The sequence below is a fragment of the Anarhichas minor genome, unplaced genomic scaffold (genome assembly GCF_050575085.1).
Source record: "Anarhichas minor isolate MPS153535 unplaced genomic scaffold, ASM5057508v1 ptg000049l, whole genome shotgun sequence".
In the NCBI taxonomy this organism is placed as follows: Eukaryota; Metazoa; Chordata; class Actinopteri; order Perciformes; family Anarhichadidae; genus Anarhichas; species Anarhichas minor.
Window position 1 is genome coordinate 2,418,744 of NW_027466495.1, and position 121,896 is coordinate 2,540,639.

The 121,896-nt window shown below is 41.6% G+C and overlaps 4 protein-coding genes across 8 annotated transcripts; 1 reads left to right on the forward strand and 3 right to left on the reverse strand.

Annotated features, from left to right (window-relative positions):
* Positions 1-38,930: 38,930 nt before the first annotated feature.
* On the reverse strand, positions 38,931-67,705 carry usp53a (ubiquitin specific peptidase 53a). The gene is made up of 17 exons (XM_076112460.1): positions 67,284-67,705; positions 59,465-60,103; positions 58,701-58,793; positions 58,370-58,504; positions 56,654-56,764; positions 55,842-55,924; positions 55,463-55,547; positions 55,108-55,254; positions 53,438-53,587; positions 51,220-51,388; positions 49,037-49,183; positions 47,696-47,842; positions 45,523-46,312; positions 44,766-44,833; positions 41,208-41,274; positions 40,395-41,107; positions 38,931-40,304 (listed from the first exon to the last, which is right to left on the reverse strand). Exons 2-17 carry the CDS (start codon positions 59,606-59,608, stop codon positions 40,228-40,230), a joined length of 3,126 nt encoding a protein of 1,041 aa, XP_075968575.1. The 5' UTR covers positions 59,609-60,103; positions 67,284-67,705; the 3' UTR covers positions 38,931-40,227.
* An 8,359-nt stretch (positions 67,706-76,064) lies between these two features.
* Positions 76,065-83,790, reverse strand: myoz2a (myozenin 2a). Of its 2 annotated transcripts, XM_076112391.1 has the most exons (6): positions 82,894-83,790; positions 81,913-82,002; positions 81,088-81,254; positions 79,185-79,329; positions 77,003-77,186; positions 76,065-76,591 (listed from the first exon to the last, which is right to left on the reverse strand). In XM_076112391.1, the coding sequence occupies exons 2-6, from the start codon at positions 81,992-81,994 to the stop codon at positions 76,366-76,368; spliced, it is 804 nt and encodes a 267-aa protein (XP_075968506.1). In that variant the 5' UTR covers positions 81,995-82,002; positions 82,894-83,790; the 3' UTR covers positions 76,065-76,365. The 2 variants fall into 2 exon arrangements, with proteins under 2 accessions (XP_075968506.1, XP_075968507.1); XM_076112392.1 differs by having other exon boundaries at positions 81,380-83,790.
* A 203-nt stretch (positions 83,791-83,993) lies between these two features.
* Positions 83,994-103,261, reverse strand: synpo2a (synaptopodin 2a). Of its 2 annotated transcripts, none has more exons than XM_076112387.1 (5): positions 103,072-103,261; positions 96,342-96,493; positions 94,483-95,270; positions 89,876-92,757; positions 83,994-86,032 (listed from the first exon to the last, which is right to left on the reverse strand). In XM_076112387.1, the coding sequence occupies exons 1-5, from the start codon at positions 103,177-103,179 to the stop codon at positions 85,433-85,435; spliced, it is 4,530 nt and encodes a 1,509-aa protein (XP_075968502.1). In that variant the 5' UTR covers positions 103,180-103,261; the 3' UTR covers positions 83,994-85,432. The 2 variants fall into 2 exon arrangements, with proteins under 2 accessions (XP_075968502.1, XP_075968501.1); XM_076112386.1 differs by having other exon boundaries at positions 85,896-86,032; positions 89,072-92,757.
* On the forward strand, positions 100,742-120,242 carry sec24d (SEC24 homolog D, COPII coat complex component). 3 transcript variants are annotated; one of them, XM_076112389.1, is made up of 24 exons: positions 100,806-100,823; positions 104,352-104,437; positions 105,362-105,564; positions 106,020-106,122; positions 106,465-106,598; positions 106,804-107,319; positions 107,571-107,692; positions 107,853-107,964; positions 108,350-108,477; positions 110,208-110,346; positions 110,499-110,614; positions 111,516-111,640; positions 112,694-112,885; positions 112,977-113,070; positions 113,690-113,806; positions 113,961-114,131; positions 114,669-114,765; positions 114,849-114,994; positions 115,111-115,249; positions 115,853-115,971; positions 116,150-116,329; positions 116,482-116,673; positions 117,227-117,316; positions 117,876-120,242. In XM_076112389.1, the coding sequence occupies exons 3-24, from the start codon at positions 105,414-105,416 to the stop codon at positions 118,014-118,016; spliced, it is 3,324 nt and encodes a 1,107-aa protein (XP_075968504.1). In that variant the 5' UTR covers positions 100,806-100,823; positions 104,352-104,437; positions 105,362-105,413; the 3' UTR covers positions 118,017-120,242. The 3 variants fall into 3 exon arrangements, with proteins under 3 accessions (XP_075968503.1, XP_075968504.1, XP_075968505.1); XM_076112388.1 differs by having other exon boundaries at positions 100,742-104,437; XM_076112390.1 differs by lacking the exons at positions 100,806-100,823; positions 104,352-104,437 and adding an exon at positions 104,523-104,829.
* The last annotated feature ends 1,654 nt before the right edge of the window (positions 120,243-121,896 follow it).

The window sequence follows — 121,896 nt, forward strand, 5'->3', positions numbered from 1 at the left end:
GTCGGTGTGTGTGTAAATATATGAGTATATATGAATATATGAGTCAGAGAAAAGAGAGGCCAAGTCCACCTCGACTGATTTATTGTTTGTGGTGCAACATGAGGAAAATATTTACCTTGGTGAGTTAGCCAAAGGATGAGGGAACATGATGATTTACTTCATCACCTAGAAGTGATGAGGACCTCTGTCGGCTTGCTACACATTTTCATGGCAGGAATGAGGACCAAAAAGTCCAGAGAAACTGAACCCTTTTCTATTTTTATTAAAATATATTTATTTGATATATTTGTCTAAACACACCGTTTCATTGTCGCCCTACTCGAAGCTCTGCAAGCACTTCATAAAAAGGTGCAAACTCAACATTTTACAGCCACCAAAAAAGTGTCTTGCATGATTTATATATCATATGTCGCAAGCGTGATAAAAACATGTTCAGGTTAACTACTGTTTTGATACCCAAAGACACGTATCGTATGGAGCATGGTGGTTTATTTGGGTATGACCTTTAGTTTGGGAGGCTTATTGTTTGGACCTCGTGTGTAATTTCTTCTCATGTTGCTACTTTTCAAGACCGTGTTGATGTTTGCCCAGGGCATAAAATGATTGAATTCTGTTGTTTCAGAGTTGGAGGATGGGTTTTCATTTCCTTGAATGAGTGCCCCCATGACAGTCATTAGTTATCGCACAGCTCCATCCCATATTGATCACTTTGAGTGGTCAGGCTATCCGATATCACCTCGTCTCAGACATCAACTACGGCGAGATTCTCCATCTCCTCCAGATCAACAGGACAAAATAAAAATCTGCACACATCACGTTCATGTCCAAACACAGTGCTGATTATTGACTACAATGACAAACACATCTCACCACTTGACAAAGTACAGCATGGACAAAGCACACACCGAAAAAAGAGAACTGAAATCCAACTCTTCGCATGTATCCCACACACGGCTAACCGAATTATGAATGTTTGATCGTGCCCGTGGGAACTGCTTGCATGAATGATAAATGACAGGTTTGTTCGGTCATTATAGAGCAGGCGAGTTGTTTGTGTGGGTTGCTTGGCAAGTCCGCCCTGAGGTCTGGAAGCTGCCGTGGTGCATGTGGTCAGCAGGTCAGATATATCTGGCAGCTCATAGTTTCACTGCTCCGCTGCCCGCACACTCAAAAGTGTAATCTTTAAACAAAAACAACACTTTTACAGCTCAGTGTTCAAATGTTGGGAAAGTGATCATTGGATTGCAAAAACATCCTGTCAGTTAATATTCAGACCAACACTGTTGATTCCTGGCGGTGGAAAACAACTTTACCCACCCGTTTGGTCTTCTTTAAGCCATGAGTCTTTCCTACAAAAAAACGATACATTTTAGACAAAGTATAAAAAATATGAATATACTGTATAATATAATACATATCCAATACAATGTATACATACAGAAATTTACATACATAGTTTTGTTGGTGGTGAAATGTCCGAACTACAGATTTGCCAACTCTCCAGAAAGGAAAGGTGCTAATGGCTTAAAAGGTTACTTTGAATGAAAAAGAAACATAATAATAATAATTACTCTTAGTGGGGAACTATGGCAATTTTCAGAATTCATACAAGTAATTCCTATAATCATATGCTTTATCTATACGTTTGCAGAAAACCTTGCCCAGAGCTGCAGAGACGGCATGCGGAGCTCTTAAGAGCGCTGCAGAGGCGCACCTCCTGAAGAATGGGACTATACGCGGCAGGCACTGCAGACGACGCAGAAGTTTGATTGGACCTCAGAGCCGGGAGAGGGGTTTTTCAAAACAAGTACCTCACAAAATGTTATAACAACAACCTTATTAATTATAGCCACAGGAGCTCAACCTCGTCATCCAAGTCTTCCATACCTAATACCTAGAAATTATTATCCATATTGGATAACCTAGAGCACCCTCTCCACCACCTACTGCAGGGACAGCAGAGCACTTTCTCCAACAGACTCATCCAGCTCCGCTGTCACAAGGACAGATACAGGAGATCATTCCTGCCCACTGCTACAAGACTGTACAATAAATCACCTCTGGCCAAATCATCATTCACTTGACTACGACATCGCTACACTGTCTGTGCACTACTGTTTAGTTCATCTAGTTAGTTAAATTAATACTATTCTATTTTATTGTATATAGAGTGCATTTTTTATACTTAATATTTTTACTTCACTTTGATTGCTTAGTATATTTTTTGCTGCTGTAGCGAGCAAATTTCCCCTTGCATATATTTCTATCAGTACTTTATACCGTGTGTGCGCGCAAGAGGGACAGCCGCAAAAAAAGAATAAAGAATAAATCTGACGAAAATCAGTCCAAAAACTCACTCCCAAATCCATAGTGATAAAACTCAAATCTGTGATTTTAGACTTTTTCCTTCTCCGTGAACCTTAGCAGGAGGTGAAGTTTTGCCAGAAATCTTCCCTCTGCTTCTCTAAATATAATAAACATACCGTCTACACACACAGAAGTAACAGCAGATAGTTATGGGGGAAAACATTTTAATGACCGAGCTTCAAAACCCCACACTGCTACATTTCAGGACATTGGCTGCTAGAAAAACCTGTCCAACAATAAATTGAGGTGAAAAGAGGAGGGAGCGTGGAAAACGTCCTTTGTGACACTGCCACTCACTCTGGTGAACACGCGTAGAAGTGTTCCCTCCCTCTCTGATCTATGGACTGTCAAGATGGATATTTGCTGAAATACTTTATCAAATTTCTGCCAAACCAATACGAAGTGCCTTTGATACTAGCTTAAGGAAAAGGAGAGTTTAGAGGAACCTTTGACACTGTGTATAAACTAAAGCGTTGGCAAGTACTGCAAACTAGAAAAAAGAGGTATGCAAAACATATCGGTTGGATGTGTGGCGGTCGTTTCCAAATTCAGGTTGTTTTTGTTTCTCGGGTTTTGTATTGGGAAAGATGATTCATACCCAACAGCATTGTGGTTGAAACCTTGACATTTTGACTCCAATTTAGGCCTGGGATTATTCACAGGAAGGATCCAGTGAAGGAAGCTTGCCCTTTGGAAAGGACACATGTGGGCGACCTCAGAGTACATAACATTCTCCAACAACAATTCTCTCACTTTGTTTTGCCATTTTTTCCATTCAGCAAAAAAATACTGGTTGTTAGCATCTGCCTCTGGAACCACACATAGACCTCCAGTTTCTTCAAACTCAATCGCATCACAGAGTCTCCCCTTGTTGGTCCCCCGACTTGCCTGAATAAAGAACATTAACTAAGGTAAGTGCACAACCAACTCTGCCAGAAAAGAATGATAATGATGCAGCGCCAGTGAATCCCTGTGAAAACAACTGTCAGTGTTGGCCTTGTGCTGATGTGTGGTTTTTGGCAGCCTGACGTGGTCGTTGAACAGCGGCCAATGTTTACCACACCGCCGTAACCCCCACCTCATACACACAACCTCCACGGTGGTCAAAGGTAATAATATCTTCCTGATGGGACATGTTTACTTACAGCAAGTACTACATATTAGAGGAACCCAACGCTGCTTGCACATCTGCCCGGGCCGCTTATAAAAGTTTAAATGCTGGTGATGAAACTTAGTTTTGCAGACTAACAAATTGAATGTGTGATGAAACGTAGGTATTCATTCCTCCTATGGACTGTTGTGGGGTGCGTTAGTAAATTGAAGAGGTCTTTGAGAAGCCACGACAGCTCCACAAACATTAACATTTTCATTCTCCTCTCATCGCTAACAGCCCCAGGGAGACCCAACCATGCGTATTCTATTAACAAAAGGCACGCCCAGCGCTCCGAAGTCTCAGTCTCGATTCATACACATCCACAAATCCCTTGGCAAAAGCGGTTTGTGTTCACTAGAGCCTGCAAGAGGGACAGACAGGAGAAAAAACACCGGGACAAAGACAGGGGAAGGGGAGAGAGATGTAAGAAAAGCTTAAGAACAAACCCTCGACCAAAGAAATTCACTTTTTGCCACAGGACACAGCCCGTGGCTGAGCTTCTTTACGGTTCATCTGGGTAAAACCAACATTTTAACTTAAAGGGCTCAACCTCGCTGCTCCATTAGCCTGTAGACCCGTGACAGCTAGACAACTGACGACGTACAGTAAGAATCAGCTCGGACTACTTGTCAGCCCTATGAGGGCTGAGCGTTTAATGTGCAATATAGATTTTGGGTGGAGTATCACTTCAACAAAAGCCTCCCTTTATGTGTGGTGCGGTCCAGATGACCGGTTTCTGAAACGGTCTTAGACAAGCATGCACACACGTGCAAAGTCACTGTGTAGAAATATCTGCAGTGTGGTGACATCATCAGTACTCAAAAAAAAAGGCTTCGAGTCATAAAAAAGTGCAAGAGACGGGATTCATAAGGCAGCAGGATTAAGAAGCTCGATGCTCCCCGGGGCAGGTTAAGCAGAGGGTGGTTGTGAATCCAAATTTTCATACAAGAATTTGATAATACGCAAAAGTCAACATTGTGCATCAGCTGCTATCCCCCCTCTTTCACACAGTTGACTCTGATGTATTGTGTTCATCAACCCGAGAATGATTATTATACTTCGCAGAAAGGCAAATACTCCTTCCAATTGGATAGTTTGCTTATTTCAACACCTTTGCAAATTTTCAGCACTCAAAACACATGGACAGCGGGGATGATTTTCTTGTCTGATAGAAATTGAATGCATAGTTAATTTCACAGCAGGTACAAGTATAGAGCCAAGTGGAATTGCTGATGGAGGAAGTTGTTTGCCCAGCAGGTGTGCAACACATCACTGACATTTGCCTCCGTTCATTCACACAAGATCTTGAGCCTGCTAGGAGCTAGCCAGTCAGAATAGTAAAATGGTCTCTTGGTGGGCAAAGTTGAAGAACCAATCACACTTAAAAGCTGGCTTCCCTCAGGGATTAATGAGATATGCACGGTCATGTAAAAGCCGTATTTGAAAATGGCCTGGTATCAATTTCTCGCCAATAATCCAGGGGACTTTATATGTTGCCCCACCAGATCGGTGTGATTCAATCATTAGATCTGGCAGTCAAATAATTGACTGGTGTTCAGCTTGGAGGAGCAAATTAATAGACTGTGGTACAGGCAGGAACAGAAGTGTGAAATATAGTTTGGGTTTAGATCCGTGTATTTTACGATCACAAAAACGACTCAACAACTTGAGTTAGTTAGAGAAGCAGTCCAACAAGTTTACTGTTGCCATTTCTAAATCCAACTTTCTTGGACTCCAAGTACTGCACTGCACTCAGCTCTGATAGTGAAAGGTGTTTATCATGTAATGGTATCCACAGTGGAGCCACTGCAGGGCGCAGATAGCAAGCTGCTGCTGTTTTCAGATCAGTTCTGTTCCAGCAGTCATAATGGTTGGTGCCACGATTAAAAGATGGAGAGACGGTTCTTGGACCTTCATCTGCTCTCTTTTGGGCAAGTTAGGACTGAAGAGATTCAATGCTCAAATGACAAGTACAAAAACGCAATTGTGTTTTTAAACTTTTCAGAAACTTCTGTATAATTATGTAAAGTTATTGTTTCCCTTTAGAGGTCTAGAAATGTTTCCAACGTTGTCATTTGTCTGGCTTCTTTTTTTACCACTAAAAACAGTAAAAGCCCTCACAGAGAGGGGCAACACAGATAGTAAGATGGACATGAAATCCAGTCACAACCTAGTATATTACTGCAACAGTAGTTGTGGCTCGAGACAAGGAAAGACAACACTGCCCCCTAGGTATAGAAAATGTAATAATATCCAGAAGAGCAGAGATGGGGTGAGAGGGAGGAGATGCCATTTCAGCAGGCAAGTATAGTCTCATACCTGCAGAAGCCTCAAATAAAGTAATTCTGTTATCTGGGTTGTGCAATCAAAGTGTTTAATTAATGTGGATTAATGTCTTTTTCTAACTTGATCAAACATTTAGATTACAAATATTGATCTGTGGCAGCATAACACAAAGGGAAAAAAAGGAAAATATAAGATATGACGCATAACTAGTGCATCTATAGTTATTGCACTCTGTACCTTTCAATTTGAATTTAGTCAGGCTCAACAGTATATCATCAGGGCTCCAAACCGGAGCTACAGCCATCTCCATCAAAGCACGCAGTTAGACCATCAATAGCCCTTGAATCCCCTCATCTTTTCATTCCGTCTCTCATATGCAGCTCAACTCGTTGCGCCTGGCTGTAGCTAATCTGGCTCTAAGCAGCGTGGGCGGCAGCGGGCAAGGGCACAAAGGGGCTGCTGGGTAAAAAAAAAAAAAAAAAACTGTGGGGAGACAACGGTGATTGACGGCTATAATTAGCCTGCAGAAGTTGTGCCGGCGGAAGAAGGCCGAGGGGAGGAGCTGGGGTGTTTGGCGAGCATCTAGTACACTTGGAAACACACAAACACACAAACATGTTTTTATGCAAACAAGCGTCGACGCTGTATGAGCATGAAATACACACTCCTGCAACGCATTCCATATGGAAGCCCTGAGAGGGAAGTGACTGTTTATGAGTTAAGAACAGGTGGGGAAAAAAGTTTTGCCAGGGTGATCTTTTAAAGAGATATTTGTTTCCCCCAATCTGTGAAACAAGTACAAAATAAGTTTTGTAAAGTGTGTGTGTGTGTGTTTGTTGTTGTATTACTCATTTTGGCCACAAGAGGCTTAAGTGCACCATTACCCCGTGTTCTAAAAATGGCTGGGCAAGAATTGAATATGATAACTTACCGTCATTCTATGGAATGGTCTGGTGATGAAATCATACATCGAGATTTCGATACAGAGAATTACACGGTTTACATTGATAATACAAAGCACATCCTAATTAAAACTTGTCAGAAACTAATGCAAAAAGGTTTGAGGGAACATCATATTAGGGTTGCGGTTATATTTATACATCACACTTTACATAAGGATCAATTATATGCCATTAACAGTGAAGAATTTTAAAGAATTTTTGTTTCTGTTTTTTTCTCTATAATATCACTTGAAATAGTTTTCCACTAAAGTCCTTAATGACAGCAGAAAACACTCAGCACTTTTCATTTGTCAGGTGTTTTATTTATTTCATACACACCGTTAATCTAATGAATTACCAGAAAATGTGCAGTATCATGATACATATCGGTATATGGAAGATTTTAGCCAAATCACCCAGCGCTAGTTCTAAGTCTTTTTTTGTTCTTCGAGGTGAGTTTCAAGTCATCTATACACTCTAAACACAAGGTAATATATATGTTGTGTGTTTGCAAACTTTACCTCCTATTTAAAACATTGGGTAGATGTGCCCTTCAGCCTCTTGTGGCCAAAATGAGTATTAGAAACAACAAATGCATTTTCACCATTTTTCACAGATTTAGCCTAAATAGTTTGGAAACAAACATTTTGTATAATAAAAAGGAACACCTCATAGCATCATGCACCGAGCACTTCAAAACAAAATCGTATGAACGGCATTAGCACAAAGTTGAACTGTGGAAAAGAGACAAGGCCATAGTGGGCAACCCTGACAAGGCCTTGAAGCAACAACTCCTGATCACGTTAATGGAGGTTTTGCACCACGTCTCGCTCCTCTTGGCTCCTTTTATGTGGAATATCATGTCACTGTCAGCATGGCCATTAAGGCAGAACGAGGGAGAGAGGGGTGCAACTTGCTGCCAAATGGTCCAGAGAAATGAGGATTCCATCAGGCTGACAGACCCCTCGCCGGCTTTCTGAAAAGGTGTCATTTGCTTTAATTTGATTGTTTTTTGGTGGTCAGTAATATGCTTTTATTTAGCCCACCTGCGGATCCTCTTTAGTCTGCCCACTGGCAAATATGCTGATGTGTACCTGCATGCATATCATTTAAGACTATTTACCATTCAGAGATATTTGAGAGCACTGAATTCATATGCAACATTTTAAGATGTATATACGGATCATCTCCAGCATTAGCTCGTATATAGAGAAGAATCTGAATTTAGATTTTGAGCACAGATGCCCTTTTACTGATTTTTTGTATTCTACCAATTACACATCACTTCGCCACAGTTTACAACTGGCATCCGTAGTATTTCATGAGGAGCGTCGCTGAAACACATAGTTATGGCAGTATTATCTGGCTGCAGAGCGAGCTGTGCAAAATCTGGTAAATCACCTGAAGGTCGAAGACTACATGTTGGAAAACGAAAAAATCTGTGGGTGTGGATTTATAAAGAAGAGAGCTAGTAGACATCTGTAGCCCAGTCCTCATGTCCTCTTGAGGCTAGTGTCTCGGGCTACATGAGCCACTCTTAGAAGAACCAAACCTCTGTCAGCTGAAACTGTCCGCAATCAAGTTGCATTGTTGGAAATGTGGGCACCAGGTAAATTGACGAGGAAGAAGAACGCGTGGAATAATAGCGACGATATCTACGGTTCTGCTATAAGTCATACTCTTAACTTAAAACATTGTATTGTTACATCAAATGAAAGACTTTGGGAAACAGTAACCCTGATTGTGAACATGGAGCTTTTCAGTGTTTTAAAAAAGCATGGATGTCGATGTCTTGCACTGTGTGTGAGAGGCAGGTAATACTTGCTCCATAAGTTACAGTAGCAAACTGTGCCCTGATTTAGGACAGCTCAGCTGATGCAACTGTCAGCACCTCCATTAGACACATGGAATTCAGAGCTGCAACCTCTTATTTTAATAAGGCCTGACTGCTCCCATCCTGGATTCTACAACTCTTATTAGGGGGGAAAGTTTCAGAGTAGTGTCACAATCTAATGTCATAATAGTGCTGGCCAATTATCACTTCCTGATGCGTCATGGGTTATAGGGCAGTTCTTCAACAGCTGTGAATGAGAAGTGTTGCATGTGTGCATTTTGAGACACGACTGGCCCTTTTTCAAATAACCCCCTTGGTGGTATATTTCATGCAAACACTTGAGATTGAATAATCATCACAGAACTGTACAATGCAAGTAAGATCTATTGTGCGTGGCAGTGCAAAATGACATTACTGCCGGATACTAGTGGCGCACAATATTTCCACACAATGTGATTGACAAGTACTCACTCTCTTGAGACCTTATTTGTACACCGAGGAAATTAGAAAATGAAAACAGATTAGAAAAAATGCCACAGGACTGCTTCCATCCACGGCAGATAAAATGGCCTCATCGTGTGTCATTCCAGTCACATGTCAACAGTATCGACTTCACGCACCTTTCTAAAGCTGCACTGCGGTCTCAAAAACGTTGCTTTCCTGCTACTCTCCAAAGATGACGCTTGAGCTCGGTCTGTCTAGCCCGAGGCCTGAACGGCTGTGTTATTTGTCTTCTTCTGAAAATGTTCACATACAAGTTAAGTTATTTGCTGTCAAGAAGGCAGGAGGCTTGTCATAAACTAAAGATTTGTGGAGCACCTTCAGTGGCTGCACAGTTTTTGATACTGAATAGCTTTGGGGCTTTCACACCGACGGTTCAGTACAGTCCACATCAAATTCTGAGAAGATACTTTTTCACAACATGGCTGCTAACCTGTGAACTGAGATGATCTGTGTGCAATTTCAGGGACGCAGTACGTTCTCGTTTAAGAATAGTTAGTGTTGGATATGTCGCATGTTGAACTTTCTGTGCATTCTTCAAAAAAAAAACTTCTCAAAAAGTGTGGCCATCAGTGCATCACAGGGACGATTTCTGGAACTACTTGAAGTGCAATAATAAAGGTGCGAACATGCTCTGTAAAAAAATAAATGTTACATTGTGTTGTGTGATTCTAAAGCATTAGCTACAGCATAGTACTGTAGCAGATCGGATATAAGTTACAAATTCATTACTGCGCATCCCTAATTAATGGGAAATAATTTAAAGTCTTTAAGGGTGCCCCATAAACATCTGAATCAATTACAAATATAATTAGTGTTCTTACTCTTTTACAGTGATAATCAGTTCCTTTTTACAAAACTTGCCTTAACTGCTGTATGTGGGAGCATTTTCTATTCTGACAAATTGTCTTCTCCTTCATGAATACAGTCTGCTATCTCCCCTTTTTCTGCCCTAAAAGCCGGAAATAAGTCGAACATTGTGCAGCTCTAAACCCACTGTTTACCAGCAGGTTTAATGCAGCGAGCCCTTAATTGCATTCATTATCTAAAGCTCCAGGTCTGGGCCAAGGTTGTGGAAAGAGATGGGGGATTTCAGTTATCTCTTGTTTATTCAAAAATATATATAATAATAACTGGCAGCATTGTAGATAATAGGTAATGAGCACATATTGTGAAAAATAAATAATGAAAAACGAAAGGATTTCCGCTGCACTTTTATCACATCCCCATTTCCCATACAGAAAGGAAATAAGGATGTGTAGGCCATCATGGCTTAAGACATATTGGAAGTCTGGAGGAAAATAGAAGTTTCTTTTGTGAGGGGAAACATAATGGAGTCCCCCCCCCATCCCCCGAGGTGAAGTGGAAAATGGGGATATAATTGAAAAGCAGCGCATGAACATATCGGAATTTACCTATAAAGGAAAGTCATGTCAGCTGACATTAAACAGAATTGAGGTTGGGAGGAGATCCGTAAACTAAACTGAATAATCAGAAATATTACTACTAAGAACATGTTATACTGTGTTTTACAGTGTTATCAAAAGAAATGCGCTCCGACTTTGAATCTCAGTGTGGAATGTTTGTAACTTAAAATGCTTATACTGTAGTTTTCAAAGTGACAGCAAGTACAGGTACAAAAAAAACATGGACCGTTGTTGAATTTGAGCTTTAAAACTATTATTCATCAGATAAACAGTTCCATTAGCAAGTGATAATTCAGGCATTGTAACTTGTAACCATCCTTAGCTGGCAATTGGATCTCCAAAACCACAGGGACCCAAGTGTCTTTGGCAGAACCTGCCACAGCAATGCGCTGGGTGAGGCCGGAAAGATGTGGGGTGTTTGAATATTCATATCAGTCTTGTTGTGGAGGCATTTTTGATAGTATAGAAGACATGTATAGTTGAGTAACTGCAATATAATGTACGAGAGAAATATCTTCAGTTGCAATATATAAATATGCATATAGTGAGAATACAAATTAGATAACGTTAAGCATGTTAAGCTCACTGTAAAGTCATTAAAATCGACGAGATATGTTCATAGTCCTGACACGGATATTATATGAATATTATACACGGTTAAAATGAGTGAACAAGTGCTCCATTTTTTTTGTCATGGTTCAGTACTTGTTGATAGCATTTCCCAGTCCGATATTGCTATATTTTTCATGCTTTACGGCTGAATATTACAACACATCTCTTGCAGATTCCATGAAATATGATAGGTATAACAAACAAATTCCAGTTTAAGCTTTGGTATTGTTTACGCACAGAGACATTGATGGCGTCGAAGAGACATTTCCTCATACTTCAGATGATGGACCAAGTGTTTCTTCTTAGAGTTCTGATTATTTGTATGACTGAAGGATCTCAGTGGAGACCCAGAATTGTCCAAACTTAAGATAAAGCTCTCTTAAACTATCAAGATATTAACGACGTCAATTGCTGATTTGTTTGGTTATAAGGACATTCCACACAGCTCGTTATTTTTATTCAGTTGCAGTTTTCCGGTTGATTTTTTTGCACATCCCACCATAACCTACTGCCCACAAGTCAACCACAAAGTTATAAGCGACTACAAACTGATTCTGATATACTTAAATTATAACAATACAAGACGACTGCAAGCACAAAGGATAATCAAAACCAGACCCAAGTACAGGCTTTGGTTCAGAATTCTGAAAGGTCCAAATGCAACTTCTTGCAAATAATCTCAGGGAAATAGTTCAGACAGGACTAGATATACTTCAACTCAATGTTTTACAAAAGGGATTATAATGCTTTATTGGGCTATCAGGACTGAATTGACAGGACTATATTACCCACACTAAGTCAGTTAAAGCAATGCTAATGCTACAGGGCTTTCAGGAAAATCTACTTCCTTATTCCCTCCATCAATAAGTGGGTATCCCACATTTTATTCATTGATACCACATCGAAATACAGAAAAATTGAAAATGCAGTTGGTGCATTTTCTGTACATGCATAGACACGACATGAATAGCAAAAGCAGTAAAGTTGACTAAATTAAATATATTCTAAGCACACAGTGAATTTCAATGATATTTATCGAGCAGGCCAATGCAGTCCCTCTACTGAACGGCACATTTGGAGCCCTCAAATTAATTGGCATTGTCTTTTAATGAAAGGACTCATACATTAGCCTCTGAGTGAATGCATTACAAACCACCTGGCAGACAAGCATGTACTGATTGTGACTCAGTAAGGTGGAAGCTCCCAGCCCAGTGAGTTACATCAGATGACATATGCAGGGGCAGATGGGATGGATAGTTCTTCCAGGTTTATTTATCAGGGACGGTGGCAGCATGTTGTACCAACTGATCAAGCCAGGTGCCAAATCAGATCGCAAGCTGATTGATGAGAACTGAAAACAAACACACACCTGAATATGGAGCAATGACAATCACAATGTGGTTGGCTACTCGACCCAAAACATTTTAGTACATTGTTGGAACCCGATTGTGCAGTGGATAAAATCAAATGATGTGTTGAAATACGTATTAGATGCTTGCAGCTTATGGCCTTTACAAATTAACAATCTGTTCGTGTAAGACCACAGAAGTTTCTAATTTATGAGACTGTAAACACAGATTTGTATCAAACACATCTTGCTCGTACACTGCCACAATACTTGATGAGCTGAGAGCAAAAGTCCACTGGGACACTGCTTGCTTCATGTGGACTCTATGACCATATGCTTTACTCTATTGCTTGCAATATTCATTCACTTTCCCCTCCTTCATTCTCTCCGTCTCCCTCTCTCTCTCAAGTGTTTACCTGGCACTCATCACAGAGTACACAACAACTCTAATCGCTGGAGACTTCTCCGAACTCCTACTCCCTTTCTAAAATTCATTCTCTCTCTGCGACATATACGCACACACAGCCAGTGAACTGCCTTCAAAACCCCACACATCTTAGCTGCTCTCGAAATAGAACAACTGTTGGAAGGAACCATGAAGAGGTTGGTCCCAAGAGGAAGTTGCTCCTTTACTTTTGAGAGGCAAAATGGGAGATCAAAATACAACAAAAAGAGTTATCGGTTGAATTAAACGGTAATCGGTTGTCCTCCCTTGGGTCGTCAATACACAACCAGAATACAATATTGACATTGTGTTAAAATGATGGTTTCAAAACGTCATCTGAAATTCCGTTTGTACAGGAGTGTGAGGAACCGCCAGTAAAGCAATACGTTAAGTAGCATTTTAGAAAAGAAACAACATTTTAAACACGAAATAACAATCCATTCTGTTGAGGCATTTTCAGTCCAAATTTCCTTTTTTAGATTTACTATTTTCATCATTCCCATCCGGAGCCTGCTGTGTTTTAAGAAATCTTCAAAGCCATTGTTTTACTTCCTAGTATTTGTAGAACATAAATAAGAAAGTAGAGATAACCCCCAAACCAGATGACTCCCCAGCAGGAAGAATTTGTTTTTGTCAACATCCCCAATAAGAGCAGAAATACAGCACGAGTCATGTATGAAGATTGCAAAGGGTTGGACAATTTCCAAGAGAGGTTCAAAAGCTAAGTACACAGTTTATAACTTGTTACGTTGTTTTGCTGGCTTCCACCTCGACTATTTTAAAACCCTGACCAATGTGACATGTCACGCTGACCCCTCTGCCCTGATTCCCTTCTGTTGTTTAGCAGTTAGTCACCTACACCGCTCCCTCTTTAAGTCCAAGCAGAGCTACAATGATGAACATGATAGAAAAGCCCGCCCCACTCCATAATAACGTTCATCGTAGCAAGAAGCAAGCATGTTCTTCACAACAAACAGTGTCAGCATCCATGTATCACATATACAAAACTATTGAATTAAATGTCAACCTTGCTTTTTTTTTTTTAAAGCTAATTTTAAAAACAAAACTGAGCAGAATCATAAATGCAAACTATGAGCGGTTTTACCACATGTTCAACATGCATGCCAGGAGCACATTATGTCCACGGCGGAATATAGATGCCAGCGTTGGTGGCTTCTTTCATGGGAAGCAGGATAAGATGCCGTGAAGCAGAAAAACAAACACTGGTTGATTACGCTAGTGAGGAGGTTGATTTTGGGATTGGCATGCAAATAAATCATTGTTTTGGCTGTTCGGGCAGCTGTCTGTTTTAGTCTACATGTGCAATGAAAAAGTAAATAGACAGTCACTTTATTTCAGTAATGGTGTCACCGCCTTGCTAAATTTATAACCCTTTTAATATGGCAGAAGATGGCAGGAAGGAAAGAGGAAAAGAGGGGGGAGATGATTTTTATCTCAAAGAGGAAGAATGACAGTTCCATTACCTGAGAGTCGCAGATGCGGCCTGCAATCCACCAGGTAGACTTTTTTTCTCCCCAATGAGCGCTTATCAATACTAAAGGTGTGCCATTTTGAACCATCAGCAGTGAAGGTTCTCATCGATCACACCCTGAAAAGTCAATCCTGGTTTTCACTAATCAAAAGCCCCAAAGATTTGAGAGTCGGCTTTGGACTGCACGCCCGCGGAGCACTGTGTGAACCGTCATACTGTATCTCATGAAGTGGATCTGCTCCAGGGCAGTGACCATATTGATAATTACTCACTGCCGCAAATCCAGCCGAGTGGTTTTAAAAACAACCCCACACATACTGGAATATTGAACCGCACAAATGTTACTGTACCGTCAGGTTTATTAACTTAACAAATGTTTCAGAATCCCTCACTTACTGATCTGATTATTTTGTACTTTTGTATTTTATTTCTTTTTTTTGTTCATATGTCCAAAAAGCCTGTGGAAGGTTCCTACCTGTTACAGACACGGTATCTTCAAACAAATAGAAAATGTTTGTACTGTATCTAATCAACAACCACCAATTATTACTGCCAAGACAGCCACTCTAGCTCCCATTCTGTTAATGTCAAAGAGGCTAATGGTTCTCCAACGCTAACTAAACTTCAAATATAGATCAGTTAAAGACATGTAAGCAATCATTTTAGGGGCCATCGGGGGCCCTAATCTAAAATCGCAGCCAAGCATGAATAATCAATAGCCAAATGTTCCGCAGGAAAATAATTCAAGGATCACACTGGCACACTTCATTTCACATATTTCCCTCAACAGTGACCTCCTCTCATTTAGGTACCAGTGGTGAGCTTTGGAGTATGAAAATGTATCAACTGCGGCAGGTTCAAGTACTGAACTTTGTCTCGCACTAAAGAAATGGAGTTCTTCTCTTCGAGGGTGTAAAACTTCTGAATCAGAATTGCGTATTCCTATAGAATTACAAACTCATTCTAAAATGTATTTTATCAATTAAAAAGACATTCTATTCAAAAATAAGTACATCAATGCATTTTTTCCCCTTGTACTTTTGTTTTTATATTAAATTATTGTGTTTAAAAAATAAATGACCGATACGTCATTTCCAGATTTGTATAACTTTCAAACATCCAGATGAATAAATGACTTTCTTAATCAGAAGTTGGGTTTGAATACGAAGCCAAACACAAACAGATTTTCATTCTGAGAAACAACACTGGGTACAACTTAAGCACCATGAGACAAAGACACCGAGCATCTCTGAAACAGCTAAGCTAATATCATCCAATGTTAATGGCCTTTATTTCAAAGCCGTACGACTGCATACCCAAGAGTCAGTGGGTTTAAACTTTAATATCTATGAATAATTAAAGCTCTGGGAGAGACCATTTAGCCAGCCAATAAATATGAAGGGAACTGCCATGTTAAATGTCGAAATTTCCAATAGGCCTAGAATAACGTTCAATTGGAAACTATTACACTGATTCCCATTCTGGTCAACAAGGTTAAAAGCCATCGGACCCCCCCCACACACTGTAAATCTAACTACTGCATACACAACATGCTACTCCCAATTGTAAGCCACCTGCCCTAACTAATAATATGTATTTAACTCGTGAGCTTGTTAGGGGTTTGTTTGAGCTTTATAGAGCCTCTATAGTACCAACAGGATTACACAGCTCCAGAATGAGAATGAGCCTGAAAGGCTATGCCTTTGCTGAGCAAGCTATCTCAGCAACTACAGAAGCCAAGAATGTCTGTGAGCGTGTGTGTGTGTGCCTGTGTGTGTGCCTGAGTGTGTGTGTGTGTGTGTGTGTGTGTGAGACTTTGTGCACAGTCTGACAGGAGGAGAAGGATCATTGAGATAACTAAAGCCTTGGCAGAGTAAAGCCACACATTTTAAAAGACTAAATAGTGAGAGATGAATTAAAAAATCGCCTCATCATCGAGCGTTGATGCCAAGTGCCATTACACACAGCGGGAGGAGAGAATGGTAGGTCTTAAAGAAAACAAGTACCATCCACACTTTTGGCTTAATGAGAGTACTCCGAGTCATCATCTTCGCAAGCATTAATGACATTTGCCATCACTACTGGGCAAAAACTTCATTACACGGGCATGTATCCATAAAGACTCAAACTAGGGCCGCTGGGTAAAGCAAGGCTGGCTCTTTTTCCAATAGAATCCATAATGAGTTCTTTTAAAGTCATCGACTTCTGCTGGATACATTAAAACATAATAAGAGAAGACCTACCGAATTTATGTTTTCAGATTACAAACTGTTATAGATAAAAAGTAAATAAATAGTGCATACTGAGAATCTAGCAAACTTTGACCTCGAGCAGAAACTACAGTGCCGTGCCGATTGGCAGAAAGATTGTCATGGCATTTGTCAACACAAAGGAAGTACACCCAGACTAGTCATAGCAAAGACTCCTGTTTTCTCTCAGTCACTTCCTGCCACCTTCGGCCCTCTCCGTCCTTCAGGCTGACGGAGAGGGCAAACCGGCTGAGCTCGGGTCGTCGACCGACCCGTGATGGATGGGTTTGGGCATGTCGGGTGTCGGGCCGCAAGACGCCACGCTCCAGATAAATGTCTGCGCTTAAAGTTTTTAAGCATTCTCTTCTCCTAATAAAGATGTCTATCATCTGTGATTAGCAACCTTGTCGACCCGCCAAGTCGGCAGCGAGCAAAGGGGTGGAGGGCGAGATCAGCAACCCGCAAATCAATCACGCATAAACAACACGACAAGATGAACTCGCCTGCGATAACAATTCCAAGAGAATATTGCGGCATAAAAAATGGATAATGAAAGGCAAGAAGCCATGCCAGTAATAGCATCAAGCTAATAAAATAGATAAGCAATCAAATGGGAAGCTGACTTGCGGTAAAGGGAACAATATCAGTTCTCATTCTCTCTGACGGCACGGGAGAGGGGGGGCTTTTCATAGCTGAAGTAACCCAGATTAAAAGAAAGTCTTTTCAAAATATCAAACTTCAGACTAGAAGCTAATTAAAACCCAATAACATTGAGACAAAGACGCCTCGGCTAACAGGCAGACAGGTTGCTGCATTGTGTTGGTATTATTTATTAATATATGAAAGCCTTTTCAATAGTATTAACTACATGCGCTTTCGAAGGTTCTGATTGCAATGTTTTTCTTTTTCTCATGTTTTGGAAAAGTGCATCCATAACTTTCAATTTGTTCCCGTCATGGCCAGACTTGAGAAGGTAAATGAGACATCGTTGAACATGCAGTACAATGGCAGAAGTATTTACTGACGAGAAAATACATCAACACATATCTAAATACCAAATTATTGTCAATGTGGTAAATGTTTCCCCGTGTCCTTCTCCTTGTTCTGCAAGCTCACAAACTATGCTGGGTAGACATCACTCCAATATATCTTTACATAACAAGCAGTTGTTTGCTGCTATATAAATGCTCTGAATGTCATATATTGCTCTTTTAATAAAATGTATAGTCAAATGTGGGACATTTATTCACAACTTCTGGGAGTGTCCCAGGATCTCAACATGTTGGAGAAATGTACACCGAGGCAGAATGAGGATTTAGCCAAAATGGTGAGGTGGCAGTCATGGGCTATGCAAGGTTATTTCAACATACACGGTGGTCTATTGTATTTATTATAATATTATTTGTGTTTTCTCTGAGAATGTAAAGGGCACTATGTTGTTTAATTTCAGATGTAAAAGGTACAAATCCATATCGACATTGTAAATGTGGTAAATTGGCCAAATATACTGCACAAGCGGTTATATTCCCTCAGTTAAGAACCATTCAGAGCCAACACTAGGCACATACAAGCCTTACAACACCCTGTTTACTCCGTATAGGAGGGGAACTGTCCAAACCAGGAGGGGTGAGAGAAAGGATCAGAAAAAGGGGGGTGAGCTGACAGAAGAAGAGGGAATTGGCAGAAAGGTACAGGACAGGAGCTATGCGACTGGAATCTGTGTCATCCTCCTCACTCCATCAACTCCAATACACACGCTCAGATGATGCATGAAAATCCATTTATGCTACAAGCCGGGAGGGAAGACGACGCAGAGAAAGAGGGAGAGAGATACAAAGGATGGATGGGAAGATAAATGCGTCTCTACTGGTTTTGTACAGCCAAAACCAATAGCACCGCCGAGCAAGTAAAATATCACGGCTTGTGTCAACAATTCATTTTCGGTTTCTCAATGGTAGATTAATCTGGGACGCTCTCAGACTTCATTACAAAGTGGGGGAGGCATTTAGATCGTACACTCTCTTGACGATCGGTAAAACCTAACCATAAACAGATGTACGGCACAGTCTAAAGAGTATTTTTGTGCTATGCCTCCTGTGAAGATAGAATTTAGGATTATGCTATGTGGGTTACATTCAAATGTAATCCAATCTATAAGTAAGGAAATTACAACATGTCCAAGCAGTAATTATAATCTGAAATGTTAATGTATTGTTGATAAAGGCATATGTTCAAATCAACAAAGGTAAGTCGTGATTTGTATATTCGGTTCGTTTCGACCGTTTCAAGAGCTAAATTAAAGCCATCAGAAACTTGATCCATAATCCTTATTTCATAATGCAGCTTTTTTTTTTGTAACTTCAAATATTGAGCACAGTAAATGTTGTACGATGCATTGAATGCATTAGGGGAGTGTGGGCCTGAGAGCTGCTCTTTAGAAATTGGACCTCACAAGAGATCACAAGGTGCTTGACGCTGCCACGCCACATTAGGAGATGTATTTAGCAGATCCATTCCAAAACAGTCCGGTTATCTTTTGTTCAGACGACTTTCCTAAAAAACAAACAAAAAAAACAAGTGGTTGCTTGATTTTCCACATTAAAATACAATAACACAAGGCGTTTTAAAATTATTTTTCATGGTCAAAAACGGATGAGTGAAATGAAAAAAATAATTCCATTTCTTATAACAAAAATTAAAACACCAGAAAACAATTGTATAAAGACTCGATATCAGAAACAGACTGGATGTGGTCCGAAGGCAAGAATGCCGATGAGGACCATGTCAAAGACAGTAAGCAACGTTACAATACCGATACCTGTGCAACCAGTGCAAGACAGATCATTTGTGGCCTCAACGTAATTGACATGTTCCCACATTTTGACTAAAGTGTATATACAGAGAGCCAGTTTCACATCGTATCATCTTTTGAACATGAAAAAAATCTCTTTGCATTTGAAGAGACTCCTTTTTTTAGTGAGAGAATTAACAGTCCCAAAGAAAAATAGCCGACAGTTTCAAACAGTGAAAATATTTTTGGTGGTTTATTTCTGATAAATACCTCCTCCAAGTGTATGAAGTATTTCCTGCAAGAGCGCTCAAGTTCATAAATACTGTCATTTGAGATGTTCTCAAGCTCCCGTCTCACATGTGGACCCAGGTGTTGGACATCCTCACTAATTGCCCCCCATGGTTTGCCTGTCTGTAGCACACCTGGACTTCAACGAAGCACACCAACAGTTGTGACTGTCATGAAAGCAAGTCTGCACGGCTTGTCATGAAGAACAGATTTGTTTTTGACAACCCCCAGAATTCTGTCAATGAACTATATAATTGCTTTGAAAACATTATTTCCAGCGCCTTTTAGATAGCTGCTAGAGTGACATATACAATGATGTATAAAACCTGCACAGTGAGTGCTAGTCTAACATTTACCATAACCCATTTAAAGGCAGATATGTTTAATTGTCGAGACCCTCACAGATGGCCACATGATGGTTTCAGGGGATGGGAAAGTGCTTGTTTATCAAAGCTGGGCCAGTGTGTGATCTGACTGTGTCAAAAGTCCATTTATCTTGCTGAACAAGGTGGCAGAAGCCGGCCAGGATTAAAGAACTGGGTCTCTGGCCGACTCTCACCTTCAGCGCTCTCTCAACTCGGAATGAGAGTGCTCCATCATCCAGCGCGCTCTGTGACACCGGCTGGGAACACAGGGGGGAAAGAGCAATGGGGTGTCGCGCTCTCCACAAGCACCTTCCGTGTTGCGCGACCGGGCTTGCTTTGGTTTCACCTCACGCATCAACTGCACATAAACAAAGAGGAAGCACCTTGGTGATCAAGGCCATTACCACTGTTCATAATAAACAAGCAGGAGTGTTCTTGTGCGTTGTTAAGTTACCATGAAATTAAATATAGGTCCATGCTTCACTTCTTTTGGCCAAGATATTGGGAAGTTACAAAGTGTGCACCAGGAGAACCACTATATCAACATTATTTAACATAATTTCACTAAAGTAACATTACTGCACCTGGTTCCTTGTTTAGCCTTACAAAAGGCGAGCACTCTGTTTGACTTTCCTTTGACTCTCCAACTTGTTTTCTAACAAGAAAATGCTTGCCGTTGTTTGCATCACATTCATTTTAATTAGAGATTGTGGCCATCGTAAAACACGCATGCATTTTAATTTAATCTAATTACCTGAAAAGCAGGACTCTATCCATAACTGTCACTTTTTAATCATGAGGTTCTTCACAAGAGCAACAAAATGAGTGAAACTGGTGGACTTTCTCATGACAGTATCACAACCTCTTGAGCTATATTAATGTTGTTTTGTGTGAAAGAAAATACATAATTTCCAGTCAGCAAGAACCTTTATATCCTTACTATTAATTGCCATGCATAGCATGTACACACACCTTTTAAAATACAGAAAAATATGTATCTGGAATGCATGGGGAGTTCTTTCACATTTGCCCCCAAACAGTCATGCTGAAAATATAAGGCAAATTTTCATTTTACGGCCCGTCAGCTCCCTGATACAGAGCAAATGAATGCAGCAGCAAACAAATCTATCAAATCCTACATCAAAACAACCGTGCTCTCTCTCCCTGTGACTTAAGGACACAGACAGAGGAGAGCAGAGAAGTGAGGGAAGAGAAAGGAAAGGGAGGGGGGGGGGGGGGGAGAGTTGTGGACAGTACTGAATGTACGACCCAACCTGTTCACTCGAGGAAAGCCCTCAGCAAGGAAGCCCTTTGGCTCCAATCCCGAACAACTGCAAACTATCCGAGGACAGTTCCCCAGACTCGCTAATGGTTCATAATTAGGACACCAGTTGGGTTGACACTACAATGGGACCTGTCTGTTCACCCTATGACGCGTTCCCCCCCCCCCTCCCAGATCCTCCAACACGCTCCAGACAAATGTTTATTTTCATTGGGAAAACAGAACGATCGTTCAGAGGCCTTGACGCGTGAATACGACGAATGAAAGTACAGGTTGGAACAGCTACAAGTGCACTGACGTATAGGGCAGTATCAGTGCAGTTCAATGCTTCTCCTGAGGCATTACGGTGGGTTGAAAATGTCAATTTCATGCCATATAGACTTTGATTAAAGAGCCTAATGGATACCTGTCGGGAACATGACAGGTTAATCAGTGTCTTTTCATAAAGCTTTTTGTCCACCTCTGCATAAGCGTCCCCTTGCCTTCAACAGCAATGGCAAGAGAAGAAATGGAAAAGACATGCACAAGATGAGACATTAGAGCTATAATTAGAGGCACACGTTTGAGCCACGGTGTCTACCTCAGTGGATCCTCTGAATGCATGCTGCATAATGATGTTCTGGAGAATGCTCCCGGGCACTTGGATTGTTCTTGGTCCTCGGAGCATAATGACATAACTGGACCTTTAATTTGAGAGGACACGGGTTGATTCAATAATGAACAAAAGTAGTCAGAAGTACACCTCACACATGTAGTGGCGACGGAGAAATCAAAGCAAACGCGTGCTCCCCACTTTTGGGCGTCTTTGGAAAACACTCCTTTTTATACTTTTGAATTATAACTGAGGGACATTTTTATTGCAAGCACAGATAAAAACTACTAAACTTAGTGTCTCTCTTCAGAGTTTCTTTTATTTCTGCAAGTCACTGCACTTGAAATGATGACTTTGGAGAAATTAATGTGCTGCTGGTTACTTTCAAAAGGCTCAGAGTACTGTGAGGGGGAAATGCAATCAGTCATCAATTGCCATGAATTTCATTGCAGAGTGAAGAGAGACTGCCACATTTGTGCTGACACTGTAAAATAGTTTGACAGAGCGCAGGCTGGTTTTACAGTTTATTTTTTTTTGCAATGAGCTTTTCCATTTGGAAAATATCTACTCTGAGTCTACACCTCCACAGAGGTGCTAAATGTGTGTGTATGTACTGTGTGTGTGGATATGTACATGCCAATGTGTATGATGTGTGTAGTCTGCATATACATCAGCAAAAGAGAGGAAGCAGGCACAGCAGGTGAGGTCATTTACAGTTAGACAAGTGCCACTGAAAACATTTTATTTAATCAGCCATAACTCATTGCGTCATAACACTTGGTAACCTGAGTGATGGATTGCACTTTAAAAGGCAAATGAAGACTATCAGAAATCTTTTTAATGAGCATGTGTACTGAATCCCATCACCTGCCACCTTAAAGACACCAATGGAGCACTGATAACCATGCCAAACCCTTTGTCAGATTAACATGGAGTTACGAGAAACAAAAAATACTTTAGCATAATTTCAAGGTGCACTACCAAATCCCTGTTGCAGTTATTGCTAAAACTGTGACATATTAGTCCCTGGGTTTTTATGTATGGCCTAAATAACAATTGGGTGTTGAATTATAATATAAAGACCTTTATAATATAAAGACCTTTATAATTTTGTGTGATGTCCTTTTCACTGTACGACACATTTTCCTTGTACATTACTGTTGTTATTACCACTAAGGAGGTTATGTTTATTTGTCTGTTTGTCTACACTAAGGATAACAGAAAAACTACTGGCCTTATTTTCATTAAAGCTTGGTGAAAGTGTAGCATGGGAGCATTTTGGCCTTGGAGCTCTGCGCTCTGAGTGCCATTCTTTCTTTTTTTTTTTTGTTGACGGACAATTTTAACACATTTTGTGCATCCAAGTGAATTTAGCCGTCCACATATTTTAAGCTTTCCATTTCCATGTTGCAAACTTACATTTGAAATGGCAGGTTTTTAAATAAGCACAGTAAATTGGAAGCATCTGAAACTAAAAATGTATTTTTTTTTTCAAGAGGTCAATGGTTACAGGCAGGACAGCGACAGTATACAGACTCCAACGCAGAACCCCTTTTGCACACGGTCACACCACCCGAACCCTCTTGCAAGTCCCCACCCCACCCCATGCAAACACACTTTAATCATTTAGATTCCCATTATCACAGCTTCCTCTTCTCATTACTCAACCTAGTTCTCCTCACTACTGAGCCATGAACCAAAATGAATTCATTACCTTGTCTTCACCAAAAGATTGCTATCTTAGCAGGATTTGAGTCCTCATTTTAAACTCAAACATTTGACGTTTTCGATATTTTCTCACAAAACCTTAGATTAATTAGAATAACTTGGATGAAACAGAGAAGAGACGGGCCACAATATAACTGCTCAAGTGAATATGGCACAGAAGAATAAGACTACAGACTGAGGCAATTTCATTGAGACAGCAAAGTGTGACTGGGGGCTTCCCATCTACAGCAGGTTGTCAGTCACAGGAACCTGTGCCTAGCGGCTTTGAACACTGTGTGCGACCATGCTCGGCTTGTTCCTTTACTCTCTCTGCTTCACTCTGCCCCTCCCGCCACCCATTTTCCTCCTGCTTCAGCGCATTTCACATCTCAGGGAAAACAAACAAGCAATGTCATTCCTCTATTATTTGCCAGGAAGCCCACTACTCAAGTCTTGACACTTGCATAATGAGAAGCAGATGTACATGGAGTCCCTTCTCAGATGAGATCTATTAAATGATCTCCATCACCAGCCCAAGGAGTTTGGAGAGTTTGTTGGATCGGGAAAAATACACAAGGGTAAAATGTATGGACATTTGCTGCAGCACAATGGCAAATATGTCCTCTGCAGCTGCATTTTATGTGCTCTTCAAAATACTTCTCACATTATGTGTTGACAATCCATTTTTGGAAAATGTTTTTAGTTTTATTTGATCAGTTAGCCATCTCTTTGCAGTGACCTGATTGGCTCCTCATTTTAGCATGCTAGCTACTAGTGATGGGGTCGGGCGAGTTAGGGTGAGCTGACAATTGAAGAAGCTACCATTTCTAAGGTGTCCTGCATTGTTGCTCTGTGAAAGAGTTTTATGAGACATGTTCGTGTGGGCGGAGACATCTCCTCTCATGCTCCTTGGCAAAACCTGCCTTGCACAGCAAGCGACAGAATTGGCTCGGCGTCCATGCTCGTCAAATTACCGGTAACCGGATTCGTTCAGGTCCAATACAATGACCAACGGGCTGTCCTGAAACAAACAACTTTGACTCCATTGATAAAGGTCAAAGCCTAACTTTAACCAATCGTCTCTGCATTAACCAGCTATGCAGGGCAGATCCTGCCAAGAAATGCAGTGGGATTCATGATTGAGCGTGGGAGAGTCGTGCCCCTCACCTGAAGCGTAGAGAAGAGCTGTAAAAATGTCAGAGGAAAGCAACTTTTCAGCTTTATATCTGCCAAGACATTGCCTTATATCGCCAGCGTGGGAGCATTTTGGATATGACCAGGGAGTCATATGAGCTGCAAAATAAATGAATTATAGTCGCTGATAATGCTACATTGTGATCAACAAATCAGTGTTGCAATCTGCAGGAGGAAAGCTAACTTTGTCAGCAACAGCTAACAGCCGTTGTAAAATATGGAGGTTCCATTTAGTTACATTATGGTGCGTATAATCGTGTATAATGTGAAACTGTGATATTGGAGGAACATCCCTTGGGCAGTGCTGATTGGCTCTCATGGGTGGGTGCAGGTTGAAAAAAAAACGCAGACGCGTGCACCACTATTTGCTACCCTCTTCTCCAACCTCAAAATAGAGGGAACAACTTTTCACAAACAAAAATAAATTCCCTCTCCAGATGTTGGCTTAAAAACATACCAACACCGACATTGGATTCTCTCTTTTTTCCTTGGATGTAAAATTGCTGCTTGGGCATATAAATATAGAAACAGTCTCAGGCGGCTCGACATTGATGCTCTCTGGAAAGCAAAACAAAAAAAAAAAAAAAAGAGGGAAAAACTAATTGGGAAACTCTGGGCTAGAGTGTGATTGTGACTTTGATCAATGACTGGGGAAACTCATTACCAGCGTGGGCCAGTGCGTGAGGCGGACCCTAATTGTGTGCCAGTCTGTAATTCTGTGCTGTAATTGACAGCTGGATGAAGCAGGTGTGCCCAGTAACAGAGTGGCGCGATGAGAGAGACAAAGGAGAAAAGGACAGAGAGATCACAAGATGGGGATGAGGAAACGGGAGTGATAATGGATTAAGAAAGGCAAAGGGAGACTCTTACCTCTCCTTGGCACAGATATCTAAGGCTCAGGAGATGGAGAGAGGAAGGTCCTAAATGGATTTATTTGTCCAAAGAAATAAAAAAGTGAATAGAGTGGAGGAGAAGAAGTAAGAGGAAATCAGCAAAGTGGGCTGTCCAAGTGTAGTCTTTGGTGTTGAATATTTGAACTACACACTTGCGTATAACTAAGATCAGTTACACTTTGGTTCATTTCTGTGGCGGTCCAGTGCTTCATCATTTGGTGTTATGTAGCCACAGGCTGAATTGTATATTTATTCGGGATGCACCAATCCAATCAGTATTGGCCCCAATTATGATCTTGAGGGGATGGGGTATCAGCCATGTGGTATTACTGTTTCTTCATCAGTGTCATAATAAAACGCAGTGTTTCAAAATAAGTTCAGTAATGGTGGGCGTATGAATTCCAGACAGTAGGTTAGATCGTTTTTAAATTTTGGGTACTTTTACACACAGGTGAGTGTTAAAGCATACGTTTGTTGTCGAAAATACTACGGTAATACTCCTCATCTGCAGGTGGTGACAGTATTAAAATGGTTGCAGCTGTTGCTTTCCTTATATTGTCCTTGTATAACTGGACTGCCAGAGACTGAGCAGCCCTCACTTGTGGGGAGTCTGCAGTAAGCTACATGTGACTGAGTTCAATTGTGAGTTGCAAGCTAGTTTAATGATATAATAAAAAAGCACTGTCCAAACAAGGCCCATCTGGTCGCTTAAAGTGATACACCAATTCATGGAGGGTATTTTTTGCCATCTTTTGGCAAGCTCCCGTAGGCCAGAGGCAAAGAATGTTGAATTCAATCAAGCACACCATAATTCCTTGCAATGTATGAGTGGGGCTGACTCACAGGCTTCTAATGGCTGCTCATAATCCAGCACCATGATTAAGCACTTGGGGAAGTGGGCACACAGTGAAAATCCTTTGGAGATGTCCTTTCCCTTAGAGCTAAGTACACTCATTACCTTGTGACAGCGGGTACGTGGGTGCTTCATTAGCTTTTATGCCGGTTTGCCTGTATTTGCTCATAGTTTTTCTGATTTCCATAGAGTGAAAAGGCACCGAAAGAGCCCTCGAGTAACATTTTAAAGTCTGTATGCTGTCTATGAGGCTCCAGGAAAGTCTCAAACTATAGCAATTGTAAGTTTCATGGTCTCACTCCAAGCAAGAAATGGAAGAACGGCCATTTTTTTAAAACCAAAACAATCCATTTTATAATAGTTTAACATAATACAATCCAATATCAATCAATTCATAGAATCTCAAGATGGTACTTATAATAGTTCATGGTCAGCACAAAGTAAACCAAACCTCTCAGGATCCTTTGATTGTAGACTAATTATAACGTTAACCCTGCCGGTAGAGACTTAACTGTGGCTAGAGGCCAGACAGTGGATGACATTCTCCACATGGCGATCTACATTAGATATCCAGACAGATGCTTCAGCCACACAGACTCATTAGCGAGGGCCATCCAGCTTCTGAACCAGCAACTACAACTTTGACCACAGCCACCTGTATTCTAAAAACATTGTGTATCCATTTAAAGAGAATCATTCAGTGAAATGTAGAGTTACCTGATACTTTGAAACATTGACATTTTAATTTTTTCAACAATAGATACAAGCAGTGTAGTATTTTTACTCGTTAAATATATATATGATGGATGAGGTCATTTCTAAAAGCATCGGACAGCCGTTGCTCAAGAGTATCATACCATCTAAAGACGTCGCTCTGCTCATCAATAAACAAGATCTAAAAGAGTTTTGAAAGTTTGGTTCGGCAGTTTTCAACATTAACGATGGTTGTTACGATGGGTGTGCAAATTCAGACTTTGCAAATGTGTGCATATGATTGCATACACACACACACACAAACGCTCACACCATTGCCTTGAGGCATGGGGGAAGATGGATTGCCACTAAGTGTCTTCTGAATCATATTACAGTCCATAGATTAGAACCATTATAGGTAAACCTCCTGGCAAAAAGATTAGTCTAATTAGTTCTCTCTTCAACTATGCTCGTCTTTGGTTGGACACATTCCTGATGCATTGCCTCTTTCAAATTTAGAGAAGCAAGTGGAATGCCACTTTAAATCGAGTGTTTTACATCTTCCAATCTGTTTACCCTTGTCATCGTTACTAGACTTGAAATACTGAAATGGCTCTCGAAGCGATTTATTGATGACGATTTGCTAAATATTTGTTCGAGAAAGCTTGGCCACAAAACAAAAAACCAGAAATACTCAAGAAACAGCTGAGCTGCTGTGACTCTTTCACATCAAAGACATTTTCCATCAACTCGGAGACAGTTTTTTCTCCTCAAAATATGGATTTGATGATACTCATCTCTCACTCCTAAAATAAGCAGACAGATGCCTGACAAATGCCCTGATATCTATCAAAGTACCATCTCCGCGTCTTGTTTTTTTCCCTATCCATGCAGCTGTGACAATACATCACAGAGGTTGATCCCGACTGTCTCAAAGTCTGCTGAATGTCACACACGTTTTCACACAGGTTGTCAGTGAGTGTTGTGTAGATGCATGTGTGGTATGTGATGCGTTAGTGTTTGCCTGCGTAAAATGCACACAGAGCATTACTGTGGTTTGTGTGGGTGCATGCGTGTACACATTCGAGCACAAGCCTTATCCAGAAAGGGATAAATCCAATCCATTACCTGGCGGGGCTCAGGGCAGCTCAATCGATGGCACTCTCAGTGGCTGCTGATGAACTTCCCTCTCTGACAAGGTGTATCATTCAGACCTGTCGCAGACCAAGACTCTGTCTGGCATTTCAGAGCACCAATGAAACTGAAGGCCAAAAAAAAAACGGAGCAGACAGTGTCCACACTTCTGAAAGTATGTCAACAACACATTTGTGTTTCTAAATGGTTTCTCCGCCACCAGTAACTTGAATGGCAGCAAGTAGAGCGATGTGTATCCATCATGTCACACACCTTAGCACTATTGAATGCATGCATTATCAATTCATGCATGGGTCGGACATAAACTGTAATTAAATTCAATCGTACTGAATAAGAAAACACTGAACAACACGCTTCTGGCATGTCGAATCTGTACTCATCTAGAAGCGTATTTTTTTTAATCTGGCTGCCACTTCCCTTCAATCGGAAAAAAACGAGAAGGATGGAGAGATGGAGGAGCAGTCAGTGTGAAGGAGGAGGAGGAGAAGATCAAATGGCAGGGCGGTTATGAGATGTGTGTCTGAAGCCTTTTCAGACTGCGCTGTTTTGGCCGCCGCACCAGTCAATCACGATTACAATGGCGAGGAGAGATGGGAGCAGTGGTGCAGAAAGAGCAGGAGTGATAATTACAATGCAAGGGACAAGATAATGGGAACACGCTGCACTCTCCCAATCATTTCATGTATCAGCTGCTGACTGACCCCCCCCTCACTACCCCCCCTTACTGACAACCAGCAATCACAGGTCATATTTGTGAAATCCAAAATGGATTAATTTGATGAGAGCAGTGGGGGTTGTGATCCGTCTCTGTGTATGCACGTGTTTTTGTGCACAGTTTTGTCAAAGAATATTTACTTGTACTTTTCCCTATGAAATAAGCACATGAACATGACATCATTATTACAGCATGAAGAAGAGAAGGGCCATGAGCACTGCTTTGTAAGCAGCTTGTTGCATTGATGACACGAGGCATCCCAATCCCGGATCTCAGAAGGATTCAAATTTGGGCATTTACCTCTAAAAAGAATTGCGAGTAATTTACATTCATATTTTGCTTTTCAGCCACAATCTCATCCAGTTGCATAGAAAAGTATCACTTTCACAGAAGTATATAATTATTGTCATCTATCAGGTCATCACATTTCCCCAACTATAGTGTCTTTAATCTGTGTTCAACACAACACTGATTTAAAATGATATCTTCTGCACCAGCATTACATGTCACGCCTTACTGCCTAAACCTGGCTCCCATTATGTGTAGTCCTTCACCATGCTGGGAGCAGTACATGTTATCCCACTACCTCTCTTAAGTATAGTCAGCCGAGAACATTAATCATAGGATCGTCCAAATTAAATTAACCATAAAGCGTAAAGAGGCTTAATGAAAATTAAGTTGTTTATGATGAGCATGATTACAAGGGTATCTCCTCTGTACTGAAAGTACGAGAGATGAGCAATGGCATTTCAGCCATTTGAAAAAGGGACAACTCTGATCACTCAGTTGATGCCCAGAAGCATTCAAGCAAAGTATATAGGCACAATCAATCATGGCACTGTTATTGAGGGAAATATTTCGCATTTACTAGCGCTACATCAAGTGGGCCGAACTAAAATAGTACTTTTTTTGTTGTGAAATATGGCATGTTTAAACTCCCTTTTAGCATAAATTAATTAATAATAATATCAGTAATTTTAGCCAATGTTATAGGACTAAATGGTATCCTATATTTACACTTGACTAACAAGCTCAGTGTTTGCAACAATATTCCCAGTGTTAGTGTAAATAATGCTTCGACCATATAAAAACACCTGTATTAAGCTCAATAATTTGTAGCATGCAAAGGAACCATAAAACAAAAAAAACACACTGAAGACTAAAAGTCTTTGAGAGCATTAATTGTGTCTGCTTGCACAATGTCAATCAACTGATCCTTGCCACCAAAGCTGTTCACACAAATACACGAGTGGATGATGGAGATTACAAATAGGTCTGTTTAAACAAGTGTCAAAGATAAGGTTGCTTTTCCTCCTTGGCATCAAACAAATGACAAAGTTGCTAAGCCATTTCATGCTGAGAAAAACTAAGCATACTTTAAAAGACTCACGGGTAGATTACCTTGTTTACCTCATCGTCGAGGTTGGACTCCAACACAAGACGTTGTACCCCACTATCCCACTAGAACGCAGGGTTACTTGTGGTTACTAGAGTCTCAAAAAGAAGGATGGGAGCCAGAGCTTTCAGCTATCAAGCGCCTCTTCTGTGGAACCAGCTTCCAGTTTCAGTCCAGGAGGCAGACACACTCGCCACATTTAAGAGTGGGCTAAAGACTTTCCTTTTTGTTAAAGCTTACAGTTTAGACTGGCTCAGTTTTGCCTTGGTCCAGCCCCTAGATATGCTGCTATAGGCGTAGACTGCCGGAGGGCTTCCTACGTTTATTACTAACTTTGCTGAAGTCTTTGTGCTTTCTCGTCTCGCAGGTTTCCATTGATCGTGGTTATACCTGGACCATGGTCGTGCCTTCTGCCGTGGCCCTGATGACACCCACTGCTACTACTATTATAACTCACATTTCTATGACTATTACTTAGACCATTAATGCTTTTATTATCATCATTATTTTATTATATCCACTGCTGCTGTTATTAGTAGTCGTCATTTTTCCATCAGTATTTTGCTTACTACTTCCATCAGAAGAATCATTTATATCAAATGCATCGACTGTGTTGTAATTCTACGATGTTGTTCATTCTGTACCCATGACATCTATTGCCCTTCTGTCCCCCCCTCCTCTGTTGGTGTGTACATATGTACAGACAAAAGGAAGGTTGAAGAGAAAGAGACCACACAGTGAAAGCTGCCTGAGGGAGAAGGCAGAGCTAATCCGTGGTTATCAACACTTTTAAGCCTGCAGACTTCAGAGCCATTTGCAAACGCTCTCCATTTCTATTTCGCCTTCCCTTTTCACTGCCTCGCAAAGATGCTCGTGCTTCCACCTGAATCCGTGACAGACTACTGCAAGGGGTAGCGCAGTAATGGTTTCCAGGGAGACAGCAAAAGCAATGCTCCTAGATGCACAGGGATACAATGCGTTACGCCCCATTTCTGCTCCCAGGCACAAGCCCCCCCGAGTCGTCTATCCAGCAAGCTTCTACTTGAACCCGTGTTTGTCACATCATCTCAGGCAGTAGGAACTGATGACACTGTTCCCACCCGCCGATGAGCGTCCGAGCAACCATGTTTGTTGTTGTTGTACAATGAAAAAGGCAATTGTGTAAAACTAATCAATTCAGAAAATGTATTTAAGAGTCTACAGTTCTTTAAATCCCTGGATCTTTATAATACAATAAAGTAATAATATAATATTCCAAATAAAATGATATTTTAAAACGGCATTTTAAATTCAAAGAATATGTCAGTCCTGCTACTGCAATCCTGTATCAGTACCCCTTTGAAATATTCAACATTCTTCATGTTTTTGTTTTCCAGCCTCAACGTGCTTCAAAAGGTAAGTAAAGTCCATGACTAACCTTAAACGTCAAGCCAAGTAATATTTCCTTCTAAAGCAGTTATAGAATACATTTGTGACGAATAAATGTATCAAATGATTGTGTTTTTATGATTTCCATAAGTATATTAAGGGTAATTCCCTGAAAACCTAATGGTTAACATTTACTACACAGGTCTGCATGTTGACAAGACTCGTGAGTTTATCATGAAGGTGTAATATGCCCTAAAAAATAATAAGAGGAGTATGAGGTAGAAACGATAACAGTGGACACATCTGTGGCTGAAATAAAAGAAACTGTTGCCGCAGGACAATAATGCATTCATTTTGCTTTTTGACATTCAGCTACTGACACATTCCTTGAAACCTAAGTGAATCAATCCAAATGATCGAACAACAATTACTAGTAGAGAAGGGATGTCATTAGTAAGAACTAATCAGAAGAAGATTTTGGTCTCAGTCTATCTCAACAGCGCAAAATCCTGAACACACACACACACACACACACACACACAGACTCTTTCAAAAGGCATGACAGTGATCTTTATGTATGAATATTTATAGTTTAATGTTAACTTTTGGGGCTTAGCGATCAAAGCAAAAAAAGCATGTGAACAGTTTTTTAAATTTGTTTTCCAAAAACGATTTGCGAGGGTCAAAACACCAACATGCAATCAGTGTGGCCTCTGTGACAAGCAGGAAGATTATGGAAGGCACAAAAGAAACAAAATTCTCAGCTAATGAAAGGATTGAATTTTCAAATTGCAATCAAAAATATTAAAAAGTCACAGAAAGAAAAAGTTGAACAGCAAGCACTTATTAATGACAGACACATTTCAAGTTCAGTATTGTGTCTCTCTCTTGCTCTGTACATTTTCCCATCATTCTAATCCTTGCAATAGTTTTCAGAGTATTACAGCGTCTAAGCTTCCTTCTTGCATGATATTGATTTGTTGCAGGTGAGGAAAGACGACAGCGGTTTGTTGCAGGTGTAGAGGAACAAACAACATGCCTGGAGAAGGCAACAAAAACAAACAGAGCAGCGTCATGTCGTCATAGAATACCATCTTGGGTTGGATTTTACAAACAGCAGAGGGGAAAATATAAAATAAAACGTATACTATAAGAAGACAGAAACGAGAAAGATGAAAAGGCATGCAGCAAGTTGAGCATTCAAAGAAAGTGCTGCTATATCTTTTTTATTTTCCAAGAGAGAGCTCTTGCCTCTCACTCTTGTGCTACTGTTTCTCTGCACCATGCAGTCATTATTGTGATTCTGTTTCATGCAGGCAAGTGGCAGAGGTACATAAGTGGAAGTGTTGGAAACAGGCAAGTGGGTTTGCCAAACCGCCTCGGGCCGGACTGGGACAAAAACACAATACTTTGATGCCCCCTAGTGATGAATTATGATAATGCCAAAGGAGACATCCCATGAGTCGAATGTTCTACCAATGAACTTTGCAGTTAATTAAACTTTTTTGATACGAGAGCTGCATTTGGCAAATTATTTTCATGTGCCGCTTTCAAAACACCAGGACAATATGTGACTGTTAAAAAAAACCACTATATTCTGTGATATCTAGCTCCAAAGAATTTGGATATCACAAAGAAGTCCTATAGCAAGTTAACAAACTAAACTAAACTTGAAAAAGAGATGCTTGGAGAAAGTAGCTATTGCCACCTCTGCACCCTGCAGCTTCTTCTCTCTGTCCATTAAGCCACCCTCTCAAGTCTGAACATTTGGCAAATCCCTGGAACAGACTACACCCTCCTGCTATACTTCAGCCTGCTCATATTTAGGATTCCACCGACCTCACAGGGTCCCATTTTTTAAAATCTTCCGAAGCAATCAGATTTCACACTTTCTTCTGCCCCAAGTAAGAGGGCCGCTACCCATAATCCTGTTCCTAGTACTGCTTGTCAGGACGACAACAAGAACAGAGGCCTGTGGGCTGTGTGTGCATGTTCGTGTACACACATGTACACAACTGGACCAGGGTGGTCTGCTGAAGAACAAATTGAGACATGACAGAAAAACGTTAAAGGAAGAAACACCGTGAGCAAAGGAAAATAACATTTGAAAAATAGAGTGGAAATAGAATTATAACTGAATTACAGCAAAAATATGTGTTTAAACTTGACAGTTTCAAAAGCTATGTTGAACTATGTGGTACATCAAGTTAAATATGAACTTATATAAAGAAAAAGCAACACCAAACCTCAAACTAAATTGGCCTGTCTCAACTCCAGCCACTTTGCCATTCCTCTTCTTAAATTGAAAACTTTTCCTCAAAGCCAAAAACCTAATCAGCGACAGAAATCATAAACTTGCAGCTTAAAGCTGAAAATGCATTACTTCACAAATGTTGTCCCCACTGCTTTAGCATTGCATTCGCACTGGAGAACATATATTTCAAACTTTTAAAAAAATGTGTTACTGCTAGTCTAGTTTTACCCACGCAACAACCACCATTACCAGAAGCCAGATCTAATGCCCACAGCTAGTTCCCCTGATGGCCACTAGATGCCACCACCAAGAACACTTCATGCGTTTCTGGATATAACACAAAACCAATGTTGAGGCAGCACAATTCCACACAATATCAATGGAATAATGCTATCGGCTCTAGTCATGGAGACTCAGGTGAAGGCATAACATTGTAAGTTATAGTGAGGTGAAACAGGGAAATCAACTTAGGACTCAGTCCCACCAGAACGTCACAGAAACATTTAAGCCACCTGATCGATCATGTATCTCTGCCATTTCTAGAGAAAAAGATTATGAATTCATCAGAGTATACTGATGTGCCATCTTGTGACCACTTTCTGGAGGATCAAATCTGTTAAAACCGTTTGCTAATGCTACTTTATTTCCCAGCAGACATTTTATCATAGCAGGAAAATTACATACAATACTATGATCCTTCGTTGTAAATTACACCTGTGCTTCTCCTGCTATGACTACTATAAATAAAAAAAGATTCATATGTCAACGTTCATCAAAGATGGTGAGTATTTGCAGTATGAAGCCGCTTAAACGCTGGCTACTTTATTTACCATCTGGCCAAAAACATTCAAGAACACATTATCATTTGTTCCATCACTGTCTGCATACTGCAGATACAGCAATACTTCTCTTGAAACAGCAATCATAGGAAAATTTAATTTGAGCTCTGAGAAAACGGGGATATTGTCAGTGTTGCCAGAGTGGGCTATGTCCCGCCCCCAAATGCAGACTGACCAATCACAGCGAAGCATCGGCCAGCTCTGACCAGGGCCCGACAACTATCCGGCTCTCTACAATATTATTAAACAAGCTTTCATTTTACAGTCAAACACACGGATACAAAATTCAGTAAACTTGTGTTTAATAATATTAGTGTCCACACACTCAGATTGATGATTAATTTAATTACAGAAATATTTGATGGACATGAGTTGCATTCAATCGTGAGGGAGAAGGGAGGACACTGTTGGGTTTTATCTAACATTTTATCTTTGGTTATTTAAGGACAAAACATTTCATCAAATAGAAGCACACCATGACTCACCAATTGACGGTGTCGATGTCTACCGTTTCATCGGTGCAACCGTCTCTCCGGGGCCGAAGCGCTCGTGAAAACGCGCAGCCTTTTCGACTTCAATAAGTTAAAACACACTTCTGTCAATTCTCCAGCAAGTTAACAATTCGTATCTTTTTTGGGGGGGGTTCCAAAATTTCATAAAGTTACTTTCAAAGGACAGTTTTTGGTAATTGTACTGGTATCGTTTGGTCCTCAACATCCTCGCAGTCCCAGCTGTTTCTAATTAGCAGGACGGCGGCAGGTGTTTTTCCTAAGCTGCGTTTAAACACTCCTCGTAAAGTCCCAACTTGCAATTATGTAGTCCTATTATACATTTGTTATACAATCTGGAAAAAAAAATGACACAATACAATATCTTAGTGACCGTTATGAAAATAAATCAGAGGGTTGTACTGCACTTTCTGTTGGCTTGCACCTTCCGTTATTCAGTTATAAGGTTATAAGGTGGTTTGATGCTGAAAATACAAACCCACGCGCTTGGTAGATGGAATTCCCAGTTCAAGAGAACAGTATAACGAAAACACAACCTACTCCAATGAGGGCTTTTAGATGTCATTGAACTCACCTCGACTCATATAAACGCTAAAATCCCAAATAAACCATGGTTATCATTGGACGTGTGGCTCTGTAGATTTGTGCTCAGTGCTGTTACCCGTGGCCAGAAGCTATATTGCAACAATAATGAGAGGCATAATTGACAGCTTCCACCCGTCCTGCATCAGGGCGACTCGAAATGTGACATCCACCTGTGTATATTTAGTTCCAACAAGCTGTATGTACCATAAAAATCCATAATTGTATTGTTATCGTAATGATTTCTGCTGCAACCACTTTTATTTCAAGGACTGCCCCAGCCAAATAGTGTTGCTTATTATCTATCTGCCCTGCTAGTAGCCTGCATACTCAGTTTGCAATGATGTCATAGCATTTTCTGTGTCTGCCCCTCAATGTCACACATGGAAAGCACATTGTTTGTTGCTTTCTGTGGGCTACAATCATGTGTAAAACAAATCGTGCAAGCCTTTAACGTTACACAAATGCAATGGAAACTGTTTTTACTGTTCAAGAAAAATAACTGTGTAAGTTGATACTGAAACACAAGGGATTTGCTGATTTAAGGAGGGTATTATACAAAAACAACCTGAACATTAAATGACAAGTCGGCTGGAAAAGGAGTATGGCAAGGAGAGATGGTGCAGCGCGAGGGCAGGGGGAAATTTAGCAAGAAGGGAAAGACTGGGCTGAGTTGACAGAGTGAGAAATCATATGAGGATGAAGGATGTGAGGGAGCTTGAGGGACAGTTCGTGAGAGTGAGGGTGCAAAAGGAGGAGAAACGAGAAAACAGAAGTCTGACTCTGACAGTGGAGCACTGAGCTCAGCTGATGGCCCTTAATGAAGGAAGGCAGCTGCGGAGGAGGAGCTCATATACTGACAGGCCGAGTCCTACTCTGACGGATGGTGGAGAAGACACACACACACACCAGAAGACAGCAAAGATGTAAGCACACCAAAACTATGATAGACGTGCCACGCAACGAGTAGCAGAGCACTGAATGACAGAACATTGTCAGGATTCTCTCAATACATTGCATGGTGAGCATTTCCACTTTTCTCCCTGTTGTGAACACCGGAAGATTTATTTTCCGGCCTGGGATTAACATTTAAAAAAAAAAAAAAAAATCATTATCCCATCTCTTAATTGTATTTGTGAGTTGTCTTCCTACAAGTGGCAACAAATAGTTTATTTGATGCAGATGAGAGGCGGTGAAAATCCATGCCCGAGCTGTTTTTCTAAGTCAATTATGCGGTTGACAAGTCTATTTGGTGTCCACATGTTTGTGTCTTTTTGACAGTTTACTCAATTTGTTTTAGATATTTCCGGCATTGTTGAAGATGCAATATAATCGTAAAATACCTATGGTTAATCTTCCTTATTGTCTCTGCTGGAGAATGAAGACATTTCCAGGGGCAATGTGCTAGAGAATGAAAATGTACAAAAGTGAAATAATGCTAAAAAATATATATATATTTGTTGTTTTTTTGTGAAATTAAGTACACAAGTTCCACCTGGATAACGTGTTAACAATGGAAAGAGTAGGCCACTTTTGTGCACAAACGTTCTGTAATATAGGCCTACCGAGATACAGAGCGACACATTAAATCAACACATGTACAGAAAGTTGCAGTACGAGCTTGCCAATGAAATGAAGTAAAATGTACAGTACACAGTGAATGTGAATGTCTAGATGAAGTTGCAGCTTTCATTTTGGTTGCAAAGTCCTCTACTTCCCTCTTGAGGATGAAAACAGTATGTTCATTTGATGTTCTGAAACATCAAAACAATCACATTATGTTAGAACACCCACATAACACAACAGTCCTGAAATCTCTTTGTTTCAAAGTCAAAACATTGGTATATTGACTCCACCGTGCAGGCGGCTGTAAAGTTACTCTCCGGAAGGAATTCATAATGTGTCGGAATATTCCAACCGTAAAATAAGCCCCCATCCCTGCGTATTGATTGCACTTCAGCATTATTTCATAGCTCATTGAAGGTATATTGAATCCACTGTGTTAAATAATTCAGTTTGATGTTTTTTCTAACAGTTTGAAGTAGGGCTGTCACAATAACAGAAAACCTATCTGGTTTCTCTCAAATTATTCATTAACTTTGTTTATCATGTGTGGTATTAACATATCAATATTTTATTTGTAAATAGCACGTTTATTGTCAATACTGGTACATTCTAACACCCCTAGTTTGAAGGTTTGACCAGTCCTTGACCAAGCTTATTCAACGTATACAGTGTTATAGAGCCACACTAACTTAATATTCTTAAATATGTATATATTATACCGTTTAGTTTGAGTATGGAAGTCTTTTACGCTCCATTAATTACAGAGCCACTTATCATTGTCATCAGGTTAGACCGTTTTAAGTGTAACGTGTCCTTGTAACAGACTTTGATTGGACACTACCTTACCAAAATATACAATATTGCTCACTGATGCCCTTTGAGTGTCACGGAAAACTTGTATTTGGGGAAATTTGCGAGGTCCTATGTGGTGTAAGAACTACAAGATTTAGAGCCTGTGGATTTTTAGTTGGGTAGTCAGTTCTGAATATTAGAAGGTGCATTAGGATACATGGCAGCAGGTGGCAGCAAATCACCAAGTATCCCAACATTACAGGAATACAATGATGGACATCTTCCGTTTCAATAAAAAAATATTTATTTTGTAAGTTTATCGTCAGGACTTCAAAATGAGCCTATTGATCAAAGACTTTCCTCTAACTAAATCATAAAGATCCACATTGTTATATTCTAAATGTTGTGCTCTTAAATATAACAGCTTGACACACACACACATATGGTTAAATAAAATGGTTTATTTGACAATTATTAATCAATAAAAATAAAATAAAATGTTGCAAAAATTCTCTTTCAAATCACAGTTGTACAAATCATGGCTCCAATCTAATGTGGTCATGACATAGAAAAATACAAAAGGCACTGTGCATTAGAGTCTGCTGCATATATAAAACATTTTGAACCCAAACGTAGTCCACTACTCAGATTTAAAACATGTTATTATCAATAACCCCTCGCAAAAAAACCAAAATAACCAACACTCATCTATCTCTAGATGACAAGTGCAGACTTGCTGCTAATAGGAGCTATTCTTAAGAAACAGGACAGGGAACTGCATTATTGATTTAAAAACAAAGAAAAAATGAAGCTTATAACTGTTCGGAGTGTAAAAAGAATCTAACAGAAATACGGTGCAAAGACAGAAAACACAGTTCAGGATGTGTGAAGGTGTGCATGTGAGGAGCTAGGGATGTGCCTGGTGTTACTGTGTCACATACCTTTCCAACAATAATCAATCAATTAAGCACAAGTACCCATCACCTTAAAGGCCCTGGACACCCTGGTGATCAGAGGTATTAGACCTCGAGACAAAGGAAATAACTAAACGTCTTCTTTGCAGAGGTCAATAAACTCCACGTACCAACAAGAAGCAGAGGTTGTAGGTTTCCCTGCCTCATCAGTCCTATGACGAGGTCTCATATGTGGGTGTCCTGGGAGCTTCACATTCACACGGATCCTTGGGATCCATTTTTAAGTCGTGCCAAAAGAGTGACCAATAGGGTGGACTACTTTCCAAAATCTACAAAAAAGGTATATTATGTCAAAAAGAGATAGATTGGGGCAGACAAGTTGTAAGACAAAGAAATGAGAGTATTTAAATAAACAAATTAAAGCATTTCAGGAAGTGGGAGAAAGTAGAACTGCAAGAAGTTGGGGATTTCTTCACATAAAATAAAAATGTTAATCTCTCGTGTGGTAAAGTGGCTTTCTGTGACACATTCTTTACGAACCTAACCCCTTTGATTTTGAGCTCCAACAGTCCAGACAGCAAAAATGTTTTGGGCATGTCTCTGTACCCTTCTGGTGCTCTTTACTGTGCAAATTCACTATTCATTCAAAGCGTTTAGTAGTTCATACCAAAACAGAAGGATAGCTATTAAGGACACCTGCCATTCTTTTTACAATCTCTTTGGCATCAGAAGGAGTCAAACTGTGTAGCAGCCATAGTGCATAGCAATTATTTTTGGCATCCAGTCACTGGATTACACAAGGTCGATTGATGCTTTTGCTAAAATCACAGGAAACCGTGCTCATCAAGTCCTTTTGAAGTAATCGGGTTCCACTTTGCAGTAGTCTTTGTGGTAGAATAGCCTGCAAGACAAAAGCCAAGGACTCAATTAATCCAAACATTTACAAAAAGGATTTTTTTTTAAGTTATGCAAATAATATTATCATTGGTACCTAATTCTGATCTGCTTTTGGATTTTGGTTGAACATCTGACAAAGGGAGCCTTCCTTCCACGTCACTCTCCCCTGATGACATATGGTCTTCTGCTTTCATGTAGGCGGGTTTCTTGTGGTATTTGGCCCTGTAAGTGTCCGTCATACAGCTATCCACAGAAAAGTACGTGGTGGGAAGAGCCATGTCTGTGAGACCGGGGGAGTCCATGCCGTCATGATGTCCGAGGTTTGGGCTGGGTAACCTCTCGTCGCTCTCGCTGGCCGACAGATCGTTCCTGTCCTGATCCGATGACCCCGACTTGGAGCTGGCATCTGATGAAAGCCGGTGGTCGGCAGGTGTTTCAATCCACCGACGCAGGGTGGTGTGCGAGAGTGGGGACAAGCCATTTTTGGGTTCGTAGCGGGGGCTCGACCGCGTTGGCACTTCCAGGGGTTGGGAGTGGACGTCGGCGTGACTGTTGGCAAAGGTCTTGGGGGGTAGAGGTGGGGGATAGTTGTGCGAGAAAGGGTGTATGTGGGCAAGAGGGCCAGTCTCTTCTTGTTCAGAGAAGGGTCCAGCGAGGTCATCCGAGCTGTTCCACTCAGAACTGCTGGTCTTTGCTAAATAACGAGGCACGGGGCTCACAGGGCTACCGTCCACGCTTTCCTCCTGTTCGCTGTCCAGACCATTTTTCTTTTCAAAAATCCCAGGAGTGTACCGGAAGGCTCTTCTTCTGTTACAGGGGGGAAAAAACAATATACAGTATTTTATTTGCCCGCGAGCCAATTTAACACACAACTTACACAGCGTTCTTTTATAAGACCCTTTCTTACCTTTGTATTGGCTGACCGGATAGGACGTCTCCGTCTAGTTGATCTGGAGATTCTCTTCCTTGTTCACCTAAACAATAATGAAGCCTGATGAGTATTGTTACATCACAACACACTCATTTGTAAATGCATGGGCATCACGAGCAGATGGTCAAAAAAATTGAGCTATGCAACATCTGCCGGTGTTTTTTTTTTTTTTTTTTTTTTTTTGAACACAGCTACAGTACCTTTTTTTTCCCTGCGTCTCTCCAGCAAAGACATGTTATCTAACAGGGGTCATGGGGAGGCCCTTTGCCTGGTGCTGTGAGAGGAAGTATCAAAGCAGCGAGTCTGGCAGAGCGCCCTCAGGCCCCCCGTGTACCACTCCGACTGTCTGATCCAGCCAAAGAACGTGGCCCCTCAAAGGGAATTTGGGTTCATATCCAGCTGGCTTTGAGCTAACAGTGCTAATAAAACAATAAGGACCCTGGATGAACTCGAGCAGATTTAGAAGTTGCATCATCCGCATACTAATGAGAGCAAGGACAATTCTATCAATCCATTAGGGTCAATCGCGTCATAATGTGATGTCAATGAATTATGCTGCAATCATTTGGAGATAATAGCCGATTTTAGCCATTAGATCAGCAAAAACCACATGTTTAGAAACGGCTCCCTAGGTGTGGAGCTTAGCCAAGTTAGCAGGGTGGGTGTGATTTACAAGGCCTGAGACAGATAACAGCTGACTAACAGGACAAGGAAGAGAGTGAGTGGCTGAGGACCATCTGTGATGTGTCAGCATACCCTCTTTTTCCCCCCCGCTGTGCTCTCTCAAAGCATTAGTGGCTAAATCCTTTGTGCTGGCATGCAATTACGCCAGGGTCAGACTCCAGACTCCAGATCCCCTCCACAACACTATTGCATTTTTAAGCCGCTAAGTCCATGTGGCAATTCACAATTTGATGACGCTGATCTGCAATGTTGGCAAGCAATTGCAACAATATCATTCTCAAAAACAGAAAAACAACAAAAAAAGGATGCCGTTTTACAATGCTTTCTCTCTCATATTGATGTTCACATCGCCGTAGCCAAGGGAAGGCTCGGAGGAGAAAGCAGCTGGATAAGGAAAGGGCAAGGCGACTGGATTGCTGCGTTGCCCGTCAGTTCTCGTTGAAATCAAAAAGATGTTTCAGCTATCAAATAATCGCTATAATTCCATCCAAATTTTATTCAAATCAATTCTTCAGGTTCAGGGTTCTGGCTTATCTCCAGAAAACATTCATCTCGGTGGAGTTTTTTTTTTTTTTGGGGATCGCTGCTGTAGCTGCGGATGCCAGCGAAACAGATGTACTCAAGGTGTCCTGCTGTTTACATGGCCTACTGCACTCGCCCGGGAAGCCGTCCATGTACTGTGATTGCATGGATTAGGCTACGGTTCCAGCGGCATTCAATGTGCTATCTAAACTGCACCAAGTGGTGTGCGACACAATTTCACATTTGCTCGTTAACTTGAAAGCAAGTTACTTATTCGGATAAATGAATGTGAAGCCGTCTCATTTGCATTATTTGTTTTTTTTTAGCACTTAATAAATGCGTGAGCTTTCATCGGTTGACATATTAAGAGCCATGCCATGTGTGTGCTACTATAAATTCATCTTTTAAAACACTTGTAAGGACAGAGATACTCTAGTCGTGTAAATGACTCTCTAATCCCATTTCCACATAAAGCATAACTCTGAGAAAGGTTCAGGAGACGCACCTGTTTGGGGCCTGCTTTTACCCACTAAAAGTTATTCAGGACATTGAACTGAGGGGAACAGAGAACATCGTTTCAATTACACCAACTGTCAGGGCGTGAAACTCCTAGAGGAAATAGAAAATGTGCCTCTGCACAGACCATGAAAGCAAACCCAAACTAGGTTTTGAGAAATTGTACATGCAAAAATTCCTGACAGCTCTTTGAAGTTTTGTTGATGCGACGGAAAAAAAACAAAAACGCTACACACTTCAGTTCTAAGGGCTGTCAAGTTGAGATTTGTAGTTCTCTGAGTTCTGCTGTCTGGGGTACTTAAAATTCTTCAACATCAATCAGACTCAAAGGCAGTTCAGCTTTTCATTGAGACTTGAACTGGAAAAATGTCAGGTTTTTCAGACAATTTTATCGGTCAGTGGCCAGAACTCACTATGCCGAGTGAACTTTGTGTCACAAGCATCATTTCAGATAGGATATATATATATATATATCTCATACCAATCATAACTTGAGTGCCAAGTAAAGTACACAACTCTTCTGTTTATGTAATCAAAATAATCAATCATGTGCAAACTGAGCCGTAACAGCGTCTCAAGTGAGACTCTTGATGAGGTCTGCAGGGGCCACCGGAGCCAATAAAGTGACTAAGAGAGGCCTAGACCCAGACTAGAGGCCCCTCGTTTGATGCACCGAACGAGCATAAGAATGATTAGTCAAAAACGGCAAAGACCCGTGTGTGTGTGATTTGAGAAAGGATTTTGGACTTAAATGGAGAACTGGAATCTGCTCAGCCTTCACTGAAACTGCAGCTCAGGCCAGACTACCGCCGCTGAACTCAGGCCAAATGGCCTTAGGACACATTAACTGCAGCGTGTCAATACAATTTGCAGACAGCAGGGCGTAAATTCCCCATACTGATTTTAAAATGGCTCCTGGAGAACCAAACTCAAAGACTCATGCTTGTTTCTCCAACTCACTGCACTTGTGCAAACGCTATTTTCACCTCTGAATAAAACTCAAGGAAGACAAAGTATAGCTGCTGTTTCTATGCTGCGGTTTAGAACTCTTTGGGACCTTGAAATAGCTGCAGTGCTACTTAATGGCATTTTCATTGCCTCATGTTTGAATAGCACCTTCTGACAGGCCCAGTCGTGGCATTCTCTGCCCGGCCGGGCACAGCTGGGTAGCCCCCTACAAGCACACTCATCTTCCCCTCTTGTTCAGGATTAACTCAGCGTGTTCCTGTTGAGGGAATTAGAGAGGCTTGTTTTTTTTTGATTTTAAGATACTTCTTAATTTAAAAATACACTTCTCTGTGTGCTGCAGAACATAAACTTTACTCAGGAAAAAAAAAAAAAGGTCAAGGCCAGTCAGTGGGGAACCAGAGCACGCTTATTTCCATACAGTATCAATCAGGCTCTGACCTTACACTACTGATGGAACAATAAATCAAGGAAATTGCTTAGTACTATCTTAATGTTTCAGATCCTCACGACACACGGAAGCCTATTGAGCAGAGGAAATTTCTTTAATGTCAGGGCCAAGCCTTTGGGAAAGACTGATTTATTTCCACAATGTAACACACAGAAAACCTAGATTTCTTCTGGACTTACATACATGCTGAAATTACAAAATGATTTTCCTATTTTTGCTTTAATGACTCCGACCAAATGTCTAAATATGCAACAAATCTTAACCACTGTATATCTTAAATGTTAGCTCTCTCTGATGATGTACGCACAGGTGTCACCAGTAATATACAGAATAAGCAGACGTCGTTAAACCAAAGTTATTGGTGCGCAGAAATATGAAGCGTGAGAACTACTTACCAGTGGAGTGTGTGGAGTGCAATATGTCAGCCTTCAAATCGTCGCTTCTTCTCTGAGGGAAGTGATCCCTAAAATACAAAAATGCGAAGAAAACATGTTATTGTCAAAAAGAAGTGCTTGTTTTCTTTCCCTGTGTCGTTACTGTGGGGCAGGTGTGGTTTCCGTTTGTAACTGCTATGCGTTGTATGTGCTGTTAAATGTTTAAAGAAGTTGTAATAAACCTAATTAAACTGGTTGAAAAAAAAAAAAAAAAAAAAAAGCCATGCCATATTACCAAAATAAAATTGCGTGTATTTCATACATTTTTTGTTACTTCAGGCCGTAACCCAGTCCCGGAACGAAAGGAGCAATTTACTGTCAGGAGATAGGCTTGAATAATTCACTCGCGGTTGAGGAAGTCAGCTGTCTGCTGGCTCTCCCCTCCGAGTACAGGAGATGTCAGCGAGTTGGGATCATTATCTCCAAACAAAACCTGTACTACAAAGCCATCAAATGACAGCCAAACATAATAACGCTGGCACATCTGCCATGTGTGCATTTATGTTAAATGGGTCTTGCTATTCTTAGAACAGTTTGTTTGCAATGTTTAAATCATTTAAAGATGGCAGCACTTTTGAGACTCAAATCCATAAATGAGTAGGGCATGGGTGGGATGACAAAGCAGAGTTCTGACAGCAAAAATTGTGGAACAGACATCTCGGTCAGACATTGCCGAGCCAATATTTTGTCTACTTGGCTGATAAAAACTCTCTTTTACCTTGTGAGATGCAGCTCAGGAATGGTGCGCAGGTCTTTGGAAGAAAGGTTGTCTACCACAGGTGAGTCAAGATTTGCCGAGCCATTGCTGAGTCTGTCACTACTTTCATATCCGGATTCAGTCCGCTGGATCTTCCAGTTGTCATTCCGCACTTTACGAGCCGCTGAGCCCGTTGACCTGTCCTTGTCGCTGGAGCCGCCCCGGCCATCCGAGTCCAGCGAGCTTCGGCTGCCGCCTGTTTCATGCCTCTGCTCGTCCTCGTAGATGGTCATGAGGCTCTTAGGTTTGCGTTCTTCTCTGCCTCCCCACGTAAAATCTCTGTCGAGCTCTCGGTCACGGGAGGGCGACTGACTGCTGGGTCTTCTCCGCGGGCTGTGCTGCCTTCGCTCTTGACCAACCGAGTTACCGCCACCGCCGCCACTCAAAACACTGTCCACGTTTAACGACTCGCGCATGGGCTTCCAGGGGCGGCTGGGCCTGCTGCGGCTGTTCCCTCCGCTTCCGGGACGCTCCCTGGAGTCCTGGCTGCTGTCGGTATCGTATCCGTTGGAGACTTGGTCTAATCTCCGGCTGTGATGACCACTACCGATGCTGGGCACTCTGGGCAACACTTGGACCCTCGAGTTAGAGTGAGGGGGCTCATGCGAGGACCGTCCACCAAGGTGCGGTGTTCGCTCAGTCCGTATGGGACCTTTTCCTTGGCTGCTGTACAGACGAGTCTCCGGGTGTTGTTTGAAGCCATTCTCTGGAGGGGAGACGGAGCGGGAGTAGGTCCTGTCCTGACCCGGATCTGCTTTTAAACAAAAGGAAGTTTCATGAGAGCTTGAACATTCAAAAACAGATTTTAAATCATGATTCAAGACTTTGAATTTTAACATTAGAAATATGTTAAATCTATTGAGGCATGATTTTTTTTTTAAACTTATATACAGTATATCTATTTAAACTTGTCTCACCTTCAAACTGTCAACAATCTGTCTATCTATCTATCCATCACCTGATGCCAAGACCAAAAATTGACTTTCACTGACACCTTGACACAAAGCTGTGCTAAAGCACAGCGCAAGTTGGGCGGCAAGAGAGAGAAGGGCATGACGACAACAGGGTTTACTGACATTTATGTGTGTAGGTGACAGGAAGGTGTGAATTACAGCCGACAGGAGTCAATTTTCTTCCATAGAGTGTACACAGAGGGTAACCAGCTCAGGCACAGACAGCCATGCAGATACACATGACACAATGTGCATCTGTGCGTGTGTATAGGCCTACATGTACAGGAATGACATGTATGTGTGTGACAAATTACAAGGACACTTCCAGTCATAATAGCCACTTTCAGAATACATGGCCAGAGATCCGTCCTGGAAACTATAGATGCACCCGCACGCACTTATTTATCTATCAACATTTCTGATTTCAATCGTCTGCAAAAGGTTTTGTTTTAATCTTGGAAATAACAATCAAAAAGACAATTCAATACGAGCAGCGAAGTTGCTTAAGCTTTTCTCGAGTAGACTTTTTAGCAAAGTGCTGGCCTGGGCATGAGCCCCGCTGCTGTAAATGTATACTACTTACATTAACTGTAGTGTCACCTCCAGCCTCACCATTCATCACGGCAGAGACACTAGCCTCCTTAAGCGGACTGCATTCAATCATAATGGGGACGTGAGCTTGCTGCTAACACGGGCTACTGTTGTTGACATGGTGGATTTGGGAGTGTGGTTAGAATTGTGCTCCATAATCCCTTCACTGATACTTAATTGAAAGCAGTGATGTACTAAAAGAGTATTAAAGTAGTCGACCAATCAGCCGCCTGATTAGAACCAACACACAGCGTGTGGGGTCAATGGGACGTGGGCATATTGTGCCAGGAATATGAATTTCTTTTGAGTTAAATTCCCCCTCTAATTAAATCATACAGTATGAGATCTACTTCCTAGTGTATGTTTGTAAATGCAGACCACAGAGAGGAGAACCAATGGCTCTGAATATGAGAGAGTGGGATGAAGGCAGGCTCCAACAGACGTCAGCACTTAATCCCCTTTCTGACACTGACGGTTACATAAGGGCCGGGGAAGTGGAAGGCCAGCCTTTTGTATCTTAAAGCCCTGACAGTTATAATGCGTATACGCTCCACCTCTATAAATCCACACACTATCAATGTGCGACCAACCTCTGTAGCGTGACTCTGGCCTCCGATGACCGCTCCTATCAGGCTCTCTTCCGGATGGATGCATCCCACGCATCTCTCCTGCTCTCTGGGCAACTTCTCGAGAGATATCCCTGAGGCGACTCTTGGGTTCGCTGGTGCCAATTTTCACTACAAAACAAAGGAGATGACAGGTAGAACCATGAAGAATTTCCTGGAGGGACAGAGGGGATGTAAATTGGAACTTAATCAGGTGGGGTTTTCCACTGCAGACACCATTAAAATATTTTCATCACAGTGTCTAATCTATTGTCACTACATCCTCTCTCTGGTCACTGTTTTCCATCTCTTAGTCCCCAGCACCCACAAAGCACTGAGCAACTGGAGAGTGTGTAGACCGATGCAAACTTCACAGCACAACATTGTGCCGATGTACAATTTCTGCTACATGAAGGGGAAAGGCGGCAAGGTGGGAAACATGCCCATGCAGAGGCTTCCCTGCTCTGTCTCTCGCCATTATTAATGATGAGGCATGACACTGGAAGACATGATCACACTGTGGGTCTGTTAGCTGTCTGAGAGTTCAACGGGAATCTCTGTGAAGAGGACATTCATTTAAAATAAAGTGTTTTTGACTACATTTGTCAGACTCAATATTCTGTTTAGCACAAAAAGAAACAATGTGTCATACTTCACAAGATGATGAACCAGTTTAATTATGAGACTTTAGATTTCAATGTGATGCTTCTGAAAGCTTAGAGTGACTACTGATAACATGTTTTTATTGTCTTTCCATTAAGGTCATTTACTTTTCTTAACTTATCTCTTCTTCCCAATTTACACTCTTCTCTGTACTTGCACTTAAGTGTGTGCAGAACTGGCAGCTCTCTGTGACCTGTCTCCTCAATGAGGGCCCCTAATCCCCTCTGTATAACCAACATGGCCAGATTTAGTTCTACAGCGAAGATATTTAATCATCTCTTCTTCTGGTTGCTATGCCAAATCTGTCTGCACTCTCTGTCGCCAAAAATGTTTAAAAAAAATCAAGGCTAAAAACTACAACCAATGCCCAATGTCTTTTTTTGCAGCACATTTCTTTCATTGCATGTTTTTCACTCTTGATCAGTGCAAGACACTCAGTTTCCACGAGCACATATTGAGTGTTAAAACCATAGTTTTGTTAAGGCTGAGACTTGTTTGTAATGTTGAAAGAATTTTCTTCAGAAAAAGAAAAAAAAAACACCTGATTAAATGACATGTTAAAATGGAAACATATGCAGTGTGTTCCTCCACATCTTGAGTTACGAATCTCTCTCTCTTTGCATTCTCAACACTTTTTCAGTCTTTTCATGTTTCCCCTCCTACCTGGTCCCCGTTCTCCACTGGTCTGAATGCTGCCCCTGCTGTGGGTCGATGGGTTCTTCTGTTTGAAAGAGCCGTGGCCCAACAGAGCGTTCAGATTCTCCCTGGTGAGGTCCAGCTTCTTGTGGGCTACAACTGGAGACTCTAAGTCTGTGGAGGAAGAAAAAAGGAAACATAAACATGATGAAAATCAAGTCAAGGTTATGCCATATATGAATCATTTCTTTTCCAAAACACCTTATTCCTAAAGTTTTATGATAAAAAATAAAAAAAATTAAAAAATCAACAAATACACAGCGTGTGCCTGACACCAAGAAACTGAATTTAAATTACAAAATCCACACAAAAGTCTCCCTAGGTTATGCAGGATCATCCAGTTTGGTCCGGCGCCCTGTCAGCTCTGATGGGCAGTGAGCGGCTGCCACAGCTTGGACCTGGGGCACGGCCAGCATGCAGAGTTGGAGGAGGATCTTTAAAGGGGATAAAAACCTCACCAACCAAACAAATCCAGGGATGTATAATCCCAACGGCAGAGATATTCAGCTGTCGTCAACAAATTTTCATTACTGCCTGCAAAGGCAGAAAATATGATCTGGGATTTTACACGTCCTATAAAGAATTGTTTTTTTGTTTGCTGAGGTTTTTCTGAATTAGATTTCCATTTAAAGGAATTTGTAAATGTGTGTGTGTGGGGGGGGCTCAACTTTGAGTTCATATTGATATTTTGGGTTTCTACTTGCATGCTTTAATAAAAAAAACAATTTTTCTCAGTGTGAATATACCTGTATTCACCCACCTTCTGCCCAAAGTGGTTGACTTTAACGCCTGTCTAATCTTTCAAAAATGTTATAGATTGATCTTAAAAAAAATCCCCAAAATCGACCATTTCAATTAAGTTAATTGTATTTTAGCAAAATGTAGGCCATGTTTATGTATGACGCCACACAAAACACAACCCTTGAAACCTTCAACAAAGATATAACATAGTATCAAAATGTGCTCCCCATATTCTTCCCCGATTGTAATCAAAAGCGATAGACTAGTATTGTTTTTGACAAGGCAGCAATAAGTCGTCAGAACACACAGCTGTGTGTCACTGCAGTGCGGGCAGACGCCTACGGGCAGATGAACAGCATTGGGTCTCCCTCCGCTGCCCGCGCTGCAGTGACACAGAGCCGATAATCAATGTAATTTCTAAAATAGCAGGCAGATTATTTTATGGTTTTATTAGTGTATTTAGCAGCAACAAGAACAGAGGATTTCATTTTGTATTTGTGATTTAAAATATCGATGGCAACGCATTTTCAGCGCCAATGTCATGGATAACGGCAACTAATCGCGGCAGCCGTATAGCTCGTCTCTTTTAGCCACCCACCCAAAAAAGCCCAGTCTGCCCTGATTGACTCGCAAAAAAAGCGACAGAGGAAAGGGAGCCAAACGAAAGGCTTGTTGAATCACATGCTTGTTCCGCCGTCTATGCAGCCCACAAAAAACTGACAGGGTCGTCATATTTTGCAGTGTGTGGGTTGGTATGCACAGGTATGTGCACAAGCACTCAAAAAGTCAGTTTCTGTATAATATGTCCCCTTTAAATGTGTGCTGAGGAAGTAAAAGCACCACTTAAATCAAACAACAGCCTTGCAAGAAGTTTACATAAAAACATTGTGTCTTTTTAAATTGCCACCTACCTGTAAAAAACACTCAACACAAGCTATGTTTGCAGAGGCACATGAGTTTTTCTTTTATTTCCTCCACATCGAGCACTATTCTTACGACTATAAATTTAAGAGAGCGGTAGCTGCCGTGCTGAGCTTCATATTAACGAGGCTTTTACAGTCTGGCACTATAATCAAATAGGTCATTTGGGATAGGATTGTGGTTAATGAAAGCAAAGAAGAACACGTACCACTAAACAGCAATAATAACAAAGATAAATCTATCCCAAAGGAATTTGATGTTGTCATTTGTATAAAAAGGACACTAAATTAACACCTCATCTTCCCCCACAGATTATAATTATGTTGCCATCTCTACATGTTCATAATGATGAGGACTTTTAATTAAATGTCATCATTATTACCGCTGACCTATTATTTATTAGGGTCATTATTCCAGTAGAAGTTGTCAGAGTGGAAATAGTAAATGCAAACCAATGCAGAAGCAGGACTGATGGAAACAGGTCCTACCTTGCATCTCTCCATTGACAGAGGTCTTGTAGTGAGAGTGGCTGCTGTTTTTTCTTGAGGCATCATCTGCGTTGATGGCACTCCCGTCTGGGTTGGCGTAAAAGAGGAGAAGAGGCTGGAAGTGACCTTTGATACATTTGCTGACCACATCTTTCCACCTGGAGCCGATCTACAGCAAAAGACAAAGGAAAGGTGGTCAATGCATCTGCAGATTTTGTGCATAGTCTAATTTGAGAGTAAATATATCACACTGAGGCCGAATAGCCCAACCTCTTTAACTAAGCTGTGTAAGGTGCGTGTCTCACCACGAAGGCACCACAAAGGCAGGCTGCAGGCTAACAGATGCTTATGTGCTCCGTAATTAAGCAAATAATGGTGGCGGGGGGGGGGGGGGGGAACTAATGCAAAGCAAAACAAAGGAATGTTGCAGAGATAGATAATAAAAAAAATAGACTTGATGTGAACGCTTGCTGGACTGTGAAAGACTTCAATCAACAGCCATGCTCAGAGCACCATGAGGCTGTAATGATCATTGCACCTACTTGTCTGAATGTTGTTTTGGCAACATAAACTAAATATGTAGCTACAACACAACATCTAATCCATACCATTACCTTCAATTTAATACTGACGCAGCAATTTTAAATGGCAAACAAATACCTGCGTCAGGTGTCTAGTTGTGCCGTCAGTTACAAGAAACATCTTTTTCCACCACCAGCCACTACGAATAGAGAGTCGTAGGCACAAGTACTGTAACTCACAGGTCATGTATTTCATCCGTGTTTCATCATACACATTTAACAAATATTTTACGCACTGGAGAAGCAACCATCAGGCTACACTACTGGGAGTCATTTAGTAGCTGGGATTTGGGGAGACACAGAAATGCTGGCACGTTTAGACCCAGGTATGGAACTTGGCAGGCGCTGAGGCTGAGCACTGTAGCTCCTCCATCTCAGTCGGGGGGGGGGGGGGGGGGGGCTGCACACACAGCACAAGCTGCTGATGGATTGACACAGAGCCAGCCAGCCGCTGCACCATAGTCCCCGAGAAAATTGTGAGGATGTGAAACAAAAGAATTCACAGCCTATAAACTGCACGCACGCACGCACGCACGCACACACACACACACACACACACACACACACACACACACACACACACACACACACACACACACACACACACACACACACACACACACACACACACACACACACACACACACACACACACACACACACACACACACACACACACACACACACACACACACACACACACACACACACACACACACACACACACACACACACACACACACACACACACACACACACACACACACACACACACACACACACACACACACACACACACACACACACACACACACACACACACACACACACACACACACACACACACCTCAGCATTCTCAATGACCCCTCAACTTTAACCAGTGATGGAATCCATAAAATAATCTTTACTGGTTAAGCTTCACTTCACTACTGCGGTACTTTGTGATGACAGAGTTGGGGAACTGCAGTAGAAATTGATGGGGGGGGGGGGGGGGGGGGGGGTTAGCTGGCTCTTCAGTGCCATAAAGGCTTAGCAACCCAGAGGCTCATGAAGGGCAATCGATGTGGCCCTTATTGGGCGATAAAGAGACCTGGTGATGGAGATAGGAGGCTGAACATTGCTACGGCTTGTAAAATAAGACCATGTTCCATCAACTCAGAATAGCACATGTCCATGAGTAGTTTTCTGAGGTTTCTGTGGTCCTGAGAAGACTTTGATGCAAGATGCAACATAGCAAGCCTCATGACTAACTCTTAAACTCACTGTAGACTTCGATACAAAAACATGAAAATAAAGCTTTTCATGTGTTGTAATAGCTCATATTAATCGTGTATTACCAATTAACACTTTTTTTCCCCCCCATGTCTGTAAAATGGAATTTCAAATCCACATCACACACAATTACAATTTCCCAAAGCACAAGATGATGTCTTCAAACTGCTTGTATTGTCTGACTCAGTGCAAAATCCCCTAAAATATCAATTTGGGATTTATATAAAACAAAGATGGAAGCTGGAACCAGAATCGGTTTTGGCATGCCACGATATGATCAATTGATCACTAAAATAGTTGATTACTTATCCGTGTATGAACCGATTCAGACAAATAATTCAAGCGCTAGGGCGCACTGTCTCACCTCTTTCACCGTGGCATCGTCAAAGAAGACCCATTTGGAGGACTTGGTGTGAAAGGCAAAGGCACAGTAGTGACGGCTGGAGTAGCAGATCATCGCCACCAGCAGCAGCTCTCCCTTTTTGGCATGCTCATCTGTCACCCTGTAGAAGAGCTGTGTCCATACACACACACACACACACACACATTAGAGTATATATATATATATATATATATATATATATGCAACAATTAATCATCGGCATCAACACTATAGTAAGTGGGCAGGCAAGTGAGGAATGTTGGTAGCTAGTTCTCCATCTGTTTATAGATTAAGGTCTGAGGGAATGAACCGGCATTGATTTTACAATCATTACCAATAAGTGCTGGTTTAAATCAGCGCCCTCATAGAACTTGATATCTAGACTAATTCTAAACTGGTCCACAGTATTCTTATTAATTGCCTGAATACCAACATACAGCGGTAATTTCTGATTTATTTTTTTCATAATTAGTGTAAAAAATATCAGCAAGATTAAAAAAAGAATGATGTAAAAAAATGTAAAGTGTACTGCATTCAGCAGACACATGGAGAAAGTGTTGGTTTCTTGTTTCTCCCGCCCATGTTTCCAGCACAGCCAGTTCTCTGTCTCCCTCTCCCTCTCTCAAACAATGGCTTTCAAAGCAAACGATGGGGGTGGAGGGCTCACGTTAACACCTAATAAGAGTTGCATGAAACGCTCCTTAATGAATTAAGGCCTTTGTGGAGCAGTAGTGGGAGGGGGCGCGGGTGGGTTCTGACAGATTCTTCTGTTGGTATGCTTTGGAAACGCACAAGACGAAGCGGTCAAATAAACGGGTTGAATACTTCAATGAAGAAGTTGTGCAACGGGTGCAGCGTATGGGCATTGAACTAATCTGAACTTCACTTATTGATTTTTATTGCTTGTAAAGTTCATCCAACACAGTGCACTACTGAGAAATATTTAATAAGTTGTGTGCCAATTTCTTATATACATATTTCATGTGAATACTGCAGACAACCTCACCATATTCATGTGTGTGAAGATGTACTTTCAGGGACAGACAAGGAGTTCCATGTGCACATACTTATGCTCAACAATGTGTGACTATAAATGCAACAAAAGCGGTCTTGAACACATGTTTTTATCCCCGTCTCAATGACGTCTATTCAGCCCATGTGTTCCCTCAGACAGGCAGGCGCAAACACGCTTAGGACAACACAGAAGTGAGGGGAGGGGCTTTCTGACAAGCTGACCCAAGGCCAGCAGGGGCTTTTTGATCAGTGGCGCTGGCCAACTGGGCATTGGGTGTTGACTGCTTACGCAACGGCCCCGACTTACAGAGAAATAAATCCCCACTTTATTTCCCACATATGTTCTATTGCACAAAAATAAACTGACCCTAAAACTGGGGGAAAAAAAGTGATGAAACAGCAGCTGTGTGAGTGAACAAATTTCCAAAATGATACTGACAAACTGAACCATGTCTGGAGAGTTATTTTATATCCTGTTGTATAATTAATGAATTCATCTGAAAATTTCAGAGAGATGAAATGGTCTCGCTGTATGTCAATTTTCTTGCTGGAATTCCCAAAAATATTATAGAGAAGTTAAAAAAAACAGAATACCAAAGTGTAAAATGTACATCAAATGTTGGTTAAAGGAAACTCACTGCAGAAAGACTGAGATGAGGCCCCAGCGAGCGGATAACGTCTTCTGTGAGGTCTGACTGGTCAGAGTCCCAGACGAAGCCGATGGTAACTATCTCTGGGGAGTTCATGAGGACCCGTCTGATCCTAATCCTCTGACCACAGTTGCTCTGGAGGAGAAGGACAAAGACATATAAAACAAAAAGGCTAGTTTTACCCAAAAGTAACGTCACCCAATTACCAAGTAAAGATATCTCTCACTAAATACTTGAGAATCACTACATTCCCAAAGAATGATGAAGGGATGACAGGTTTCTGCAGGACACAGGTGCATTAACAACAATGTGCTTATTAAAACACTTTGCATAGGCCACTTACTGGACAGTTACGAAGGTCCCCTATCGTACTCGCTGCTTGTAACAGTTCCCCAAATGACCCGTCTCTGCGCTGAAGCGTCTGTTGACTGAAAAAGATGAGACGCATTGTCAGCAGAAGCATGGGAACGAACAAGCGTGGAAGAGGAAGGCAGACAGAGACAAATGAAGATTAAGGCATGTGGAGAGGAGCTGTGTGTGTGTGTGTGTGTGTGTGTGTGTGTGTGTGTGTGTGTGTGTGTGTGTGTGTGGAACGTCAGCAAAAGAAAAGTTACGGCCTTGTGAAAATGTGCAGAGAGCCACATGAAAAGCGAAAAACAAGAGTGGAGCCGGACAGATGCCGATGGGGAAGCAAAGAAAGTTTCATATCGCCTGTGCCTTACCAGAGTGCGGTGGTGGAGACATAATGCACCAGCTCTGTAAACGGCAGTGGGTCGGAGGATGCCCCACAGCTACGGCACACGGACTGCAGAGGGGAGGGAGTCGGAGACCAAGGCGGGGATACAAAAAGCACACATTTCTGCTGTCAATGACTAATTATCAAGTCAGCATGTCATTTTCCAAAAATAAAAGATCAGAAATAGTCACAGTAAGGAAGGATCAAACAAACAAAAAACGAATTCATATAAACTGTGGCAAGAGATTAGGACTCGTCTTGCTGCTTTCCTTGTGATCAGTTATAAACTGTGGGCTTTGTAGTGTCCAACTCAAATTAATTAATATATGAAGCTATCAATCTCCCTCTGACCAAAGCAATCCTCATTTAGGCGTGGTAATATTTGCCTGATTGGGTGCTCTGAAGTCCCACAGACTGTGCCCCGAAGGGATTTAGTCCAAAGGCTGTGATGAGCATCGCAGCCACGAGGAAGGGTGGTATTGTGCTGGGATGTTTTGGTACACCATGTGTGATTTATCTGGTGGTGGTGCTGCAGCACTGTGGAATCTGACCAGAAACCCCCTCCATATTCCTCTGGGTCGACCCAGTATCAAACCATGACGGATTGGATTTCTACTGTCTCAGACAGTGATTCATGTACCTGTCTGTGTGTGTGTGTGTGTGCTGATTAATCCTAACATTGGCCAGCGTGTAATGCTTGTCCACACATTACTGTCGAGGCTGTGCAAACAAACACAGTTTGAACTAAAAAACAAAAAAACAAAAAAAACTTCTTATGCTTTTTAACACCATACTGACCTGCTCATAAAGTGTCATAGCAAACTTCTGATGTGTGATGCAAGACTTTGAAGTGCAGGCATCCGTCTCCTCAGGCACAATGTGCAGGTGGATCCTCTCCAGTATGTTCTCCTGTGACACAATAGGAGATATATCAGGTATGGGACAAACTATTTCCAACACTGTTGTAGTAAAACCACCTCTTTACAAGCCCCACAGGTTATTTATTTATCTATTTTTACTACAAAGGTATTTCTGAGAGCAAAACTGCAGTGCAGTGGGACACATCGTTGCATACCAATAGTTCAAACTTAGCCATTTTGTAAACCTGACAGCAGAAGGAAGACATTTAAAGAGCAAGCGATGCTGCAATTTAGCTCCCACCTGTTTCTATGGAGTGCTTGTGAGTTTATAAAATATTAAGGGTATGCAGGGTAGGCCTGCAAAGGTTACAGGGACCAACTTCACAGCCGGTTAATCTGACACTGGCCAAGTCCTCACATAAATTGTGCACTCGCACGCTGCTGCCGATGCATTACATGGTGAATGCTCAAGGGCAAAGATCTGCGTAGGATTAAGAATTAAGATAGTCTATAAAAGACAGGAACTAGGAAGAAAACAGTTACTGTTGAGTTTTACTGTGGGGAGTTAGCAGGCAAAGAAAGAAACTCGAATTACCGCTCGTGGTTGCATGCCCCTAACAACCAGTCACGTTGCAGTTTGCATCCATGTCTGTCAAAAACGTCATTTTATTCTGTTAGAAATGTGAAATCGTCAGAATTAGCTTATGAATTCTGGAGTCATGGTCAAAAACGTGCTTTGCGAGGCCACAGTGACCTCTGACCACCAAATTCTAATCTGCTCAGCCTTGTTTGTGCGAGATGTAATGAAATTCTTTCCAGGCGTCTCTGAGATAACACATTCGTGAGAAGGGAGCGGACCGATAACCCCAAAACATAATACCTCTGGCCACAGCCATCACGGGCACAGAGGCATGGGGAAAAAAAAAAGCACCAAAGTTGCTTTCTCTGCTCCCATCTTCATCGTGTGTTACATTTGTGAGTAACTTCTCATTTGAGAAGCAAAGTGACACACGTACACGTTCAAACGTGTGCAGCCCAGTGTTTACTCATAGTACAGTCCTGTTCAAGAAACATTAGCTTATCTCCCTTTGTTTATCCAGTGCAGTGTAATTGGACTTCCTCGGTGGATAAACAATGAATGAGATGAAATCAAGAAACATTTGATCAAAAGCGTGAGAAGAAAAACAAATTAAGCCGGATGAACAACAGAAAACAAGGTTAAAAATGAAGGGTAAAAAAAGCTGGCGGATCCGTTCTATATTTGATGGTTAAAGTCAATGCTTGGTTGTGCCAAGAAGAGCAGACAGACTGGAACTGATATGTAAAAAAGATGAAGGACGCGTAAAAAATCGACTTCAAAAAGGCACAGAAGTGATGCGGCCTAATACCGTCGCACAAAACAGAGAGGTTCAAACGCAACTCCGGCGCTTATATAACCTGTCATGATGATATTTAGCGGCAATGTGGCAGGGGTTGATGGGAAGGGAAGGGAGGGACAGAAGCTCTTTCAGTGACCTCGCCAAACAGTTTGTTGCAAGTGCGTTACCCGAACCGTGTGGCAGGGTAACACACACACACACACACACACACACACACTCCCTCTCTATGCGCTGGTCTCCCTCCACAGGACAGACGCGTTGCCACAGGAACTTACAAAGCACTCTGCGGCATCATCCATGAAGCCCAGCTGGAAGCGGTGCTCGTCCTTAAAGGTCTCTGCCAAGGCGTGACGCAGGTTGTCAGAGGGCAGGGCGCGCTCCCGACTGTGCTGGAACTGGGAGAAAATGCCCTGAAGAGAGAGAACAACAACAACTTGTTTGCACATTTATTTTGTTTATTAAAAGCATGCGCGTCACCCTCGCTGCTCAATTACACAGTCCGGATATGTGAGCCAAACAGTTGCCACATTTGTAATGACAAACAAGAACTAAACCTTAATGCAAGCTCCCATTAAAGAAAAAAAAAAGCCACTGATTGTATTCTACCTTTAAAGCACAAAAGATGCAGGATTCTCCCAGACAGAAGTGTCCAGGTAGCTGCCTCAAGCTGCGTCTGAAGATATCCAGTTGCCATAGTACCTACACAAGGGAAAGAGGATGTTACCTTGATTCTTCACACGATAAAACTTAGACATCCGTGGGTGTTTTTGTGACACATGGCAATCAGACATCAGAACTAAGTCTCCAAGGTCATGAGGGTGAGGAGTGGGCGAGGGGAAAGAAACAAAAGCCGCAGGAAATGATCCTCTTCAACCAGCTCATCGGTTGTCTCACCCTCTGAGTCACGGTCACCGAAGAGTGACCTCACTGTGGGTCTGTCTGCAATAAGGAACTAACTCGCCGGTAGACCAATCGTCAGAAACAAGACAGTGACTAAGCTTCAAAATAAATAATGGTCATATTTTCAAGAGGGTGGTACATGGTGTACAGCTCCTGGTGGGAAAGAAATGTAAACAAGCAGGTGCCAAATTAAGAAAAAAGTGTATGTACGTAAAGAGCACCTTGTAATCAGTTTGAATATTATGCAACAAATATAATACGTTTCTAATGATGGTAATGCCAGTCTGTCCATCACTTTGGTAAAGATTGACTCAACAAAAGTAGAGAAACACAGAAAACTGTATTCATTCCAATAAAGCTCAATGCACAGTGGTCCTAAACAGGCACATAATAGACAGTGTAAATATTCCAGGACATGTTGAATTGGATCCAGCCAAAAAAAAACAACCAAATCAAGAGGACACACCTACCTGCACAGCGCTGTTGAGGAAGCAGCTGTTCTGGCCCGGTTCGTTGAGCAGTCCTTTGGTGGGGGCCAGAGACAGCATGCTCCCCGGTTGGTAGGATTTCCCCAGATTGCCCCCCGGCTTCCTGAAGAACTTGACCCATGCCATTGGATAGAGAGGGTCTGCCTTTAGACAGGTGGGATAGTCAAGACGACTAGGATCAGATCCCTCGGGCCCTGAAGGAGTGACTCCCCAAAAGTCTGGGGTTAAGTTATTCCACGAGCTGCAGCAGCTGCCCTGTCACACATGGGCCTCTAGTCCATTTCTGCAGCTCATGTAGAAGATCACGTAAAGGTTTATTCCCCCCCCCCCAAAAGAGGACTAAAAAGTCAACAGAAAAAAAAGGTTATAATCCAAGTCTTTGTTTTGGGAAGCCTTTGATAATCAGCGGTCTAATGCTTATGATAAGATGTGTTTTGACTACGGCGTTGCATGCCACGGTCATCCTGCAGTCTTGATGGCGCTGCACAAACGGCGTCAGAAGAGACAATTCTGCCACATGGTCCTGATGCTATTCAAGATGTGCAGCTGCACTGAATGGTCCCTCTCAGAGGTCCATCCATAGCAAGGACTGATCCAGGCTGCACAGGAAACACGGCTGGGCTGTGTTAGAGAGAGAGAAAGCAAGATTAAATTAGATTTTAGCTGACAGTTTAGAGTTTATTACCATTTACTGCTTTTTTTATTCTCGTATGCGAGCACTAGTATGTTCACTCTCTTCACCGCACAACATTTTGTAGTCAAGAAATTACCTTTACTGGACTGTACTACTACTACTACTACAGTCTCCATATCTCTGCTCAACCTAGGTTAGAGGTCAACAAAGCTTACATATTAACTTTTACAAACACCCTTTGCACTGGGGGCGTGTCAAACTAAAGCCGGCCCCACAGCTGAAGTTGCACATTAACATTCAGACAGAATTATTTCAGTTTACCAAACAATAGATGACGACAGCCAAGAGACATTTAAAGGAAACAAAGATAATGTTGACCTGGCGCAGGCCTTGTATGAACACGGTAACTACAATTAGCTCATATTCATTTTCTATATGTACATGATTATTGCGAAGAATAGCAAGAAAGGAGGAGGCAACCGCCAACATTAAAGGCCTCCTGTCACTACTGACACGTCTTCCCCAGCTCTCAATATTGATCTTTCCAACATCTTAATATTCAATTTGACTGGAATGCAATAACTTTATTAATTTCGTTATTGATTAATCTGTTATTTTTTCATTCGACTCAAGTCGATACAAAACTAAGGAGAAATACTTGTAGTAACCACAGTAGTAACCACAGCCTAAAGTTGTTAAAACAACAATCGGAAAATTAAAAAGCTCTTCATCTTAAGTTTGAGAAATTGTAAATGAGAGAACATGTTATATACGTTTACTTTGTATCTAAAAAATGTTTTTTATCATAATTGCCATTGATTAATCTTCTGCTGCCCTATGGATGTACTATACAGCTGTGCTCCTATTGTGAAATAACTACACTGCAATGAGTTTTAAACAGTCAAGTTTGCAGTTGCAGCTCCAGATGTGAGGCCAAACTGAAACAGAAATGTGTGACCTGAGGATTTCAAATGCCCATACATAAAATAGTGCCTCAAGTTTCTTTTGTGTGCCATTTTGTCGGTTTTCCTGGTATTGTCATTCTTTTCTGAAGTTAATTACAAAAGAGTACTGGCCTGACCTATTTCTAACATGAGATAAGCAGTGGAGGACATTATAAACAGACCGTTGCAGATGCAGTTCAATTCATGAAGCTTGCACTCCACTAAAACCCCACTAAAGCAGCGCTGAACCCAGTCTACTTTGAGAGGTTTGATGGATGAATATGTTTGTGCTGAGTGAGACAGTGGAAGCAGTGTCTAGGTTAGTACGATAACAAATGCCCCAAAGGGGACATACTTCACAGCCACGGCCTGTCCGTTCTAATGTGCTTATTAAGATTTGTATGGGATATTCTTTCATTCATGTCATTCTAAATTATACAAAGCTTGTTTGTGCGTCTTTATGGAAAACTGAAGTTGCGTCAAAGCAAATGTACTTTCAGCAAAAATGAGCAAAAGGTTCCTTGTGTGACCCTTGTGTGATTCAGCCTCTTTTAGACCCAGACACCTAAAAAAACAACCTTAAAGAATGAACCGCAAACATTTTGTTATTCAGTGGGAGGACAAATACTGCCCTACTTTGCACAAACAATGAAACTTCCCTCTTGCGACAGCCTCCAGAAGCACAGAAAGTTTCAGCCAAAACCAATCGGGCAACATTTACATCCTGGTATTTCAGGAATCCACAACGGATGATGATGTTGCAACAATGTCACCTTTACAGCAAGTCAATGGTGCAACCTGAAGTTTAGTACTTACGCATATAGTTTACAGCCATGAACTAAACAGGCTCAGGTCTTTGCCTCTGGACTTTGTGTCTGGACTCCACAGCAATCAGCATTCCAAAGCAATCACTTAAGCTCACAGTTGCTTAAGAGCTGCCGTTTCTGGATTAGTTTCAGACCCACCTTTACTAACGACATCACATGCCCAAACGTGTCGGTACTATTTGTATGTTTCATCATGAGACATCTCCTGGCACATACAGAGTATCCACGAAATAAAAAACTGTATTTCTTTTAACACATTATTTTCATATTCTACCTCTTGTCCTGGAGTGATTGAGCTCTTAACGTGACACAATAAAAGGATAATATATAATTATTGCACTTTATCAATTATTACCATTACTTTAAGAGAGCTCAATCACTCCATGACGTCACAATCCCCACAAACAGGTACAACCAGCCAACATAACCATGTGGCATCTCTTCTATATCCATTTGCCAACGAGCAAAGGCGATACCACACATCAACATCACATGTCCACATTATTCAAGGTCTACTTGATGGCATGGGAAACAGCCAAAGCATGTACTGTGACACTGCTGACAACAGCAACGAGTAAACACGGCCCTGCCTTTCCGGTCCGAGAAATATTGTTGCATTTCGGTGGTCCACTTAAAAAAAAACTGCCAGGCTCGCTCATGTTAAACTATCTTTTAGTCTGGGCAGAATTGGCACTTGCTGAATACAACTCAATGACATGATTTTCTCTTGAAAAGATTACCTGAGGGCAAAGAGTATCATTTTTTACCTCTTGAATATAATACTACATTTCCTTTTAACATGTTTGCACTCACTTGACAATAGCAAACATGACTTTCACTGTTATTTCATCTCCCGTTGTGATACGAGACTATTGCTGAGGAGAACTTAGTAACATTTCTGCCATATCCGTTTTTTCCGCCACAAGAAATTAAAACTACATTCCGGGCTTATCAGATTAAACATGACACTTTTCATCCGACAACATCATGTGACTGGGCCCCATGCAGTTTTTGCACTGCAGGACTGGCGCACATTTATAGACATGGACTGGCTGAGTTACAATCCGGAGAGGTTAAAGTGGCACACACTGCGAGCAGGTATGCAGATGGAAAGTGAAGAGCTGGAAATACCGACGCACATCGTCTGAGCAGGCGGCTATGAAGCTGTTTTTCCTGTATCTCATACGCTGCCGTTTTAAGATTTTTCAATTAAAGACCAATTCTCAAAAATGGAAAACAGATCCCTCATACTTGACTTCAACTGAATGCAGGCATGTGATGTATTGGCCTCCTTGTTTATAAACCTAAGTGGAGAAAATGACTCAGCTGGTCACGATATTGTCCTCAAGCCAGGTTTGTGTCATTACCCAACGCAAGCCAAGACTGTTGACACCCTTCCGTTTCAAGTCTTAGCAGTGAATGAAACCATTTTATTCAGGCTGATTTCCTTATTTTTGGGTAATCCTCACGAGTTTGTCCAATTTTTTGTTTTTCACATAGCCCTGTGGGTTCATCTTCATACGATAGTCAGTTCTTTGTTCAACACTGATCTGTTATATGATGTTAATAAACCTAACATTGGTACTTCCTGGGTAACAAATGACCCAGATACGTCTGGGTTTCCAATTCAGCTATGAGCTCAAACACATGAAAGAAGTGGGGGGGGGGGGGTTCAATCGAATGCAACACTGTAAGATAAAGAGCAGTGTGTGTGTGTGTGAGATAAGATGAAATCATGTGATGTCATGCCTGCAGCAAAAAGTTTAATTCAAGGAGGTAAATTATACAAAATCAAAGCACCATACTTAAAAATAAAAAGCACCACTTAAATATAGGACAAGCATCAAGTGCTTCAACTTTTTCATTGTGAAGACATTTATCCTTTTACTAAAATCACCAGATAACCCCTGCACAGTGGGAACACTGGTATACTCTTTCCACCTAGTCTATAAAACAACGACTGTATATTTACACAGATACGTCTTCTCTTCCATCACTGCAGCCTCAGAGAATATGAGTGCAACAGGCTGCACAACATAGCATAAAACATGAAAGAATTGTTTATTCCATTTATTACCGATACTGCTAAAAAAAAAAAAGCTGTTGCACTGGCAATGGCAATCCGGATAGTTGGTTGGCGGGGAGCAGTTTCTTGCTAAAGAATGTTTTAAGAAGCCAGAAGAAAAAAAAGTAATTTCACTTTTTTTTTCCTCAGCAGCACCAGTGCAGGAAGTCCAGTCTTCCTCTATAAACAAAGGCTTGCTCAGACTTGTCAGGCAAGGACCAGGAGTGACTTTTTCCTCGTCATACGGACGATGCTAAGGCTAGCACCTTGGAGCAATCAGCCAAAGAGTGTGCTGTGCATCAGCACCTTTGGCAAGAGGCGGGCATGTTTGCTGCTATAATCTATCTATTAGTGATCCGTTGACGGATAGCCTCATTAAGAATGATTCAATTGATCTCCTTCGTATGGTAATGAAAAGAGTCGCTGATGAATCAATCTGTGGTCAATCGAGACAGGTCTGTAAGATGTGAAAATGGAAACACGTTGAGCACAAAGAGAGCATGTGTGTGAAGAGGCCTCTGTTGGAACAATTCAGCTCACAGGTTCACTTCCTATTACCCAGAATGATGCCGGCGATTCTCTCTACCTCAGCTCTTTCAAACACCACAAATGCATAACATTTTTTATAGGTCATACATAGCCTTTAAATAAATTTGTAATCCTCCTTTTCCTTAATAAAACACAACTTGCCCCACTGCACGGTGCAACACTCAGCCTCTCTACAACTCCTGAGACACTATAAGATAAATTGATGTCCGCCCGACCTTTTTCTCAATGCAGATCAATATATCTTTCCGTCAAGCTGGTGAATTATCCTCATGACAACTGAGAGCATTCCCCCGTGTTACTCCTCAACTCTGACTCACTGTTGATGAATGGCTTTTCCTTACTGGAGATCACGTTCAACAGCGACTTCGGCTCCCATGGCAGCACAGCATTGTGCATCCTTTTATCCTCTATTTTTTTGAGTTTTAATGGATTCTAATATCTTATTTTAAACGACGAGAAACGTGTAAATAATTACATTTTACTTTCAGACAGATCATTTTGGAGCTAGGATGAGACATAATTTGTGACCTATGAAAGTTATAAAATGGAAAAAAATATATATTTTGCTGTCTAATTCACACCTACACTTGTGTATGTAAACTGCTGGCTGATAATATGATTACATGGTTTCTAAAATTAAACTACAGCGTCGCTAGAGCAACAAACAAACAGTGTTTTAAGATACAGGCTTTTATGTCAAACTAATTCTATGAACAACCATTTCTTTCACAATTGTGGGGCATTAGCTACATCGGAAAACTACCCGGGAAGTGTTGTGGCCCTGAAGTCTGTGAAAAAGCAAAAGGTATCCAAATGTATCAAATGCTGCACTGCTCCTATTGCTACATGAGCTTGTTATAAAATGTACTTATCTTAGTTAGTTATGCTACTAAATTTAAAATCATTCACTGTTACAACTTGACAATTAACATGTGGTCGTTTTCCATGTTAAATTCGACAGAGTAAAAATATATATTTTGGATGCAGTTATGCACACTTCTTAGATGTCTGACTTATATGGTGAAAGCAGGAACAAAGTCACATTTTTATAGAGAAGTCTCACAGGTGACAGTCTCCCACTTTATCTGTGTTTTCCTTCTAAAGTGGTGAACTAAGTGTCTGACAAACTTGTTTCCTTCTTCACTTCCTCTCCACTGTCGACACAATGTTCTAATTTGCTGTGATTTGATGCATTTAGGCTCAGTCTGTTGATTTTAATTAAAAGTTGGGACAGGGCAAACACACAAGCGTCTGAAAATATACATAGTATCCCCTGCACGTACCGAGAAGAAGCAATAAAACATGACCCCTGCGTGCTGAAACACTAGAAACGGTGAAACTGGACTGTAACATTCCCTACGGACTGCAGACATGGTTTAAGCCTTCAGGCAACAATGCAGCGGTCGTTTCCTGTGTGGGCTTCCTGCTCAAAGGCTTGCCGCTTTCCAGCACACGGTGACCGCATTCAACCCTGTGAAACTGAACAGGTCACCCACACCACGCTGAGTCACCCATGATTACAGAAGGAAGGGGGGGAACACAGGTTCCCATACTGCAAAGAATCTGATTGAAAAATAACATCCTCCTCTCCACTTTTACGATTGCTTCCTTAATGCCCCCCCCCCCCCCACACACACACACACACACACACACACTTTACAACAGCTTGCCAATAACTATTAAGTGTCATCATAAGTAACATGTCATCTTCAAAAATAATATGATGTCTCTACCTATCTATTAATAAATGACTGCAACTAAATGTAAAGATGCAAACCCCTGAGTCAAGTGCGTGTGGCTTCATCGAAAGTAGATCCACACATGGTAAATTGAGCCATCAATACCCAATAACAGCACACTCACTCCAAGAACTCTTGCTCCATGCGCTCGTAAACAAAGTGGCGACAGAAGGTTTACTGTCAAAACTGGTTCTTCAGCATGCCTCCAGACTGAGTTCACCACCTCAGTCCTCAAGGAAATGTTCCACAGCCCTCAACGTAAAGGATGAGTGTGCGTGATGATCTCACTGCTTCATCACCACTGTGCGTATGGGACTGAGGTGTGCTGCGTAGGGGTCTTCTCCAGATGTGTGCACTTAATAAGTGCACGGGACGAGAGTCAGCAAAGGAGGCTCTCCTCTGAACTTCTGAATGTTCTGTTCGAATATAAAAAATAAAAAAAGGGTGTGCAAGAATTACGTAACGTGAAACCTCTCAGTCCACAACCAAGACACGAGACTTGGCAGTTCAGCTCACACTGTGCTTGTGTATCATGATGTGAACACCTTCAAAGATAAAGGGAAGCTGACATTTTGAGTCAGTAAATACACATTTGAACAGACTAAGGAAAAATACAAAGTGAACACGAGGTGAGCAGTCACTTAAGCCTCGTTTTCGTTGCGCTAGATACATATTTTAAATATGTAATGATAAACCGGACACGTAGCTAACTAGCTGTCCACAACAATGAAACTACGGACGACTTTCTTTAAAGAAAATGTAATATATGGTCTGCCTGTAAATCGAAATGAACCATAAAAATGAATAGACAGGTCTTGTGGTGTTTTAAATATTTACACACCACATTGTATTACTTAATACATGTGCTAACTAAAGCTACCTGACCAACGAGAAGCAGAGCTAATGCTAGGCCTACCTGGTTTCCGACTTACCTGAGTTCCAGGTGAAACTACATTTCCGCCCCACGTCCTGCAGCTAAACCAAAAAAAAAAAACAGCAAAAGTTTGACGAACTGCCTCAAACTCAAATAAAGAGCGACTCACCTCGGAGCGAAACAAATAACCAGAAGTGCGGTAAAATCCTCCAGCGAGAGCAAGAGTTGAAGTATTTTCGTTGGAGTTTCGGGGAGAGGAGGGAGGGACTGAGGAGCCGAAGGAGTCGCTGGTTCACATGTAACGTTACTTCAAGGCAGTGACGGGCGCTGGAAACTAAAACGCCAACCACGAAAGAAAGTATTGCGTCCACGCCGCTGAAACTTCTGGCGTTTCTAGTATTTATTTTCTCTTAGAAAAATCCCACTTAGGACACAGCAGCCGTCTCGGTCCACTTGCGGTATATTCCTCATGAGGCGTGCGCGGCTCTGCTGCAGTTCGCTGATGCGCGGCGGTAGTGAGCAATGGTCGCTCGGTCGACTTCGGCACCTGAAATACTGGATTAGAGATGTTTTCAGCGCTGAGATGTCAAACCCCGCCTCTTCAACAGTGTATTTACTGCAGTCTGCCATGCTACTGTACACCACTGCCACAGCAACACGCACACGCACACACGCACCAACACCAGACACGACAATGTTTCTTTATGGTGCAGGGGTTTAGAGTTAGATCACAACATTGCGTAGTTTTACTTTACAACTGCAACATTGTACCTTAAACATTTCTTTACAAGTAGCTTGTCTTTCGAAACCTGGAAAAACACTTTAAAAGCATTTATATATTATATATATATATATATATATATATAGTTAATATGTTTTCTTCCTGCATCGAGGGATGCACAAACTACCGATCGAATATCTGCACGCAGTGCGTATGAAGTATGCATTGCAGCAGTGTGGTGGTCAGTGACTACACACACTTTGAGGGGTGATTAACATTTACTGTGCGGTTGAACCCCAACAGCGTGATGACTATTATAACCCTGATGATTATGAACAAGTGAGAGCGGAGGAAAGTGATGTAAGGCTCTTGTTACCCAAACACCATCTGCCTGATCCTGTTATATAAAGAAAGCAACGAGAGAGATGTGCAATTAGAGCTTTTCTCCCCTTTTTTTTTTTTTTGAAGCAAGAGACGACTGAGTGCCACAGCCCTATCGTGTTTCATGGCTCAAGGCCCCCAGCAAGCTGACCACTTTTTTTTTTTTTTTTTGTAAAGATTATATTAATTAAAATAAGTAGTTTGGATTGCCTCCAAAAGAGAGGGCATTTTATATGGATATATCATTATGAGATCATAAATTATATTTTTGATGTTTCATTCATTTATTTCCCAAAACATTTCTACCATAGGTAATACAAATCTTAACTTATGCAATGACTCTGGGTTATCCTGATTATAAATGAGAATATGAGGTCATTATTTACGTAGCCACTATTTATCCAGTCCAACGCAATTTTAATAAAGCCAACATGACTGAGTACACATGATAATCAGGTTGCTTTTGTCTGATTGCTATGGGGGGAGGATCTGTATGATATTTGTTACCAGCACTCTTCCTTACATAGGTCATTTGTCTTTGAAACTCTTAAATTCTTAAACTCTTAAATTCAGAATTCCTGTTTTTTTTGCAGATTCCACACTGGCTTTAAAAACAATATTTGACCGTTTAATTTGCAATGTTTACTGAATATCAGTCACGTGTTGTGTCACCTTCTATGAAACCCCTAAAATCAGGTCATATGTCCAACAAAGTTTGTGTTAAAGGAATAATTATTAAAAAAAAAAATGATTGGCACAGTCACTCATTAAGATTGAGGAAACTGTACACAATGATCAAGTGTGCGGCGAGGGGTCACAGTGTATCAGAGTGGTTCAGCCTTTCCCCAGGAAGTACTTGAAAGGGCCCATTGAGGAGACAATGTCATTTCCCGCCCCCACACATTTCCTTGAGGGACATAATGCTTCCTCTTAAAATATAAAAAAGTTGAGAGTGTGATAATAATCAGTTTGAGGGATGTGAGCTTAAATGGTCTTGGTGTAAAAACGTACCTTGTAACCCTATACTATAATAAAATAAACCAGCCAACCTTCAGGCATTCTAGAGGGCTGAGGTTAAGATATATATACTAATATATATCTTTTTTTTATTTTGTTATTGCTAATTTTTGTATGACTCAGTTAACAAAAAACGTTTTTGTCATCAGTGTGGTGCTCTGGGCCGACAGAGAAAAGATTCACATTATGATGTTGACCCTGGCTGTAGGCCTCCTTGCTTTGAAGTACTGCCACTGAATATCTTATATACCCCTATAAATTATGGATCAGACAGCTCGAACAGATCAGGTCTTTAACAAGTTCCACAAATGTAAACTTTTATTCTCCGACCTCGGTGGATAGCTTGCAATCCAGCCGCTGAATCTGACAATTTGCGCCCTGTCAGCATTTCTGCCTTACTCTGAGCCAAAAGTCTAAAAAAAATGACTATGTATTATTGGACTGACCCATCATTGCCCGCCTGTCATGCCCTTTGAATGACTTCTGCAGAATAGCGGCTCATTGACTTTTGGATTTTGGATGCGATTCATTTTTGCCACTCAATATGTCTAATTGTCAAGTGTACTTACAAAGTAAGCTTCAATCAGATTATTTGTATAATTTACTGAATATGAACTCAAATCAGCAAACCACTGATCCTACACCAGTTGAATGCCGTTGTGGAGGGCATTTTAATTTAAGATTAATTAGCGAGACTCTGCCAGCTCTGCAAGGAGACAGTGCACGCAGTATAAATGCCCCGCTGAGAGCTGGTGCCGTTGCCCTGACTTCTCACCTTGAGAAAGACCCAATGAACAGCAAGAGGTCTGCTGAACACGGTGGATAAACACAGCTCAAATGACAAACCTGTGTCCTCTCTTTGCCTGCGTTGACCTTTTTATAATTTCAACAGCACCAACAACAAAACTAGTACATATCAAGTTTGAGGGATCAAGTTTACTTTTAATGTGATGGGTTTTATGTTGCTTTTTCTCTCACTCTCACAGCCACCAGGTTTGTCGATGCCTTTTTTTGTTGTCTGTTAGAGATATTCATTGATGATTTTGATTGGGTCACTGGGTAGCTAAATTCCAATTCACCCCAAATGTACTGTGCCAGTTGAAGTGGGATATTTTTAGCACTGTTGTCTGGCTTTTCAATCCATACTTACTGTACTCAAAGGGAAAGTGGGGCAACAATTCTAAAACCGTTGTATTTTTAAGTCTGTGCATTCAGGGTGGTTCTTTTTAGACGAAGGACAAAATATACCACACAATTTTAAAATACATTAGAAATTAATCTGATTTATCACAAAGCAAGAAGCAATTCCTCAAATACTTTCTGGTGGACAGTGGGCATGTAGCATAAGAAAATAAACATTTAAATAAACAAAACTACAGCTTTTTGTGCCTCTGGTTTCATCTGCTAACGCAAAATGTAAGTATCTAATTCAAATGTAAACTTAATCTGCTCCTGTCTCAGTCTGGGTAATCATAAATGCCCTAGTTCGTGTGCATGTTTGTGTATGGGCACGCAAACCTGGGTTTTTGTGGCGTCATGGGAAATGCAAATAATTCATTTGGATCAGCTTGTAAAGTATGAAAAGTAATACGAGGACACAAGATGGTCACGACCACGCACAGAAGAAAAAACAAATATGGGATATTTGTCAAGACTGCACTTCTCTCTGTTCAATCGACGAGTTGTTCGGAGTAAGGTTTCTCAACTAAAATGAAAATGCCCCTTTTTGTCACTTTCTGCAAAAACTGCACCAAGTGTTCAGTCACACAATGACTGAACAAAGCAATGCTTAACGTTTTCCGTGAACACCATTTGTTGTGTTGCTATTGAATTACTACTAATGAGGAACCACACAGTAGTGAATGCCCCGTTGTTACATAAGAGATTAGACGTGCTTGAACGCCACAACGGGGGCCACGGGGAGGCGATGCCTCTGAAGCAGCTCCTGCTATATTTAACTGGGGATTAAAATCCAATGTTGACAAGGTTTTTTGGAACGAACCCCCCCCCCCCCCCCCCCCCCCCCCCCCCCCCCCCCCCCCCCTGTACTTTTCCCAAGAACAATTCAGTCGCAGTTCTTGGTGGGGACTTTTCCTTCAACTCATTTTCATTAGTTCTGCCCTGCAGAACACATAGTTCACAGAATCCCTGATAAGACACAACAAAGCTTCCCCTTGTACATCTTGTTTGTTTGCATGTTATTCAATGGAGTGGTATCTGCTTTCTTGATGACTTAGCATTACCACAAACACAGCAAGATGTCCCAGCATGGGTGCATTTGATAATATACCACAGGAACAGGTGACATATTGTCCATTCGAGAAGAAAGATTCTTCTGTGTTCCTTTAATCTACATTTTATTCATTTGTAGTAATTTACATTTTCTCTATAACCCCTTGAGTGGGACTGTGCTCATTGTTTTGCTGCAGAAAAGTGGATGACATAAGCATCATTTTTTGGCAATTGCCCACGTTACATTAATTCTGGAATGCAGCCAAAGTGGTGACTGTGATATATCTCACTGCTGTGTTTGCCGTATCCGTGGTAGCTGCAGCACACTGCAAAGCATGCTATTGGCTCAGTGCTGTCAGTTAGGGAAAGTAATACCCTTCATTGACTAAGATAAGGCACACTAATAATTCTCTCTTCTGGCAACATCCTGAAAAATCGGCTATTTCCTTTATCGTCAAATTAAGGATATTTAAAGCTATTCTGTGCTCTTTCCCAGCTATTTTAGATGAGGAAAGAGCATTTTGCTTGTCACCTGAAGGTCTCAGTGCTACAGTTAGTTTACTTACTTGTTGTGTTAGCAGTTGTAAGTTAATAATTCTTCACTGACTATCAACCAAAGAGAAGAGGTTGACAAATATTGACCAGTAAGGATTATAGATGATCGCCCCTGAGGTAATAGCCAGCCGCTGGATTACTGTGAGAGAACACGGCACTAATTGGTGTCAAGGGCTTTTGCAAGTAAACAGGAACGCAGTCTTGAATGTTCATTTGTCCAAACAGGTTAATTACTAACCTAGCTGTGTGCATCCTTCCATAAAGTAGTTTCTACAGTGGTGAATTTCTGTGTAGTTAAACCTGATGAGAATGAGTGCACATTGCTCAACAATCATTTTCTGTATGTATTTATAGAAGAGATCAGAAATTCATTCCGGCAGTCAACTTGTGATCCCATCCAATTAAATATCCCCAGCAAAGTTACAGCCAAACCCACACAGACAAACAAGCCCACTCATCGTTGTCTATGGATAACCGTGCACGAGCGCAGCCATCCCCCCCCCCCCCGGCACACCCTTTACTGACACTTCATGGATCGAACATTTTCTCAGAGCGAAACATAGTTCAACCCACTGCGTCATTTACTTCTCATTTCACAAGTGGAATGTGTGCCCCGACACCCTTCACATCACCTCATCGACAACCCAACACCACCCTCCTGACCCCTGTGATGCTTTATTTCCACTCATATTTTTAGATATCCTATTGGGCTTTGCACCACTGTGAGAACGACCACCTGCTGCACACATCCATCAGGCTGTGGGCATATCCATCGCACCATCAAATGAGAAAGACATGAGCTAAAAAATTCAGATGCATCATTAGCTGTCTTTTTTTCTTTATTTATGGATTTTTATCTCAGGAGGTCACCTCAACAATATTGTAAAGTTAACCCCAGCTTTCTCTGGTGGATGATTTGAGCATAAACTCCATATAAAATCAAACTGTTAACTTTAAAGTATGTCCGTTTGCTAAACCCTTTGAGAGAACCATACGTCTCCCTCTAGGAACTTCTCTATGCCCTTGCGGTTTTTGTTTCGCAACACTTTTGTTTTCTCACCCGACCCGTGCACACTCGGAGAAAAGCTTGTGGGATATCGGTTGGTCATGTAGCTCAACCTTTTAGCAGTTGTCTGTGTCAGCAGCAGCATGCTGCACACTCAGTGTTAGGTGCTGTGTGTGCAGATGGAGACCCGAGGGACCTCAGCTTTAAAACATGACAGTGAACGCAACAGCAGCACTGTCCATTGCTAACTGCTGATAAAGATGCAGAAGGCCAGCTGCTCAGTTGTAGCCTGAGTCACAGAGTACAACACATTTAGACGAATGATGAAGTTTAGTCAAATTTGACGTCTCTCTTACTTCTTGCACACAAAGAAAATCCCGTCATGTTACCATCTTATCGGGCTTCTTGTTACATAACAAGTGGTCACTCCAGTCTGATATTCCTATCAGGTGTCTCTAAAAGCAGTTTCTAAAAGGATTGCCCTGCATTTTAGCTCAGTGAGGCTCCACCGTGCTATCACCTCACTTTCCCTGATGCTCTTATCCCAAGCATGACAGGTTTAGTCTCCTGCTCAAGTACGCAACAAGATTGCAAATAATTCCTGCCTTCCAGTATGGGACAGTCAGTCCAACCACTCGGCCAACCTATAGTCCAGTGCCTGCTTTGCCATCTCATGCCAAAGTAAACACGCCTGGGAAACTGGTGGCAGTTAGAGACATTAATCGAATCGTCTGGCTGCCCAACCGCCAGCCTACGCTCACAGTCCCTGCCAATAATATTCCGTTGCTGCTTTTTGGTAATGGCTACAATCAAAGTTCAAAGAGAGTTCATGCATGCCCCTGATAAACACGGCTCAATATTTACTGTGGTGCTTGGCAGAGCTATTGGCTCTGTCAGAATCCAGTTGGTGTGTTGTACATGCCGTGCTTCTGAAGAGGCTGGCAAGAGGAATTTAATAGGACACAAAAAAGGAGTGGCACCGGGAGCTGCACATTCCAAAGGGTCTCCGACAGAGGCGAGGAATGCTGATGCTGGACTTAATCACATGGCTGAGGGGAATCTGAGAGGCATTTAGCCCACTAGTTCCTTTTTAGAGAAAGAGAGGATGCCAATAACTTTTACAAAATCAAACACAACCTTTTCATCAGACAGAGCACCCATGAGAATGCAAATGTTGCGAGCAATTGAACTAAATTGATTTGCCGGATAAAGTGGCATCCCCTATAATGTTATTATAAAAACCAATGTGGGTGAAAGACCGAGAGAGATTTGATAGGTTTAAAGATTGGGGCCATCGATTGCCTTTAAACGGCTCTAAACATGGCGACGGCTGAGCCGGCGTCTCGTAGCCAACGATGGTAAGGCAAAAGTGCTGACAGAGGAACAGTGTTAACCAGAGGGGGTACAAGAGGGTGGGAGCTCCGCTTTCACAGCGACACCATTATCAGCTGTAGCCACAGTACGAAAGCAGTGCAGAGCGGCGGCCAACTTTATTGATTGCACCACACAGAGAGAGAGAGAGAGAGAGAGAGAGAGAGAGAGAGAGAGAGACTTTATTCTCTGCTCAGGTAGACATTACTCCGCCATATTAATGCTCTGAATACCGAAGATTTCCCCTTGAATTAAGGTGAGATACACACACACATATATATATATATATATATATATATATATTTCACAGACCTGTATCACAGTGTTACAATAGTTTTGTAATTCATAATAAATTGTTAAAAACCTACCAAAAATAAGCAGACAATGGTTTAGAGGACAGACACCCAGCCCGAGTCATAACAGGAACACAATGTTTGCTGTCTATCACCCGGTTTACAAATCAGACCCATCGCTTGCTTATCTGACGTCAAAGCTCAGTCGTGTATCACTACGCCACGTTATCTAACATACAACACACTGGTACATTGACAGACCGCTACACCTAAAGTGAGATCGAACCCCTCCTAGTACAGATCATCCTAACTGACCTTCAGACTGTCCACCATTGAGCATCCCTCACATCACATTTTGATCTATCAGACTTGAGTGTGGTTCTCATGATTGAACATTTTACACCAAACCTACAGTTACCAGCAGCAACCTGATACTCGCAAAAGGTCAAAGCACTTTTAATCTGTGGTCAGAATGGAAATGAATGAACATGCTCTTCTCTGGCTTTATCCGTGGACTCAAATGGTCAGTGATTACACAAGACAATAATGACCACGGAAAAGTAAAAGAGCTGGAAAAGGGCTGTAATATATTTGACCTTCTCCACTGCCGCAGGTTTTCTTCAGCAATTAAAATCGTTGGTTTTGAAGCTGTTGTAAATATGAAAAAATATATTTCCCACATTGTTGCATTAAAGGAAATTTGTAAATACATACAATTAATATAACATAATTACTCAAAAACCTGAAATTCAAGACAGGGCTGAACATTTCACTCTGCTCTTCTTCTAGCTGAATAAACACACGGCGAGCTCGCTGTACATAAACCTGCAGGTGACTTTCAATCGGTTGCGTCTTTTTCGCTGAAGCCTGTTATGTCTGTGATGAATTCCTAAACGCTGTATTAATAAACAGACAGATAGATAAGGAGTGGGCACAGCTCATCAGGCTGCCCTCCCATCAATCCCCACCCTCCTTCGCGTGGGCATCGCCAAAAGGTGAGAGACACATCCGTCAAGCCGCTCATCTCGGTGGAGCAGATTTGATTTGTCAGGCGGTGTAACCTTGAGGCGTGTTACAGTGGCTCACATGTATCGTCGGTCCCTCACACGATGCGATAACTGATGGGTTTGCATACAAATTGAACACACAGGCACAGCATCGTTCACTCAAGTGATCCTTCAGTGCAGCTCAGACCAACTCACTGTGAAATTATCACCTGGGGGCATGTTGCGGAATATGTCACAGATTTGCGTTCATGTCCAAATGCAGAAGCATCTCGAAAGCGTGCATTCCGGTTATCAGCAAGTTTTAGTGGCAGAAAATGAAATTCAAGCATGAAAAATAAAAAGAACAGAATAAAGAATTATGTCAGACTTGTTGCATTCGACACCATTTTATTGAGCAACAACTTGTGTCTGCAAGATAAAATACTCTTATGCACATTAATTTACAATAAATTCCATGTATTCTCTGCTTACTGTACAGGATGATTCATTCATTTTTAAGAGCAGTGCAACAGTTAACATCCCTGGAAAACAGTGGGATGCTGCATTCATGGTAACTTGAAGCTTTTCTCTCTCACTGACTCTGTCCCGACCGTGGCTTTACCCTGCCCACCTTCACCTCTGGTGCAGCAACTACGTAGACAGCATCTCTGTGTGACTTCATCATGGGTTCAAAGGTCCTCTGACTCAGGGAAGAGCACGGGCTCAAGGGAAACAGCAGAGAGGGGGATTGGACCGCCGGTCGACACCCACCCCAGAGCAGATCTGTTGAAGGAGGGTCGATCTACCTCCGCGTCCCCCTGGAGCTCAGGGTAGTTAGGGAGCGGTTCCACCTGGAGGGACTTGATGGTAGGATGTCTAGGTGCTTTGCCGAAACCACCGAACGGGGTCGCCACCCTGGAGGTGACGGAGTGACAGTGTTTAAACAGTAGTCGTCATGTGCTAATGAGAGGGACTGCGGTGACATTTGAAGTGATGCAACTAATTAAAGCCAAGCAAAGACTTTGACCGGAGGACATGTTCTAAGAGACGGCTGCTTTGAGTGAGAAGCACACATCAGGAGTTAGATGAAGGACGGTACTCCTTTTGCCCACTCAGCATTTGTGTGCATGATAAATAAAAGCAAAGCTAAGTCAGTTTTGAATAAATAAATATCACAATTTTATGAATTAAGTCGTGGTTGCTGTTTACAGAAAGTCACAAAGGCTAAATAACAGTTCAGTTTACATGTGTATGCTTCTTTAAATGTGACATTTTGTTGATAATTTCATTTTATTAATGACTTGCTGTCCACATGTTATATTGTACCTGTTGAAACTTTTGTATCCCGGTATGTCTGGTCTGGGCTCCGGCTCCAGCATATGGGCGATGAGCATGTCAGCCAAGGCCGGGTCACTGTTGACGGCCTGCTCCCAGGGCGAGTGGTAGGACTTTGGTACAGCTGTACTGTTGAACTTCTCCGGAGGGATGTCTTTCAAAGGACCTCCGTACCCTGGGAGGGTTTACAACATAGAGAGTGATTGATAATAAGGCTTTCCTAAAGCCAAATAAAGAGCAGGCATTAGTATTTCCATTTCCATTTAATTGTTTTCAATTTACTCAATTCTGGAGTCGAGTTTGGGCCTTTCCCTTCATGTGGTTAGTAATGAAGTGGAACTTAATAGCCAAAGTCAATAATATTTCTGAGCAACAAAGAAACAGGCTGTCCAAAAAGGGACGATCCTTCCCTTTGATTTCCTATTGTATGAAATGATTACAGACTGGTCAGCTGGTCATGGGTAAATTCATATGATTTATTGGTACTGAAGTAAAAACAACCCAAAGTTCCGACCAGGAAGCAGAGTTGCAGTCTTACACACTTCTCTGAGCTTCCATTAGAGCAGTTAGCCACCCAAAACCATATAGAGACTGTGTCTGCCCCACGGCCACTTAAATTAATTGAATCAAAAGTATATACACACACACACATATATAGTGTTCAATACATGAGCGTGCAACATTGCAATACTTTCCACTGGTTTTGCTCTCGCCGTTAATTCCTTGCTAAAGCAAAACAAATCAAGGGCCAGCCTCCCTGTAGTTCTGTGTGTGCATGCCTTCATGTATGCCTCCCTGCGTAGTCTATGTGTGTTGATGGGAGAGGCCTATCCAAAGCACTATCCTTCAAACCCAGTGCTTCACTCAGGGGGGGCTTGCAAGCTCAGGCATTACATAACACAGGGCGTCATGTCACGTCCTAACCTCTCACAATGAACAATCCCCCCTTCCTGACTTTATGTCTTGCCCTGAGGAGGAAGCAAGAGAGACCAAACAGACCCGCGGGGAGGTTTAGAGATTTGGGCGAAATCTATTACAAAACATTGTGTAAAAGATTTTCTGAGGCCATGGAATATTGTTCTTGTTGTTGGCTGAGTTATATGTGAATGTTTTTGAGGGAGAGGACTGTCACACACCCAGCTCTATGCCTCCTATTGGAAATTGTCATTTAGTTTCTACTTTCTTCTATCTTCAGCATATTATCTGTCTTCACCGTATAACACTGTAGCCTGGTTAAGACATGTTGCTGGACAGGAGTATGGAACATGCACCCCTGGGTAAATGAGTGCTATTTTAAGAGTTCTCACTATTTGATACCTAATGCACTCTGGCCTGATTTCTGCGAAGGCCGGAGTGACTTCATTGAGACACTGAACGTTGGTGTCTGGTCCTGAGCACCAGCAATAACACCCCACCCCTGTGCAGACGCACTCGTAACTAAATCAGTAGCGGTTTTGTGTCCACTGGGCAGAATTAAGACACGAGGGAGGAAGTGAGTGCAAACCTGATGGTATCTGTGGCACGAGAGGCAAACAGGAAACACTTCCCGTGGGTAAAAACTCAACTATTTTGAAAAAAAGATGTTCAAAGCTGATTGTAATGAGGAGGGACAAAGAGTTGGAGAGTGAGAGAATTATGGGACTGTGGAGGAGTAGATATGAAACAGGAGTGGGATGAAGATAGAAAAACAGGAGACAGGCAGAGAGAGGGGGAATAGAAATGTGTAATCATATTTTGCTGGCGGCCAGCAGATTCCAGGCAAAGCCTGTGTGAGTACAAACAATGAAAAACATCCCTATCAAAACATGGAACATTCAGTGCATTGTGGAGAGCAGATTCACACCCTCTATCCACCGGGAGCATTACAATCTCATGAGCTGTACATCCAGTATGTTAAAGGAACAACGAAAGAGGAAGTTAACTGTGGACATATTATACAAAACATGTTAATGAAGACAAAACCTTGCACGATATGACAGCAACAATTGTAGCTAAAATAAAAGGACAAGACTGGGCTTTGTCAGTGATGATGTAATGAACGGAAAGCAGAGACTATAAGTGCGGTAAGGTCACTGACTGGAACAGAGATCATCTGGGTTGTCGACCCAACCTTAGCTACAGTATGTCACTGCCGCAATGATTTTGGGTCCTTTTTGGTTTTATTATCACCTACCCGGGGCGATGCTGTCTGGATTTGGCCCCATGCTTGCATCTGGTGTGTCAGAGGGCACAGCAGGCGGTTGGTCGACATCCACGTTGTTCTCGCCGCTGTGGTTGTCCGTGGCACTCCCATTCTCAGCTTGAGAAAGTATTATGTTCTAAGAGACAGATCCAAGAGGTGAGTTGAGCTTAAAAGAAAAGTTAAACAGGAATTTAAGATTAAGATTTAAGTTTAAGATTTCAATCCGTTGAGATTGAAATTTCAATTTTGACCCAGAACAGTAGTGGATTTTTAAGCATCTCCTCAGCAGGTGTAGTCGCCCAGTTGGCTTGGAAATGTAGATGTTTAAATATCCATTTTAATAAGCATGCGTTTACCAATTTATTTTTGATAGGTCGTGGAATATGATTGAAAGCTCCAGAATAGCTATTTAAAGTGCAGTGTGTAAGATTTAGCGGCATCTAGCGGTGAGGCTGAAGGTTGCAACCAACTGAAACTTCTCCCATGTGCTCAGCATGAAGGATCTCACCACTTCGTACGTAGATATAAACGGCTTATTCTAAGGTAACGTAAATATAACGATTCTTATTTTCCGGTGATGATACACTAAAGAAAACAGCTCTAAACATTATATTCCATTTCTGTCAATAGATACCCCTAAATGCTACACACTGTACCTTTAAGTAGACCATATGATGGCATTGTTTTATCAACAATTTCCTGTCTCACGGCACTCTGGATTCTTTTTTTAAATTCAAATAAAATGTTTTTCAACACCAACTAGAGGCAGAGAAACTGCCTGTGTGTCCACTTTTCCTCAACAAGAAACAGTGCTTTGTGGGCTGGGACAAAAGCAGCCAAAGCATCCAGCTTTCATCCCTCTGAAAGATATTCATGATGATTTACTCCAGGACTTCCTCAGGAAATGTTGACAACTTGAAACAAAATCCCTCTCTTTGCCCCGAGCAATAAACAAACCAGAGATATGCGAGTTCTTCTCACTTCAAAGATGAGGCGAAACATTTCCCTGGAGCATAACAATTATTTTATCTGTGGACTTCATGAGGGCAATAAGTACACAAGTCACCACACAAGTAAATGAAAGAGGATATAACTAGTGCTGCTAATTAATTATATGTAACAAAGAGAAACTTAGTTAGTTTATCTTGATTCAATTGGACTGAGAGCTTTGGTACATCAATTGCTTTATGTGTAACCAGGCCACGCGAACATAAATGCTGACTTGGCACACTGCCCATCTATACACAAAAGGGCATTAATAAAGTTACTTATGACCGACTGGAAGACTTTCGTAACTCCTATTCTGTGCCACTCCGAGTCTGCAGCACGAGTCAAATAAACACTTTGAGTGCTTAATCTTTCCCACATATACTTTTTCCAGGATGTAAGGTATTGTGTGAGTGTTTTTCGAGTGATGGAGGGGAAAGATGTGGGGAAAATGGATGAATGGGCTTGAAGAAAACACACACTCTGAAGGTGACAGTGTAACAATAACCTGCTCATTAATCTACGTTTTATTAGTGTTATAATAATCCATATTAATCTACTGTGAATTTATGAGTTAAAAAAACAAACATTGAGGCAAATACAATTATTTGCTTCCTTGCTGAGAATTGCCAGAGCCATGCTAGCCGTTTCCCCCTGCTTCCATTCTTTATGCTAAGCTAATTAACCTGTAGCTCAACAGTTAACGCAGACACTTGTGTACTGTTGATCTTCTCACCTAACTCTTGGCAAGAAAGGGGTTCTGTGTATTCCCCATAAATGTGTAACTACTCCTGGAACAAACAATGTCGACAGAATTGACATAATAAAATAATTTTTCTTTTCTTTCATGCGTGTTTTTTGTATGTATCCATTCACATATGATTATTGCATCACGGCTTCTACTTACATTGAGCTGTTTGTTGTTCTCATTACAGACGCTCTCAAAAGTGTATTTTTCTGAGCGTCTCTGGCGCATTTTGAAGAGACGGGAGCCTCGGTTTGAGGCAAGAGACAGCTCCTCCAGCATGATGTCCTTAGGCACGTTCATTTTCTTCCCAAGATCCATCTCTATGTCTGGACACAAGGAGACATTCAAAAGACTATAAACGGCTTGTGTATATACAATATATACTTGTAAATTGATCTGATTTCAGACAAGATATTTTCCAATTTCCCATACTCCCACCTATCAAACCTACTCATGTCTAGTGCTAGTTTTGTGGTTAGCACCACGTGCTCGCTACTGCATGCTGATCATGGAGATGTCACAGGCCTATATCCAAGCGTGAGGCGCATAATTTGCCAGAATATCTTTCAGCTGTCAGTAGCCTTCAGACCTAGCCACACAGTTGCCCTGGCCCTGAAATAGCGCGTTCAAAGGACAACGACAAAGGGATTAGTTACTTTGGCCCATAAAAGTATTCATTTACTTATTTATAGTCAGGGTCATAGAAGGGAGGGTTGGCAACTGCTGCACTGGCAAATGGTGGACTCATACCTTGTGGCAGTGTCCAGTGCGTCTGGCAGGGTGATCCGCCGTTTACAGTACAGTTAATATGACTGAGAATTAAATGTGTACTGTAAGGGCGTGGAAGGAGCAGGATGTGAGGAGAAGGAGAGAAGGTGTGAAGGAAACAGAAGCAAAGAAAGGATGCAACAAGAGAAAGAGAGAGAAACTGAGAGGTCAGGGGGATTAGAAAACAAGGAAGTGAAGAGGAAATGATACGGCTACCTTCCTGGGCTTGAACCTCCCTGCAGATTGCTGCCGCCTGCATTTTCCTCTCCCTGGTCGTCATGGTGGAGAACTGTGACATAGCTGCCCCTGGGGAGTCGGGGGTGAGGCAAAAAGTCACAGGAGACAAAGCACATCAGTGCAACCTGTTCAAACGTACAATGAGACACAAAAGCAAGACAACACGGCTGCATGTTGGCCATCGATTGGCCAACATTGAGAAGCCACACCACGCACAAAGACCCACCAAAGCAGATAGAATTTATTACGGCAGTGAAAAGGGCGAAGTTAGCACATCCCTTTAAATAACCTTGGGCTGTTAAACGCCAAGCACATGCTCTTCAGACATGGCAACCAGCTGTGTCAGGGGTCTGGGAATCAATATGTTTGAAAATACCCAATTGGGCTGAAAGGACACAGATATAGAACATGTTGTTGTCACAGCAAACTGGATGAAATAGCCCCACGGAAGTTCACACCAAGGTGTCAGTGAACACAACATGAATGTTTCATTCCAATCCAAAATTCTTTTCACAAAGTTTCTTGGTGGAACAAAGTAGCATTTCATGGCCAAAGTCTATTCACCAAGCAAATCCCTCATCATTGTTTTGGTTCAGTAGATATGAGTTCAAAGTTCACTTTTATTTTCAACAAAAAAAAACTTCAGAATACTATTAGTTGTATTCACTTTGAAAAAATAGATGTAAGCAATACGATTTATGCATACTTGCTGCTGTTAAATCTGATTATTCCCCACATAAAGACGTCAAGCAATAAGACAAAAGGGGTTTTCACTATTCAAAAACACAATTATAAAAGAATATCTAAGAGAAACAGTTACACGAGGCAAGCAGTTTGATTGACAGGGAAATTAAGAGGGAGCAACTGTAGGTGGTTGTGAGAATCATGCTTGAGTCAAAGTGGAAGTGTCACGTTACAACTAAACAGCACACCTTTGGAGAGGCCCGAGTGATGGCTTACCTGTCCTGAAGGACCCCTTTGAGCGGAGTCTTAAGTTGTGCCCGTCTCCTCAGGGTAGGAAGTCAGAAAGGTAAGAGGAGAGAGGGTCAGACAGGGTAGTGCAACCTGTGTGGGTGCTCGTGCTCCACGGCACTGGGGCTTGTCATGGGGAGGGTGAGCAGAGGGGGCTGCAACCACTGAATGAGCGACTGAATGAGTGGGTGGGTGGGTGGGTGTCACTTTGACTTGTCATTGGTATTTAGTTCACACGCAGAGGGGTGACTAAATTTAGAGCAATGCCACTGCTGCACGCTTTGCCCTCCATCTAGCTATCTATCTTCCTGCCAGTAGCAGGAGGATCAATATCACTGATTTCAAACCAGGAGTGCCCCAGGAGGGGTGTCTGCACTTGATTAAGAGTATGTGAAATAAAAATAAAAAATGATATTAGCTGAAAATTAGCATGCTGGCAGAAAAGTTATGGAAAAATGGTTGAAATTGATGATGAAGGATTCTAACATAAAATCCAATTTATTCAAATGAAACAAAAATGATGGGAGTCTATATTATTCCTGTTTGGCCGACTGTGGTTCACCTCTTCTACAGTCAACATGACTGCATGACAATGTGCTTTATCTGTGGCATAATAAAGGTCAATAAAATGTAAGCAAGTTCACTGGCATACTGCGATGCCTGGCATGAAGAAAACTAGTCCAGCAACCCCCATCCACAAAATGAAATATTTCAAAGCTATGTGCATTGCGCTTTACCCTTTTAATGACATTTGAATCCCAGACACAATATTTTCTAAATCTAAATTGGTAGGGAAATAATTTCTGTTCGTCATCTCCCTCTGCGTCCTTATCTCTCATCCTCTAATGCTTCGGCTACAGTAGGTACCCACTGTTATTATGTAACTGGTGGTCACCATGGAAACAAGTCCCCACCAACCCCTTCCTACCCCCCCCACCCTCCCCTTCGCTGGATACGGAGCGAGTGACTATTCAAGACAACACATCGTACAAAAAGCTTCATGGGACGGTCCAGCAAGCAACAAATTGCCCGGAGCGAAGTATTTCCTGCTTGGAATAGAGAGCAAAGAGCACAAACACACAGTGCGATTTGTGAAATAGTGCTATTTGCTTGTGTTTATTTTGTAACAGGCTTTATGTGAAACCATATCTGAAATGGTTTGAGGCAGAAATTGATTACCGGTATTGCATTATGACCATAATAAGAGTTGTCTGAATGGAAGCAGTACAGTGTAACCATCACAGAGATACACTATATGTCAGGATGCTCAGTGAGTCAGTTGAGGCCCGACACAATGCCGTGTGATGAATCTTATTCATGCTCATGAGATTGCTTGGTGAGAATCACATTAGGACATTATGTACTCTCTGTGGAAACAATAACCTAGCTTTAATCTTTGGAGTCTATAGCGAAAGCCCAAAACAAACGCAAGCCACAAACCCATTACATATATATACACCACAAGCAATTCTCCCAGTCCCAGTAAACCTACCATCAACAAGAATGATTCTTTATTGTAGTCATAATTAGGACTAATCAACATTCCTCAATTCAAATTTCACACCCAGCTATGACTGGAATGGGCCAATTCATTTCAGGTGCCCAAAAGAAAAAAAGTCAGCTTCTCATCTCCCATAGTTGGTGGTGAAATGCTTATGCACTAATTAAAATGCACCTGGTGAATAAGTATATTAATCTAACTTATTAGAGCTTACACAACATGCTGAGTTATAGCACTAACCTTTTAAGCCTCTTGTCTAATGCATCAATAATTGGATTTTGTGACACTAAAAATATTTGCTGACCTGGAAACACTGCAAATGTAGTCATTTGTTTGATTGAAAATCAATCAAAACCAGCAAAAACAAAGTGCGCAATCACTGCATGCTAAATACATACATCCACGGCAGAAAATTAAACCAAGAGAATGATAAATCCACAAGCTCAAAACAATTGGGGGTCACCGTTTCTCTCTCCCTTTTTGCAATCTCTTTTCTCAAGACACTGTAATAAACCTCCGTCCTATATTCTGAAAGCTTAACTGAACAGTTGTTTTTTTTCCAGATATCACGAACAATCACTGAATTTGCTCCACTTTTTTGCACTGCACATGTCTCTTCACACTCATTCTAAGTAACATACTCATTGCCTCATCTTTCAGGCCCCCTTCAGTGTACTTACCAAACTACAAAGTCGGTTTAATATTCGAGAAATTATCTTTCAGTCTCCATATGTTGTGAGAGTCATCATCCCTTTTCACATTTCATTATGGCATTCATTAGATTGGATCTAAAATGGTTTATACTAGATATTTACCGGGCAAAAAGCTTAAAGAATTAAAAGAAACAATATTATCAGGACCACAACAATTCTAGCAATCTCTCCAGCTCACTCTCCACACTTACCATATTATTGCTTGTTATAATATATATGAGTTAAAAAAAGGAAATGTACTGAAATGTATCATGGAATCAGTGAAACTTGGGAGTTTTCTTCTGTTGAAAGGTCACACAGGTTGAGTTGTATTCTATCGCCTCCAACTCCAAGTTTTGCTGGCGTACACAGACTTGTAAGTTGGTTTTCCCAAGGGCCTCTGAAACTCTGAGGAGGACACTGGGGGCCCCATGTTTGCCCGTGTAACTGACCTCTGAGGCTGCCACTGTCTGGGCAGAGACCTGTAATCAGCATGATGGGCAGGGGCGGAGACAGTGCTCCTTGTTAGGGACCCAAATGATGGTAGCGGGGCTCGACTCTCACTGCCGCTTCGGCTCTGGCTCCAAGTCTGGCCGCCTGTTTTCTGCTGGGCTTCGTAAGACACCCTGGCCTTCCACTCTGCTGGCGGCTCAGGCAACATTTTGCGCTGGGCTGCCAAGCGGACATTTGTGGCTAGGCTTTGCTGGAGGTTCTGGAAAGCAAAGGCTTCATCCACCAGGCCCAGGGGATGGCGGGAGGCGGCCTCCCAGGGCATAAGTGGTTTGCGGCCTTTCTGTAGCCAGGATGCCTGTCTTGCTGGGGGAGTTGTGGAGGCCCGAGCCGGAGGCTTGGGAGAAAAAGAAGCCGAAGCTGTGTTCTGGCCTGTGGATGGTACTCTGACTGGTGGGGAAAGGGAGTAGCTCCTGCCAAGTAGCTGTAAAGAAAGATCCAGACATGTTTATTTTAGTAAGAATTCACGCAGCTTGGAAAACAGAGGAAAATAGAGTAGCTCTTTGACAACACGTCTTTTAGGTGCTGTAATACTCTAATTTTGAATTTCATGTTTCATTTTAGTCTGTTTTATTTTTAGTATAACTTTGTAAAACAATGTAAAGATCTGAAATAGCCAGCAAAATGAATGAACTGTTACAAACTCTAGTAAACGTATTATTGTTAACTTATTGTGGACTTAACCTTCCATTCCACAATAAGCCTCCTCAACCCAGTGCTTTAGCATTTGTCCAAACATAGTGGAATGCCCTCTTGTTTCTCAGAACAACTGGATTATGGGAGTGCATGGGCTTTCCAGAATAAGCTGCATTCACCTTGTTTTTATTGGATCTACTCTGCTTTATAGCAACACTTGAACACTTGAAAGTATGACAATTAGATTTGGATTTGGAGATGGTGCAACTTAGTAAACTACTAAACTAATACTAAAATATCCATTAGGATGCCTAGACAGCAAAGGGTTATGTGGAGTGACAAAGCACCTCTTGTACCCTTTATGGTCTCTGACGATACATTCTTTTGGATATGGCAGACATGCAGAAAAGGCAGTGCTGCCATCATCTGGCGGAAGATGTGTAAGATCAGCAGAGAGCAAGAGATTGCAAAAAGTGAAAGAACAGAGCAGACGAGAGTGCCGTCATGAAGAAAGAGAATTGTAGCTGAATGAGTAAAAGGGGATTAAATTATCTGCTGACTCAGGTATCTGGTAGGCCTAAAATGCCTCTGGCAGTGTTATCCTGGATTAGAGCTGACACAAGAAGGGACGAGCAGATTAGATGATGATCGACGGATATGTTTTCATTCATTGATGAAATAACCATACAGTATGCCTTAAATTGTCTATTTATATCACTATGCAGATTTTAATATATCTCAGAAAAGACCGGTTATATTTGGGGTCCCAAGTCTATTAGATAGACCATTTGAGATTAGGTGTGTATAAAATCTGTCCTGCATTTCTTTAAATAAAAATGAGATAATAAGCATTAGATACCAAAGTTTAGTAGTATCAACATACATTTAACATGTAACTAAACCATTATTGTGTGGTCTCTGAACCTAGAGTAATTATTTTGTCTCTATTTTATTTAAATTGTATCGCTAAAAAGATTTATGTCTCACACAAACACTTAGATGTCTTTAGTGTGCACTGAATACAAGTAGAGCTGACATAAAGACCAGAAAAGCTGGGGGTGAAGTAGGAATCAAATTCCTCCAGATATAGCCAACCAAGGACAGATATTAAAACTTCCACTTAACAAATAACTGCCCTTTCTAAAAATGCATGACTCAACTCAGCAGTGGCCCACTCACTTGTCCTCCAGAATTGTCCAATGAGGTCGCCTGTATTCCTTGAAGTCACCAGTCTAATAATATCCTTCATGAATCAGTTAGTCACTCTGCAGGAATGTGCTTTTCAGGCATTCACCTCAACTGCTATAAAAGTAGGTGTTTCTGGCTTAAGCTCTTTCTAGTTGATATTGATATAGAAAACAGATTTTTAACCACAACCATTGCAAAAAGATAGTAGGTATTATATAGGTAGGAGTTAGTCTAACATAATGGTACTCGAGAATAAACTGACTGATTTATAGCTCTCTTTTTTTAGAAAATATGGAAAATGGAGAAGTCGTGAAATTCAGCAAGATGAAAAGAAAAAAGAATATAAATTAGCCCACAGAGCATGCTAAAAGGACAAAAGAAAGGAAAGTCAAACAAGGATAAAATACATTTTAATGGCAGTGCAGGAAAACATACAGAAAGAGCACTATGAAGAGAAACACACAAAGGAAAATGAAAAGAACATAAAGAACAAAAGCAGCCCTGTACCAGCAATATATTTGTGAACATTACTGGGCTGGATATTCTTTTAATAATTATTTTTTTGTAAATCATTCATCATCTATTTATATAATACAATAGCGGGAGAAGATGTATGGAAGAGTGAAGATACGATATCTTTCTCTGTTATCAGGGAAAATACAATCAGGGGAAATACAATCAGGGCCTGAGTAGCTCTTACTGGCTTAAGCTGAAATTCAAGCCTACTATCCCTGGACTTCAGCACTCCCTCTTATAAGGCAGTTTAAATATAGTACCTAACATGATGCAACAGCTGGTAAAAGGCTTGAAATAAAACTAACCCACTTAAGTAGGTGCTATGGACAAGACACTCGGGAGAGCCACTGACGAATAAATCCTTTACTCATTTGACTTTTAAAGTTTAAGCAAGTCAGGGCTAGTTGCCACTTTTTGTAAGGAGTAGTGCAGTATTCTCCAGCCTTCAGTTGAATCTCCAGAGTTGTTACATAATCTGTACTCTGACATCACTGACATTCAAACTTTTGCCTTCATGTTGGTATCATTAAACCCCAAAGACCGACCCTTCTCCATTACTTCTTATTGTTGTGTTAATCATGCTATCCAACTTGATTATATTTAAGTTGTTTTGTCTGTTTATTTGTTTGTTTATCAAATAAGATTGGAGACAGTAAGCATTTTCTTCTTTTCAAAAATCTAATTCCTGTTGTTACTGTCCGATACCATTCACTTCTGATTTCTTTTTTCTCTCACATCCTTCTTTCAATTCTTACTGAGCATATTGCCCCCCTACATTCTTACATTGCCCCCTACATAATAGTACATTCATTTTAATTAAGTATCCATATGCATAATTTCAGATAAACATGTTGAAATGTACATGCTTTATAAACATGTAACGTTAATTTGAGCTCCTTTGTATCTCGTAAGATATGCTTACATCCCACTCTTACTGTTATGTTCTTATTTGTTTGTAATGCCATTTCTATTAGTTCTTCAAACCGTGAACACCATCAAGCTCTGTCCTATGACAATAATGAGAGCAGGTGGATGTAAATATAGGCCTTGCAAAAGTAAGTTTATATGCTCAAAATAGTCCACTTGCAAGTGGATTGCAAGAGCACCAACCCTTTGACTCTACCATATCATGATTCTACCAGAATCACTCTTTATCAACTGCGGCAGGCTTCCAGACCTGAGCGGAGCTCTTTTTAGCTGTGAACTTGGGTTTAGGAGCAGCTCCAGTGTTGCCACCTGCTGCAGATTCAGGCCTTGCAGCTACAGGAAAACTAGGAGCAACATAGACACTGGGAGGCTGTGGCTGGTAAGGTACTGAGGGAGGTGTCGAGTAGGGAGGGCTATTGGCTGGTTGGTAAAGGGCCTGCGGTGCCTGTTGGTAGCTAGGGTTTGGAGATTGAGGAGCTTGGGGATGGTAAACAGGTGGGGCAGGTTGCTGATACGTTTGTTGATTATATGCTTGCTGGTATGGACCACCAGGGGGGTGCTGATAAGGATTAGAGGGAGGATAAACATTAGCTGGGTTTTGCTGATAGTGGCCATCATGCATCATGGGCTGCATTGGCATCCCATAGGCTTGCTGGGGGTATGGGGCATTTAATTGTCCAGCTGGCTGGGTGAGGGCCATTTGCTCATATCCAATTGGTTGGTTTTCAACAGGTGGATTAGGAGGTGAACAGTCTGGCTTAGGTTCAGGGGGCTTGGCAGCCTCTGCTGCTGGGCCTAAGATAAAGAGTGAGGAATTGAGTTGATAGGGTTGATGCTTCATAACATCGATAACATTGAGTTTAGGTACAGGCTTCTGTTTCTCTTTGCCTTTTTTATTGGCTTTGGTTAAAGGGCTACTTGGAGGGAGCGCCTTTATTGCTGCTGGGGGGTAAGAAGGGGACTGAATAGGATTATATGCCCGTGAAGGAGGAGCACGTACGTTGGGTGTATATTTCCACTCATTCGGTAAGGAAGCAACTGGCGATGTCGACCGGCTAGTCTTGTTTGCTTGTACAGTCTCAGAGTCCACAACAAATTTCTCCATACGAGACTGCCTCTTGGCGAACATATCGGCTCCTTTCCCTCTGACGGCTGGCATCCCAAAAGCTGAACCTTGGGATGATGGGTTAAAGACACTGGCCATTGGGTTGATAGGCGGTGAACATCGTTGACCAATGGTTAAAGAGTGCATTCGCTGTGGCGGTGGCGGAGGGGCCCGATTGTGTGGGGCATTTTGTTGTGGATGCCAAGGTTTTGGAGACGGAGTGTTCACCATTGACGAGGAAACATTCACAGGCGTTTGCTGTGGCTGTGGTGCCCAAGCATTAAAAGGTGCCTGAGGTTGTGTCGGAGGTGGAGGCCATGTATTTATTGGTGGCTGTGGTGGAGTCTTTGAAATTGATTGTTGCCAGTTTGGTTGTGGTGTGGGCTGGGGTGGAACTGGTTGATGTTGGGCCTGATTTTGCTCTGGGGCCCAAGAATTCATGGGGTGCTGACCATGTTCTGAAGGGTGCTGGGCCCATGATGGAGAGGACTGAGCCTGAGCAGGTACTGTCGGCCATGGATTCAAAATGGCTTGAGGCTGTGCTGGGGGTTGTGCTTGGGCTGCTTGGATCCAAGGTGGCTGAACTTGGGCTTGAGTTTGTGATGGAGGCCATGCATTAATTGGCGCTTGCGGTGGTTGGGGCTGACCCGGCGCTTGAGCCTGTGACCATGCTTGTTGTGGAGCCTGATGCTGTGGTGGCTGAACCCATGGTGGCTGTGGCTGGGATTCGGGCTGATCCTGTTGAGCCCAAGGAGGTTGTGCTTGTGATGGTGGTTGATGTTGAGAGTCTGTTTGTGATGGCTGTGCCCATGGGGTCTGGGGCTGCTGCTGCATTGGTTCTTGAGGTTGACCCCAGGTTGGTTGCATTTGCTGCAGATTTGGCTGCTCATGTGAGTGTGCCCAGGGTGGCTGAACCTGTGGATGAGACTGTGGTTGCTCTTGAGGCTGAGTCCAGGATGGCTGAGCTTGAGTCTGAGCCTGTGCTTGCCCTTGAGGCTGAGTCCAGGATGGCTGAATTTGAGGCGTCCAAGTATTTGTGGGGGGTTGAGGCTGTGCTTGGGTCTGAGAAGATTGTCGTGTCATCCAAGGTGGCTGTGGTGGGGACTGACTATGAGGTGGTTCCTGGGACTGCACTTGAGCTGGATGCCAAGAACTGGTAGATGGCTGATATTGTGCTTGGGTTGGTGCTGGAGCCCAGCTAGGAACAGGAGCAGGCTCAGGCTGCAGGGTAGAATTTATATCACTATTTTCCTCCTGAGCTGTCACTTGCAGAGGCTGTGGTTGAGATTCAGGTTCCAGGGGAGTCCATGTGTGCTGTTCCTCTGTGGTGGTGCTGGCAGGAGTCTCCTGGGGGGCAGGAGGGGGAGAGGGCTCAGGGGCAGGTGCTGGGGTTGGCTCTAGTTCTGGAGCAGGGGTAGTCTCTGTGGTGGGGGCTACAGCAGGTGTGGATACACTATTTTCAGCTTGTTGAGGCATGTCCTGGTTTGTCACTTCTATCTGTGGCGACCAAGGAGGAGAGTTGGGGTTGATCACAGGCTTTGGAGCTACTGGTGGAGGTGCCTTGTGTTTCATTTGTTGAGACTGCAAGAAATTACAAGCCTCAGCCCCAAGGCTAAGGTAGTCTTCCTCAGCTCCTGACTCAAATCCCAACTTCTTATCCTTTCTGTTGAGGAGGTTTAGCAGTGCTGGGTTTGGCGATACTTTTGGTGCTTCCTTAAATGTGAACATAGGCTTGCCAACATTTCTTCTCCTTGCGTCCGACAAAACACCAGTCCGACTTGCAGGGGTAGAAATGCGCTCATCCCGGGAAGCTATCTGCTCTCCTTGGCCCACAAAATCTTGATTGGTCCCACTCATTGTGGGAGAATAATAAGTAGCCGGCATGTTTTCTACTGAGAATGGCTTTGCAGTACGATTGCTGAGAGTACTCTGCATTTCACTGGTTTGATGTTGGACTGTGCCATTGATGTTTGTAGAATACTGCTGCATCTGCTGTTGCTCTTGATGATATTCTTGCTGCTGCTGCTGCTGATACATTTGCTGTTGTTGATAATGCTGTTGTTCATACTGTTGCTGCTGATATTGTTGTTGTTGTTGTTGTTGGTAGTTCTGTTGTTGCTCATAGTACTGCTGTTCCTGATATTGCTGGGACTGTTGCTGGTGTTGGCTTTGTTGGTGTATATTTACATCCATGTAAGCATGGCCCTCTGTTGTGGATTGCATGTAGGAGTGCTCTTCTGTCTTCTTTTCAACCATCGGCACTGCTTCCACGGGAATCCCCTGACGCCTAAGCTCGTCATGTTCAGCTGAAATCTCATCCATCCTTAGACGCCGTTGGGCAAACATTACGGCACCCTTGCCCTTGGTTTCGGGCAAACAGTCCATCTCAGCTTGGTTGTTCAGGTTCCTTTCAATCTCAAGGAGACCCTTGTCCCAATTGATAGTTAGCACACCTTTGCTACTACGGGCATTAGTGAGGAAATGCTTGTCTATTTCAGAACCGTTTGGAGCCACAAGGGTAAATTCAACAGCATGAGTTTCTTGTTTCTCGTCTTCGTTTTCCTCGTCGTCTTCGTCGCTGTACTCTGGTTCGTCTTCTCCTGTGCCGTAGCTCACAAGTGTGTATTTCTTGGCCCTCTGCCGATGTTTCTTGAACATCAACACCCCCTTGTTGTTGGGGTTGGGCGGAGCAGCCGTTAGAAGGAGAGCGATGCGTTTACATTTGGACTTGGCCTCTTTCAACTGCTTATCAGACAGACTCTCGCTGCGCCTGAGCCCTGTGTAGAGAAGAGAGTTCAGTGTTTAGAATAAATGGTCCTACATCTGGGAATCCAAATAAGTGCTTCACCTGACATTATAGGTATACATAAAATACACTGGAGTTAGAATCAACACAAATCATATTATCTGCTTGCTTTTCTATGTCTCCATTAGAAATGTTTACTTTCCAGCTCTTTGATAACAAGAACAACTTCAAGGCAGTCCTTACACACTGTATCTGCATTAATCATGTCATTGAAGATGACTAAATTACTTTAAATTATCACTGTTGAAATATGTTTTTCAAAATAAGCCCATCCTGAATGCCAGTCAGTAAATTTCATCATGTAAACCCTATTTTGGTTTATCACTCATCTGCAGAGTAAAAATAGACCTTGCACAAATAACAGGTTGACAGATGACAAATTAAGTTTCGAAACAAGTTTAGCAAGGCACCAGCAATTACCTTCAGCATATAACATTATATACTGATATCAACCTTCTGTAAATAAAAAAAGAAATCCGCAATACGTTTAAAAAATACATTCAATGTTCACATGAAAAGCAGAAATAACTACAGACTAATAAACGATTTATACTGGATGCACTGTGGTTGAACTGATCCAAACACACAAGAAATATGAGCTGAGCTATTAACTGATTTCATCACATTCTTAGTTCACACATATTTATCCACCTATAACTATGTATTTCCCAATTTTCTCATTCAGTTGAATATAAAACATCAATCCATGAAGCAATAATTAAATCCTCTGACGCATGTCTAACATCCTCATTTGTCCACAGACAATAAACATTAAATCAGTTGCTCTTCATAAAGAAGCCAGGAATAGGACCTGAGAAAGATTAAAAAAAAACCTGCATGCAATAAATTGACCAGGACCAGAGTGTCCTTACCAGTCCTTATCTGTAAGTTCACAAGCTGTCCACTAAATCCTTCTGTTCTTCTTAAATCTGTCACATGTGCTGACAGTTAGGCCAATACAATAACAGAAATCACACGACAAAGCCACTCTCAAACCATCAAACAATGCAAGGCTGAAATAAAATAATACGTTTGCTTTCTTTTTCATATTCCTGCAAGACAAACCTGAAGGTGGAGGAGCCAGCGGGAGTGAGCAACGGACTCACTTTTTTAGCTCAGTTAAAGCACCCAGTTTGAAAGGATCAGGTAACGGGCTAGGGGAGCACATGCTGGTGTCTGTCAAAGGGCCACTTCTGCAGGCATCATCAGCGTGCTGGTGTTATATTTATGTCTTCTACACAGCTCAGAGGAGCGCCTCAGTATCATCATCAAGCCTCTTCAAATGGATAGTTCAACGGTTTTATAGATTTGAGTAGCTTCCAACATGTGATCAATTAAACTTTTTTCATTTGATTCTTTAATCTAGCTTTTGTAAACTGTTGCTATTCTTTCTTGACTGTGCCTCGGTACTGTCCCTTTGATTCTGTTGTAGTTCAGGTTTGACCCGGAAGTATGCACTTCCATTTGAAGGAATGAGCACCCCCCTCCAACTGCAGTGAAAGACACACACTATTTTGAGGAGCACACACACTGGACATCAGGCTTTGGAATGCACACATGTTGTTGACAAATGCAGTTTACTGTTGACCTATTAGCATGCAGATCCCCCTTAAGGAATAGGTCAGTATTACGCACACTCAAAGAAAGAATGCACACCAGAGAGTATTATCCATGGAAATAGTACATAGGTACTTACTGGCGTGTCTTGCCCGATGCTTGTTGGGTTTGTCTTGATCCCCCTCAGAATCAGAGTCATGCTCTTCAGCTGGTGTCGCCTCTTCTGAGGCAATTTCAAAAGAGACAGTGAAAGACCCAGGAACTGCCTCACAGTGCCCTCCCCCTTCTTCTCCTTCACTTTGGGATCCAACACTTCCACTGACCCTGGGGCCACCCACACTCAGGAGGCCCCTCCCTGCTCCTGATGCTGCTGGCTGCTGCAAAATGACCTCCAGCTGCCCCAGCATTGAAGGAGAGCTGAGCACCACTCCATGCTGGCCGAGTGGCTGTCTGACAGGACACGGTACATTGTGTGACACAGTGGTGGTGTGGATCATGTCAACAGCCTCTTTGTTTGAGAGCTCTCCGTCTATCCCATGAGCACTCCCAAGAGAGGTGCAGCCCACATGGTCCAAGGTTTGCTCGGACAGGGACACCTGGAGCTCAACCATGTCCCCAGGCGGGAAGCACTGCCGTCCTTCTCCATCATTTTCCTGAAAGTCATGGTCCCGGTCTCTCCCATTACCAGATGATGGAACATGCAGCTGGGTGTAAAGCAGCTGGGGTCCCTTGTGAAACTCTGTGTCGCCGCCCAACCCATATGCCTCATCCTGAGACTCAGAAATGTAGAGTTCCCTTGGACTTTGGGACCTGTGCTTTGGGGTAAAGATGTGGAGGGTGGTGCTCTTTAAAGCCTCACCAGAGGAGTCTCTCCCTCCACAGTATGTCTCTTCTGATTCAGATTCTTCTGGGGGGATGGTGCAGTATCTTTCAGAGGAAAGGGGAGAAGGAGGAATGAGTAAGTGGAGCAACATTTCTTTTTTCAGTTACCATCGTTGATCAAAAGGTCACCTCTTATATTATAAGTTATTTAAACAAGGCATTGGGCTTTCAAACAACTGCATTTAAAATAAGTGACTTTTAGAATAATACAAAGTCTCTGTGCTGCCTTTAAACCATCTGATTTTTTTATCCATTCTTTTTCTATTTTTCCTTTTTATAAAAAGGTGTGGTGTCCACACATTTACAATACCATTTAAATAAGAAATGCATCAACACTGAGGACGGTTGATGAAGTAAACCCGTCTCCCACTGCTGAAGTTATCAAGCAGATTTAATCTTCATGCAGCAAGTTAAATGAAAGGGTCAGCTCACTGAAGAGGAAAGTAATCACGTTTCAACATCGCTCAGTCTAATTTCCACTTTCAAGGGCAGCAAGGAATAGCATAACAGAATGTCATTACCTCTGACTGCAATTATTAAATTTAAGTTGATTAGACCTCAGTGAGTACTCATTTTCTCTGACATATAATACATTTTGATAGCTACAAGTTGAGGTCATTCAGATTCTATGGTCACGAAGTCAGAGAAGCGATCCTGCACTGTGCTTATAGTCCTGCTATATAAATGTCCCTCTGCAGTTTAAATGTGGGCACATTAAGGCATATGCAGCAATATTTGAGGACATGTCAGCCTGATAAACACACTGGCAATACCCACTGAGTAATGGCTGAGCAGCTGCATGTCAATCACACACACAAATCTGTAGCACCTTGGCCAAGCCGGTTTGAAGGTCAGCATGACTGACACGCATTAACTCGCTAATTCACACGCAGACACGAATGCACATAATACACAGTCGTCGGTTCACTGAGCAATGCAAAAGGGCACAGGTCATAAAACAACATGCCATCTAAATGGTAATACAGTGGTGCAATAATTAGTTTTAACCTGCTGTTGCGAATGCCAAGAACCTACAGTACTGCATGGCTCATGATACACAGATGCTAGATGTACAGAGTACCACTTCGCTATCATTAATCTCACATGTGGCCCTACCTTTTGACAAGAAGCTGCAGACAGTCGATCAACGTGTCGATGAGTGCAAAGGCTCGTAATAAGGTGAGATCAGCGCATGGCTCTCCGTTGAGTGACACCACCTCATCACCTTCTCGCACTCCGGCAAGGAAGGCACGGCCCCCTTCTTCTACCTGTGGAAGACCAAATCTTAGTAAGAAGGCAAACAAATTGAAAAAACAGACATATCACATACCAATCAGTGTCCATCATCATAGGTAAACATCATCTTCACTGACAGCGTTAGGGCGTCTACATCAGGTAACAGTAACCTCCGCTCAACAATTTAATTTCAAGCAAAAATTTGCACAATTCAGACTACAATGTATAACTAATGTCACTGATATTGAAGACATAGGCTGGGCTAGAGACACCCACAAACACAAATGCACTCCCTCAGATAAAGATCTAGACCAGCTGGGATGCCTCAGGTGTGAGAATTGCCCTCTCACCCTCACAAACAGGCTGTGACACAGCAATAACAATGCATCATTTTTGAAATGTTGTCAGTTGCCAGGCCAGTGTCACAAATACATTTTTTCCTGAAAAGCGAGAGGACAACAGTGTTTAAGCAATGTTTTTAAGCGGACTATAAGTGAGTCCGCCTGCAAATAATAATAATGTCTACAAAACAGAAAATTTGAGTAAATAGGTAAGTAACGAAGGCGAGGTGCTGGCCTTTTGCACAAATGAATTCTAAACATTTGGAAAATAAGTATGTGATCAACAAGTCACTGTTGAGGCAAGCATTATGTGCATAATTCACACTACAATGTACAATCACTGATATCAAAGACATCAATGATAAAAAAGTGCCAGTTCTACCTTCTATGTTAACCATGCATCTGCATAAAATTGCAGCTATGCACAGACACATTTAAAGGCACCTCTTTATACAGTTAAACTAATGACTGATGGATTCATTCCCTTGTAATTGGTTCCAGAGGCCAACAAAATAAGAATAAGAAAAATACCCCATAAATGTTGCAGAAAACACCATTTATACAGCGAGGTAGAGAAATGAATTGTTAGAGGACATGCTTTCAGGAAATATGTTAAGATACTTTGCAAATACTACAAACAAACAGCTTTAGAAAGAAGGTTGATAACGTCTGCAATGGTTTACTATTTTTTTGAGATTGGTAACCACGTACAAATGCAGCAATAGTAGAAACTGTTTTTCTCCAGTTTAATTCTTGTTGCATACAATCCCTCTCCGTCTTCTCCGTGATTCTTCTCTGTCAACTGTCAAATAAAGACAAAATATACAAATAATCTAATAATATTTGAAGAGGTAATACTCCACAACACAATTAATTCACCATAATGAAATCATGTATCACAGTCTTTGTCTTGGCTAATTGCCCTAAATAATGAAATCACAAATTTACACAGTAATGCTACTGATACATCAGAGTCAATACAGGTTAACCTTTAACACTGAGCACGAGTAAACAGCCATGCTGTTCTACCCATTGATCACGCAAATGTCCCTTTGCTAACACTTCAGCACAAATTGAAATTTTTCATTTCATTATCACGACACAAAAACAAAGTCTTCTAAGTTTCTTGTGTCAATGTTGTTGTTACCCAGAAAACCTTCCTGGCAAGCAGCATCCACATAAATTGTGGAACTGCTCTGCTCATTTCAAAACGTATCCATCTCCCTGTTTATTTCAACAACACTACCCACAGAGAGTCTATGTAACTATCTCATGCGTTGCTTGTTTTTCATATGTTACAGTCATAAAGGTAGACACAGAAAACAAAAAGCAACACGCCAAACAGTCGTTCTTCACTGTTATCTCCATTGACATGCGTCCAACTTGAGATACTTGCAGTAAAACAATCTTGTCACTAGATGGCAATGCACACACAAATATGCGCACATACACACACACACACACACACACACACACACATCTTTCACTGGGGGAGGAGGAGAATCTCTGTGTGAACATAACATAAGCAGTCTGAGGCAATAAAATTAGTCGACTTTGCTTTGCACACAAAGTATTTTATAAGTAAATTTATAGAGCTGGTAACTTTCAGATAAAACCCCTCTGACTCCATGCCTGAGTTTTTAAGAGTTAACGGTGTGTAAGCAGGCCCTATAAGGCAGCCTGTGTGCTCGTGTATTGGGTCACCTCATTACAGGGAGGATGGTTTGCCTGCAAGGCCGTGCACAGCGGCCACTTGTGCGCCGAAAAAGGAGGGGAAACATTTGTCGTTGTCTCTCCTCGCATCACAAAGATACACAGTTAGTCAGGCAATGTTCACAGGAGGCAAATACCTCTGAGTGTGTCATTCTTGTTTGTCACATGCTGCTTGTAAATAGAAACACTGTCTATTGTCTTGCTGCAGGAAAGGAAAGGATAGCAAACAACTGCTGTAGGTGTCAGAAGAGGAGAACATAAATGGTGTTGGCTAGATATTTCAAATAAAGTGCTTCCCAAAAATATCATGATGTCAGCAGAATTTACCACTGATGATCATGTTGGGCCACAATTAGACTACATTATATGCCCTTGTTATCCTGGGTTGCCCATTTTCAAATGATCTATTTAACAGGCTTCAACACAACAGAAAATCACAGGAAATACGGAACTGCATAATGTGTCCACAGAGCTCCCGGCGGTTCCTGGCCTTCACAGCTTAAAGCAATTATGTGTTTTACATTTAAGGGAAACATTTTCCAGCTGCCTTACAGGTAGCAATAATTACTTTCTTTATTCTTCTTTTGTCTTCGAGGAGAAACATGTCGAGGGCTAGGGAGTTTAGTTCATTTGCTTTAGTTTATTACAGTCATTTGTCAAGGAACATGTACAAAAACGTTATTCTCAAAAGTGATATGTAGAACAAAGAAATACTAGGCAATTTTCACTTCCCCTGCCAACAATTTCCAACTTATTGCAAATACATTGCATCGCATTAGGCTGAATTATATTGTAGTTAAGTGTTTATACAAGAGTTGCAGTTCTCTTTATTTATTCTTTACTTTCATTTGAGCTGAGACGAATTTGCCCAGACGTTTCTTAATTTTGGTTTTGGGAAGTAAAATGTATTTTGAAACCTACATATATATGATGCAAACCACATTGATAACACATTATCAATGATATACAAGTTATTATGATTTATTAATGAAACTTAACAGGATCAAACTAAATGTGTATACGTCTACATTTTGCAACGGGTACTTCTGTCACTGTCCAGAGAAAACAGTGCATCAAATTTGACAATTTTTTATCTTGTTGCACCTCCTTTATGGCTTCTAAAAATAAATAAACCACAAAACCACTGTTGGGTTGACTGAAAAATGCTTTGTCACAAAGCTAAAATACAAGGCTGTTGGTGAGTCACATCGGAGTCCAGCTTAACCTCACTTTGGCTGGCACTAGAAAAGAGCATTCAGAGCCAGAAACACTGCATCTCACAACGATATCATCAAAATATTGAGCAGTTGGAGCACTGTTCTTAATTTGTTTAGATGATGAGAAATAGAAAAGTGGGAAAACTAGCACAGTCGTCATCTGAGGTCAATGCTGTCTCCCGGGACCAGGATGTAGATGTTTTGCTGAAAAACACAATGCCAAAAACTCCAGTTATGGAAGGAGCCGTGAAGCACTTTGTTTATTCTGGGAAAACGGCACCGGATGAATGAAGCAATGGCATTTTGCTGATTACTTGGCAGCTTAATAAGGTTCCTATGGTGAACTATTAGGACTGAAAAATCGTCAACAAGAGCTCTTTTTGCTCTGTAAAGGGCAAGTTAACCCAGGCAGAGGAAGAGGACTGGTATTACTAGGTACATGTATGAGTATATTTAAATGCAATAAGGATAACATTTGGATTCGTTCATATTAGTATAGTCTCTGATAAGTTTCAGACTTGCATTAAGATTACATTTGCTTTGTCATTCAGTGCTCTGAAACTGATCTGATGCATGATGACATTTCACATACCAAGATGGCATACCTTAGTAATTAGGAGACCAAAATGTCTCCTGTTCGGGTTGGTAGGATTCAAGCAACTCATTTTTTTTGGTACATCTGTACAAATAAGCTCATTCACGTTTGCTAATGCATCCAAAACGAGACAAAACTATTTCCAGCCAATCATAAATTGTTCCTGTTTTTCTCAGTTTTGATCGTGTATTTGTTTGTCATCTATCATACAATCTTGTGTTGTGTAGTTTCTGTAGCTTTAAAAATAAAGTGACCTCATCCACTTTGTACTCAGGCCAGGACTCCAGAGAAGAAGAAAAATACTGCCTCCCTTATATGGACAGAACCTTTACGGAGTGGATACCCCGTGCCCTTACACTGTACTGCCTGTCAGTACACTGAACAATCACTCTCAGGAAACACAGTATCCACGACATTCAACAGAAGCTTTCAAAAACACACACATTTTATCGGACACAGGAGAGCCTCTGGCCTACGAGTATTTGTCATGATCCTGGTATGTTTGCTTTTTTGACTTTTAACTAACAGACTTGGCTCTCTGTCCCTCTTCCCTCAAGAAGAGTTTGGAGGTTTAAAGTTATGCCTTCCAGATGAGGTGGATTAAAAAACCCAGATCCCTACACCAAGGCATAAGCATCCTATAGCTACTTCACTTTAATAAGCCAACACTTAAAATGTAGTGTATTCACAAGACTGGAGGCTACACTACTCTAAACACCTCATTTATGTCTCAAATTCGACAATAAAGTTTCAAGAGGGAGTTAACACTTACACATTAGAAGAAGGGGGCATTCTCCCATATGGGCAAAAGGACAGAGACATTCACTGCTGTTTTTTTGTGTGTTCAAGACTTTGTGAAATATGTGCAGATATGAAAATGAACAAGCTTGGAAGGTTGCTGTGAATCTACCAGAATTAGTTTGTTTAAGAATTATGATTGGATGTTCAAGTTGTCTGCTTGCTACCTTTGTGATTGTCTTCATGTCCTTTTGTTTATCATACAACATGGGGAAACTATTTCAACAGAGACCTACAGTGCAGTAAAAATGCTTTTATTCTGATATAAGCCACTCACTAAATGCAAGAAACAATGATAATTAGCAATTTTTCTGTCTCTTAAAATCAACTAAGCAGATGTTTATGAGCTTATTTGAAGCTTCAGTCGATGTGTATCCACTTGTTCAATTGAAGGGACTATTTCTTGGCTACAAATGCAATAATAATATATATATTCATACAAAAAAGCAAAATAACAAGTCACAAATGAAAGTCAGAACCGTGGCCTCGATAGACACTTAACCCGTTTCAAACTGTCTTTGGAATGATCTATTGATGATTTCAGAGTGCACTCTTCTGGCGGAGCTTTGATGTCGCAGGAATGCAGCTTAAGAAAAACATTTACATGTTCACCACATGGAGGACAAGTTGATAGGGATCTGTACAGCTTGAGCACTTGCAAACATGCACTGCTATACCATATATAGAGTCACAGCAGCTCTTCAAAGTAAAAGGCACTTTTACCTCTCTCGGTGCACATTAATGTCACCGGAAAAATACCTAAAGGTAATCTTGAAACATCTGTCTATATGTCTGCAGTAATAAGACATTTCTATTTTACATCTTAATTAATCGGACATTTCTATTTGAGCAAGGTGCAACAAAACTTCTGAATGTTAACCTAATCTATTTGGAGTTTATTTATGCAAACGCACAAACGCAATACATTACGGATAGAATGAATATAGCATGGAAGATACCGTAGTCCAGAGGATAAGCTGTTCATGAGTATTTTGCACTCAGATTGTTTTGCATCTAGTACAACATGCAGCATAATCATGTCACCACAGCTGACTAATCAGAACAGAATTGTATTTTATAGTATTTATGTATATAAACAGTTGCACAATGCAAGACATAACACTTGAGACAGACGGGCAAAAGTATGAAGAATTGACACGCACACTCTGTGCAAATAATAGCCTAATGCAATGAACTATTATCCGTCTATACTGACATAAAATGTGTCATTTCTGTCTTTATGCCTGCATCATAACAAAAGTAGCTTCAGGGCAGATGAAATCGTCTACTTATTTTACCTATAAGGTTTATTACCATGCAGGCTAAACAAATATTATGGAGCCAAAGCAGTTAGAGCATAACCTACAATTTGCCTACCCTCTTCTCTATTTGAATGTTATTCTAACGTGACATCAGCTTCGTTTTTGCTGACTTTTCTTGTTTGTTTGCATTGGTATTCCAGTATAACGACCACATTTCACTCTTCAGGTTGGTTACTCGTCCGAAAAATACCTTTGCTTTCTTGCTGAAGTCTTCGTGAGTGATAACAGATCACACTGCCCTCAGCTTCACACTCTCTCTTGGCCTTGACCATATAAGGGTCCCGAGGAATCTCGCACCAAAACACAGCCAAAGCGCTCGAAAACGCAGCGACACGCACTTCTCCGAATAAATTCACTCCCACCAGGGTTTATCCAACTGCATTACTCAACAAAACTCGATAAAAACTGATGCCATAGGCATGGTACTTGTGATTCAAACTGGAGAATTTATGGGATTTATCCTATGAAATCTTCATTAGGCTATTTGTATTATCTTGAGAGCCCAGAATTATCAAATAGCAAAGCATACGGCATAGCGCTGTTTCATATTAGTTGAAAACTCAGCGTTAAAAATACATTTATCATCTAACAGATTGGCAGAGACAGAGAGAAATATATAGATACCTGGGAGATGAAGAACGGTCTGTAGGTGTCCCCCTCTCCCTCCCTCAGGGAGAACCCCCAGGGTGCACCACCACGCAGCGTAACGCAGATGTAATCCCCGGTGCCCATGCTGCGAACACCTCCTCAGCCAAACCTCCACAGCGCGAACATCCAGCTGTCAGCCGGACCACCAGCACTTTGCAAAAACCACCTCCACCACACCGCTGTATAATCCCCATCATCTGAGTCCAGCCCGCTCAAGAAACGTCACGGCGCAAGGACCCGCCTGCAGGCGTTGCATGCAACTGGTGGTTCGTCATAGAAAGCTTTTTGGAGTTAACATACTCGAGCATTGGTATCCCAATAAACATGGAGAACAGCTTACATGATCTACTTTCAAAACAATACATGTCAACGTCTGCAGAAAGCAACCCTAAAAGGCGTTTTAATCCAAAGAATAAACCACATACAGTCTTTAATGACCTATTATACAAATATGACAATACTATTGTGTATTAATGCATAATTGTGAGATCGCATCTTATTATCAGGCTATTGTAGAAGAAAGAATGGCACGCCTTTTTCATCTTTGTTTGTTTATTTTGTCCATATTCTGCAATATCTACAATAACATCACTTCACTCACACTATAGGATAATCGTGTCAAAGTCTGCAATACAAATGTATAGATATAGAGTGGTGCCTATCATTTAATAAAAAAAACACTTTATGATTTGTCCGTAAATGTGGAGTGTACATTTTCACAGTTTGTGTCAACCCCAAGGAAAACATTTCCTTCTGATATCATCCATATGTTAAATCTAGTCACGCTAGAGTGTATCTTTTATCATCTCAGAGTGAAAGCTATTGTGCTCAGTGTTCAGATAATGATGAAGGATATTACAGCATATGAACCTCACAGGTCCACATCACATCCATAAACTGTGCTGACGTGTATGGGTTCCCTCTCTTTCACGCATGCGCACAGCGCCAGACACGACAGCCCACGGCCCTCTCAAAGTTAGCTAAAAACACATCGACCACAGCCAGATGTTCAACTGTTTACTCTTCAGCATAAAAGCACTATGTGACGTTTCAAAACAAATATATGGGTAAACAGAACATATCATGTGTGGCAATATGCTGTAGAATCTTTATATGTAGAAACAATTAGTGTGTTTGTGTCATTCATATCGTATAAGAACTATTATTTGGCGTTAATGATTTTATTTTGAAATTTATAACCGGAAACCGTGAGTCTTTTCCCCCTTGGTGCTTTTTCCGTCGCGTTAACAACGTAGCGACCGGTGCTTTGGTGGAGTTTGACGTGGCACTCTACATCCACTGAGGGCAATAGGCGTTGAAGAGGACTCTGCCCAATATCCAGGTAAATACTATTACGACAATGTATACACATGTAGCCAATACAAATGTGTCATTCTGTCTCCCGTGTTTGTTAATTCGAAGGCATTCATGGTTGAAATAAATTCGGTGCAAAGGAAAAGTTTGTGGTAATTTCCGCGTAGCTAGCAAGATGCTTTCTATCAACATGTGACGTTAATCAACACTTGGCTGAGGTGCTGCTGTTCTGTCACGTTACTGTGCTCTTTCCACACGGCGTTAAGCTATAAGTCATACGGTACTAACGTTAAGATGGAGGATAAACATGCCTGTCCGTTCATCCGGGTGTGAAATGAAAGAAGGCAGGGATGCTCAAATCATTAGCTATCATAACGGTCTTTGACGTGGCAATTCTCAGGAGGTGGCAGACACGATGAGGTATCGAGTGAACAATTTACCACGGTTATTTATTGCTCTTTGTGCATGAATTTGAGTTGAATTGGTGTATTATGTCGTAGTAAAGGGCTTTCATGGAGTTGTCGTTACGCAGCGGATATTTTTGTTGACACCAGCTGTGCCGAAGTTCAACTTGTTTTAAAAGACCCTGAAGAAGTCCACGGGGCCAGGCCCATTGCTTTAAGAACTTTAAAAAGTGTCTTTAAATGGCCTTAATTACAGGCCTGTACGGGTATTCATATTTCCGGAATTGTGCAAATGTGAGAGAACATAAAAACTGACTCATGTCGTCACTTGAATATAATATTGGCAAGGATATGCCTGCCTTATCTCTCAGTCACCAATGTCAAAGGTCCATGTTACATGAGTGTCGGTGATTGAACGAGGTCAAATATCAGTTGTTGGTGTGTGTGGCCTTGTAAATATGCTAGATTTATAAATTTGTTTTGAACACATTTCAGACTACCTCAATAAAAATGCTTAACTTTCAAATGTCACTCTTTCAACTTAACAGGTTGTCAAAACTCATTCATCCTGGTATGAAAAGGCAGTGAAATCCCATCAAAATGAGTCAACAGGGTTATGTTGCTGCACCCCCGTACTCCCAGGCCCAGCCAGGGATTGGGGGCTACCAAGGTGGATTTGGAGCTGGTCCTGCACAGCCCCTCTATGGGCACTATGGTGGACCGCCTCAGGCATTCGCCGCTCCACCAGCAGGTAAAAGACTCTGAAATAACGTGGTTGGTAGGCTTTCATTCAAAAGCTTAATCGTGTGACCGAGCATGAGCAGCTCAATCATTTTTGAATTGTACCAACTAGTGATCGAAGTCCAAACAAGTTCCTAAAATCTTAGTAGAACTACTGACCTCTTTAGAATGGAAGGTCAAGACGACGTCAAAGAAGCTGTCATTCTTTCTTGGCAACAACGTTGCCACTGCGATCACAGTTGACAGTAGACACGATGGACATCACTGGAATTAAATGATTACCTGCATTGATGACCAAAATCTGACCCTCTCCTGTTCTCACTTACATATTGACAGTTTAAAAAGTCTAGAAACAAAAGAAGTCGTGTTCAGATTATTTGGCAAGCCGTATTTCACCGGAATATACTTGATTCTGTGAAGACTATGCAAATATTCTGCACACACTGTGTCCGTTACTCACCACAGGTATGATGAAATCACCAGTTTCCTCTGCTGCCGGTATGCCTCCACCTCCAGCGTCCAATCAGTACAATCCAAATGTCCAGCAGAATGGCGCACATCCACAAAGGTAAACATTTTCACTAAACAGCAACTGTTTGGACAGCTAACTTTCTCTCTGAAATCCACACAAGGAGAGTATGAATGTGGAAGTATTGCAGTTGAAATAGACGAAGAAAGATGTCTGCAGTTGATGAATCATAAGAGGCCACAATTTTTGTTCTTATTGTTAAACTGTATAATTGTCCAAGTAAAACATTTTTATTTTAATCAGCAAGGATTAGAAACAACAGATCTAATTGGACGATGTTATCAAAATGATATGCTGCATGTTAAAAACAGGTTCAAGTATTAAGCACATAGTAAGACCACACTGTACCTGCTTCATATTAAGGGTCCTTCTATTCCACAGATACCCTGCTCCACCAGCTGCTTCTGCATATGGACAACCTCTACAGTCCCCATACAACAGCATGGCTTCTATGGCCCCGCCTCCAGCACAGCAGCTCACCAATCAGATGAGTTCCATGAACTTGGGCAACTATGGTAAGTTTGCTATTTACTTATTTATTCTTGTTACAGATCATACAGCATCGTGTGGCATACAGAGAAAAACAAAAATAGAGCTCAAGTAACTCTTTTTAAAAATCTGATTATAGTATTTCAGTTGACAGAATGAGACAATGGATTAGAAAAATGACAGCAAGAATGACCTCACCAGATTTCTTCATTTCACTTCATGATTGTGTAGCCCCAGGTCCCATGCAGAGCCCACCTCCTCCAACAAGCTCTGTAGCCCAGCAGCCTTTCCAAACTTCCCTTCCTCCAGGAATGGGCCAGCCACAGATGCCTCCAGGCCCGCAGTCACCCCACATGTCCCCCCAGATGTCTCCACCACAGTCACCCCTAGCAAGCATGCCGATGGCAGGTCCACCGATGGCAGGTCAACAGATGGCAGGCCCTCCAATGGCAGGCATGGGTAGACCCTTTCCCGGGCCACCTCCTTCAGGCCCCGGAGCTTTCCAGCAGCCTGGTCCCGGAGCTTTCCAGCAGCCTGGTCCCGAAGCTTTCCAGCAGCCTGGTCCCGGAGCTTTCCAGCAGCCTGGTCCCGGAGCTTTCCAGCAGCCTGGTCCCGGAGCTTTCCAGCAGCCTGGTCCCGGAGCTTTCCAGCAGCCTGGTCCCGGAGCTTTCCAGCAGCCTGGTCCCGGAGCTTTCCAGCAGCCTGGTCCCGGAGCTGCTGGTCCACCAGGATACCCACAGCAAGCAGGTAACCGTGACACAGTGAAGCAAAAAAAAAAAAAAAAAAAAGATCACACCAGTAAAAAGAGAAGAATTTTTCAAGGGATATTACATTTTCTTTTTACGTAAGATTGTGTTAGTTACTTACTGGCCAGTCAGAATAGAACTTTTTCTACAGCCTACATTTAGTCAAACAAAACAGAGCTCTGCTGCACACAATTCTACAATGTACCCAATACATATTATTTAATAGCCAATATATCCGATTTTAACGTATAGGTCAGTTTGGGGGACTCATGACTGGGCCCCAACCAGGCATGCCAGGGGGCTTCCCTGGTGCACCAGGCGGACTGGCTGGACCACCTCAAAAGAAACTGGACCCTGACTCTATCCCCAGCATAGTGAGTGGACGGCTAATCCTCCTGAGACCGCATACCACCAACATACCACATTTCTGTCTTGGCTTTCTGTCAGCTTATTAATTCCTCAAAAGGTGTTTGGCAAAGGCTTGTGCGTGTTCTCTTTTTGATTGTGCTGTAATGCATAACTTGTCTGCTTTAGACTCAAGTCATCGAGGATGACCAAGTAAAACGAGGGGGACAAGTCTACAGCACAAACATCAGAGGACAGGTTCCACCTCTGGTCACCACCGACTTCACAGTACAGGACCAAGGTAACTCCTAATGACATTTAAACATCTCTCCAATCACAAAATATTTTGTAGTAGATGCCAATTTGTAGCAAATTTAGGTGAGCATCCAATTATAACTATTAAAACTGCTTTTTAAAACGTTTTCCTACAATTTCTACATTGTCTACAGCATGTAGACTTGTTGTTGTGCACATCAAGTTCAGTAACTTGTCTCTGTCATTTTTGGTATGTACTTAATAATTCATAGGCTTTTGCTTAAAATGTAGACATTTCTTTGAGACATCGACTCTTTCTGGCAATCGCAAATCAAACATGGAGACGTACAGTTCACACTTCTAACAATGGTAACAGAAATGTGCTCTGTCATAATATTGACGTCATTGAGCCTTCTGTTTGCTAATCCCAGGCAATGCCAGTCCCAGGTTCATGCGCTGCACCACCTACTCCCTGCCCTGCACTGCCGATCTGGCCAAACAGTGCCAAGTGCCCCTGGCCTGCGTCGTAAAACCCTTTGCCAATTTGCCAAAGAACGAGGTAAGTCATGGTTCATCTGTAACAAAGCCAGTTGCTCCATCTAAAAATAACATGAACAATACATAATGACCTGCTAAGATAAACAAACAAAAAAAGAGACGAAGACTGAATACATTTGTTGTGGCTTTGCTGTGAAAAAGCATGTTTTCAGGTGGGCTGTGAGTCCGCAACTCTTGCAGGGAATGATACATGCTAGCAGACACCAGTGTCTCACACAGATTGAGAATTTATTCTTGGTAGTCGGCCTTGTGTTGGGAAGCGTCCATCACTTGAGTAGGCTGTGACACAGCACAGTGTCCAGAGTTTTGTTGATAGTTTTCCCACTCTGTATGTTGACACATTGACGCATCATACATATGTTCAATCAGTCTGTACTTTCCATACGGACTTTTCAAAAGGAATAAAACTCCTACAATACAAAATAATCTTCTTTGGTGGGCCTAAATTCTATAAATAGGAAACATTGCATGCAACACAATTCATCCCACACCAAAGCAATTCTATCCCCAGAGTGCAATGTGTTTTCTAAATGCTGTATACTGTCATTTCAAGAATGACTAACGACACTTACAGGAACACTTGTGGGAGACTCTGTGTTTTTCTGTAGTAGGAACACATGATAATTGCATTTCTGGTGGAGGTTTTTAGATCTATGTTACATTCTTAGCAAGTTAAGGCCCTAGTTGAGATACATGGTTTTGTTTACAAATTCCATCTGTGGTATTTACTTGTAGGATAGAGAATTTAGGACATCTACTATTTATTTCTAAAAGATTTAAAACAAATAAAAGCTACTTTTGAGGACGCACCCACCGAATTGTCTTGATAGGATGTCTCTGTGTACTACACAAGTTAAGCTGTCCTGTGAATGACCTCTTTTTGGATCATATGTGGTCCAACAATCCTGCCTAAGATATTTTCCTCCTCCACTGGCCTCGTCCCAGCCGTCCGTTGGCCTTTTTAGGCAATGTTAGCTTTCTCTCATCTGGCTTTAGGCTAATTAACTAATGTCAGATCTGCAGGGACAAGATGTAAAACAATCTGAGTATGTTGCACTCAGGTTGTTTTACATCTAGTACAACATGGAGCATATTCACACTTCAATTCCATTAAAATCGTAAACCTTAATCAATGCTCTGAGTTTGTACATTACACAAAAGGGCATGCTGTTGTACTTGGAAGCTGTATGCATTGTTCTGTCATCCACAGGTTTTGTTCTCGGCACTAAACAGCTCGAAGATTAATGTAAACACTTCTGCTCACCACCTTGAAGTATACAGTCTAATAATACACCTACTTGCTCCCTTGTTTGTATGTGTTTTATGGTAGTCAAGTTCATTTTGAAGCAAACTTTTTCAATTTAGTCTGCCGGGAGTCTTAAATAAATAGCGATGAGACAGTTTCCATCTGCAGGATGCATATGATACACGGCAACAGTGCTGTGGTATGTATATTAAACAGCTTCATGCTAAGCCTTTACATTCCTTGTAAGACAAATGTTCTGTCAATGAAAGTGCAATGTGTATCGTTTGGCTGCCATGGAATCACAGATGCTTCAGACAAATCGGAATTTACATTGGTGTACTGTACAGCATGTGTACGAGTATGATCTAAATACAGTAAATTCTGCATTACTTAAACATCATCGCCCTTTTAAGGCAAAGATTTTGAATGCAAGGGCTAGCTGTTGACCATAATGTCTTTTTGTGTGTGTGTGTGTCCCTGTATAGACTCCTCTCTATGTTGTGAACCATGGTGAGACGGGCCCAATCCGCTGCAATCGATGCAAGGCCTACATGTGTCCCTACATGCAGTTCATTGATGGGGGGCGTCGCTACCAGTGTGGTTTCTGCAACTGTGTCAATGAAGGTAGAGTACAATGCAGAACATGTTAAGCAGCCAGAAAAAGATCCATCAAGTTATTTCATGTACTTGAAAGAAAAGGAAAACAGGTGAATGTTAAACTATGAATATACTGTTCATAGGTCAATACTCAATCATATTGCTTTGTGTTACCGTAGTGCCGGTCTTCTATTTCCAACATCTGGACCACATGGGCCGGAGGGTGGACTTCTATGAGAGGCCTGAGCTGTCCCTGGGATCCTACGAGTTTGTAGCCACCCTGGACTACTGCAAGGTACAGGAAAACTACTAAAGATCTATCAACTACTGTCCAATGCACACCATGCAGAGTGGGTTAAGTTCATCAATAGAGACAAGCCCTTGAATTGATGGATGTATGCTGGTGTAAAGCAGACTTAATGCATAGATTTGACACTAAACTAAAAGCTATGTCACTTGAAAGGTTCTCGCATAAGTCTGTTTCCGATGGCCCAACGCCTGCATCCACAGAATTGCATTATTGACCTTTTGGCACTCTACATTATTGAGCTGCTCATCAAAACTTATGACGTGACAGTGTGCAACTCAAGTTGTTTCGCAAACAATTGAAAGACAGCAATGCCAATCAAGTTCACGTCCCCATGGAGGCTGTGGCTGTTGAGAACAACAGGGTGAGCTGAGTCACTTCACTGGCCTACTTTTGCTCTGTTTATTAAGACTTATAAACAGCCTCTGCAGGGCAGCTCTTAAACAAACGCCTGCAAGGTCGTTACTGTGGAAATATAACAATGTCTTACCGACAGTCCACCTCACACACACTTTCATTGCCTTCCATTCAGGAGTTTATAACTGTCTTGGTCTCCTCACCGCCACTCCAAAGTTATAAGCAAGCACCAACGGAAACTAAATCTCTAATATTTGAGAATTAATAACAGAAACGGGAGGTGGAAGGCTGACGGGCAGGCCCCAGGTTCAGGGCCTCTGTTGATATGGTATATGAGTAAGACCTTAAATCGGAAGACACCGGACTGAAAAGAGGAATGCTTTTTAGTTTATTCAGGAGCTTAAGAACATTTTTCTTCATTTACTTTTCTAATCAGGTCATTTTATGCCGCATGCCTGTCATTCCATGTTAGCTTGAGAAGATTTCAAAATTGCAGCTAATTCATTTCTCCTGCTGCCTTCTTCTCACACAGAACAACAAGCCTCCGAATCCTCCTGCCTACATCTTTATGATCGACGTGTCCTATAACAACATTAAAAGTGGACTGGTCAAGCTGATATGCGATGAGCTGAAGACTCTACTGGAGAATCTGCCCAGGTACATGCAATATATCAGGAGAACACTCTCAAACATGGTCACACAGTACAGGTAGGAATGTAACATGCATCGTCTGCTACATTAGGTGCTTCTATACCGAGGATAGGATGATGCACTTCACCTGGTTACTCCTAAAATAACTTTTCTTTTCTCTGCGTCATTAGTGCCAAAAGCAATACATTCACATGTGTCTGCTGCCATGACATCATCCCTAAAATACTAAACAGAAGGGTACTCCAGATAAGCCCCCTTGACTTCACTCGGCACTAAATAAAACATTTGGACATGCATTTTCATGTAATTCTGCAGTATTTGCCAAATGTGTTTAATTCACTCAAGATAAGCTGGAGCCCGGTTTAAGTAAATGCAGATGTGGACGTACCGAAGACTTTTTTTTTTTTTTATCATCGTCACGAGTAGTTTTTAATCACTGTCTGGTGGAGAAATAAACTCATCCAATCTGAATCGTTCTCTTTCCAACAGCACCTGTAACCTCCGCTCATAGAGAAGCTGTGGGCTCAGAGTTGACCAGTGGCACATTTACTTTTGCAGCAACTGTTTCAAGCCACACTACATGTTCCTCAGTGTGTCTGCATGATTTAAGAAGAGGGAATTACAAGCTGCAGTTGGCAGTGTCTTTAAAGAATGCTTTTAAATTAATGTGATGTTGAAAGGTTTTGATATATGGTTTTAAGATAGTGACCACATCCCAATTCAGAATGTTCTGATAAATGTCAGGGGGTTTCAAGTAATAAATTAATAGGAACTTTATTTTCCAATTATGCAGTTCTTTCAAAGAAGAGTATATGTTCCCTATAAGTATTGCCAACATGTAACGTAGTGCTTTCCAGAAAACCTCCGAGGAAATTATTTGGAAAATACAGACATGCCAAACAAAGTATTACCCTCTTATTAAAAGAAGTCATTTGATCGTTGTAAACGTGACGGCTGCACACATGCAGCTATTGTTAATCCCATTTCAACTGACTTACTAGAAACATCCAGGAATTTACCGAGGCCTGTTCTCTCTCTCTCTCTCTCTCTCTCTCACAGTGAGGAAGGTATGGAGTGCTCCGCCATCAAGGTTGGCTTTGTCACCTACAACAAGGTCCTCCACTTCTACAACGTGAAGAGCGCTCTGGCCCAGCCCCAGATGATGGTGGTTTCAGACACAGCGGAGATGTTTGTCCCGCTGCTCGATGGCTTCCTCGTCAACTATCAGGACTCGAGGGCCGTCATCTACAAGTAAGATACAACGTGTGATTCAACAAGGCAGTGAGAACAATGTGACATGTCAATTATGACCAAACCCTAATCCTGTCCCTCTCCTCTCCAGCCTCCTGGACCAAATCCCTGATATGTTTGCAGACACCAACGAGAGTGAAACGGTCTTTGTTCCCGTCATCCAGGCCGGCGTGGAGGCATTCAAGGTTAGCCGCAGTGTGACATCTGTCAACATGAAGTGGGAGGCCAGGGGCCTACTGCAACCTCCCCGAGTCATGCCTGGCTGTTATAGCTTTGCGTATAGTCTATTGGGCTTGGGAAGGAAAAGATCATACGTCATTAGCTTCCTATTTAACAAGCCACATTTGATTAGCAGCAGTGTCATCTAACATGCTGGTCCTCTGTATCTTTTGTTAAGTTTATCACTAAACTGATGGATTCCAATTACATGTTTTTTATTCCTGATATGTTTGTGTTTACTTTCAAGTCCAAAAAACGTTCCCAGTAAAATGAGGTCATTGTTTTGGCGCACAGTAAAGGAAAAGTTCACACACAGCTTTTAATTGGAAGCAGCTGTGGCAATACACAACAGCAAACCGCAAAGAGTTTGGGTATTGCTTACGTCTTTATCTTTTCGTCGTCAGTTTATTTTGCAATCTCTCTTAAAAATAAAGTTTATTATTATTATTATTCGGATAATCTAATCTTCTGCAGAAGTGGAATCTTGCACCTTGTGTCATTGTAAAGCTATAAACAACACGCCATCAAGGAACACACCTTGTGATATTCTGTTGGAGATCTTATCCGTTATTCTCTCCCCTCCAGGCAGCAGAATGTAGCGGAAAGCTCTTCATCTTCCAGTCCTCCATGCCCACTGCTGAGGCTCCTGGCAAACTGAAGAACAGGGATGACAAAAAGCTGGTCAACACCGACAAAGAGAAAGTGAGTCGCTTTTTGTGAACTTATATTTTACAACTTATTCTAAACACCAAATAGAGACTGCTGGCAGTTTAAGATTGAGTAAAGCATAGAAACTCACCTGCATGAGTGGAGACTTATCCAATAATAAAGATTTTTTCTTTTTCTTTTTTCTTAGACCCTGTTCCAGCCTCAGAAAGGAGTGTATGAGCAGCTGTCTAAGGAGTGTGTGGCACAGGGCTGCTGTGTGGATCTCTTCCTCTTTCCAAGCCAGTACATGGACATTGCAACTATGGCAGATGTGCCCTCGCACACCGGAGGCTCCGTCTACAAGTACAACAACTTCCAGGCAAGCACACCTGTTTACAGTCTGCTCAGGCCACTGAAAACACATGCAAAGATGCTGCAAGCAAGCCACATAAAGGATATGGACAGTGATGCAAAACTAGCAAGTCATATATTTGGTTCAGTACCCACAGTGTATTATTGACCTGTCCCATAGGAATGCTGCAACAAGCGTGGGAAAGAACTCTCTCAAACTGTACAAACACACCACATACAAAGGCAGTACAATGTAATTTAACACAGACGGACAATATCTATAATAAATAGGTTTATAATAACAGTACAATGTAGCCGTTTAACACAAAACAGTACAGCATTTTATTACCATTAAAAAAATAAAGTAATTCAGTGTGGTAGAAACACTTTGTTGTTCATTTTGGCCCAAGCCGACATTTCAGTAAATCATCTCTCTGTATTAGACAAAATGAGTCCAAGGCTTATTGTCATTGGCGTGGGACCAACTTTGTGACATTACCGCCATCTGCTGGTTAAAACCATTACTAAGATTTGCTGCTGACTCAAATATACTCGATGTTGTCAGGTGGAGATCGACGGGGAGCATTTCCTGAGAGACCTCAGAAAAGACGTGCAGAAGAGCATCGGATTTGATGCCATCATGCGTGTTCGTACCAGTACAGGTAAGAAATAGTCTTTCAAGACTTTGCATTTGGTACGTGCCAATGTATCAGCAATCTACACTACTGTGCATGTCTGCCCTCAGGTTTCAGAGCCACAGAGTTCTTTGGTGCCGTCCATATGAACAACACCACAGATATCGAGATGGCAGCTGTGGATTGTGATAAGGCACTGACCGTAGAGTTCAAGCATGACGACACGCTCAGTGAGGAGACTGGGGCTCTAATGCAGGTAAGGTGTCTTTGTTTGAAACCCCCCTCCACCCAAAACCCCACACGTTTGCCGTTTGGTCAGGAGATAAATCCCCAAGGTTTGGTCATAACTAATGTTTGGACTCTGTTTCCCAGTGTGCCTTGCTGTACACCACCATCAATGGACAGCGACGTCTCCGCGTCCACAACCTCAGTCTGAACTGCAGCTTGCAGTTGTCGGAGTTGTACAAGAGCTGTGAGACCGACTCACTCATCAACTTCTTTGCCAAATCAGGTGACTGTCCTTGTATACGTCTCTGGACTGACATTCTTATCGATCTCATCAACACTTAAAGCTTCATTTTATCTTTTAAGTTTGCACATTTTAACACTATAGCCAAATGCAGAAAAGATGTATTTTTCCTCCCATGGCTTGTAAGCAGTAAATTATTTCATGAGGGAGTCATTCCATACAGTCGGCTTTCTTTCTTTGAGGGTGTCATGTAGTGCAGACGTAGCCTGCTGATGTACCGTTGTTGAATTTACCCCAGCATCACTCCATAATCTACTAATACCCACAGATTTACGGGTAAAAGAAGAATGCGTAATGGAAATGAGGACCACATGTTTCAGATAAAGTACAGATGACAATGAGCCTTTTTGTAATCCGCACATAGTGAGCCCTGAGTACAGCTGTATTACTGGCCTTCAGTTGCCTTCTTTCATTTGTCCGGCTACTCTTCAACTCCCTTGTGCGCTCTCTCTTCCCCTGCTCGATTTCTTTCCTCATCTTTCATCCTTTGTGTTTTACTCCCCTACGTATCCTAAGCTGCCAGTTAGGCCCGTTGGTTCCTCTCCTCCCCGGTCTTTTAATTTACCTTTTCTCATGCCCACTCAGCTTGCCGTGCCATGTTGAACCAGCCTCTGAAGAGTGTGAGGGAGATCCTGGTCAACCAGACGGCCCACATGCTGGCCTGCTACAGGAAGAACTGTGCCAGCCCCTCCGCTGCCAGCCAGGTCAGTGCAGGGCAGCAACTGGATTAACATTGGTTGTATTTAGATTTAGATTTTAGAATATAACAGAACTCTTATGTACATTACATATGTGATACAATTAATATCTATGACCACAACCTTTATCATACGTCCATCTCTCAGAAAGTAATCATGTTTTCATGCCTGTATCCATACATAGCTGATCCTGCCTGATGCCATGAAGGTGTTTCCGGTCTACATGAACAGCCTGATGAAAACTGCTCCCATGGTCGGCAGCACAGAGCTCTCAACAGATGACAGAGCCCATCAAAGGCTGTTGATCATGGGCATGGGGGTGGAGGACACACGGCTGCTGCTCTACCCACGCCTCACCCCACTGGTACAGGAAAAACCTACATACACACAGTGCAGCGCACAGTAACTTTTGTGGGACACGATCAATTACACTGTTGAGACAAATCATTTGTACATGTAGCGTGTATATATCTAATATCAGACAATGTTTTCATCCAATACATTTGTTGTTTTTAGCACAACATGGACGTTGGCACCGAGACTGTGCCTGCTCCGGTGCGCTGCTCGGAGGAGCGTCTGACAGACGCTGGCATGTTCCTGCTGGAGAACGGCCACTCCATGTTTCTGTGGCTGGGCCAAGCGATCCCTCCAGATCTCATCCAGAGCATCTTCAACCTGCCCTCCCTCGCCCACCTGCAAGGACACGTGGTCAGAATTGATTTATTAGCATTTCCACCTCAACATATTTATAAACCAAATAAAAAGTTTACTCTTAGAGATATTAGATGAGACATTTCTTACCTTTTTGGTGCCTGTATACGTTACATGTGGGAGAATGTCTGGCTGTTCGGTTGGGCAAAATGACAAGTCCACTTGTGAGACACTTCACAATAAATCTTCCATCCGACCATGATTTTGATCCAACTAAAATGAGCTAAACTGAGCCAACACTATTACAACACAAAGTTAAATCATGGACATGTGTCATGGTAGAGCTCAAACAACACTGGTACTTAAGAGAAGGACGAATCAGGGACGGCAAAAAGTAGGCAGTATTATTATTTCTAGCAAAAAGTACCAACTTCATTGAATATTGTTTTTAAGTGATCTCAACTTATTGAATCGAGGCTGTTTGTTTACCATCCTCCAATCAGTACATCATGATGTTCTTTGATGCCTCCAAGGACAACACGTTGCACTAGTACCAGTGACTCATTGACCCTCATTTTAGACTAAACCAACCTTGTAATGTTGTTTCCAGTGTGCGCTGCCAGAACTGGACAACCCATTGTCAAAAAAGGTCCGATCCATCATCAATGGCCTGATCGAAGAGAGGCCGAATTCTATGAAGGTAAGGTACCCAGAGCAGCAACATAGTCTCATGTTTAAAAACAAACATGACTTTTTCTAAGAAAATAATGTACAAAATATATTTAAGCCAACTGCCATGCAGCATTTATTGATCTCTGCCGCCCTCCAGTGGAGCTAGTAAGGAAATGTTACTTTTACAACCGCCTTATGTTTCAATATAAACCACTTAATCAAAGTACAACTCAAGAATGTACATTATATTTGTGTAGAAATGAACTGGATAAAATGTTTAGTGTACTTTACATTAGATAGAACATAACTTCTTGAAAAGAAACTAACTGTATTATATAATTTAAATCGTGTTGGGACATTTTATTGTGTCCTCAAGCACTGCAGGCTGTTATTGAGGAGTCAGCGTTGGTCAATTAGTTAGAATATCAATACTCTGAATCCATAGAGGACCGTGCTATCCCAATCCATTAAATGAAGCAAAATGACATACAAGGAGAAAACAAAGGTCAATGTGCACGTGGAGCACAGCTGGTATTGAAAAATTCATGGAAACCGATCACAATTTGCTTATTTTTTTCCCCTCTCAGCTCCATATCGTGAGGCAGAAAGACAAACCGGAGATGGTGTTCCGTCAGTTCCTGGTGGAGGATAAAGGCCTGCACGGGGGAGCTTCCTACATGGACTTCCTTTGCTACGTTCACAGAGAAATCAGGCAGCTGCTCACCTAACCACCACCACCCCGACGCTTGGCCTCAGTGTCTCCTGTCGACTGGCCTGGGAGGAACACGCCATGGACCATGCACAAACCTCACAGGGTCAGTCTCAGTTGGCTCAATCGTAAGGATGGTCCACAGAAAGAAACTTTCTAAGTGTTTCACAAAGACAGAGGAAGAAAACAGGAAGCAGGGAGAGCCTTTTGAGATTGATCCTTGAGTCCACAGCTGCCTTTCCAACATGCTTTTGTCCCCCTTAAGTGTACACACAGTATGATCTTCAAATAGCCACTTGTCACTTGAAGAACGTCTAAGTAAGACATGGACAACACATCCAGCATTTCCCGCACAGATACTTTGTGTGATGAACTGTGGAGACTGGAATGAGATCAGTGTCTGAGGCTGTAATGCATTTTGGCATAAAGCCCATGGGCATAAGCAATACACCACATATCTCCACAGGGCAGTCGATTGACTTCGTAGATGTACAGGCTCAGACAAGAGGTTATTTGTGGGCAATACTGTAGATGTTCACTTTGGAACTCAATAAAGCTGGCCAGTCTTTGTTATACATGAGTCTCAATAACTCATTTTAAAATCTTAATATCTTTTTTTAAACAAGTACAGAAATTGTACCATATTTAAATGACTTATAGAGGCTTCCACATTCATATGCGAAATTGACTCAAATAAGCGTACACACAAGTAGTGCATCGACAGCATCAGGTTATTCATAATCTAGCAGAAACATCGCAGCAGCTGCCAGGACTGAAAATGATTCCTGTCATCACGCCATGAGTGATCCAAAGCATTCGAGTCGCACATACCCCCCCCCCAAAACTAAACAAAGATTTGGATTTTCTGACCATTTATAGCAGAGACTCGGTCTCTGTGACGCAGAAAACATTTTGTTTGTGTTCTACTGTGAAATGATCACAGCTGTTTACATAGAGAGAGCAAGGACAAACTCGCATGTCCTGATGAAAAATTACTTTTTTCTTTTCTTTTTTTCTACACTTCGCGAGTCAGAATTTGAATTAAAAAAAGGGATGCATAAGGGAACGGATTTCTAATGATGCCGAGAGGGAGAGACATCAGCGGAAAGCAGTTTAGGGACCAAATATAAAGCTTTTCCTTAAAACTGCCACAAAAAAATAATGTTGGGAGTGATTTCACTTTGGGAAATACTTTCCAGCCAGCTCCAACAATGCCATATTATTATGACAATACAACCACCAGTTACTATTGGACTATCAGATCTGTGTCTGCTCACTCTTCAACCCAAATTCAGTCAAATCTTTTTACACTAATAAATATAATCTGCATAATTTTCCATAATGATATTTAACATTCGAGTCTTGTGTACAGCAATAGCATCGTACTGCATTGCTGGTTTTTATTGAGATGATTGTGTAACTCATGTCTGCATTTGATATACGTTGTACGATTCTTTGTGTGTGTGTGTGAGGCTCACAAAAAGTATTTTTGTACATGAAATACACGTGTTTTTTCAAAATATTGCCATCTGCCTTAAGTTGATATGATAGTTGTTAAAACATACACGAAAGTATATGTCTTTGGCTGATTTCAATCGTTTTAGTTTGTATGCAAACTGATCTCAGGTAATTTGGGTACCTTATTAAAGTTGGAAGAAGTGATTTCAATATAACTGGAAAGATGGCCGGTTGTTTTTTTAGCATCAGTACCGATGGACGTTAATGGGTTTGGTCTGCCATGTATATTTTTTCCAAACCCTTAACAATGTTTTGCTTGTACAGTACAGAAAATTCAGCAGATTAAGAATTTCTTTAAGAACATGTTTGTCAAAATATTAAACACAGAAAACCCACCAGGTGACCTGTATGTTGATTTCAAAGAAAATATATTCAATGCAAGCCAGAATTAGTCTGTATTTAAGGTAGCACTAATCAAAATGTACACATTCAGTCTGCTGGTCACTTTCCTATAAGTGAGAAATCTACTGTGCAGCACACAATTACACAGAAATGACTCCAGACACAAGTACAAGGACACGAGAATCAATACACACACAGCCAATAATATTCATTTTGTTTCTTATGTCATTAACCTTAATCCAGTCCAGGTGGCAAAAGGTATTTTTGTACCAGTGTGTGTTATCCACTTGCCACCATGAGGGGGCGTCACATGACTGAATATGATGCTTTTTGATCCCCAATGTGATCTGTTTATGTTGGACAATAAAAGTACTTCTTACCATAATCGTGAACAGATGCTGGTTTATAAAACATGCACAATGAGATATTACAGTATAGATATATATCGATGTCAGTCTCTCAAAGCTAGAACACGTCTCACGAACACGGAATAGAGATTTGTTTCTTGCTAAATTCCACTTTTATAGCACACATGTAAACAATACTACTTCAGTAATTTAACACAAATTTGAAAGTTTCAGGTGTATAGTTTATTTTTTTCACTTTTGTCAGAGATAGCGGACTTTGGATATTATGTACAGAAGAAATGTAGAAATAAACACGTCTACATCCACCGGGATATATTGTAGATATGCTAAGAAGTGGGTAAGTATCCATTGTATCAGTAGCGTTTCATAATCATATTGCTGAGACAAAATAAAGATTTGTCGAACAGAAAAGGAACATTTGTACAAACAGTAAGGCACACAAACACAAATCAATGAAAAATTGCAATTTCTTGATGGAAATATACAGATCATGAGTAAAAAAAATTGTATTTATCATTCTCATTACTAAACTAACCAGCATGCCTCGCTAAGGAGATTTGTTTATGTTTGTGATACTGTGTGAACACTTGATAATCTGTTAAATGCTGCAAAGTATTCACCACAAATCCAAACTATTCCAAAGTGTATATCAGATCTCCGGCTGGTTTGATGGATACTTCCTGTACCCGACATCCAAGTCTTTGTGAAAAAGAAGAAGAGAAAAAGTCAGTAACTTACTTACATAATGTTCAGACACTTTAGTGATCCAGTAGATTCCAACAAGCAACAGGAAGTCCCGTAAGTGAGACTTGTACCCAGCATGCCTGGTGTTTGATCACATTTGAGGCCAAGCAAAGCTTTAATCACATACAGCAGGAGCCAATCAGGCTGAATCGGTGTGGGCGGGCCTTTGGCCCACAGGACGAGGAGGAGGAGGAAAACAGCAGGAAGAGTATTAGCCGACAACCCCAAAAATATGAGTATAATACAAAGTTACAGAGTTTGTATCACCAATCAAACCCCACTGCCCTTTCTTTTTAAAAACAGTGAATTATATGAACAAATCTAAAGACCTGAAATTCACCAGAGAGCAAACTTTCATTCAATACTGTACAAGCAACAATCTTTTGTACAATGACCATAATACCATATAAATAACCTCAAACACTGCTCTTAGCGCAACCTCCTGAACAGTGTTCCAAAAACAAAAATAAAAACATTCATAGATGGTTTGCTTTACAGAGAATATACATACATAGGGTCAAATGAAATGCGCTGAAAGCAGCATTTATCTTATGACAAAAAGATCGTCGTCTAATGTTATACTCGCGGTAAATATCGCTACCTGTGTGCTTCTGTAGATCAACCATCGATTTTATGGTCCAATTTTGACATCAATACAATCCTTGTGTTGTCTCATTCTAGTTGGCAAGTAAACAAAGTTGTAGAGTTTCTCATAGAGTTCTAATGCTTCATCAATGGTATATACAATTGAAAATGATCAAATGTATGTTGTCTTTTTCTCTAAATGCTTCGTTGAAAGAGCAAAAAGACAGACCACAACAGTTAAGTAAGTTGGGGTAAGAACACTCTGGAATCGAGAGCCAGTCTGGAATGTAAAATCAGAGAGGGGTGTGAAGTTACCGTATATATTTTTGCTCTTATTCTTTA

Bases quoted from the DNA above. Each gene is read 5' to 3' on its own strand.
- sec24d (XM_076112388.1), top strand. From the start codon at position 105,414: ATGAGTCAACAGGGTTATGTTGCTGCACCCCCGTACTCCCAGGCCCAG. The intron at 116,674-117,226 runs GTCAGAATTGAT...TGTTGTTTCCAG, and splicing joins CCCACCTGCAAGGACACGTG to TGTGCGCTGCCAGAACTGGA. The intron at 117,317-117,875 runs GTAAGGTACCCA...TTCCCCTCTCAG, and splicing joins AGAGGCCGAATTCTATGAAG to CTCCATATCGTGAGGCAGAA.
- myoz2a (XM_076112391.1), bottom strand. From the start codon at position 81,994: ATGTCACAGTTCTCCACCATGACGACCAGGGAGAGGAAAATGCAGGCG. The intron at 81,255-81,912 runs GTAGCCGTATCA...CCTTGTGTCCAG, and splicing joins GGAGGTTCAAGCCCAGGAAG to ACATAGAGATGGATCTTGGG. The intron at 76,592-77,002 runs GTACAATATAAC...CGTCACCTCCAG, and splicing joins GGATACAAAAGTTTCAACAG to GGTGGCGACCCCGTTCGGTG.
- usp53a (XM_076112460.1), bottom strand. From the start codon at position 59,608: ATGGCATGGGTCAAGTTCTTCAGGAAGCCGGGGGGCAATCTGGGGAAA. The intron at 49,184-51,219 runs GTAGGACCTGTT...CTTCCTCCACAG, and splicing joins TGTCAATGGAGAGATGCAAG to ACTTAGAGTCTCCAGTTGTA. The intron at 44,834-45,522 runs GTAAAAGAGAGT...TTTGTATTTTAG, and splicing joins CCTGAGCTGCATCTCACAAG to GGATCACTTCCCTCAGAGAA.
- synpo2a (XM_076112386.1), bottom strand. From the start codon at position 103,179: ATGGGCACCGGGGATTACATCTGCGTTACGCTGCGTGGTGGTGCACCC. The intron at 96,494-103,071 runs GTATCTATATAT...GGTCTTCCACAG, and splicing joins GACCGTTCTTCATCTCCCAG to GTAGAAGAAGGGGGCCGTGC. The intron at 95,271-96,341 runs GTAGGGCCACAT...TTCCTCTGAAAG, and splicing joins CTGCAGCTTCTTGTCAAAAG to ATACTGCACCATCCCCCCAG.